Source organism: Neovison vison, chromosome 1 (genome assembly GCF_020171115.1).
Source record: "Neovison vison isolate M4711 chromosome 1, ASM_NN_V1, whole genome shotgun sequence".
Taxonomy (NCBI): domain Eukaryota; kingdom Metazoa; phylum Chordata; class Mammalia; order Carnivora; family Mustelidae; genus Neogale; species Neogale vison.
The window spans coordinates 166558203-166699848 of NC_058091.1; the positions used below are offsets into that span (position 1 = coordinate 166558203).

General features: G+C 48.7%; 2 protein-coding genes and 1 non-coding gene across 8 annotated transcripts; 2 read left to right on the forward strand and 1 right to left on the reverse strand.

Moving 5' to 3' along the window:
- The first annotated feature begins 19895 nt into the window (after positions 1–19895).
- On the forward strand, positions 19896–62294 carry GFPT2 (glutamine-fructose-6-phosphate transaminase 2). The gene is made up of 19 exons (XM_044262398.1): positions 19896–20088; positions 32894–33001; positions 34358–34456; positions 34934–35059; positions 38494–38552; positions 39209–39343; positions 39841–39902; positions 42952–43031; positions 43504–43621; positions 48571–48734; positions 50250–50345; positions 50422–50519; positions 50790–50910; positions 53042–53199; positions 53361–53475; positions 57252–57379; positions 58857–59024; positions 59943–60104; positions 61425–62294. The coding sequence occupies exons 1-19, from the start codon at positions 19896–19898 to the stop codon at positions 61467–61469; spliced, it is 2235 nt and encodes a 744-aa protein (XP_044118333.1). The 3' UTR covers positions 61470–62294.
- A 4250-nt stretch (positions 62295–66544) lies between these two features.
- MAPK9 (mitogen-activated protein kinase 9) lies at positions 66545–116809 on the forward strand. Of its 6 annotated transcripts, none has more exons than XM_044262412.1 (12): positions 66550–66661; positions 82670–82840; positions 93281–93410; positions 95876–95934; positions 98165–98303; positions 105941–106106; positions 106997–107068; positions 110620–110802; positions 111841–111965; positions 113181–113244; positions 114204–114275; positions 116042–116809. In XM_044262412.1, exons 2-12 carry the CDS (start codon positions 82719–82721, stop codon positions 116182–116184), a joined length of 1275 nt encoding a protein of 424 aa, XP_044118347.1. In that variant the 5' UTR covers positions 66550–66661; positions 82670–82718; the 3' UTR covers positions 116185–116809. The 6 variants fall into 6 exon arrangements, with proteins under 6 accessions (XP_044118373.1, XP_044118347.1, XP_044118342.1 ...); XM_044262407.1 differs by lacking the exon at positions 106997–107068 and adding an exon at positions 107403–107474 and having other exon boundaries at positions 66553–66661; XM_044262431.1 differs by lacking the exon at positions 106997–107068 and adding an exon at positions 107403–107474 and having other exon boundaries at positions 66553–66661; positions 116037–116137.
- A 20409-nt stretch (positions 116810–137218) lies between these two features.
- Positions 137219–137322, reverse strand: LOC122898276. The gene has a single exon (XR_006382947.1). It is a non-coding gene; the product is annotated as a U6 spliceosomal RNA (small nuclear RNA).
- Between the last annotated feature and the right edge of the window lie 4324 nt (positions 137323–141646).

A 141646-nucleotide genomic window follows, 5' to 3' on the forward strand; every position in this document is an offset into this window, starting at 1 on the left:
ACTCCGTGCCCTGTTTTGTGTCCCAGGGGCCTAACCTGTAGGGTAAATCATAAGCCAACAGGACTTCCCCAGCGAGGAGGTCAAGGTATTTCTTCCCAAGGTCCCCTCCCTGCAGGGTCATCTAGGTCTAGTTCTGTTCCTTTCACCAGAGGTCACGCACATTCCTGGTTCCTGGTTGGTGGTCCCTCCACGAAGCCCCTTCCTCCCCAGGTTTCTGATGACCCCCAAAAGGCAGAAGGTGGTGGTAGACCCTGGTTCTCACCAGCTGGGGCACCATACCCTGTCCCTCATGGGTTTCTGACCCTCTCTCCTTTATTAATGTGCTTCAGCACACCTATCCTCGGAATGGTCTCTGGGGTCCTGTTGTGCAGCTATCTGAAGAACACACAGATCACCCCCTCACACACAGGCCAGGAGAAAAGGGGACACAGGATATCTGGCACACAGGGATGTTGTGATTCCTCAAAGGAGAGCCGGTGGTGGTGCATCATAACCACGTGGGGTGGGGGGTGTGGCAAGGCATTGGAGCATCAAGTGGTTGTGACACATAGTTGTTATAGCAACCACGGCCCAGGGAACAGTACGGAGTCATCTACCAACCAGTGCCGTTGCTGGTCAGAGACGAGATAAGCTCAGACATTTGGAAGCCTTTGCAGCATCTTGGTCCAGCTCCGACATCCATGTATATGCAAGCATGTGAGAGGTGTTCTTACTGCATGGGGCAGAAGGACCCGTCAGGGCATTGTCAGAGTCATACCGTGCGTCTCCGTGCTGCAAGCGTGTCCTTGGCATGTGCAGCATGACCATCTCCAGGTGTGGGTGTTACAATTTTAGTCTTTGCTCCAACCTGAAAGTATTTAAAATGTGGAATCCACTTCTTTCTTTGAAAGCTAATTTAAGTTCTCTCACCTATAGAATTAAATGTTGGGATGACTACTAATGAGGAATTGGAGATGCACATTTTAAATTTTTTAGTTTAAATTCAATTTAGTTTGTATGTAGTGTATTATTGGTTTCAGAGGTAGAGTCTGGTGATTCATTAGTTGCAGATAATACCCAGTGCTCATCACATCACATGCCCTCCTTCATATCCATCATCTAATTACCCCATGGGTCCATCCCCCACCCGCCTCCCTCCCAGCAGCCCTGTTTGTTTACAAGAGTTAACAGTCTCTTATGGTGGGTGCCTGGGTGGCTCAGTGGGTTAAGCCACTGCCTTCGGCTCAGGTCATAATCTCAGGGTTCTGGGATCCAGTCCCGCATTGGGCTCTCTGCTCAGCGAAGGGCCTGCTTCCTGCTTCCCTCTCTCTCTCTGCCTGCCTCTCTGTCTACTTGTGATCTCTTTCTGTAAAACAAACAAATAAAATCTTTTTTTTTTAAAAAAAGAGTCTCTTATGGTTTGTCTCCCTCTCTGATTTCATCTTGTTTCATTTTCTCCTCCCTTCCCCGAGGTTCCTCTGTTTTGTTTCTTGAAAACCATCACTTGCTCCACTTCGGCCAAGACTTTAAAATGAGTATCTTGAAAACTGAGGGTTGCTGGGGGGAGGGGGGATGGGAGAAGGGGGGTGGGGTTATGGACATTGGGGAGGGTATGTGCTTTGGTGAGTGCTGTGAAGTGTGTAAACCTGGCGATTCACAGACCTGTACCCCTGAGGATAAAAATATATGTTTATAAAAAATAAAAAATTTTAAAAAAATGAGTATCTTGAGACTCATTTTGAAATTTCTACACCCATTTCTGTCAACATGCCTCTGCATGAGACTAGTTTCTCTACCATTAAAATTACTAAATTTAAAAGCCCTGGTCAATTCAATTTATCTAATAAATCAATAAGCAAGAAGCCAGTCCATTAAAAGTTTAAAAATGGGAATCATCATCAGGCTTCTTTTTATTTCTTTACAGTTGCAGAATGATGAAAAGTTATTACTGTAACTATGATTCTCTTTTTTAAAAAGGTTATTCATTTATTTATTCATTTGAGAGAGAAACCACAAGCAAGGGGAGGGGTACAGAGGGAGAAGACTCCCTGCTGAGCTGGGAGCCCAATGCAGGGCTCGATCCCAGGACCTGGAGATCATGCTGAAGGCAGACGCTTAACCATCTGAGTCACCCAGGCGCCCCAGTGATTCTATTAATCATCTGTATATACTTTCAGTGAAACATACCACTTTTGTCATTTTAATGTTTTTTCCCATGACGTTTGTTGTAATTATATTTCTTGAAAAGTAATTTTACGTGTATTGAGTCTAATACTTTGTCTTGTTCTTTTCATGCCTTTTTTAAAGCAAACCATTTTTAATGTATTTTACGTAAGTACCAGTCTGCAGTGGATTGGAAATGCCTTCGAACGCCCTTTCCCCACAGACGGTGTGAGAAGCACCAATAGAGAAAGTATCCCTCCAGCCAGGGAGAAGTTTCGAGCTGAGAACAGCCATCTGGGAATGCAGGTGGAGGCTCCGGAGGCCTTGAAGATTCTTTTCATCTCCCGGGAAGCGGGGCAGATGTGGCGGAAGGCCACACCCAGGGAATGACTGTGTGGGGCCCAGAGCTGCAGTGACAGAGGTCCTGTCTTGCTGGCGATGGCACACAGTGAGGGCATGGGGAGAGGGGGCTCCTGACACATAAAACACAGACATCAGACAGACACAAATGAGGCAGAACTCTGAATCCCCAAATGCGCCTAAACCTCTCTTGATACCAGAGGCGTCCCAACCTGGGAAGTAGACCCTGAGCACAAAAGCCACTTTTGGACTGTGCCTGGGCGTACCTGTCTCCCCCAGGACCATGAGGTCTAGTCACCGGCCACCACATCCGTTCAGAGAGATGCAAGGCCCGAGGTTGGAGGGGAGAGCCCTACTGAGACATGTTCCTGCCAGAGGGTAGGAGGGAAACCATAGGAAACTCCCAGACCTCCACATCCACAAATTTTCTAAGGGTCCAAAGATCTCAGCTCCAAAGTAGAGGTAAGTTGCTACACCTTATGCCACCTGCCAGGAAAAAGAGAAGCAAAACCATTGGATTTTGGAGCCAACATATAGCACATTTGAGTTCCTATTCCGGCCCAGTTCCTGATAACCAGGGTCCTGGAGGAAAGCCATGCCCTCTTCTGCCAACACGAATCTCCACTTGAAAACATGTTCCTAACTTACAGCTGGGCCCTGGGAGAGTACACACACCTTGACCTTAGGGCAGCAATTAGTACTGCCTGACCCAAAAGGTGCATTGGGAACTGGGCGGTGTCTGCACCAACAAATCACAAAGTTGTATGTGCAGAACAGCCTTCCATCTTAAATAGAAATGGTAAGCACGCAGGTCTGGAAGGCACAGAGGACAGGATGAACAGGAGGGTAGCTCCCGCTACACCTGTCCCCACTGCTTCACTACCTCTGCCCCAGCCACGGCGGGCTCCTTGGGAGATCTGCCTCATGACTAGTTAACAGAGTTCAAGGCCCTGCTCCATGAGTGGGTTCCATAGTAAGCCAGCGCCAGTGCAGGAAGTGACTGGTAGCCCCCCCACATTCCCCTCCCCCTGCTGTCAGAGAAAGAACATGGCGGACGGAAATCTTCCCCATGGGAAGAACTTCAGGGGACTCACCTGGTTATCCACTCCCTGCGGAAGGAAGTATGGCAGAGGCACACTCAGACTCCTGGGCATCGGCTAAAGGGATGGCTGGCTGGAAAGAACTCGAAGAGAAAAGGATTGGAAATTTGGGGGCCAAGTGGTCTGGGTTCTTTGAGACAGGCACAGAGTGTGATGACATGTGCGTCCCCTGTGAACACCTACCCAAGGACTTCCACAGTGGAGGCCACGCTCAGTAATCAAACGGACAATTAACCCACCTGTGGCTGTCAGCCAGCATCCCTTCCATCTCTCACATGCTTCTTTGAAGGGCTATGTAATGGGGCCGTGGTGAAGGGGATGGAGGTTGTGCATGGGCTCAACAGCACAGACTTTGCTCTCCCGAGGCTGGGCTGGCCACTGTCCCTCTTGAGTGGCCAGCAGCAGGAGCCAGTGCCAATCCCCCAGGATGACACCTTTCCTTGGGGGGGATCAGCCAGCCATTTCTTGGCCAGTCCATTACATTGGACCCCTGCCATCATGGAAGAATTGCTCTGTCCTCCCTGGAATGATGCACTCTCCAAATACATCTTTGCCTTCCCTGCCTGTGGAGCTTCCAGCAGCACTGCCATTGATAGACTCAGAGACCTCCGTATCTACTGTATCCCACACAACATGGCCTCCAACCAATGGATTCATTTTACACCGAAGGTAGGCCAATGGGCTCCCCCATGCCCCATCACCAAGAAGCAGCTGGCATGTAGGAGTGGTGGCTTCATTAGAGACCCTCTGGGGACAATACCTTTTGACGCTGGAGTGCTGGCCTACAAAATGTGTGTATGCATCAAACCAACGAACAAATACGGTACCATCTTCCCTACATGCAGAATTCATGGGCCTGAGCACCAACAGTAGAAATGGGAATGTTCCCCTTTAACCATTTCACTGACATTATCCTAAAGAAGCCTTGCATTCCCTTTCAGTCACCTTAGATCCTGTGGGAGCTTACAGGTCCCAGCACTCAGGGAGGAATACAATTATGGCTTCTACTACCAGAAGGTGAGAGTGCCCCCTGCCACGTGGGCTCTCCATTCACTGAATCAACAGGCGGATAGAAGGGGTCACGTACTGGGGAGGGAATGGACCCCCATTACGAGAAAGAAACTGGATTGTTGTCGACAGAGGGAGCGAGAAAGACTGTGTGAACCGAGGATGTTCCCTAGGGTGCCTCCTCCTATCCCTGGCTAGTACTAGTCCATGGAAAGCATACAACCAATAAAGATGGGTTCACTAAGAAAGGACTCAGTTGCTGTAGGAGTAAAGATTGGGAAAGAATCACCAGATAAAGAACGCTACCTGGTAAAGGCACTGGCAGAGGGTAAGGGGAATGCAGAATGGGCAGTGGAAGAAGGAGCCCCAATTGTCAACAGATCTCCTGACCAGCACAAAGCAAGACAATCAGTTTTTTTCTCCACTGTCCCAGCACACACTCATTTTCCTGTTTTCACACACGAAAAACACTGGTGGTAGTAAGCATTTTAGGTTTCAGCAGGACCAACCAAGGAACCAAATTCGCCCGTAATAATGCTATAGCTGAGGGGCTAGGCAATTATGGTCTATGGACCCCCGTTTTTGTAAACAAGCTTTTATTGGGGCAGAGCCACATTCATTGTTTATATATCATCTGTGGCTATTACAGCAAAGTCAAATTACAATAAGAACAGGATGGTTCACAGAGCTTAAATATTCACTACCTGATTATAGAAAAAGTTGGGTGAATGGGGATGTGGATAAAGAAGAGTGCAGTTGCACTGTTGGTGGGAATGGGAATTGGTGCAGCCCTTATTGAAAACACTATGGGGGGGAGGGGTTTGGGAGAAGGGGGGTAGGGTTATGGACATTGGGGAGGGTATGTGCTTTGGGGTAAATTGGAAGGGGAGATGAACCATGAGAGACTATGGACTCTGAAAAACAATCTGAGGGGTTTGAAGTGGTGGGGGGGTGGGAGGTTGGGGTACCAGGTGGTGGGTATTATAGAGGGCACAGCTTGCATGGAGCACTGGGTGTGGTGAAAAAATAATGAATACTGTTTTTCTGAAAATAAATAAATTGGAAAAAAAAAAGAAAAGAAAACACTATGGAGCTTCCTCAAAAGATCAAAAATAGAACTACCATATGATCCAACAATTCCACTTTTGAGTAATTATCCAAGGGAAATGAAAACACTGGCTCTAAATGATACATGCACCCCCATGTTCACTGCAGCATTATTTACAAGATACAGAAACAACCAACGTGTCCATTAGTGGGTGAATGGATAACAATTTGGTATATATACACAATGGAATAGTATTCATCTCTAATAAAGAAGGAAATCTTGCCACTTGCAACAACATGGGTGGGTGTTGAGGGCATTATGCTAAGCGAAACAAGTGAGACAGAGAAAGACAAATACTGTATGAGGTTACCATATATGGAAACTAAAAACAAAAAACCAAACTATAGACACAGAGCACAGGTGGATGATTGCCAGAGGGGTGACAGAAAGGCCAGAGGTGGGGGTGAGGTGGAAGAAATGGGAAAAGAGGGTCAAAATGTATAAACTTCCAGTTATAAAATCAATATGTTCTGGGAATTCAATGTAGAGCATGGTGACCATAGTTAATGATAACTGTATTGCATATGTGACATTTGCTAAGAGAGTAGATCTTAAAAGTTTTCATTACAGGAAAAAAAATTTGTAACACCTGGTGACATATGTTAACTAGATTTTTTGCAAGCATTATTATGCAATATAGATATATATATATTAAATATCATTATATTATACAGCTGAAATGTATATAATGTTATATGTCAATTATATCTCAACTAAGAAAAGAAAGAAAAAGTGGGCCAGTCCCTCTATTATTATTGGAAATTATTGGGCCCCCTGTGCAGACACAAAGTTTTCCTTGAGTGAATGGATTGTGGGGGCAAAAAGGGGTGGGATGTTTGAGGCAGCTTCCATTTGCCCCTGCAGACTTACTCTCTATCCACCTCCATCCTTATCCTGTATCTATTGGGGCCACTTCAAGGGCTCTCCATTCCTCTGACTTCCAGCAATGGGAGGCGTTTAGCAAAAGATTGGAGGCAGAGAAGAGAGGAGTATAGGGGTCAGCCTGCCACAGCCAAAGGTCATAGCTCCTCTTGGACGACCTTCACTACATGGCCCTTCCAGTCTCAGAGTTCCAGAAGCTTCTCCCTTCTCTTAACCCTGCCAGGCCCAGGCACAGTAATGGGTCCCTGCTGTAATTAGCAGCAGAGTCCTGCCTGCTGTTTCCCTCCACCCCAACCACGCCTTCACAAAGGATCCTCTTACAAAAATCTTCTCAAACTACCCAATTTGAAGGCAGGAACTCTGACTGATACAAAATATAACTCAGCTTTTTTTTTTTTTTAAATGTAACTGAACTTAATTTGAATCCACAAAGCTTGGGTTCAATTTTAGTAGATTTCTGGTAATCTCTATTAATTCAAGCTTTCACATTCACTTGCATCACAGACACCTGTCCCTGCCTTCTCTGGGGTTGTGTGTAAATAGAAAGATCCTATAATTGACTTGTGGGGCAGATTGTCCCAAGTCGACACCTGTTGTCTCAGCATCATTATTAATAGTGCCGCCTTCATCCCAGAGCCCCAGTTTAGGTAACAAGTGCCTTGGTGACTGTATAGAAGGTTCTGGGTCTGCCTAGGGCACTATTATTCTTTGTCCAGACTCTCCATCTGGCATCAGCTACCTGTGCCTTATCTAGTGTAGTCCTGAGATTTCAATCCTTGTGGTTGCGAGTGACATCCTCCTCTTCCTTCCTGACAGCAGAGCCTTCCCTGTTCTCTTTCTCTCAGTTTCTTCTGCCTCCTGTTCTAGGCACTTGGGACTTATCAGTGAACAAAACAGGAAGGGGGGGAGAAAAGGCCCTTCCTGTAAGGAGTTTTCTTCTTTCTGATATTCCAAATGATGTTTTCAAGGCTATGAACTTTCCTCTGAATACTGCTTTGTATGCACTCCCCAGGTTTACTTGTGGATGTTCCTAAACAGCTTCAGTTCTAATCCCTCTTCTGCTCTAGTATTCTTTAGAAGGATTTTGTTTTTTATTTTCAAGATTTTTTTTTTTTTACTATCCTTTTGTTGTACTGGTATTCCATGTGTGTTCCCGACACCTTCTCTTATTTAGTCCTTATAAGAGCTGGGGGCCCCATTCATATTTCACATATGCAAAAAAAGAAGTCAGTGAGTGTCCCAGAAAGGGTCAGCAGTTAAGGTCCTTAGGAGTAGAGTAAGAATAGAGTGGGGATTCAACCCTAACCCACAGGCTGCCAGAAGCACGCTCTCCCCAACCCTGAGAGGAGCAGGCTCTCTGTAGAAAGGGCCTGCTGGGCAGCTGTTCTCAGCCATGTAAATATAAATCCTGAGCTTTACATCTTTTCAGTGGTGACAGCAGAGGGAGGAGGCTGTTCAGCTGGGGATGTGCAGTCTCTCTTTCAGGCTGAGAAGCTACTCTCAGATCCCAGCAGCAGCCCAGGGCCCTGCTAGGCCCTCTCTCCAGTGCAGCAGAGGGAGAAAGATCCAAACAGGGACTATCTGTGGCCTTGCTCTGTCAGCCCTGTTGTCCCAAAGGCAAGGGGGAGGGTGACCAAAGCCAGGGAGCACTGGGCAAGTGCTGGGTGTCAGGCAAGCAAGCAGGACCACTAGGTAAACACTTTCAGCAGCGGCAGTGAGGAGAGGAGCTTTTTCTGGGGAGTGACATGAGCCAGTCCTGTGTGGCAATCTGGGACTCAGGGAAGGCTTCCGGGCTGAGAGAAGAGCAAGGGCCTGGAAGAGGGGACAAGTGACTTCTTGTGCTCACCAAAGAATGGAGCTCATACCTCTGTGCATGGCCCCCAAAGTCTTTCACATTGTCACCTGGCCTCCTACTTGCTCTTTTTTTGATACACACACACACACACACACACACCCCTGCCTGGAAAATGCTGAGTCCCTCAGAGGGCATCCTGAAGCAACAAGAGCCATGTGTAGGTTTGGGGGTTAAGGTAGCCTGTGCTAACCCTGGGAGGTCGCCCCACCTGAAGTTCCCAGCCCATCCCCCCCCCGGATGAATGCATGATGCACAGGACCTCTCTGGGCCCTCTCCCCATCTGGCCAATGGGCAGATGGGCCCGGAAGGCCCCAGAATCCCCATAGCTGGAGTCTGACTCACTCTGCAAACAAGTAACACACAGCTCATTTTCTTCATCTGCAGGATGACAAGATGATCTTGAAAAATCCTGTTATGCTGGGAGGGGTGACAGAAAGGCCATCTGGGCAACACCCGTCCCTAAGGCCAGTGATCTTCACTTCCCAGCTGTGTTTTTAGGAGAAAATAATTAAGGGTCTGAATGCTGCCAACAGGGTGTCTTTGCGGCTGTCCTTGGCAGTGACCCCACAGCAGAGTGTCCCCCCACCCTGATTAAGCTCCCTTGACTGGGTTGGAACCCTACCTCCCAGTCCTTGCCATGGCCACTTTACCTCAGCTAACGGGCCCTCAGCAGTCCTTCTATGTGGATAGACACTGCCCCTCCCTGGGCTATGGTTCTCAGACCCTCTGTGGCCTCCCCTGCCTCCCCCATCTCTGCTGTCCTCTGAGCACCTGGCCTGTGTTTTTTTTGTTTGTTTGTTTTTTGTGGTTTTTTTTTAAAGATTTTATTTATTTATTTGACAGAGAGAGGTCACAAGTAGGCAGAGAGGCAGGCAGAGAGAGAGGAGGAAGCAGGCTCCCTGCTGAGCAGAGAGTCCGATGCGGGACTCCATCCCAGGACCCTGAGATCATGACCTGAGCCGAAGGCAGTGGCTCAACCCACTGAGCCACCCAGGCGCCCCCCTGGCCTGTGTTTCGTGGTTTGCAGAGGGCATCCTGCTCTGTTCTCCTAGCTGCCTGGGAGCTAGGCTTTTTCGGCCCCATTTCACAGATAAGTCTTCTGGAGGTGAAAAGGCTCGCAGGGTCACAGGCCAGCGGGGCGGGAAGGGGGGCACCAGGACTTGGATTCCTCTGTATCTCCATTTCCCCTACACTTCTTTCAGATTTGGGTCTTCAGCTCTAATACCTGCATCCAGAGCAATCCCTCCCTGAGCTCCAGACTTACATCTGTGGGGTGGTTTTGGGAGGGGGCCTGTGTCCATAGGCAGCTCAGATCCAACTGGGCCCAGTCAGTCAGCCCCAACCCCCTCAGCCTGCTGCCATCTTGGATCCAAAGACCAGCAAATGGCTCTCCCCTTGCCCTCAGAGCTGGATACTGGAGGCCATGCCGTGGCTCCCTTCCTCCCCACTGCCCCAACTCATAGTCCCAGCCTCTGCCCATGCAACCTCCCAGAGCTCCCCACTGTTGCCAGGCCTGCACCCAAGCCCAACCAACCAGCTTCCTCCTGCCTCAGGGATCTTTTCAGTGAAAAGCCCTCCAGGTCACCTCTGTTTAAGGACAATCACAGAACACGGGTTCTGGCTGGGTGGGCTCCCCACATGCTTCTCTTCAGCTCAATCCCTGTCCTACCCATCTGCAATGGACAGCCCATTACCCATGCCTTTAGTCCAGTAACAGCCCCTCAGGCTTTACTGGTGGCATTCACCCTCATCCCCATGGGAGCTGTGTAACTCAGACCTATGATGACATATACAGTGTTTAGCTCAGGGATGCATGAATCCCTCCCAAGACTTTTGCTGGAAATCTCCAGGGAAGGAATCCCCACCGGAGCTGCTGAGTCAGTAAGACATAAGCCTTGGGCTGCCAGGGGCCAGCAGGGTAAGGGAAGCAGACCTGAACCCAAAGCAGTGCTAAGAGATGGAGCACAGGATCAGAGCTCCTGGATCCAGCCATACCTGAACCTACCCTTGAAATCTGGAGTTACATGATAAAGTCATGTAAAAGTCCCCTTTTTACTTCCACCTGTTTAAATTTTTTTTTCCTCTCCCAGTTACACACCATCAGATCAGTTCTAGGAAGAGTGGGCGGCTGCCTCCACTTGTTCCCTTTAAGCTGTTGTTCTTTGCAGCACGGTGAAGATTCACATCTGCTTCCCAGCTTCACCATGAGCTGTCGACAGCAGAGATGGAACCTGACTCATCACCAGCCCTTGGTGCCAGAACCAGACTGGTGCATGGCTGGCCAAGGAAGTGCCCAAGGGGTAAAGGAGTTCTATCGCCTGGTGGGAGAGGGGTCCATGCAGGTTTTCTGAGCAGAGCCCCATCCTTGTCTTTGATGTTGCTGCCTTCCCTCTTGATCCTGTCAGGGAAGAAAAAGATTGCTACCATCTGGGGAAAGAGGAGAAATGAGAAAGGAAGGCTCCCACTGCTTCTGCAGCCTTTCTCAGTCTGAGCCCACCTAGGACCCTCAGACACCCAGTGAATGGTCTTGGACCGCCCAGTATCTTCTTTTCTTCCCATCTGCAGACCCTCCTTTCACCTCTCACTCCAGATGGTCCCAGGGTGAACCCCTGTCTTCAGCTCCCAGGACTGGTCCCTCTGACGGGAGAAGTGAGCCCACTGCTCTACTCTCCCTGGGATGGTTCACTGTATAGATGTGGCCACCAGACAGGCATCTGCTGAGCCCCAAGACTACTGGGAGGTGGGGCGAGTTGGGCACAGCAACGTGAGGATGCTGTTTTAGTCCCTGGGTCTGCTTTTGGGAACAGAATATTTCCTTTCTTTTCTTGTTGAAGTTGATGTCTTAGCTCAGGTGCCATAAAAAAAAAATAACCAGGTGATTCAAACAAGAGACATTTATTTCTTTATTTTTTAATTTTTTAAAAAATTTATTTGACAGAGAGAGGCGGCAAGAGAGGGAACACAGCAGGGAGAGTGGGAGAAGGAGAAGCAGGCTTTCCACTGAGCAGGGAAATTGATGTAGGGCTTGATCGCAGGACCCTGGGATCATGACCTGAGCCGAAGACAGACGCTTAATGACTGAGCCACCCAGGCGCCCCAAGAGACATTTGTTTCTTAAATCTGTGGAGGCTTCAGTTCTTCAGGTTCTCAGTGAGGGTCCTCTTTCTGGCAGATAGAGCCTTCTTGCTGTGTCTTTACATGACCTTCCCTCAGCGCCGTGTGTGGAGAGAGAGAAATCTCTGTTCCTCTTCTCCTAAGGACACAAATCCCAACAACAGTGTCCTACCCCCATGGCCTCATTTAAACGTAACCACTTCCCAGAGACCTCACCTCCAAATACCATGATACTGGGAGTCAGGGTTTCGACACATGAATTTTGAGGGGATGAAAACATTCAGTCAAACAGTCAGTTCGAGGTACATTCCTGTTCCCTGAACCGAGCAAAGGCCCAAGGCCAGAACCATGCCCTCCAGGCCGGCCTTGTGGCTATAAGGTCAGGTTCAGGGGACAGAAGGCAGAAGGTGGGTCCGGTCAGAGTTGTGTGCCCAGTGGAGATCTTGGAAGTCCCATTCCAATGGGGCCGTTGAAGCCCCCATCACAGGATTTCAGGGTTATCTTTGATGGCCAGCGAGAGAGCACAGTGTCCCATCCAGAATGACCTTCATTAGCCAGCTGTGAAAGGCTCCTCACGTATACAGACTGGGCAGCATCCCTAGAACAGGCAGTCACCACGACATGCCTATGTGTTTAGGGTTGGTGGGACTCGAGACAGAGTAAGCATATCCCCTCCCGGAAAGGTTCTGTGCTTGCTCATTATCAGAATTCCTGCCATGACTCCAGCCATGCACACGGACATGCCAGGCTGGAGGGCCAAGAGTCTGGACGTTGGCCTGTTTTCAGCTTTTTTTGCTCTCCAACATCTGCAGACCTGCAAGAAGATCCAAAACGAGATCGGTCAGCTTCATGACTTGGGACAATTTGCATCCCTAGAGGACACACAGTGCCTTGTTCTCCCTGCCCTGGCTTCCCTGCCAAGGAGGGAGCCAGCCAGGAGAGCTGCGCCAAGAGGCCAGCCCTGCATGGGCCCCCACAGCCCTTGGCCTCATGGGGCTGGCTGGGACCTGAGTCCTAGGCCTGCCACCCGTCACTTTGCAGGCGGGACAGGAGGCCCTCCCTGTTCTTCCTGGGCTGGGGTGGGCCGTTCTTCTTCCCAGGAGCATGAATGTCCTTTGGGCAAGAAGCCTTTCCTGCCAGGCTTGGAGGCTCTTGATTTCTTTTTTTAGGGAAGGATGATGATCGAACTGGGGTGCCTGGGTGTCTCAGTCAGTTAAGTGTCTGCCTTCAGCTCAGGTCACGATCTCAGAGAGCTGGGATAGAGCCCCGCATTGGGCTCCTTGTTCCTTGTTTGTCCCTCTGTCCCTCCCACTGCTAGTGCGGTCTCGCTCTCTCTGACAAATAAATAAACAAAAATCTTTAAAAAAAGAAAGAAAGAAAGAAAGGAAGGAAGGAAATAACTTAAAACCATTGACTTGTGCTCTGCAAATGGCTGAATTCTATGGTATTTCACCGAAGCTGTTATCTATGAAACCAAGTGCAATGAGGCATACACAAGATGGCATCTTTGTAGCCGTTTTTTTCTACCAAATAACATACCTTCTACACACCCCCTGCTTCCCACTCCCCACCCCAACCCCCCACCCCCAGAGTCTCAGAGTTGCACAACATTTCCTAGAGGGTATGTTTCACACTTCCTGACATCAGGCCCCTGTTGATACATATCGCCACATTTCTCTCTGGAAGGATGTACTCACTGGTGCTTTCTCAGACACTAGTTAGGATAGCCTGCTCTCCTCCATCTTCTGGAAGAGAAGAATGCTTTGCTCAAAGCCATATACCCCAAGGCTGCAGAGAGCCAGAGTGCAAACATGACCAGCCCAGCTCCAGGCCAGAGACCTGCTCTCTGGTCTCCATACCTCCTGTCTGCTCTGGGCCCTGGGGCTGCTGCTTTACCAGTGGCACGTGGCCCGCACACAGCCTCCTGCCAGCTAGGAGCCCTGCCTGGTGTAAAAACACTTTCTAATATCAGACCATCACCCGTGGGGGAGGGAGGTTGTGTATGTTTTCACGGATTCTAAATTTAAAAGTCTTAGAGACATACCAGCCAAAGGCAATGGGTAAATGCTGTCGGTATCCCAACTTAAACCCACAAGCCAAAAAATAAAAATAAAAAATAAACCGACAAGCTATAAAAAGACATTTTGAGACAATCAAGGAATGTTGAATATACCCCAATGCCTATCAATATTAAAGATGAGGTGAGTGTCAGATAACATTAACATGTTACTATTCATTTTATTTGGTGTGATACTGGTATTACAGTCTTAAGGGCCTTAAATGTCATGAGTTATTAAGGAATCAAATCAGATCAGGACTTACTCCAAAACAAAAGCTGGAGAGATAGTTGAGACAAAATCAGTTACACATGAATAACTAATTGTTGACTCTGGGTGATGAGTAGGTAGGGGTTCACGAGACTATTTCCGAAATTTTTCAAAACAAAAGTGTGTGTGTGTGTGTGTGTTTACATACTTGCCAAGAACACAAAGATTTGGGCTCCTGGGAGGCTCAGTTGGTTAAGCAACTGCCTTTGGCTCAGGTCACGATCCTAAAATCCCAGGATCAAGTCCCGCATCAGGCTCCCTGCTCAGCAGGGAGTCTGCTTCTCCCTCAGACCCTCCCCCTTCTCATGACTTCTCTCTCACTCTCAAAAAAATAAATAAAATCTTAAAAAAAAAAAAGAGCACAAAGATATTTCTAAGGAAGTTGAAAACAGCACTCTGGTTGCCATAGACAAGAAAAGAACGATGGTTTTTGTAGACAGGTCCGTTTATTCCCAAAGATGTGGAAGACCCTCATGGGCCCGCAGAATGGGGAAGCCCCATCAGCTGTGAGACCCCCCACCTCCCCATGCTCCATGGAAAGTCAAAGTTATGGTAATCATCAGCTCTTGAGTCACATAAACTGGTGGTAGCTCTACCCACCTCCCAGGAGAAGGTCACGAAGATCAGTGTTTGGAGGACCCGGTCCCAGGAAGGAACCACCTCCACAGCCCACTGGACAGGAAGGTAATATCCACTAACTCAGTGACTGGGCAGGGGCTGGGGAGGACAGGGGAGGGCAAATAGTGCATCAGTCCCTGAGGGCAAGGGTCAACCTTACCAGGTAAGCCAGGGTGGGGGGGCCACCCCAACAAGGACAGAATGCTGGAGAAGTTCAAGCATGCATGCCTTCAGGCAGGGCTGGATCTGCTTTCCTCTGCTTTATCTACACTCTTGAACTCTCCCCATTGGGGTCAAGCTGGCCAAACAAAACCCCAGTCCTATATCCTAATTCCTTAGTGACTTCCCTGGAAAGTTAACTCCCTTTTCCCCGATGGCACCTGCAGTGCCCCTCTGGGATGATACTCACTGGTTCTCATCCATCTGAGTTAGGTCCCTCGGCCAGCCTAGACCCAACCCCCGCATTCTGAGGGTGGTGCCCTCATTGCATAGGCCTGGGCCAGACACCGAGACAGCAGCTGGAAAGGAAGCCAGCCACATGGGACCCGGCAGGTTGAGAGGAGAGAAGGGGTGATCCCACAGAGGAATCTAAGGTGTCGTCCCCAGAGGAGAGGAGAACAGGCCCAAATGTCCCTTCTGCCCATTGGTCACCCCACACATCGTGGCTGCCCACGTGCCTAGTGAACACCCAGGCAGACCCTCCCCGAAGCCTCCCTTCTGCCCCAGCATGGAAACCAGGCTGCGCAGGAGGCAAGAATGGGTTCGGGTTTGCTCTGGGGCCCAGATCCCTTGTTCTGGGATGGACCCTTGCGTGGGGTGTCCTCCATTGCCCTATCTGTATGGGCTACCCTGAAGCATCCCCCCACGCACACTGTCTGATGCAGAGGGATGCCAGAAGAGTCTCCAACCCTCACCCTCTGTCCCTGCCCTAGGCTCCAAGAATCACCCAAGGCCAGTGTTAGCCCAGATGACTCAGAGGGGACGTGGGCCACCACCCTCGAAGAGCACCCCCCCCACCAGCACCAGAATCTGCAGGACAGGAGCAGTGGTGTGGAATAGTCCACTCAGCTACCTACAGGGCCCTTCCTGATCTCATCTTGGCGACAGGATGGGGAGGGGGGAACAAGAACGCAGTATCAGAATCCCCGCTGAAATCCATGGCAGCCAGAGGGACCAGCGGCCCAGTCTGTCCAGGACCAAGGGGTTGCTGGGGAGGTGGGAACCTCCTCAGTCCCAAACCCAGGGCGGTCCCAGGGAGTGTCAGACAGCTAGTCACCTTGGGTCACCCCCTCAGACGGGATGACAGAGCATTTCCGGAAGGCAGCCTGGTAGAAGGTTAAGGCCATGAGCTGGGCGGGGCCCGTTTAGGGGGTGGGGGCTCATGCCAAGCATCACCACTCAGAGACCTGAAGGGCAGGATCCAGACAGGGTGGTGCGGGAGAGGCCACTAGACCGAACCTGAGGCCTCAGGGGGCAGATTTCCACACTGACTGCATCCACTCCCTCTCCAGACCAACCAGAAGCCAGAGGGCCTGAGACCCCCCAGGAAGGCCAGTCTCCCAGGGCACAGAGTGAGGGGAGGGGTAAAGAGTGGATCTGGTGCCTTTTTTTGTCCCAGAGGAGATGCATGCCTGAAATAATACACTGCTTACCATCACCAGACCCTGCGTCTTGGTCAGAGAGGCCCAGGACACCCTGCTGCTCTCCACTCACTGATGTCCAACAGCCAGCGCATGCAATCCCAGAGTTCTGCTCGACCACGTGGACCCCCAACCCTTCCTGGCTGGGCAGAGTCCAGCTTTTCCTGGGTGCAATGGCCCCAGAAGTGGATTGACAGCATTGGCATTCCTGGGCCAGATCTGGGCTTCACAGCATGGTTTGAAATTCTTTCTTTCTTTTCTTCCTTTTTTTTTTTTTTTAAAAGATTTATTTATTTGAAAGAGAGAGCGAGAAAGAGAGCACAGGCAGGGGGGTAAAGGGAGAGGGAGAAGCAGGCTCTCCACGGAGCTGAGCGGGGTGCCCCATGCAGGGCTCAATGCCAGGACCCTGGAATCATGACCTGAGCCGAAGGCAGATGCTTAACCAACTGAGCCACCCAGCTGCCCCGATTTGAAATTCTTTCTAATCAGAAATCAAATTCTGGCTTTAAAGCAGTATTTGTGGCACAACTATATTATTTTTTAAATAATAACTATCAGGGGCACCTGGGTGGCTCAGTAGATCGAGCATCAGACTCGGTTTTGGCTCAGGTCCTGATCTCAGGATCAATGGATCGAGCCCTATGTTGGGCTCCACGCTCAGCAGGGAGCCTGCTTGAGACTCCTCTCCCTCTGCCTTTGCCCCTCCCACTCATTTGCGCTCTCTATCTCTCTCTAAAATAAATAAATAAATCCTTTAAAAAAATATTGACTATCAATGCAAAGAATAATGTTTCGGAGCGTTGTAAAAAGCTGACACGATTAACCCTTAAAAATGTTTTTATTTTTCATTTCCTAAAATGAAAATGTATCTCTTCCAGGAAAAAAGGACCAGGGGGCAACAGGAAGATCAGAAGGCACAGGTGACTACTCCCGGAGTCCCCTGGGGGGCCCAGCCCAGCTGGGGTAAGTCGGGAGACTGACAGGAGGACCCCAATGGCTGTGGATCCCACAGCCCTCCCCACACCCAAGTGGAGAAATGTTACAGAAAAAAGCAGCTGAACAGGCATGTGGCCGGAGGAGAACAGGCACATTCCGTGTCTACCAGAAGAGTTGTGGGACTTTAGTGGACAGCGTGGGAGGCGGCAGTAGCTCTCCGGGTTGTATGGGAGAAACAAGTCAATGAACAAATCCCCCAACTTAGAAGTTGACTTAACGTCTGAAAAAAAACAGTGTGGGGTGAAGGAGCCATGCTGGGGGCAGCTCTCTGCCATCCGAGCACAGGGTCCTACTCTGTGGGTCAGAGGAGTCAAGGTCACTCCTGGAAAGTGGGGCCAGAGCCATCTGCAGTGATCATCCAGGCCCCGCAGGCTTCGGGCTCCAGCCACTCAGGCTCACTCTCCCAGGAGCACAGGTATGGGGCCAGACTGGGAGAGGGCGTCTATGCGTGTTCTTCCATCCTCCTTCCTCTGACAGGGGCTAAGCCTGGACCTCCTGATCCTGACCAGCCCCCTACTTCTGAGCTGGGTGACTTTGGGCAGATCACTTTATTTTACCAAATCCCGGGGGCCTCCTGGGTTGCACCAGGAGGGGTCCCTGTTAAGGCCGAGGGTAGGCAGGGCCTTAACCAGCAGCACCTTATAGGCTGGGGGCACCAGCTGCCTAACTGCACCCCTGAACCTCAGATCACAGCTCGTGAAGGTGGAAGGAGTTAGGACTCTATTCCGTTGCAATCGACAGAAGTCACTTCAGAGTGCCTCAAGGGAAGATGAGAATTCCAGGGATAAATTCTGGCTTTGGGCCCAGCTAAATCCAGGGGCTCCAGAAAATGTACATCTTCCTCCATTCTAGATCTGTTTTGCTCTGGATTGCACTTTCAGACATCCCTTCCCTTCCCCACCCCACCCCAAAGTTGACAAGAGGGTCCCCAGCATCACCCGCCTGCCGTCCAACCAGCTGTGCCACCAGACAGGGAAGAAGCTTATATTTTCTGATTTCCCCATGTCCCCGAACAGGTTGTCAAGAGCCCAGCATGGGCCACATGCTGCCCCCTGAACTAATGCCAAGGCCAGGGGGACCACATGGCTAGGTGGCTAGGCCCAGGCCACATGACCAGTCCCCAGAGCAGGGGGGATAATGTTAACCACAGTGGGGAGCTGTGAATCCCCAAGGAGGTTGGGAGGCAGATCTGGACCCTAGTAGGACCCCAGGGCTCCTGGCGTCTTGGGCTTGGGAGAGGGCCTGATGACCTCATGCTGGTCTGGGGTGGAACTCTTGTCCTCAGGAGCAGGACCTTTGCACGTGCCTGAACCTACCTTCTCAAGCCTGCTTGCTTCCTCTGGCCATCTGCCCTGGCTCTGCACTTACCTGCACCAATTCCAGACCCAGCCCAGCCCCAGGCAGAGCCTGGCACCCTCCCCATCAACCCACCCTGATCACCGCCCTGTAATGCCAACCCCACCTGGAATTTTCTTGCTCTCTGTGTGAGGCTACATTAGTATATCCCTCCTACCACTCCATAAGTGGCAGGCAGGTGCCCAGGCTGGATTACTCTCTCTCATCATGAAGTCCCCTTAAGCATCAGGACAGGCATGAAGCCACTGCTCAGGAATGAATGAATGAATGTACGACTCTGCACGGGAAGGGTGAGAGGCAGACACAGCTGCTCCAGAGCCGGCTCCACTATTTCCCCTCAGAATGACTCAACCAAACCCCTTCCTTACTGTCGCTGAGTCTCAGTATTCTCAGAGGGCAAATGGGGAAAACAAGGACCTGCAGAACCATGGTGAAGCTAGAGGGAGATTACATCGGGGGGAAATGCCCCAGACAAGACGCAGAAAGCCTCGTTTTGTTCTCTAACACGACTGGGGAGGATCTGTTTAGGATTTCAAGATTTTTTTTTTTTTGAAGTAAAATAAAAAACACCAGATAGCTTCAAAGTACGCAAATGTTGGGCCAGTTCTCGTGACCTTTCTCGGGAGACCGAGGCCCAGAGAGCAGAAGGGAGGGGAGGAGACGGCCAGGAACCAGGGCGGAGGAACGCGGGTCCCAGTGACTCACGGTGGGGCCGGGTTCGCGCTCCAGGATCGCGGGCGGGCGAAGAAGCCCCTGGCTGGCGCGGGCCAGTGCGCTGAGGACAGACGGGCCAGCTAGGCTCAGGGCGGGGGCGGCTCCCCGGGTCGCCCCAGCTGCACTCACGGCCTGGGGAATCCCCGCCTTCCAGTTCCATCTCTCCAGTAAATCCTGGGTTCGACTTCTGCCACTGCCAGAATTTGCCACTTCTGGCCGCCCCGTTAGGGCAAAGCCCCTTTCCACCTCGAAAGGCTCCAGTTTTTCATCTATCCGGGGGGCTCTAGAGTTCCCTCTTCACAGGGAGGGGGGCCAGGCTTGAAGGCCTCCCGTGCGCCCTGGGAGGAGCCCTGCACAGAGAGGGGCACACAGAGGAGGCGCAGGGCGTGTGCCTTCCACAGACTGTCTTAATCCTCACCAGGACCGGGTAGTGAGGGTCCACTGTCATCCCATTTTACAGACGGGGACACTGAAGCACAGAGCGACTCAGTCCCCCGCCCAAGGGCCCACGCCTAGATCGTGTTGAGTCTGGATCTGATCTCAGATCGTCTGCCGCCCCCAGGCCACGTCCAGGACCCGGCGCGCGGGCGTCGGGGGAGCGGGTAACCGCCCCTCACCCGGTTCCTTGCCTCCCGGGGGCCCAGTCCCCGCCGTTGTCACGACAACCGGGGACCAATGGGGAGCAGGCAGGCGGGAGGAGGCCCCGCCCCGGCCCCGCCTCTGGCGGAGGGCTCCGAGCTAAAAGGGCCGGAGGCCGGGCGGCGGGAGCCGAGGCCCGCGGAGTGCCAGGCGCGCACGGAATTCCGAGTGTCCAGAACGTGCAGAGTCCCCGAGCCGCGAAGGGCACGAGCAGCAGCCACGATGTGCGGTGAGTGTGGTTGGCGCGCCTTCCGCGCTCCCCAGCCTCTCGGCCCCTGGACCCGAGAACGGGGCGCCGGGGACACGGAGGTGGTGCGGGACGGGGACATCGATCTGCCCACGTCTTAGAACTAGGGGCTATCACCGTCCGGGCCTGTCCCCGTTCCCCGAGTGGCTGTTCCTGGGAGGTGTGGGAGAGGGGACTGTCCACCCTCGGTCCGGGACTTGGTCAGGACGACCCGGCCCAGCCCTCTCCAGAGGAGCCAGAACTGGTCCTGTCCCGGGCCTGGACCTTCACAATACAGAAGTATTCGTACCCCCCATCCCATGTCCAGTACGGAAAGCGCCCCCAAGTCGCCCACAAAGGCGGCCACGCGCAAGCTCACGCATCCCGGGCGCGGAGTGCCTAGCCAGGCTCTCACCCCACCGCGCCCACCGAGGAGAGCCGGCCCCACCTGCACCCTCCCGGCAGCCCGCGGGACTCGCCCCAGTGGCGTCGGGAGCAGCCCTCGTGCGCTCGGTAAGGGCCTATGCGTTCTCCTCGCGTCCCAAAATGAACCTCTGTCCCTGGAAGGGTTGATTCCGTGTTGCCGCCTCTTGGCTGAAAGGGCTCTCGGCGAGGCTTGGGGAAGAGGCAGTCTCGAGCGAAGCTGGGAGAGGGAATCCGGGATGGGGAGCAGGGCTGGGCTAGGGCGTCCTGGACACCGTGGCGACATGGTGCTGTCCGGGGAGACGGCTGGGCGGTGGGGAGGGCGGCTGCCTGCCTTCGCGCACATCTGCAATTCCTTACTCTCCTGGCTGGGCCGCCTCCGCTGGCTGGGGAGAGGGCCGGCGGGGAACTTCTGCTGGGACAAAAGGTCACTGTGCCTTTTTTTTTTTTTTTTTTTTAGCTTGAGTAGGATTCAGTTACCCATTCCAGCCTCCTGTGGCTGGAGGACCTGGTGGAACTTTTGAAGCCATGAAAGGCCTCTGTCTGAGTTCGCCTAGGGCTGTGGGGTGGGATGTGCCAGCGGTCAGCCCTGGGCCAAGATCTATACAGGCCTTGTTTCTGAGGCCAGTCGCTCCTGAAAGTGAAAACGAACGTCTTACCAAGGATCCGCAGCCAGCTTTGGGATGCAGCCTCCCCCAGCCCAAGCAGGCATCAATTTAAATTCTTGAACCTTCAGCAAAAATCTCAGGGCCGCAGGGCATCATTAACAATGTATAGGGCGCCTGTGGGTGTTTCTGGGCAGAGAGAGGAGGTAAAGGTGGAGGTTTTGCCAGAGCCCTTTGGGTTCTAAACCCCTCAGTGCGGCATTCAAGGCCCTTGATGGGAGGCCTTAGAGCCAGACTGGTGGACTGACCAAGACCTTTGCTCTGGGAGGGTCTGCCCCTCTGGCCCTGGTACCCTCCCTCCTTCCTCTTCTCAGGTGCCCTCCTGCGCCCCACCTCCACCAGCACCCCAGCCTTCTTTCCTGCTTCCTACCTCCATCCAGCTTTCTCTGCAGTGCTTTGAGCCTAGTGGAGAGAGATGGACTCAGACTCTCCGTTCTGGGGTTTTGTTCTGCTTTCTTAAGGGACAGCACATGTTTTGTCCCCTAAGGAAATGATGAGCTTTGGGCTGTAACTACCTAGCCCCCACCCCCCCACCCCCAAGCAGATCCCACCCTGCACGCCCTGTTGAAGGCAGGGAGCCATGTGCAACTCCCACATGGGAAAGTTGTTTCCTTTTCAAGTAGCCAGGAGAAAGTCTCAGCTGGGTGCTAAGATGTCTTTTACAGCTCTCTTACACTTGCCAGGCACTCCTTGCAAGGAGGACGTTGTCCCGAGCTCAGACCTCAACAGCAGCAGCTGGCTAGAATTAAACACGTTATTCTGGTATTTGGTTTTTGTTTTTTCCCCAGATGATGGCTTGTACATGTATGGCAAGTGATACTGGTTTTCTTTTCATGGCTGTGTCTTTTTGTAGTGCATTTATTTAGGCTTTCAGAAACTTCGTCACTTTCCTAGAAAAATACTAAGGAAATGGTTGCATACTGGGTGCAAGGATAGGGTGGAAATTGCAAAGATGCTCCTGGAATGAGCCACTTACCCTTGTCGCTTTCCGTGCAGGAACGCTGAGGCGTGAAGAGGTCTTGCCCACCTCTGTCCAGGAGGGGTTGTTTTAGGCCTTCTTTCTGGGCTGGTGTTCGCCCCACTGTGATCTGCCACTTGAGAGCCTCCTCAGAGGTGGAGTCTCCAGGGCTGAGGTCCGACAGGGGCCAACGGTTGCTAAGAATGACTAGTCTTCCCCTCATCTTCCCCGGGTCTCCTGCAGAAAGCCGGACCCAGTCCTAGCTGAACCTCTGCACACTAAGCAGTTGATGCTCAGAGTTCCAAGCACACTGAGGGCACAGCAGAGGGATATAGACCCTCAGAGGTGATTTTGTTGACATCTGAGAGTTGCTGGCATTTTGCTGACTTTCCTCCTCTCCTTCCTTCTTCACTCATTCAGTAGTGACTGACCGCTCCTGGAGAGGTCCTGTGTTTGTCACAACCTGGGGCCTCTGGGGCATGATCTTGCCCTCAGAGAAGGGTCCAGAAGTCAGAGAGGGGGTGCAGAGGTGGTCACGAAGCAGGGGTGGGATAACCCATTAGGTAAACGCTGTCAGACAGGGAGAACCCTGGGACCTGTGCCAGACAGTGGGTGCCCGTCCTTCTGTGTGGTACCCAGGGCTCAAACTATTTCTTACAGCCACCAAATGAAAGAAAAAAAAGAAGAAGAAGAAGAAGGTGAGCACTGCTGAGTGTATCCATCTGCAGAGTGCACCATGGCCCTTGGGATGATGGGTGCAGGCTTCCCAGGTTCTCCTGCTCAGGACCCTTACTCACTGACATTACAGGATGGCCTGTGTGCAGTTTGAGCTTGAGACCCCAGCATCGCCGAGGCGGGGAGCCCTGACTTTGCCAGGAATGGGGCCACAAGAGCCGGGCCTCAAGTACGAGCTCCAGAGAGAGAAGTGAAAACAGGAGGGCCGGGGAGGGACAGGTGTGTCCAGCTAAAGACACAGGCTAAGAGCACGGTAGCAGGGACTGCGCATGCGTGGACACTGGGCAAGGAGGCTTGCACTTCTGGTCCATGAATTCTTCAGCCTTCCCTATCCTTTACGACTTACTGCATTGAGTCATCTATGAGGCAGGGGGTGAAGCTGGCTCTGGAGAAGGAACAGATTCTTGGTTCTTGCTAGAAGCGAAAACCCTCACTTTGAATGCATTGCCTTTTGTCTTAGTTGGCGTAGTAGTGGCCGCCAGCAAGATATTACCACGAAGTTGCTGGTATAAAACAACGTAAATTTATTTTCTCACAGTTTTGAAGACCAGAAGTCCAAAAGTCAGTTTTACTGGGCCGAGATCAAAGTGTCAGAAGGGCCCCCACTTTCTCCTGGATGCCCTACAGAAGAATCTGTTCCTTGTTGCTTTCAGCTTCTGACGGCTGCCAGGATTCCTTGGCTGTGTGTCTCCTTATTCCATTATGTGCCTCTGTGGTCCCATCGCCTTCCCCCATTCCATGTCAGATCTTCCTCTGCCTCCCTTTTATAAGACTTGTGATTGCATCTAGGGCTCACCTGGATAATCCAGGAGAATCTCCCATCTCCAGATTTTTCACTTAACTGCATCTGTAAAGACCTTCTTCCATATACATATTTTTACAGAATCTAGGGTTAGGACCTGATGTCTTTGAGGGCCATTATATACCCTGCTATAGTTGGGCTCTGGCTTTTAGGTGTCTTCCCCAAGAATGGCCCAGTGTTGCTAATCCCAAACATCAGGATATGGCCAAAAGGATGTTGAGCTGAGGGCCATTGGTATCCCCTCTGTGCCCTATGTGCACACCCAAGTCCCCAGGTCCCAGGACTTGCAGACCGGACCCACCACAGTCAGAAGGTGAGTGTAGGCATCAGTTAAAGACTCCCTCTTCACCGGCATGCACCACATACCCAGTTCGACCAAATAGTTTTCACAGTTTTTCTAGAAGTCAGGTCTTGTGTCATATAAATACAGCACTCACTCCATCTTGCCCTCCCTCCATGTCTTCTAGTCTTCCCACTCATCTCTTCCCTGCAAGAAGCAGGCATGGTTTTATCCCTCAGAATCAAGGAGGGCTGGGACACACACACACACTCACACACACACACACACACACGGTCTATTCACTTGCATGGCAGTCTTCACAAAAGCTTGTCATGTGCTTAGGGGGCATGTCTCTCATTTCAGACTTCCAGGGAGATTACATGACATGGGAGAAAACTCACCCTTTTGCCCCAAACTTCTTCCTGCGCAGGGAACCCCATCATATTTGACACCCCTTTCTTCCCTACAATGGTTCAGTTCATGGATGGATGCCACAGAAGGGACTAAACTGGAGTTGATGGGACATAGACTCTGGGGTCAGGTCACTTGCCTTGCTACCTCTCCAAGCCATAAGAACCTTACAAAACAGAACCCCTGCTTGGGGATGTGCAGATAAATGTTTGACAAGCGGCTCGCCATGGCTAATTTCAGGTCATCAGTGTGAGTGTGAGGTCCCTAAGCATGGAGTTGAGAAGAGATGCGTGCGGTTGACTCTTGGGAGCTCAGATCCTGCCAGCAGGACTCCCCTGGGCATTCAGACAGAGGGCTTCGCAGAAACCAGCTGGAAAGGGGCTCAGCACTGGAAGTGATCTCCCCATGGCCCCCTCCTCCTGCCCATCATCACGCCACTCCTCCCTCAGTCTTATTCATCGGGGGTTTCCCAAGTTCACAAGAACCTTCTGGAAATTTTGTGATGTAACACAAGTAGGCAGTACTTTTAAATTGAAAGATTGTTTTTATATTTCTTGAAATTTGCTTATAAAGGAAGATGGATTCGAGGCAACAAACACCCTAAAGAGAAACTTTTGGGAGATTATCTGATGTGAAAATAAAGAATTTTCATCTGATCATCTGATCATTTTTTATCACCAAATTTTGGCAGGTTAAACAAGACTTACACTTCCTTTAAAGTATTTTTTAGTACAATTTGGTGTATATGTTGCTTCTCCCTTTGCTCTTCATGAAATCCTAAAATGACAGGGACACCAAGAACTTTTTTTTATTAAAAATAGAAATGCCAACACATTTACTGCAGGAAGCTGAGTCTCCTGTTATCACAGGGATTCCTGTGGTGGGGTAACTTTAACCCATGGAGTCCCAGTGAGACCAGAGGCAGGGAGAGGCTGTCCTGACCCTGAGCCAGGCCCTCCGATCCCCATGTCTTTTTTTTTTTAATTTGTTTGACAGACAGATTACAAGTAGGCAGAGAGGCAGGCAGATAGAGAGAGAGGAGGAAGCAGGCTCCCTGCTCAGCAGGGCTCTATCCCAGGACGATGGGACCATGACCTGAGCCGAAGGTAGAGGCTTTAACCCACTCAGCCACCCAGGTGCCCCCGAACCCCCTGTCTTTACTGTGAGAACCTTGGCGTGGGATCTCTGCCTTTGCTCTCACTTCTGTGAGAGGTGGCCACAGTTGTCCCCATTTCATCAAGATAGTGTTGCCCAGAGAGGCCACAGCTCAGTGGGCTCCCCGACCTGGGGCCTCACCCAAGAGAGTAGTCCGGTCCTCCCTTTCCTAGCACACCACATACACACACCCAACCCTCAAACCCTTTCTCACACCCATACATGCTCACGCTCACACTCATAATCACATGTACTCAACACTCAAACTCACACATATCCAATGCTCAAACACATTCCCACTCCTACACATCCCCACACCACACGTACTCATGTATTGATGCACACCAATGTGCTCACTCACACACACGCCCCTGACACTCAGACACACACATAGACACACTCTCATAAACACACACACACACACACACACACATACACACACACTCTCACACACTCTCAGGAATTTTCTGAGACAGAAGTTCAACTGGCATGCACGTCTTTTGTCTGGGTGGGGAGTGACCCTACTTGAAAATTGGACTAGAGTCTAATTTGACCTAGGCTCGAGGGCTAAGGAGGTCAGCTCCTTCAATGCTGAGAAGCATGGGATGGTGGTGGAAGGATCACCCTTGGTCTGGGGGAGGGGTGGTCCCAGTCTTGCTGGGTGGTGATGTGGACCCAGGGGCTGAGTCCTCACCCCAGTGGGGCGCAGGCTGGATCTCTACCCAGGACTGTCTCCCCCCACCCCCCATTCACAGTGAGGACAGGGCTTTCATTGTGAAGCTGATGCTCAGAGGGAGGGACAGATTTTCCAAAACTACAGCCACATTTTCAGAATATAGACCCCAGCCTGCCCACTGTGAATTTGACCTCTTCCCCTGTCCTCTAGGCCTCAGGCAGCCGCTGCTCCCCTCCCCACCACCCCAGGCATTCCAGGGATTAGAAAGATTCCAGGAGTTCACTGCTCCTAGTTCTGGCCCTATGTCCTGGGATTATCTGTCACTTGGAGGTTGAGCGTCCCTTGTGTGTGTGGAAGGACCTTGTCTTGGTGCCTTTGGCCCTGAGTCACCTGTACAATCACTCAAGCCCCTTTGCAGAGGGAGTGCTAGAACCCCCCAGATCCTCAAGATGAGCCAGGCAGAAAGGGCCACAGTCCCCTTTCAAAGGGCTGGTCTCCATCCTGCATCCCATCTGGAGCCTTTTCTGGAGTTTATCTCAACTTTTCTCCCTCTAGACATTTTGCTCCCTCACTTCCCCCTCAGATTTAAGAGTAGGGCCCTGAAAAGCTCTTTGGAAACTCTGGATGCCGGGGTGGGGTGTGGGCATGGGACATGTGCTGAGCTGGGCTGGTTAGGCCACAACAGTCTCTGTCCAAGGCAAGACATTTCTGGGATTTCACCATCCTGCCTGTGCAAGGGAGGGAGGGATATGAGGAGCAGGGGGGCAGACTTGCTGTCATTGCCACGGCCTGGATGAGCAGAGAAAGTGGAGTCGGAATCAGTAATGTCTGGTGGGGGCCAAGAGGAGCCTCCTGATGTCACCATGACCCTGGGCCTTATGGTAGGGGGAGGGCAGTTAGAGGTCTTCCCATCAGGGGTGAGGTGGGCATCTGTCCATAGATGTGAGCTGTCTCTCTCTATGTGAGGTGTTTCTCACCCCTTGGGGTAGGATCGTAAGGCAGGGTTTACACTGATTGGGGGGGGGCAACAGGGAGATGCCCTGCGATCACTCAGATAGACCCAGCTGTGTCTTACTCAGATCTTTGGCCTTGAAGCCAGACAGGGGCCCTGTCTGTTCGCAGGAACGGCAGCCTTAGCCCCGGACCCGGGGAGGATCTGACGAGATAAGGTTCTGAAAGAACTGGCTTCCTGGGTGCCACATGCACCTGCTGCTTGGTGTCTCCCACACCCCATGAGCGGGAGGACCCTTGGGGGACCTTGGGCCCATCCTTTTACATGCTGGGAGGGGAGCTCAGATAGGGCTTTCTCCTTCTTGTGGCCCCTGGTTCTTCTGGGTGAGTGGGGTCCTGGAGCCATGGAGAAGTCAGGGAAGTCAGACTGCCCTCAATAACAATCCCATGTCTACCAATGTCTAACATGTGCAGCAGCACATGCTAAGGTAGTGTATATGGGCACGTGGCAAAATATTGTGACCATACAAAGTGCACACGTGCAGTAGAAAGGGAGTATCTGCCCCATATCCAATACCCTCTTCCGAGGCAACCACTGCACCCTCATCCCACCCCAGGGTCTTGGATGCCCTTCCAGAAATACTGTCTGTGTCTCCCCACCCCTCCCTGCATAATTTAGACATGTTCTGCAAGCTGCTTTTTCCCCTTGACACATCTTGGAGCTTGCTTTCCGAGAGAACGCAGAGCCTCACCTTGTCCTCTGTGGAAGAGTGGTCCCACGGTGGTCCCGCCACGTGGCTGTGCTGCTGTCACTTACCTGGTCCCTGCCAAGCCTCAGGCTGTCCCCCATCTTCAAGGACGGCAAACAGCCCTGAGCTGAGCTACCGTCCTCGTGCACACATACACGCCCCTCTGCAGGGATAGTGGTTGGATCCATGCCTAGCAACCGCTCTGGTCCACAGATGTGTACATTTTTAATTCTGAAAGCTTGTCCAATTGCCTTCTAGAAGGGGTGCACAAATTTAAGCTCTCACTGGATCGTCGAACTGCTTGAACTGATCTCATAGGTAAAAAATGGAGTCTCGGGGGTAGCTTTTGTTACCCATGGTAGGGATTCCAGGAGGGAATTCTGATGTGAATGATGAGAGGAAGGCCCGGGAGAGCAGTTTTGCTCCATTTCTTTATTTTTCTAAAATAGTAAGAGTTTGGTGTCGATGCTGAGGTTTTGTTCCCCACCCCCCTTCATCTCCAGAGAGTGCAGGGGAAAGCCTGCCAAGAGAGAGCTGGAGAGGAGAGGGATGCCGCTTAGTTAATGAAAGAGCTTTCTTGAATAGATGTCCGCATGCAGGAGATTTTATGCTGAAATTAGATTCATGCTTTCTTGCGCAAAGACCTTGAAAACCACTCCTTGGCAGCCCCCCTCACCACAGGGTTCTCCCAAACTGTGCAAGAGTGGCTGGGAGCCTCCTGGCTGGGTGCGGACACAGCTGGTGGGCCTGAGGACAAGGACACTTTAACCAGCACCCCGACCTCCCCACCAAGAAGACTGCTGTCAGGATCTGAGAGCCAGAGGCATCTCCAGCAGCATCCAGGCCTGACAGAAGGATTTTATAAGTGCACTTTGGCCCAGAGGAAGGGGACTCACAGGGGAGAATCAGAAGCAGCGCCTTGGAGCACTCTTGTGAATGCATTTCAGATTGCAAACCTCTCCCGAGTTGGTATCTGGGCCTTTGAGTCATCTGCAGTGTCTGCTCCCCTGTGTGAGGTGCAGCTGTAATTCTAGAAAGATTCCCGGGATGCCAGGGAAGACTCCAAAAATGACCTGTGAGGGGCTCCCCCCTTCACGCAGTGATCTCCCATGCCTACGTGGCATTTAGGGTGCCCGGAATTCACCTGCGTCCTCCCGGGGAACTTTCTGATATTTTTGCGGAATAATTAACGTTAAGAAAATTTCACCCGAACATTAGATTGTAGTGGTGTTCGGTCGACTCTGTGAACACAGGGTTGACCTTGAACGATGGGGGTGGTAGGGGTGCCAGCACCCTATGCCACTGAAAATTCGTGTGTAACTCTGATTCCTCAAAACTTAGCTACCGTCGAGTGGAAGCCTTACCCAGAAGCATTAATACATAGACTGTGTGTTAATGGACCATGTACTATATCTCATATTAAGTAAGTTAGAGAAAAGCCAATGTTATTTTAAAAATCATAAGGAAGAGGAGTGCCTGGGTGGCTCAGTCTGTTGGGCGGCTACCTTCAGCTCAGGTCATGATCCCAGGGGTCCCGGGATCAAGCTCCTCATTGGGCTCCCTGCTCAGCGGGGAGCCTGCTTCTCCCTCTCCCTCTGCCTGCTGCCCCCTCCCCGCTTGTGTTCTCTTTGTGTCAAATAAATAAATAAACAAATCTTAAAAGGAAAGGAAGGAGGAATGAAAGAAAGAGAGAAAGGAAGGGAGGAAATAAGGAAGAGAAGTATATTTACAGTACTGTAGTTATTAAAAAAAAAAAAAAGGTGGTCCTGGGCAGTTCAATCCTGTGTTCTTCAAGGGCCAACTGTCCTGAAAACCATCGAATTATACACTTTAAATGGGGAAGTATTACAGTATGGGACTTATAGCCCAATAGAGCTGCTCAAAATTGTTTAATGTTTCCATTAGAAGGTAAATATTGTTGGTTTTTTTTGTTTTGGTGGGGTTTTTTTAGTGAGTATGGTGACAAAAATACGTCCTCTGCCCAGATGTGTTGAGGTCCGAAGGGTAGGGTATGGTGTGAGCTCCTGTGTGACACAGACGCTCAGCTCCTTCACCCAAGAGGGGCGAGGAGAGTATGCCTAAATTGCACACAAGACCTCAGACTCAGCGACTCTCACCTGACCTCGAGTCAGCCAGGAACACAAAAATAGCTGACCGCCAAAATTATCCTCAGCCGGGTTAAAAAGAAAGCATCTGTCCCGGGTCAGAAAGCACAGGGTGCATGTTTTTATATAGAGATTCTGCACTTTCATACTTGAGTGCAAATATAGCCCACGTACAGTAACACATACAGGACATAAGCATGCAAAATATCATTTTTAGCGTTGTTTAATTTTATTGCCTTGCTTTTGACTACTTCTAGAATGAATTCTAGAATTCATTCAGCCAGTTTAACATTTGTCTGCTGTGTGACCGTGATCACATCCCTTTAAGTGATGTCGAATCACTCATTCAGAAACATGGGACTGGCTTGAATCTAATCTTTTTCATGACTGGAGATTTTATAGGAGGTTTTGTGTATAATTGGGCTCAGCCTTCAGTTTCCCTTAGGAAGGTTGTCCTTTCTGAGGTTCCTCTCTGGCATTCGCCCCCTCCCAGTTTTATTGAGATAGATTAGACGTGTATCATCGCATACGTTTCAGGTGTACCAAGTGATTTGGTTTATGTGTGTTTGTGAAGCAATTGCTGCAGTAAGATTAGTAAACATTGGGGGTGGGTGGGAGGGATGGGGTGGCTGGGTGATGGACATTGGGGACAGTGACGGACAGTGTGTTGCGGAGAGCTGTGTATTGTGTAAGACTAATGAATCACAGACCTGCACCCCTGAAACAAATAATACATTATATGTCAATTTAAAAAAATAAAATAAAATAAATCCCCAGGGGGGGAAAAAAAAAGATTAGTGAATATCCATCCCCTCACATAGTTAACACTTTTTCTTTGTGAGGAGAACTTTAAAGAGCTACTCTCTTAGCAACTTTCAGATATACAATAGAGCATTATTAACTGAAGTCACCACACCATCCATTACATCTCCAGGACTTACTTACCTTATAACTGGAAGTTTGTATGTTTTGACCATCTTTACCAGGGTCCCCCATCTCCTGCTCCATGCCGCCTCCCCCTACCCCAGCTTCTGCCAACCACCAATCTGATCTCTGTATCTATGAGTTTGAGGTTTTTTTAGACTCCTCATATGAGATGATACAGTATTGATCTTGCTCTGTCTGACTTACTTCGCTTAGCCTAATGCCCTCCAGTTCCATCCGCGTTGCTGCAAATGGCAGGATTTCCCTTCTTTTTTGCAGCCGAGGAATAGTCCATTGTAAATATATACCATAATTTTTCGATCCATTCATCTATGGTTGGACACTTCACTTGTTTCCATGCCTTGGCTATGGCAAATAATGGTGCAGTGAACGTGAGGGTGCAAATACCTGGCAAAGTTTTAATCTTGGTTAGACCTTTCTGTCATCCCGGGAAAATTTAAAATTAAAGTTAAATTATGAAAATTGGGGAAATAGGCCTTTTCATCTCATTCATCCCTGAGGCAACACTTCCCAGTGATTAGGGCATTTTAAGTCCTGAGGTCAAGTCACAGCCTCCCGGGCTCCTGGTCCAGAAAGGGACTGATGGGAGCTTTGGTTGACATCCGTGTGGGAATGCTTGGCCTAGTGCCTGGCACGTAGTGAGTCCTCAGTAAGATGAGTTACTATGAATATTCCTGAAGGCCAGAATTCTTTACGATCTATACTCTTGCTTCCCTGAATAAAGTAGATTTACAGTCACTCTACTCCACATACGTTTATTGAACAAGGACAGTGTGCCAAGACATAGTGAGAAGTATAAAGATAGATGTGCCAGCCTGTGTTCTTACCGGGGGATGAAGGTGTTCCAAGATGCACGGGCACAGGGGTGGCCCAGAGCAGGGAGCACTCCCAGTGGGGGCCTGGGAGGGATGAGCCAGTCCTGGGAGGTGGTGGGAGCTGAGCTTTGAGGAGGTTAGATTCCCCCCAATGGGGCAGGGTGGACAAAAGGAAAGAGGGATGCCAGGATAAGGAGCTTGCAGGGTGGGACAGAGACAGACCAGGGGTCCATAGTCTCAGGGCAAAGGAGTTTGGGGAGAACACCAACAGGGCGACTGTTCCTTCCTTTTTGGGAAAATAGTATTTTGAAATACAAATACAGAAAATACAGCCACATAAAGTCTTCTGGGCATGCAGATCTATCTTGAAGATAGGGATTCCCTGTGGGCCAAGAGGTGGTTTTATTTTTGCTACTGTAAAAGCAACATTTATTGATGCTAAAGCTCCAGGCTACAGGGGCGAGTGGGAAAAAGGGGTTGAGGTCTCAGTCCCTGTTTCACCTGCTGTAGGAGGACTCTTCCCAGTTCTGTTCTGTGCAGATCAAGAGGTCCACATAGACGAGGACTCCAGACGTTCCCAAGTGGCCAGGCGGTTTTGCTGATCTTTGCTATTATATATATTTTTAAAGATTTTGTTTATTTATTTGTGAGAGAAGGAGAGAGAGAGAGAGAGCACACAAGCAGAGGGAAGAGCAGAAGGAAAAAGAGAAGCAGGCTCATCGTGGATCAGGGAGCCTGATATGGGACTCAATCCAGGACCCTGAGATCATGACCTGAGCTGAAAGCAGGCGCTTAACCTACTGAGCCGCCCAGGTGCCCCTGATCTTTGCTATTCTAAATGAAAGCCGTGTCACGAAGTACAGCCATAGGAGAAAATCTCTGCGGGGGAACTGTCAGGCCAAGGTGTCTGATGCGTTCTTCACATGCCTCCTGAGACTTCTTGTCATGGGCTGGGCTGTGAGCCAGGTGCGTCCCGAAGCAGGAGGGGAGCCTGGCTCTTGGATATGTCAGGGGAAGGCCACGCGTGCAGCCAGGAAGCTGTCAGGCCATGCCAAGTGTGCCTGGGTCCCAGAGCTGTTTTTTTCCCAAACACTGACCAGCTGATTGACAGACGTGTGGTTTTCCTCTCTTTTCACAGGAATCTTCGCATACATGAACTACAGAGTGCCCCGGACGAGGAAGGAGATTTTCGAGACCCTCATTAAGGGCCTGCAGAGGCTTGAGTACAGAGGCTATGACTCCGCGGGTAGGTCCTACAGGCTGTTACGGTGTACACAGCGCATTTGTTTATTTAACTCGAAAGCTAGAGAAAAGTAGAAAGAAGAAATAACGGTGAAAAACAAAAAAAAAAGAAAACTCCACCCAAAGCCCTCCCATCAATATCTTTGCGTCCCTGTCCTGGTCACTGCTGGGCCTATGTTAGGTTAGGGTGGTCTGGGGGCGGGTGGCAGGGGTTGTCGTGCATAAGTATTTTTTGTTTTTACCTGATTATTGTTATAGAATTATAATTTGATGTCCTGTTTTCATCTCTCTACTGCATTGTCCATTATCCCAAACTCTTCCAGTGGTCTTTTTTTTCTTTTTTTAAAATTAAAATATAAGGTATTATTTGCCCCAGGGGTACAGGTCTATGAATCGTCAGGCTTACACACTTCACAGCACTCACCATAGCACATACCCTCCCCAGTGTCCATAACTCCCCCTCTGCCCCCCGCCAGCAACCCTCCGTTTGTTTTGTGAGGTTAAGAGTCTCTTATGGTTTGTCTCCCTCCCAATCCCATATTGTTTCATTTTTTTCCTTCCTTACCCCCCAAATCCCCTGCCTGCCTCTCAAATTCCTCATATCAGTGAGATCATATGATAGTTGTCTTTCTCTGATTGATTTTATTTTGCTCAGCACAATACCCTTTAGTTCCATCCACTTGTCGCAAATGGCAAGATTTCATTTCTTTTGATGGCTGCATAGTATTCCATTGTGTATATATACCACCTCTTCTTTATCCATTCACCTGTTGATGGACATCTAGGTTCCTTCCATAGTTTGGCTGTTGTGGACATTGTTGCTATAAAGATTGGATCGCCTGATGGTCTTTCTCAGTGGCTGCACACTTCTGTGAGGATAGTTAGTCTGCTTCCCATTTTCAAGTAAGCAGCCTGGGGAAAAAGGGGAGCCAGATCATTTTATGCTGCTGTTCATTCTTAATGGAAAGTGAGTCAAATGAAGGATTGTAGGAAAGTTGATGCAAGGGGGACACCAGCCAAAGCACAGGGCCCAGTGCACAGCATGATGAAGGCCCTCCTGCGAGCCCACTGCCTTCGGTGGTGGGCCTGGAGGTGCCTCCCTCACAGGCAGCCCTCCGGGGCTGCACCCTGGTTAGACCCGGGCTAGGTTGCCACAGCCTCTTCTCTGCCAGTCGACGCATCCTCAACACTGTCTAGTTCTCTTCCAGGCCACCCGCCTGGCAAATAAGAAATGATAAGTCCACAGAGCTCTGCAGCCCTCTCCTAGGGTCATACTCTGTAATGAGGTGTGGGAGACACAACTTCAATGCCAATACCAAAAAAAAAAAAAAGAAAGAAAGAAATTGTGTGTGTACCACAGGTGTGGCCATCGATGGACATAATAACGAAGTCAAAGAAAGACATATCCAGCTGGTCAAGAAAAGAGGGAATGTCAAGGCGCTTGATGAGGAACTTTATAGTAAGTGGACCACAGGCCCGGTCAGAGCGATAAAGGCCTTATGGGTCAGTTAAAAACCTTTTATGCCAGCAATACCCAAGACTAAAAATAGGAGCTCATCCAAGTGTGAGTAAACAGAAGGGGGATTCAGCCCACATGGTAAAACTGTGTTTCTCAGGGTGTGGGATGGGTTGTTTTTTGTTTTTTGTTTTTTAGGAGGTGGGGCATGAGCATATAAAAAAAAAATTCATCACTTACATATTTATTTTCATTTTTCTGGAAGATGATCATGGCGACCCATTTTTTTTTCCCCCCAAGAAGCTCATTTTGGTTAGTGAGTTAGGTTACTGGTAAGGACTGATCTGGCAGAAATCCCCAGAGTGGGGCCCTCGCAGTGGAAGGTGGGACGTAGCTTTCGATGTAGCTGAGGCAAGTGCGTATAATGACGTCACCGCCCCCTAACGGTATTGTGTCAACGCTTACTTTCCCTTGATCTAGAACAAGACAGCATGGACTTAAAGGTGGAGTTTGAGACCCACTTCGGCATTGCGCACACGCGCTGGGCCACCCACGGGGTCCCCAATGCTGTCAACAGCCATCCACAACGCTCAGACAAAGGCAACGGTATGTAACATGGCCTTGCCCCCCCCAGTCCAGAAGGTTCTGCCTGGCCCTTGATCCAACCCCACTCCCAGCTGGCTTGCTTCTCTCCCAGCCCTGTCTTCCCTGAGGAACCCATCCCAGGGGGTGGCAGCCAGCCCCAGACAGGAGGCAAACTCAGCCTCGCTCCTGGGTGGTGCTGACCTCCCCAGGAAAACAGTGGCACTTCCAGGGACTGCTGCTGGCTCCAGAGACCCAGCCTGAGTGGGACTTGGCAGCAGAGGGGTTGAAGAGTCTGGGCACTGTTCTTCAACAAGGGACTGCGGTGTTCCGGAGGGCTAGGAGCCCTCAGGGAGGAGTGGGTTTCCTTCCCTCCTGAAGAGAGAGGTTTGAGCCAGGGCTGTGGCGGTGCTGATTCTGGTTCATGTCGGAGGTGCCCGCTCCAGTCCGGGGCCCTGTGGTGACACCTTGGCTGCCACAGGCTTGAGATCTGGACAAGCAGCCCAGGAGCTCCCTCCAAACACCAGAGCACTCCACGTGGCTCGCTGCAGGGTTTTAGGCCTGAGAATGATCATACCTGGAAGTCGAGACTTCTGGCATCCCTTGAAAAACTAGAAGGTATGGTACCTGGGCTCGGGGTACCTTAGAGTTCCACTGACAAGCAGCGATCTGTGGTCACAAAGCAGGGACGTGGAAACTGCTCAGGACCATCCCAAGGATACCAGGCCCTGTCTGGCGGGCTGCCGGCTCCTCAGTTCTCCCAGCCACCCCCTTGGGGCAGCCCCAGCTCATGGATCCACATCCTATGCCTGGGCCCCCCTGGAAAGTTCTGCATGCCATCGTTCTTAATGCCCCCCAGTCCCTCTCATGGGGGATGTCCTGGTAGGTCTGGAAATCCCAGTGGGTCTCCTTTCTAGGTTAGACCTGGTCAAGCCAGAAGCCCCCACTGACCCACACCTGGGCACGATGGGGGAGGGTATCCAGGAGAGAATGCTCCCTGGTGTCAGCTGGGACCCCCACCTGAAGACATCTCCTGGCATCATGCAAGTCCTCGCCAAGCCCCATATTAGAATAGAAATCAGAGACGTCAGAGTCTTTGAGGCTCTGAGTGCTAATGGGTAGGCACTTAGCTACGCACATGGCAAGCCTCACTGCCGTTTATCGTCATAGAGTTTGGGGCGCAGGAGAGACTCTGACGCCTCCCAACTCAGTGGCCTTTACCCCTGGGAACAGTGATTCATCCTGCCCAATTCGGAAGGCTGAGCCCCAAGTGCCCTGCTCGGCAGAACAGCTGGGGTCGTGGGTAGTGAGTTTTTGCTAGGGATTGACCCTTGGATCTGTTCCATGCCCTGAACCATCCCTGTGCTGGGGCAGGTGCCCTACATCCAGGAAGCAGACAGCAGACAGCAGAGGTCATGAGGATCTAGAAAGTGCATCCGCCAAATCCCAAGCCAGATACAGACGCTGATCCCCAGACCATGTATGCTGAGATGTCACCCCAGGTGATAAGGTGAACCCCCACTTCAGTGTAGACGATGACTCTGTGTCCCCCTGAAGCAGGGAGGCTCCAAGCAGATCCCGCCCCCCACACCCAAACTGGAAAATGCCTGCCCTGACTCAGGATGAGTAATTGCAAACGACATGAGAAATAAGCAAAGATTCGTAGAATTTCTTTAGCAACTCATCAGGGATGACTGAAGAGCGTATTTTGAAGAAAAGCTTATAGCTAGCAACAGCATTATACAAGAAAATTACAGAGTTCTCACAAAGAAAACACAGATTCTGGGAAACAAACTACCAATGAGAAGTTGAGACAATCGACTGAAATGAAAAAAATGGGACAGAGTTCGGAAAGTAGACTGAAGACACCGTGTTGGAGTCAGTAGGAAAAATAAGAAGTGGATGGATACGGACACAGTTAAGAGAGATCCAACAGGTGCATTATGGGTGTCCTCAAGAAGAGAACAGAACAAATAAAGTAAAAAACAAAACAAAACAAAAGGAAAACAAAAACATAAGGCTGTAATAGAATTCAGCTGTACCTAGTGCATTTGCCAAAATGGCTTTTCTATCCGAGTCCTCCCAGTTTTTGTGTGAACTCCCCAAAGTAAACAATAGCTTGTTAAAAAAAAAAAAAGTAGGGAGGAAATGATAAAAATAATGAAAAAGAGTAAAGGACTATACTGTACTGAAAAAAAAAAAACCCTGAAGACCCAAAGTTTCACTGAAGGATAGTAAATCTTAAGATCAATAAAGGGTCTTCCTCTCCTCTGGGCTCAGGATGAATGGGGGTTACTTAACCAGAAACAAAAAAATCTCAGGCTGGTTTTAGACCTTCAAGTTACTCGTCAGCCATGGATTGAGAAAATGCAGTGGTGACTAAGCAGATGTATCCCTCACTTTCCCAGCGTTGACCAGGGGGTCCCCCATTCAGGGAGTAGCTGGACATGAGCAGGGTTTGCTGCTGGTGCTTGGGGAGGTGGGAGAAGCCACAACAGGCAGATCCCGCGGAGAGAAGTGCTCATGGCCACACAGGAATGTGGGTGAGCCCAAGGATGCCAGATTTTTCCTCCCGTGAGAAATCGGGATTTATAATTTAATTTAATTTAAAGATATTATTTATCTGAGAGTGGGAGAGAGAGGATGAGTGGGGGAGCAGCAGGGGGAGAGAGAGAAGCAGACTCCCCACTGAGCAGGAAGCCCGAAGCAGGGCTTGATCCCGGGACTCCAGGATCATGATCTGAGCTGAAGGCAGACACTGAACCCACTGAGCTACCTGCGTTCCCCTAGGGTTTTTAAAAAACAGGTTTTATTTCTTCAGTAGCAAGAGAGAGAGCCTGAATGCACGGTAGGAAGGGGCAGGGAGAGATGCAGACACCCTGCTGAGCAGGGAGCCTGATGGGGGCTTGATCCCAGGATCCTGGGATCATGACCTGAGCCGAAGGCAGATACTTAACCCAATGAGCCACCCAGGTGCCCTGAGAAAAATCAGGATTTTTAAGTGAAAGTTCAAAATTTTTAAACTTAAATCTTGTTACAATGCAGTGTGGGTCAAACAAAGCACGCATGTGGACTGCCAACTTGTGGCCTCATTGAGCCTAAAGCAGGTTGGGACTGCCTGGGCTAGTTTCTAGATTCCGAAGACTTCATCCTGCCCCATTTTACCTAAATACCAAAGTGTGTTTGAGGATGCTGTAGGCCACAGGTCAGAGCCCTGTGCGAGGTCAGGCAGGTATGTGCTCTTTACCCGAAGAGAACTGTGCATTTCCTCGGGGTTGAACTGAGGTGGTGGTAGATGGTAGTCATCAGCTCTCATCAGCCTCAGTGATGTTTGCTACACAGCGGACCTGGTGGTAGCTGAGCTGCCGAGTTTCAAGCTGTCAGACCACTGTCCTTCATTTCTGGCTTGAACGTCACTTTCTCATAGCATTTCTGTCTTCGCCATCCTTCTCTTCCAGAATTCGTAGTCATCCATAACGGGATCATCACAAATTACAAAGACCTGAGGAAGTTTCTGGTAAGATCCTTCCCCTGGGTTGACGTGGAAGTTAAGTGGTCTTCCCTGAGAACTTTCCAACCAGCTCATTTCCCGCTGGAAACAGAGGCAGGAGCTGAGTGAGACCCGCTCTCAGTCACATGTGAGCGTTAAATAAATGTCGTCCCGGTTCGGCCGAGCTCCCCATGTCTTGCTGGAGAAGATAACTGGGCCTTTGCACGTACCTCCAGTGTATTGCAGATTCCCATAAGCCAAAGAACACGAACTTCTTTTTATTAAGGTGTCTGCACTTTCATAAAGTGTTGACATAACACATCAACTCATACACCAAATGGAATGTGGGGTGGAAAGACAGACGGCGAGTGTTTATCGTATGAAGAGGTTGTGGTGTGGGCTGGGATGTGGGTGGATTTGACTCAACATCTTTGATCATTTGGCCTACTGTTTTTTTGCAATGTCCAGATTAAGGGCAGAGACAGGCTTCTGAGGCAGGATGATCTCAGGGAATAACTGGAATGACTCAGCTGTGCTGAGCTCTGTGCTTCTGGCAGACATTTCCGATCCCCGTTTTCCTTGTTCTTATCTGAAGTCGCTGCCAGGGTGGGTCATAAGGGAGGAGAGGGAGTGGTGTTGCGCAATGCCGGTTATCTGACACTCTGTCCCACGAAATATTCCAGGAAAGCAAAGGGTACGAGTTTGAGTCAGAAACAGATACCGAGACCATCGCCAAGCTAATTAAGTATGTGTTTGACAACAGAGAAACTGAGGACATTACATTTTCAACACTGGTCGAAAGAGTCATTCAGCAGTTGGTGAGTTAAGAGAACCAGACCTATTCTGGTATGCTTGACGTAAGAAGCTAAAAAAGCACAGGGGCGCTTGGATGGTTCTGTGGGATGGCTCTCTGTCCTTCATTCGGCTCAGGTCATGATCCCTGAGTCCTGGGATCGAGCCCTGCACCCGGCTCCCTGCTCCTCTCCCACTGCCTGCCACGCTCCCTGCTTATGCTCTGTCTCTGTCTCTGTCTCTCTCTCTCTCTCTCAAACAAATAAATAAAATCTTAAAAAATAAAAGCTTAAATTTTTTTTTAAAAGTTAAGGTACAGAGGGCTTTGGTTTCTCAGCATGGTACCTGCTGTTTTCCCTTTCTCCTCCTGCCATCATGCTGCACGAACTGTCCTGCCCTCAGCCCCCTGAGGGAGTGACCCCAGGACCCACGCAGCAGGAGGAGTGGCCCTTGTCTGGGGCAGTGGGCCAGAGCGTGTGGGCTAGAGCGTGTCGTTCCTCACTCTAGTTTGCTGTGTTCACAGGAAGGGGCCTTTGCGTTGGTTTTCAAGAGCATCCACTACCCGGGAGAAGCCGTTGCCACCAGGTGAGGCTCAACAGAGTGACATTTCAAGAATAAATAAATAACGCACAGTTGCTTAGCTTGCTGCCCAGGGGAGAAGTGGGGCGTCTGACAAACCGGAAGGCAGTCTCTAAGGGACAGCTGTGGCTTGGGTATCCCCACCAGCTCTGTGGTCACAGCTTCTGATTATTACAAAAGAAACCAGAAAGTTGGATTTTTATTTGGAAGCTCTAGATTTTCAGAAGTTGACAACAAATTTAAAGTAAAAGTAAAATTGTATGTAGCGAGGGGCAGATCCACGTTCCAGGCCAGTACTCGAGGTTCTCTTTAGAAGATGTATGCAGTGTGGGGCACCTGGGTGGCTCAGTGAGTTAAGCCTCTGCCTTCAGATTGGGTCATGATCTCAGGGTCCTAGGATCGAGCCCCACATCGGGGGTCTCTGCTCAGCGGGGAGCCTGCTTCCCCCTCTCTCCACCTGCCTCTCTGCCTACTTGTGATCTCTGTCAAATAAATAAATAAAACCTTAAAAAAAAAAAAGAAAGAAAGAAAAAAGAAAATGTATGCAATGGGGACCCTGTGAGGTTAAGTATCTGCCTTCGGCTCAGGTCATAATCCCAGGGTCCTGGAATCGAATCCCACCCTGCTGTTCCCCCTGCTTGTGCTCTGTCTCTCTCAGTCTGGCAAATAAATAAATAAAATCTTAAACACACACACACACACACACACCAAGAAAATGTAAGCAAAATTATGAGCATGAAACTAGGAACAAAGGAACATTAATTGTTGCCAAGGCCTTGAAAGCCCTGAGCTAGAGGTTCATCACCTTCACAGCATGGGTGTTCTAGAAATCAGCCGAGAGGGCCTGGGTCAGCCCTTGTGGCCCCCTGTTAGGGCCCAAGGACCCCAGCACTGTGTGCATTCATTCAAGTGAGGGTGTGAGTGTTGTCCTGTTTTTTATATTCAGATGAGTTAATTATCCACCAGACCATCAGTCTGACCATCCATCCACACATCTATCTGTCCATCTGCACATCCCTCCCTCCATCCATCCAACTAATATTCTTTGAGCATTTACTCTACACTGGGTTCTGGGGACCTAGTGACACCCAATCTGGTCCTGCCCTTAAGGACTAGACATCTGTGCAAGAGAACAGAGTAGGGCAGAATGTCTTGGTGCTCTATGTTGGGGAATTTGGAGGACAATGCCATGAGGGCAGGTGTCAGCCTAGGGGAGTCCGGCAGAAGGAGCCAGGTGAGCGAAAAAGCAAGGGTCCCTGAGTGAGCTCAGTGCTGCAGGGATCTGTAGGCAGGCCAGGAAGTCGGGAGGTGGGGGGCAGTGGTGGTACTTTCTGCTGTTCCATTGTGTAATTGCAGACACCTGCTGTGTGCCAGGCATGGGAGACAGCCTGGAGCAAGGTCACGAGCACGGTGCCCCTTGAACTTCAAGGGCTGGTGGAGAGTGAGGATATTGGCAGAGGCCCAGCTCTGCAGTGCCCCAGGTGCACTGTGGGCTGCAGGCTTCACTCTGAAGGTTCCGAGAAGACATCAGGAATGCGCCAGTGGCCCTGGGAGATGCCCAGTGACGAGACAAGGCTGTCTCACACTGACTCCTAGGCCAGAAGTGATGTGAAAGTACCATGATTCAGTTTCTTTCTAGGCTAGGACCTAATGGACAGCAGTTACCTCCTTCAGTCGTAGAATTGTAAGAGACCCCTGGATCCCTATCAAATTTAGAAATCTGGTGTTATCCTGGTATTGCCATTTTAAATGAACGGAGAAGGTGGCAGCGTGAAGAATGTATGTTTCTAAATTGGCTTCAGCTAGTGGCTCTGTAACCCCCAAGCAATCTTTGGGATGTCTTGGGAGCATTCTTGGTGGCAAGGCTGGGAGAAACCACAGAGCTCAATCTATGACATAAAATCTGGGAGAGACTTTTGCCAAGAAAATTAGGTAACCACAGTATCTTCTCATTGTCAGTATTATAAAGGCTGTTTAAGCTGGATCCCCATTGGACCCAGAATTGTGTCTCCTCTTTGCTTTAGATTTGTTTATTTATTTATTAGAGAGAGAGTGTGTGCGTGCACGTGCAGGAGTGGGGGGAGGGGCAGAGAGAGAGAGGGAGAGAATCCCAAGCAGACTCCATGCTGAGCGCAGAGCCCATGTGCGGCTCAATCTCAGGACCCCTAGATCATGACCTGAGCCAGAACTCAGAGTCAGATGCTTAATCCACTGTGCCACCCAGGCGCCCCTATCTCTTTATATTTTATATTTTTTAAAGGTACATTATATCTTTAGATATAATAAAAGATGGTCCAAAATACTCAAGGGGCTCACAGCACCTTCTTTAAAGCCACAGATCTTGTGCCCTCACTTGGAGAAGCCAGAGGGGGACTGGGAAAGGAAACCTGGGTTCTAGGTACTCACTCAGGTCAGCTGTAGGAATTCCCCAAGGCACTGTCCCCTTTGCAATGGAGTCCACCTTTCCACAGGTCGGAGGTTTGAAACTGTGACCCATGAAGTATCACTCAGGGCAGCAAGACCCCCCTCTTGAAGGCATGTTCAGTGGCCCCCAAAGTTGGGCAGAGCCAAAGCCAGTCATTATAATGCCCCCAAAGCCGGAGAACAACTGAGCCAGGCAAAAGCATTGGGAGAGGGGATAGGCAGGGAGTGGGGAGAGAATCTTGGGGCAGATCCTAGGCCGTGGGGGATGCCACTTTTTAGAGATGGCAGCAAATAGAGGCCAGCTGGAGACACTGAATGTTCCTGCAGCTGCCCGGACCTACTAATGTCTCAGCCTCTGTGACCTAACCAGGTGTGGGTTCCCTGGGCAGGTGGGTGGCACCATGGAAACCAGCTGGAATTCTCCTGCTGGCCTTTTGGTCCCGGCTCTAAGCCCGGGAGTATCTTGCAGGGGTGGAGGACTCTATCCTGTGGCATCTCAACAGGACACTTGCCCCAGGGGGTGGGGGACGGCTGGATGCAGGGAACCCTCCTCAGTACTCAGATGCCATCTAGCCCTTCCCCAGGGTTGGGGGAAGGCAACAAGTCCCTTGACTGCCTCTTGTCTCTGCAGGAGAGGCAGCCCCCTGCTCATCGGAGTGCGGAGCAAATACAAACTCTCCACGGAACAGATCCCCATCTTGTATAGGACGCGTAAGTGTTTCGAGAAGGGCTTGAACAGGGCCACGGGGCTCCAGTGCAGGCAGCCCCCCTCGGAGACAGCCTGTTTTCCCTCCACTGGGGCCAGCCTGCCCCCGGGGCTCCAGGCTGGAGAGGGTTTCCTGCCGCGGAGACTCAGCGCTGCTGTTTTTTGCAAAAGCTCTTTATCCTGGATATTTTCAAAGACACGCACAAGTCCGGGGAACGGCATGCGGCTGCAGCCTGTAGAGGCGTTCGCACTCTGGGGTGCGTGCTGACTTAGTTCAGTTTGGTTTGCAGCCGTTGAAATGCTCTTGCAGCGGTTCTGCGCTATTTGGGGATCATCAGCACGATTTGGCTGACGCAGCCAGAGCTAAAAATTGCAAACGTCTCCCACACATATTCAGAGGGGAAGCTGGAGCCTTGCTTCATGTTATTCAAACAAAGCCGTCTAATGGGGCTTGCGATCCTTTCCGTCATCCGCCAGGCAATTTTGAGAATGTGAAGAACATCTGCAAAACGAGGATGAAGAGGCTGGACAGCTCGACCTGCCTTCATGCCGTTGGCGATAAGGCCGTGGAATTCTTCTTCGCTTCTGATGCAAGGTAGCTGAGCCATGCGGCCTTTCTTCCCCGGGGCTGACATAATCAAACGGGAAGGGTTAAATACCACCATTCCTAATGCAGCCCCTCATTTCAGCTGTCTTCTCAGGGCAAGGCGGGCAGGCAGGATGGCAGATTTCAGATCTCTGGGACCCTTCCTCTAAGCACGCTGGACTGAGCTCTCTCTGGCCCAGGCTGTCTGGGATCATTCAAAGGCTGCTCTCTTTAGGGGAGACAGGTGTCCCACCTGCCTCTGCCCGCGTGTGACTGCTCATAAAAGACAGACCCAAGACTTACGGGTTTGGTCCCACTGATTTCAAAGTCCGTGTTGTCATTAAAACAGACAAAGCAAATGATTCTGAAATTCGAACAAGTCTGCTTCATACTCATTTCAGGGCAAAAAAATTTATACACACACATACAAACATACTCAGGAAAGACCGAGACACTTTCCCGGTCGTTGAAGGAGAAAATTGCCATAAACACCACCACTGCTTCCCCTTCTCGTGCCTCCTACCTACTAGCCTCCTGGAGGGTCTTCCCACACCAGGGAGGAAGCATGGAGGACATCAGACGAGATCTCCCAGAACACACGGAGTCATAGAATCCTAGAGCCCTTGGCTGTCAAGTCTGGTTCTGTCCACAGCCAGCATTGTACTCCATACGGATGGGGAAAGGCAGCATTTCCCAAACTGTGTTCCTTAGAGCACCATTCAGTGACAAGCTAACCCTCTTTCGGTGATTCTAAGACACGCAATCGTCTTACAAATTTTTAGCATCTGTCCGTGGCATCTTGCAATTACGGCTTGCTGCAGTTTCGGTGTCTTGGAAGTATATCAGATAATTGTGGGCCCTAAGATTACTGTTAACCTTATATTCAAAGAAATATGCTAAATGTTTCTAAAAAAAGGAAAAGAAAAGAAAAGAAAAAAGCCATGAATGCCTGCAAAGGAGATGAAATAATTATGCGTAGGCAATAGAACCATATGCTTTTAAAATCCAACTCAAAGCCTGTTAGAACTAATCCTTAGAGGCTGGTCAGAGAATGGAGATGTGGAAATCTCACCTCCCAGCAGTAAACTATCCTCTGCAAAGGGCAGTGGGACCATATCCACCCAATTTCCTTCTGTCCCTCTTCACGTGAACTCTCAGCAAAACTTTCCTGAACAACAACAAAAAAAGGCATCTATTTACCAGAACTGGAAAAGCTTTTTTTAATCCCTTAAAACGAATTTTAACAAAATTTGTCCAGAATCCCTTTGGAGAAGACTATAAAAGTTCACCAGGAGAAACAAAAACAGATTTCAATAGAGAGAGTCCCCCCTACCTGGGTAAAAAGGCTAAATATTATTTTAAAAAGTTAATTGGCTTAAAAGTATTTGAATAATTAGAAACTATTTTTTTAAAGATTTTTTAAATTTATTTGTCAGAGAGAGTGAGCACAGGCAGACAGAATGGCAGGCAGAGGCAAAAGCAGGCTCCCTGCTGAGCAAGGAGCTTGATGTGGGACTCAATCCCAGGATGCTGGGATCATGACCTGAGCCAAAGGCAGCTGCTTAAACAACTGAGCCACCCACACACGTGTCCCTAGAAACCATTTTTTAAAGACACTGACTCTCCTTAAATTAACCCCTAAATTCGATGCTAATGATTAAAATCCTCAGGATTCCTTTGTTTAGGTTTGGGGAACTTGACAGGTGATTCTGCAGGGTGTGGTGCATAGACCAGAAAGCCAGCAGTTTGTTGTTGCAAAGTGAGAATGAGAGGGGTCGCCCTCCCAGATAGGAAGGCACCCGGTGGAGCCTTAGGGACAACACAGTACCCAGTGCCGGCGGTGGGGGGGAGGGGCGGTACTTTGTCAGGATGATCTCATTAAGAGGCAGAAATGAGGATTCCAAGTTGGGTCTATCTAGCTGCTGGGCCAACAGTCTTTTTTTTCCCCCCTTAAATTTTATTATTGATGGATTGATTGATGGTTTATTCTTTTTTTTTAATTTAATTTTATTTTTTTCAGTGTTCCAAGATTCATTGTTTATGCACCACACCCAGTGTTCCATGTGATACATGCCCTCCTTAATACCCACCAACAGGCTCACCCAACCCCCACCACCCCTCCAAAACCCTCAAAACAATTTAATCCCAATTACAGAAGAGTTTGGCTACGTAATATACCATATATCCTAGATGGTTCTCTAGAGAAAAAAATGAGAAAAATAAACCAAAGGTGTTAATAATGTTATTGTGACATAATAAAAATGTCATTATTCTAATTAAGATCAATAATATCAATAGGGTGATGATTTGGAATTTCGTCATGTAGCATATAATAACAAAAATACAGATGAATTTGAGGCCAACATATTAACATAAAATATTATAAAGAACATATTATGGAAGAATACCCAAAATGTAAAAGGAAAATAGAAATATTAGTCTTTTCAAAATGCAAGAACTCTGTATCTATTAAGTAATATACATTTAAACAACATATTTCCCATGACACTTATATTTATAATACTAAGAAGTGTGGGTGAAAATCTCCTAAATCTCCACGTTTGTAAAGAGGTTATGTATATCACCATATATCCACTTAGGAACGAGACTATTTAGAATTATGATTCCATTAAAATTAGTTACATGGGAAATGTTGGTGAAAATACAGGATACCAAGACATCCATGCTCTATGGTCTGAGCTCTATAGAAATATGCATTAACAAACCAGATAATTATGTGAACCAACATTTTTACCCTTTAGCAAATACATCCATTTATTTTCTAATTTTTGCATTTTCTTTCATGAATTTTCTATCATATATATTCTTTTGTAGTATGAGAATCATTAAAGAGAAATGTAAAGATCTCTTTGGCCTCCAGGTCATCCTGGGTCAATAGTGTTAATAAGGGATTATGCTACCATGCATTTCGTAAATAAAAACGATTCTATTTCAACGTACTGCTGTCCATGCACACATCGATGCCTGTTTTAAACTCTGCGTGGAGGGCAGGGCGATGTAACCAGTGTTTATCTCTTGGAGATGGGCTCAGGCCATCTTCTCCCTCTCACTCTGTGTTTTTGACTTTTTACACAATGGGTATATATTGTGTAAAGTGTTTTTCTCCGGGACAGTGGCTTTCCATCCTGCCTTGTCTTTCTTCCCAATCATCTGTCTGGAGACACATCTCTCAGGGTCTTAGAACATGATCATTTCTCTCTTCAACTTTGCATCAGGAGTTACAAAGTTCATGCACGGGACACGTGTGGGTGTGGCACTGGGTAGGATGAGGGTTTTTTCCTTCCCAGAATCCTATAAGCACCACCTTTGTGCATTTTTTTTTTTAACACGGCTTGTGTCGTTGATTACTTTTTCTTTTTCACCTACCAACTTTTCTAAGTCAGTTTATTTTCTGTTAAGATTTTATTTATTTATTTGACAGAGAGAGAGTGAGCCCAAGCAGGGGGAGTGCCAGAGGGAGAGAGAGCCTTCCTAATGAGCAAGGAGCCTGATGTGGGGCTCGATCCCAGGACCCCTGGGATCATGACCTGACTCAAAGGCAGACGCTTAACCGACTGAGCCACTCAGGCACCCCAAATTCAATTTATTTTTACAAAGAATCTTTGTATTGCCATTTTGCAAGATAAAAATCATTATTATTTTCCATGCAGACAAAACTTTTATAAAAGGAAGTACAGTGACCCCACATTTCATTGGTGGACATATTTTGTACTTTACCCTCAAACCACCCTTTTATCCTTATGTAGGCGCACACACGCTCATGCGCCTGTGTTAAGAAACCGAGTCACTTGTCCTGATGACTTTCCCGCTATCAGGATTTTGCTGAGTGAAGTCCTGGTGGTGTCATTTCACATGTTCCCCTGCCCATCGTACTTCTGTGCTCTGGCGTTCACCGGTGTCTAGAAACTCGATCTCCTTCGGGTTTGACTTTTTTGGCAAAACTGCTTCCTAGGTGGTGGTGTGTCCTTTCATCTGGAGGCATGTGTATATTATCATCTGTCTTTTTGTGCCGTTAAGATCAATTGAAGGGTTCAGATGTCAGACGGCGTCACCCATCCATTATAAAGCTGCTCTCTGCTTTTCACCTCTTGGTTTCAGCTGCCATTGACAGCCCTTGCCCAGAAAGATTAATAATTAGGAGTTCAGGGCACCTGGGTGGCTCAGTCACTTAATCGTCTGCCTTCAGCTCAGAACATTTTCTTGGGGTCCTTGGATTGAGCCCCATGTCAGGTTCCCTGCCCAGCAGAGACCCTGCTTCTCCCTCTTCCTCTGTCACTACCCCCTGCTCATGTACTCCTTCTGTCTCTCAAATAAATAAAATCTTTTTTAAAAATAAAAATAAAATAATTAGGAGTTCTCAAATTGACTCTTCTAATGCCATCATTCCTTCCTTACCAGCTATAGTCCTTCTAGAGACACTTGCTTCCATAAACAGTGGCTTATTCTGAGAGCCAGATCATTTTGAAAGTGCAAGATAAATGTTTCATTCTTTCCCATTCTGATTCAGAATAATGTGTTGGTTGCCAAGCAGTTCTCCAAAGGTGACACTGTCTGGATCTTGATTTGAAGAAAGCAGTCCTAAAAGGACATCTATGAGATTACTGGGGAAATTTGAACAGACTGGATTTTTGATGAGATGAAGGTTTAACTTACTGATTTTAGATGTGATCGCGGTATCTGAGTTTAAAAATGATCCTTCGCTTTTAGAGAAACAAGCTTCAGTGTTTACAGATGAAATGATAGGATGTGTGGGACGGGCTTCACAATAATTCTGGGGGGAGGGAAAGAGGTATGATTTAAGGTTTACAAGGTGATGTCCCTCTCCCTCCTAAAATGCCCTCCGATGCTCGTGATGTGGACCCACACTTGGGAGGCAGGGACTGCCATCTCCTCACGGTCGAGCGCAGATGCCATCTGTGACGTTTCTCTCGCTCCAGTGCCATCATTGAACACACCAACCGCGTCATCTTCCTCGAGGATGACGACATCGCCGCTGTGGCTGATGGGAAACTCTCCATTCATCGGGTCAAGCGTTCGGCCAGTGACGACCCATCTCGAGCCATCCAGACCTTGCAGATGGAACTGCAGCAAATCATGAAAGGCAGGTGTCCTCTGAGGGTCTGTGTGCAGTGGCCTTGGGGAGGAGGGGTTGCTCCATGGGGGAGCTCCTGAGACTCTGCTCTTACCCTGAATGGGTACCACAGCCCTCCTGCATGCCGCGGCCATTGGGGAGCTCCTGACTAGAGCCAGGCAGCAAGTCTCCCTGCTTGATCTGACCAGTCCGTCCACCACCTCTCTTTACCGACTCTCTGGGACACATTCCGACCCCCAGATGTTATTTCTTCAGTGGGCGAGAGGGCTGCAGTAACAAGCATTACTTCCTCCTTCCAAGAAGAGCCTGTCTCCTCACACCCCCTTCTCCACCAGGCAGCCCGAGTAAACATTTAGGAATGTGAGTCAGACCTTCTTATCCTGCTGCTTAAAGCCCTCCAGTGGCACCCCACTGTTCTTAGGAGAAAATCCACACTTCCTGCCACAGCCACAATGCCCCACGCCCAGACTGGCCCCACCTCACTTTACCCTTTTCCCACTACACCCCACCCACCTCTCAGGCCACCTCAAGGTGACATCATCCGGCCAACAGCTTGCTCACCTGGGGGTCATTACCCCTGACTGGCTCCTTCTGATTCTCTACCCTGAAACATCAGCCCCTCAGAGAGCCCTTCCCTGACCTTCCTCACTTGTCTTCTTTGCTTCTTGGTACCCATCCTCAGCTGAACGTGGCAGACAGAGCACATGGCCATGTGTGGCATCACATGTGTGTGTATCCCAGAGAATGTTCCCACCCTGTCTGTACACATCCAAAGCTTCAGGTGCAGCACTTGCCAGGGGCCTTAACCTGCTGTGGCCAGATCATCCCTTTGACATCATCCACTTCTGTTCAGATCAGAGCCCTAGAAAAGCATGGGTGGCAGAAAGGTTTATCTTTTCTTTTCTTTTCTTTTCTTTTCTTTTCTTTTCTTGTTTTAAGGTTTTATTTATTTATTTGAGAGGGAGGGAGAACATGAGCAAGGGAAGCTGGAGAGGGAGAAGCAGGCTAAGCAGGGAGCCTGATGTGGGGCTCAATCCCAGGACCCCAGGATCACGGCCTGAGCCAAAGGCAGATGCTTAATAAACTGAGCCACCCTGGAGCCCCAGAAAACATTTACCTTTAATACAGAAGCTAGGAAAGTATTTGTTCAAAAGACAGTTGCCTATTTCTCTGGGCTTACTTCATTTGTACATCCCTAAATAGGTTGGTTTTTGGAAGCAAGGCGTTTTCCTTTCCTCTGGCCTCGCTAAGGGAAGCCACACATTTGCTGCTTGTAGCCCTTGCTCCTTCCAGCTGCACGGTCCAATATGTCAACTGATGGTAGTCATCTCATCTGACCTGCTTCCCTCTCTCTTGTCACTGTGAGCATTAGGGGCCACAGTCCCTGGGAGGCCCCTGAGAATCTACAGTGGCCTCCACATCTCCAAGTAACTGCTTAACAGCTTTGTACCCCAATTGCAAGTTAAGCAGTGGTCATGCAAGTTGCTTAAAACTGACCTGTTTTGCTGATGTCTATCTGACCAGGTAACTTCAGTGCATTTATGCAGAAGGAGATCTTCGAACAGCCAGAGTCTGTTTTCAACACTATGAGAGGCCGGGTGAATTTTGAGACCAACACAGGTAATCCCTCGTCTGTGCCCTGGGCCAGGGCGCCTCCCTGATCGGTCCGCATTAATGGTCTGTGTGTGCCCCTCAGTGCTCCTGGGTGGCCTGAAGGACCACTTGAAGGAAATTCGGCGATGCCGCCGGCTGATCGTGATTGGCTGTGGAACCAGTTACCACGCAGCTGTGGCTGTAAGTGCCTGGTGCTGGGTCCTTGACGGTGCTGGGGAGGGAGTGGTGGCTCAGGACAAGATGCGTCTTAGATGCTACGGTGTCTGACCTCCCAAATCTGGTGCCAGTGAACCAGCCTGAGAGTTGGCACAAGAGCCTGTCTCCGGGCCATGCCTGGAATTCCCTTGCTTTCTGAACCCAGCCACTTCATAAACCGTCCCCAGGAGCCCAGGTGCCTGTGTCTCTGTAGCATCTGTGACTGATTTTGGTCCCCATTCCTGTTGACTTCAGACACGGCAAGTTTTGGAGGAGCTGACGGAGCTCCCTGTGATGGTTGAACTTGCGAGCGATTTTCTGGACAGGAACACACCGGTGTTCAGGGATGACGTTTGCTTTTTCATCAGCCAGTCAGGTAAGGAAGATAGGTTTGGACTTAAGGGACCACTCACCTAAGTGCTTAGGTGTATGCAGGGTGGATTTAGAGAGGAGAAAGTTATTCCAAATTCTGCTGGTTTGAGAGTCACTTCAAGGACTATGTGCGTGCTTTGCAGTTCCCTTGCTGCCCAGCAGGGAGAGGCAGAGGAGAGAGAGGGAGAGAGAGCGAGTGCTCAGGTGTAGGGCTCACTGCATCTTAGCCAGGCTGGGCAGAGCGTCAGGGAGGTGATTCATAGCCATATGCTTGGACTCTCCACAACCTTTAGAAGGATTTTAAAAAACATTTTAATTATGGAAAATTCCAAATCTCTGTAAAAGTGGAGTTTCACGTAAGGAGTCGCCCGTCCTTGGCAATGATTAGCTCAGCAGAGCTGTGCCATCCAGATCCGTATGAACCTGTCCCCTCCACGGGGTTATTTTGAAGTCAATCCCAGACATCGCGTCGTTTCATAAATATCTCACGATGGACCTCTAAGTGGTAAAAGAAAAAAAAAAAACCACATAACCAAAAACAAAACAAAACAACAACAAAAAAACACATAACCACGATGTCATTATCACCATGAACGTTAACAGCATTGCCCTGATAGCCTGTTTTTGAACTCTGCCCCCAATTTGAATTTTTTTTCTTTAAAGATTTTTATTTATTTATTTATTTGTCAGAGACAGAGAGAGTGAGTGAGCACAGGCAGACAGAGAGGCAGGCAGAGGCAGAGGGAGAAGCAGGCTCCCCGCCGAGCAAGGAGCCCGATGTGGGACTCGATTCCAGGACCCTGGGATCATGACCTGAGCCGAAGGCAGCTGCCTAACCAACTGAGCCACCCAGGCGTCCCCCCAGTTTGAATTTTTAAGACCCTTTCCATTTCAATGACAAACTTAGAAAAACAAATATGGGCACACCCACCGTCTGGCTGCCAGGAGCTGCCCCATGACTTTCAGATGCCAATGTTAGAGGCTCAGAATATTTCATGAATTGGGTGGGAGCTGTCAGCCAAAGAGAAGAGGCGGATTTAATGGAAAAGTAATGCGTGTCTACCCAGAAAGGATTTTGTTTCGTTTTGTTCTGCCCTTCTCATTAAATTAAAAAAAAAAAAAAACCCACTGGGGAGTGGGATTGATGAAGAGAGAGCCATCAGGCTCCCTGCGTCATAGCCCTGGTGCTGAGGACGGGCGGTGCCCTAGACACGTCTGAAGACAAAAAGGAGATGGGGACACACAGGTACAGCCGAAAAGCCGTAGCCACGTGGATATCAATGGGTTTAATTTTATGATGACTGGATCATATTTCTTTTAGTTCGAGCTTTCAGGACTTAAAAATACAGGGTTCCTGGGCTGGCTTATTTGTGAACCTTTTTAAGTAGCTTTACTGTAAAGGTAATTTTGAATTCAAACTAGCAGGCTGAAGAAGTGTTCTGCTTTAAAACAAGATCTATTTGAGGGGCGCCTGGTGGCTCAGCCATTAAGCGTCTGCCTTCAGCTCAGATCGTGAACTCAGGGTCCTGGGATTGAGCCCTGCATTGGGCTCCCCACTCGGCAGGAAGCATGCTTCTCTTTTTCCCACTACTCCTGCTTGTGTTCCCTCTGTGGCTGTCTCTCTGTCAAATAAATACATAAAATCTTAAAAAAAAAAAACTCAAACAAGTTGTATTTGAGAAATGCCATTCCAGGGCATGTGTGCATTTTAAATGTTAAATCTCGGCACGTTCTGAATAAGGCAGCTTAAAGTCCTAGCAAGGACACTGGGAGCCAGGTGCACACGGGTTGGCTTGTCTGTCACCTGAGGGAACAAGGCAGTACTGGTTCCCTCCATCTCTGAGGACCTTGTTCTCAAGGGGGACGATGACTCACGTGGGGCTGCCATGGGAGTTCAGTGAAACCATGACCGACGAGAACGTGCTTGCCACGTAAGGAGTAGCCAAATCTTGAATCCGAGAATCAACTGGAAAAATTGCCGAGTATGGATTTTCCTTTCTGAGAACGTGCCAGCTGTGCCTGGGCCCTGAACACGCATAAGAGTGAGAGTACATGAGTTGGGGGCCCGGGGGGCTTGAGCTGGCAGAGCCACGGTCCTGGGAACACATGGCTGAAAGGGGGGACCCATGTGGCAGGTGAGACTGCAGACACCCTCCTGGCATTGCGCTACTGTAAGGACCGCCGGGCCCTGACTGTGGGCGTCACCAACACAGTGGGTAGCTCCATCTCCCGAGAGACAGACTGCGGTGTCCATATCAACGCCGGGCCGGAGATCGGCGTGGCCAGTACCAAGGTCAGCACCTCCCACCTGTGCCCTGGGGGAGGGCCTCGGTCGGATGGGTGGTAGGGGGCCATGGTGTGTGGGGATGGGGTGGGCTGTGATGTGCTTCTTCCCATGTGGTCCACAAGCACACGTTTACCCCTGCTCTGCCTAAGTCACCATTTTATCCACAGGCTTACACAAGTCAGTTCATCTCCCTGGTGATGTTCGGTTTGATGATGTCCGAAGACCGAATTTCACTGCAAAACAGAAGGCGAGAGATCATTTGTGGTTTACGGTCTTTACCTGGTATGTTCTAGAACTAAAGTTTCCTTATGACTGTCTCTCATTAACAGTGCTGTTAATCAGTTCTTCCTCCTGAAAACTTCCTGGTTACCACTAGGTGCCTCCAGAAGCTCCCCCTGGGCTGAGATTAAAGTCCACACTGCCCACCAGGCCTTAGAATCCTGCACACTGGGCCCCTGACACCTCTGACCTCCACTCTACTTCCTCCCTCCCTCCCTGGGCTGCCTCATGACCTTCTTCTTTTTTATTTTTCTTAAGATTTTATTTATTTATTTGACACAGAGAAAAAGATCACAAGTAGGCAGAGAGAGACGGGGGAAACAGGCTACCCACTGAGCAGAGAGCCTGATGCAGGGCTTGATCCCAGGACCCTGAGATCATGACCTGAGCCCAGTGCAGAGGCTTAACCTTCTGAGCCACCTAGGAACCCCACCTCATGACCTTCTGATGCTCAGCAGTGCCAAGGTCTTTCCACCACAGGCCCTTTGTACTGGCCCTGTCCTCTACAGAAACCCTCTTCCTCTGGCTCTCCACACAGCTGATGGCGTCTCATCATTTGAGTCTGAGTTCAGATGTCTCCCCCCGGGACCCTTCCTGGCCATGCTACCTAATCCCCTGTCCCAGCTACAAAATGTTAGCCCATTGCTTTTCTTTAGAGCACATGGCATGATCTGAAATGACCTGTTCTCCCATGTGCTAGCTTGTCTCCCAACTGATGTACCTGCCCTGCGAGTATACCACCCTATCCTTCAGCATCACTGCTGGATGCCTGGTGTGCAGGCAGGACAGGTGCTCAGCAAATATCTGAGAAGGAACAAAGGATCTTGAGTCTTTTCCTCTCCCAGGTTATTCCTTCAGTCTCACCAACTCCCCTCTTTTGCTAGGTCCCATCTGTTGTAGTCTGTGATATCCTGTGTCTATGACCCAGAATCTCAAACTCTTTGGGGAGAACATGGTTTCTGCAATCATTCACCACACAGGGATCAGGGCCCAGTGGAGTTTCCTGCCCTGTGTGCTGTCTTGGGAGTGCCTTTCCTTCGGACATTTGTGCTCCAGGGATGCAGAAAGACCTAGTGTGTGTTCTTTGTGCAGCACTGGGAGCGTGAAATGAAACAGACCTTACCCCTGGACAAGGAGAAGCCTAGACAGGCTGGTTATGAGGCTGGGAGGCAGTTCCTCCCAGAGACAGGGAAGGACTGGGTCCTTCCTGGGAGCCAGGGGCAAATCCCAGAAAGGGTGGTGAAGGAAAATCACCATCTAACCTTACAAAGCCCAAAGATTTGAATCTGGCCAACTCAACAGGCTGAAAATATGGATGAGAAAATTCTTCGCTTTAAGCCAGATACGAATGGTGTAAAAACAGTACTTGACCCTCAGTACTGAAGTCAGCAGTTCCCAAGATGTGGTCTGCAGTCCTAGTGCTAGTCTCACCGTAAACACTATTTATAATAAAAATATTTATTATATTTATGTATATTATGTATATTATATTTATATAAATATAATATATTTATTATATTTCTATTTATATAAATATAATATATATTTATTTTTATATTTGTATATTTATTGTATATATATTTTTATATATTGTATATTTATTATATTTACATTTGCCTTTTTGCTGTGTGGACATTTGCAAAGGCAGTGGTGGCCACCGTTGGCACCGTAGCACACCCCGCCATGCACCAAGCTTGGCTCACAAAGATGTCCTTCACGATGCAGAAAAATGCATTAATCTTAGTAAATTGCAAAATTTTATATGTTCTCTTCGACAAAATGGGAAGTGTGCATAAAGCACCCTGGAGAGTGTGATGGTTGTTTCCAAGACAAGCACCCTGGGATTGTTAGAGTAGCAACTTGAGTATGTGACAGACGTTTTCTCAAAACGGAGCAAAGTTAGCCTGACACTTCAAGAAGAAAAACTGACAGTATCTCTTGCCAGTGATAAACTTCAGGCTTTCTAGTGAAATTCAGGATCTGAGAAATCTTGTAGCTGGTGAGTGTGAACTTAACCCCTTCCCATCACTTAAAGGCATCTCTGATCAGGCCGTGGTGATTTGAACACATGTCATTTCTTAAAAAAAACATTTTATGATGAAATGTGTCCATTTTTAGAAAATTTGCATAACGCAGTGAACCTACATTTTCCAAATGGCCAATGTGTGATGTTACAAAAGTACACATGTGTAAAACCTCCCTTTAGATAAGTGCAAGATAGACCGATATTTTATTTTTAAAGTTTTTTTTTAATTTATTTGACAGAGAGAGAGATCACAAGTAGGCAGAGAGGCAGGCAGAGAGAAAGGGAAGCAGACACCCACTGAGCAGAGAGCCCCATGTGGGGCTCGATCCCAGGACCCTGGGATTTAGATTTTTATTTATTTATTTATTTGACAGACAGAGATCACAAGTAGGCAGAGAGGCAGGTAGAGAGGGGGGGGGGGAAGCAGGTTCCTCGCTGAGCAGAGAGCCCAATGTGGGGTTCAATACCAGGACCCTGAGACCATGACCTGAGCCGAAGGCAGAGGCTTAACCCACTGAGCCACCCAGGGGCCCTAGACTGATATTTTAATGTCACAATGTAGGAAATGTTTATGGATGTGATTTCAGAGTCTACATTGGCAACTACTCTTTTAAGAAATTACTGTTTCTTAGGGCACCTGGATGGCTCAGTGAGTAGAGCATGTGACTCATCTCAGTGACTCAAGTTCAAGCCCAAGTTGGGTGCAGAGATTACTTAAATAAATTAATTTAAAAGAAAAGACATTACCATTTCTTGAGTCTGATATAATATCAGAGAAACACATTCACGATTATCTGAAAAAGTAATGTAAATGCTTCTTCCTTCTCCAACTATAAAACTCTGTGAGGTTGAATTTTCTTCCTATACTTCAACCAAAAGAGCATATCACAACAGGTTGAATGAGGGAAAAGATGTGAGGATCTAATGTCTTTATTACAGAGTCAGGCATTTAAAAAGATTTATAAAAATATAAACCAGTGGGTTGTCTGGGTGGCTCAGTGGGTTAAGCCTCTGCCTTTGGCTCAGGTCGTGATCTCAGGGTCCTGGGACTGAGCCCCTCATCGGGCTCTCTGCTCAGCAAGGAGCCTTCTTGCTTCTCTCTCTCTCTCTCCCTCTGCTGCCTCTCTGCCTACTCTCTCTGTCAAATAAATAAATAAAATCTAAAAAAAAAAATAAAAAATATATAAACCAGCACCATTACTCTCACTAACTTTTAAAAGTGTATAATGGGGTTATTGTGATTTTTAAATGAATGAATAAAAATATCTTTAATTTTCTCAGTTTCTAATCTGGTAAGTACTGATAGAACCAACAGAAGCTGAGTGTCTTATGGATTCATAATCATTTTTAAGACTGCAAAGAGGTCTTCAGACCAAAAAGTTTGGGAAACTTTGGTCCAACCTACACTGGTGTTGTCCCTAGCAGGTGGGCTGGGTGGGGACATAGGACATTAATTGGGGGTGTCAGCCCTGAGCCTCAGTTGCCTCACCTGTAAAATGGAGCTAGAAATAACACCTTCCTGCTCACCTTACAAGCTTAAGAAAGTATGAGCATAAACAAAATCCTGGCTAATCACCAAGTTATTTCCCGTAATATACATTTAAAATCCTTTGGAACTAATGTGAGAAAGCTAAGTGCATCAAGTGGTGGGAGTTCCTAAACTCTGTCTTACACGCCATGATTTTTCTGTGTGAATCTTGCTATGAAATCTGTATGACTGGCATCGCCTCTGCTGTTATTTGTTGCGATTTAGGGCTGATCAAGGAAGTGCTGTCGCTAGATGAGAAGATTCACGACCTGGCCCTGGAGCTGTACACACAGAGGTCACTCCTGGTCATGGGACGGGGCTATAACTATGCCACGTGCCTGGAAGGAGCTTTGGTGAGCTTCCCCTGCCCCATCACCGCCCACCAGCCCCTGCATGAGGGCTCTCTGCAGAGTATCCCTGTTAGCCCTCAAACTTCCAAAGGGAGCTAGAGATCCTAACAGAATGAGCTTTGAAAACCAGCCTGCCTTTTTTTTTTTTTAAATTGGTAACTGGGAGCCCAAGAGCTGATGGAGCTTGGGCAGGTGCCAGGATGGCAGGGCTACCGAGGGGTTGGGCGGTGCTGTCCAGGGGCTGAGTCTAGTCTCTGCTTGCTGCTCATGGATGGGAGTGCCCAACCAGAGTAGATGGGAGACAGCGTCACTCGTGAGAGGGCACTCGGGACCCAAGCCAAGGGCATCATCCCTGGCCCAGCTTGGCTCCCCTCCTCTTCCTAGGGAGCAAGTCCCTGATCCTTCCCTGCCACCTGCATCTGAGAGTTTGACAAGCGGTAGGGGTGAGTGGGAGGCAAGGTGCATGAGATAGAGTTGGCGCCAGTGGCAGTGAGCTCCAAATTCCACATGCTTCCTGGATAGGCTCTGATCCTGCCAAAGCAAGTGAAGGGCTGGGCATGCTGCTTCTGGGGTCAGTGGGGTGGGGGGGGCACAATAGGAGCAAGGCCTGGGTGGAGTCTACTTGCCTCTCCCCCATGCCTCTGTCGCCTGGTGCGGGAGAAGGGGGGCTCAGCTGCTGTGCCCCAGTGTCCTGGTAAAAGATGCATATTCAGCTGTATCTCCGAGTCAGTCTTCACGGGAAGAAAGAAGCTTTTACTCCGCGGTTGGGGCACATCAATGGCCCTTCTGTGATCTCCTGGGGGCTGGCACTCCAGCTGTCTACAGCATTTCCATCCCCAGTGGAGCTATATTCCCAACAGTGGCCCCCCCCCACCAAAATAAATAGTTGTAGGGGAGTTGAGAAATGTTTCTTTTGACACTCACCTATTCAGTGACATAGGTTTAATGGTAACTGGATAGAAATGGGTCTCCATAAACATCGGGGAAAATTCCAATAACAGTCCAGTGTGTGTGATTTTTCCTGGTGAGTAAGTTGGAAGAACGCTTTGGAAGTTATTAATGGTCTAGAATTGGGGGAAACAACCCACCAGATAATTGAAGGAAGGTATATCTAGACAGAATGCAATGTTGCCATTACAAATTATGACTGTGGAGAGGCCATGGGGCCCGGACAGAGAGTGGAAGGGGAGAGCCAAATCGGCTCTTGAGCCAAATCTGACTTGTCCATCCACGATGGCGGCTATGCTGGGGGTGGTCTGGAACATAGGCTGTGTGCTGGGCTCTATGCATGCTGTGGCCCCAGGCCCCGAGGTGTTGGCCACTTCACCCATTCATCTGCCCTGCAGCCCTCAGCTCCCTGCCTTCTGGAGTCCTCCCTCCCCTAGCTCCCCTTCCTCCCCTCTGGCCATCTACTCCAGCCCTCCCCCCCACCCGCCCCGTCTGCCCAGTGTCACACAGACCCCAACTTGTGTTTCCCCAGAAAATTAAGGAGATAACCTATATGCACTCGGAAGGCATCCTGGCTGGGGAGCTGAAGCACGGACCCCTGGCGCTGATCGATAAGCAGATGCCCGTCATCATGGTCATCATGAAGGACCCTTGCTTTGCCAAATGCCAGAACGCCCTGCAGCAGGTCACAGCCCGCCAGGTGAAGGGTCTCAGCTGGGCTGGGGTCCCTTCTCTCCTGTCCTCTTCCATACGAGGATTATAAGTGGGCCTGATGCTGAGCAGGCTTGACTACACTACCCCTCATGGGTGGAACACACATTCGAAATGACTGTCCAGCCTGTGGCCATGAGCACAATGGCTCCTCAGGGACACCTTGTGACCCAGATTGGCCCGAGCTGTCCCGGAGCCCCAGTATGGAGCCGCCTGGAGGCGGGGGGTACAGAGCTCCCCAGGGATTCATTCTGGGAGGGCTTGTGAAGGTACAGGGAGGTAAAATATCCAACAATACCCTTCAGCCAGCTGCCACCATGCCTGGCTCAGCAGAAGTTATAAAACAAGTAGCCAGACAGAAGTTATAAAACACAAACCGCTTTACTTCCTTGCTTAAAACCCTCCGATGGCTTCCCATAAAACAAGAGCAACCAAAGCCTGCACCCCCTGGCCCCTTCCTTCTGTTTCGCCCTCATGCCAAGCTGATCTCTGCTTCCATGCCTTGGCGCTGGCTGTTCCTCCCCTGTGTCTTCTGATCATATTACCGTGTTTTGTTGCCTCTGCGGTGCTTATTTAGAATTCATTAGTTATTGATTGGCTGGTTTATGGTTTTTTCTCTACCCCTTGCCCTTGGCAAGGCACATGGAAGCCACTCAACAGGTGGGTGCTGAATGAATCCCACAGGCTGGCGATCACCTTACTGGGGAAGGGAGAGAAACTCACCCAACGGCTTCCAACACTCTGTCCTTTGAGCCAGCCGTGCGCATCACCTCCCCTGTAACTGCAACAAAAGGAAAGAGATCGCTGTGATCGTGGCCATGAGATTGATCTCAGAAAGGCCGCTGTAGGTGAGGGGTGGTTCCTTCCGAGACCATCTGCGTGTTGTGATCCTACTTCTCGGCTGTAGGGTCGCCCGATTATCCTGTGCTCCAGAGACGACACTGAGAGTTCCAAGTTCGCGTACAAGACGATCGAACTGCCCCACACGGTCGACTGCCTCCAGGGTATCCTGAGTGTGATCCCGCTGCAGCTGCTGTCCTTTCATCTGGCTGTGCTCCGAGGCTACGATGTACGTCTGAAACTGCGCCGAGTGCCCCCCCCAAGGGGAAAAAACATAACCCCAGAGTTCTGATTCCATTCTTAAGTGCTTTTTTGGTGTAAATATTCATAGGAGAAATTTTTTCATTTAAAACAACTTTCTTTTTAAAGTAACTTGGACCCCTTGAAAACAAGTTGCAAGGTTGTGAAGGCTATAGTAGCCTATTTATATATCACCCAGAGGGTCAAGGTTAATTAGCAAGTTCAGTAATTCATTCCAGTCTTTGCCTTGTGCATGTGAATTTTTGAACATTTTTTGAGATTATATTGAGAATGACATTTTACATCTTCCCTTTAAATATATTTACAAGTATTTTCTTACGTCTTACGCTTATTGAAGCAACATTTACAGTATTTCAAATATAATAACTTCCACAAGCAACATGTACAATATTCCAACAGTCTTGTGGCATGGATTGTAGCTATGATGACTTAGCCAGTCTTCTGTTATTTAAACTGTTGCTAATTTGGGGGGAAATGGCTACATAAATCACAGCTGCAGTGAACATCTTTGCACATGTATCTTTCTCCCACATGTAAGACTTGTCTTCAGTCTAGCAAATGATTCAACATTTTGAGACTCCTAACATGTATTGTCAATTTATGTTCCAGAAAAGAGCCCATTTACCATCCTACCAACAAAAGTGTAAGAGAGCATACAACTCACTGTGTAAAGAAACAGAAGTTTCATTACAATTTTATTTTGAGAAGCTTTTAAAGATGCATAACCTTGCAAAAACAGCAACAATAATGTAACAGATACCTAATGGTATACAAATCCAGAACTGCCACTGGCTAACATTTTGTCATATTTACTTCTTTAAAAAAAAAATATTGTGAGCAAAAGAAGACATTGTAGATAAAAACTGAAGCCTGCTTTATCAACCAACCCAGTCAGATTTTCTTCCCAACCCCCACAACGGACTAATAAGTCTTGTGAATTGAATGTGTGATCCTTCCAAGAAAAGTGAATATTTGACAGGACACACTGAGCTCACTCGTTTTAATAGCACGAATCAGATCCTTTTAATAGTGGGAACGCAGCATGACATGAAGCAGGTGCCACTACGTGTCTATTGAATGAACTCAACATTATGTAGTTGAGTGACGTTTCTGGAATAAGGAACTGCTTCTGAGACTTCCAAGATGCAGGCCTCCAGGAACGAGTTCATGGCCAAAGATGATCAGAACACCCATCTCCTTGTGTTCGGATACTCGGATGATGGGCTTTGTGACATGGCACGTTGCTGAGCTCAATGGGGTCCTGAGCGGCTACTTTCTCTCGTTTTAGGTCGACTTCCCCAGAAATCTGGCCAAGTCTGTGACCGTGGAATAGAGAACAAGAAAGAGCCTGAGGAGGCCGTTGCCACCTGTAGTGTGTGGTTCGAGGCTCATCCCAGGGAGGCCCAAGTGGGAAGAACAGCGGGCATTCTGTGTGTTCCAAGTAGAGCCCAGTAGAGCTTGACAGCTGCCACGTGCCTTGTACCCAAGTGCTTTGCTTACAGCAGATACTGTTTCTCTGTGTCCTGAACTTGCCAGAGGTTTATACATGGGAATCAGAGCGGACTTTTCCACTACTGTGCAATAGAGACACAGCTCTCTTCAGAGTTAACTGTGAACCTTTTTTTTAACCAACACTAGTTAGTTTTAAAAGACAAAATATTTATAATGATTGTATAGCTTTTAAGTTATTTTTCTAGTATGTGGCTTTCAGAAGCCAAGGTAACTCCCAGACCATGTACCCACCAGCCTCCTGGCAGGGGGGCATTCATCTCAGATTTGAGCACAAGGCATTGCCCCTCTGGACTCCGTTCTCCTTTCCTGTCCTCTCTGGGCTGCCCCTGAATCCCATCCCCTGACACCAGGGAAGCCTTCCCCCACCACCATCATCTTCCTGCGCCTCCTATAAAGCCCTTCAAAATGTCCTTCCGATGGTTTGTTCACCTATAAATTCCTCCCAACTCTCCAACTTCAGTTCAACCTGATTGTGGTTCTTTTTAAGCCCAGGCAGCATTTTGGTCCCTGCTCCTACCTATAGTAAAACGCTTGAACTATCCCATGCAAGAGAGTAGTTTCAAGTGGGTGACGTTGCCCTCTATTTAAAAGCGTGCACAATCGAAATACTATGCAATTTTAAGACAATAAAGATAGTACAATTCTTTTTTGGCTTGTGGGTTTGGATTTCTGGTAATCTCATTCTTTTTTATGTACTCAGATGTTGAGGGCTCCTTAAAACAGGAAATCAGCAGGGTCCTATGGGAGTGAGCCCCATTTCTTGGTAGCCAGTGGCATGGTGCCTGCACCTGTGATGGGCATCCTTTTAACGTGAACATGAGGATTAAAATCCTTTCCAGGGGCAACAAACTGTAGGATACTGGGGACTCTAGGTTGAGTCTGCTGAATGGCTGTTGGAGGGGGTTGGAGCACCTGATGCTGTTTAAGGTTGCCTGGAACCCGAAGACAGCATGCAGGGGTGAAACTCTCAAGTCCACAATTTTTTTTTTTTTTTAGGACTTTATTTACTTGAGAGAGAGGTGCGGGGAGAGCAGGGGAGAGAGAGAGAAGCAGGCTCCCTGTTGAGCAGGGAGCCAGACACAGGGCTCAATCCCTGGACTCCGGGTTCATGACCTGAGGCGAAGGCAGATGTTTAAATGACTGAGCCACCCAGGCGACACATAAATCTGTACTTTTTATTTCCATCATCACAATTTTATTAATACAGCCAGGCAGGAAGATAAGGAGCCAGGGACAGAGTTCTGAAGGCTTGTGGGGTCAGCATTTAGGCTCCGGAAGAAAGTGGCTATCCCAGATGGCTTGAAATGTGTCTTCATGACCACTAACTGGTGTGAGTGACTCTAGGACACCATCAGACCCTTGCAGTGCTCCCTAAAACTCACTCACCACCAGGTGCTCCCGGCAATGGCAGCCACCAGCAGAGTTTTCTTGCTGCCCTTCCAGAACCCCACTTCTGAAGGGCTGGCAGGATCCCAGGAGCCATGGAGGCATCCTCTGAGCCCCATTCTCCCCCTCTCCCCACAGAATTCACCAGGGTGTGAGTCAAGCCAGGAACCATGGCCTCATCCCTGACTCCCCCTCCTCCCTCACCCCCCACATCCCACCTCTAAGACTGATCATTCTACAGCTTCAACGGACCTCTTTTCTTTACATCAAGTTTTTTAGTATAATTTACATACATCAAAGGTCACCCTTTTTTTAGATGCCCACTTCTGAAATTGGATAAACATACAGTGATATGCTCACCATTGTAATTAAAATATAGAGTATACCCTTCAACCCCCCAAATTCCCTCCTGGCCCCCACTGATCATCCCTGCCCACCCCCCCACCTTGATCTTTGGCACCCACTGAACCAATATTGCCTTTTCCAGAATGTTCTATAAACAATCATAGAGGTTGTAGCCTTGTTGGCTTCTTCCACTTAGCATGAGGTTTTAGGGGCACTTTTACAGGCTGTGCATCTGTCAGATAGTATTCCTCTGTAGGGATGCACCACAGTTTGCTTACCCAACGGGCTACGTATGGGCTTCGGTTGTTTCTAATCTTTGACCGTTTGGAATAAAGCTGCTATATTTATGTCTGGTTCTTTGTGTGGACATGTTTTTATATATCTCAGATACATATCCGGGAACAGGGCTGCTGGCTGGTATGACAGAAGTATGTCTGAGGTTACCAGAAATTGCCAAACTGTTTTACAAAGTGGGCATGTCCACTCCGCTTTCCCACCAGCCGCAGATGAGTTCCAATGGCTCCACGTGGTCAGCACCGATGTTCTCTTTTTTACTGCAGCCATCCTGGTGGCTGTGTAGTGGCAGCTGTGCCTTTTCATGACCCTCAAGTCTTGAAACAGTTTCAAATCAGTTCCTTCTTCTTGACACCTGCCCCAGATCAGGCCTCACCTTCTCTTAGAAGGGCCTTTGCAATAGCTCCCTCACTGGTCTTGTGAACACAAGCCCCCCCATCCCCGAAACTCCATGGGCTCTAGTGATCTTTCCAAAATTAATACCTAAGCACATCGTTCACTTCCTTTCTTAACACCCCTGAGCAGCTGCCTTTTCCCTCCACAGATGGGACCTCTATGCCGTAATGCCCCAAGGGCCAGCAGGTAAGGGCTAATAAATAAAGTCATGGCCAGAGATGTGTTGTAAGGAGTGGCAGGGACTCTGGTGAGCTAGGGGCCTCCCCTCAAGGGGCAGCTGCCACTCAGTTCCAGCCAGCTACTGCCTTCTGCGAATGCAGGTCCCATGGTGGCAGAGCTGCTAACCAAGAGAAACCAGCAATTGAGATTTTTCAAGAGAAAGCTCCCGATTTTCAAATGTTGGCAACCAAGCCAATTTAAAGACAAACAAACAAAACTGGGTTAAACAAGGCATACTGGTGAATTGAAGCAAGCCCATGGATCTCCAGTCTGTAGTGCCCGTCCAGCTCAAGGCCCTACTAACCCACCAGTCCACCTCTCCCATCTCCAGCAAGACCAGGTGACCTTGGATTTCCTGAACACAGCACGCAGGTGCTTACTTCTGAATCTTTGGGTCCTGGTGCCCTTTCCTCCTAAACCACATTCCTGCTAGCTTTCCAGCCTCAGTTGGGGATTCCGCCTATCCAGGAGGACTACCTCAACTCTTTCTCCACACCCAGCAGGCTAGGTCAGCTGCCAGTCCTGCTCATGTGTGCCACACCCTCCCCACCACTCATCTCACGTGGCCTCCGCCAAAATAATGTGCATTTTTCCAAGCATGGACTAGACCCTTCCCACCTCATCACCTCAGCTCTGTGTCCATAAATGTTCCCTGTATTTCATAAACCAAAAAAGGGGAATTTAAGAAGATGCACCCACGAGTGCCCCTTAGTGAAATGAGAGCTCTGACAGCCAGGCTTTACTAGCTTCCCATAATCCTTGATGATGGCAATTTTTGGCTCCCTGTTTTCTCTTGTGCACCTGGGGCAGGTGGTCAGCGAGGCTGATGTAAGGACCAAGGTGGGCCCCCCCTTAATTCAGATCACACTCAGGAGCTACAATTTCAAGCAAGGATGGGCCACAGTCTGTTTCAGAAAACTCCCTCTGGTGGCCAAGGTAGGGGTGGCCTAAGGGAGGACCCCATGGAAGGATCGGGTCTTGGTACTCCTCTTCTGAGGCCTTGGTGCCCTCAGCCTGGCCCTGCGTCGCAGGCCTAACATCCTCCCCAAATTCTGCCACTACCCTCCATGCCCCCAAGCCCCTTGGCCTCCGCCCCGCAGAGCCCTGCTTCTTCCTCCCAATTTGTCCCCTGCCCCGATGACCCAGAAGTCTCTAGCGTTCTGTGCAGGCCGCTCCTCCTCCACAATCCCTCATTCTACCGGTCCCCAAAGTGTGCACCGCCCCCCACCTATCCACGGACCTCTGATCCTTTTTCAGTGTGTCCAGTCTTCCTGCCTCACTCTCCGCTCTGCTTGTTCAAACGCAAATCTCGCAACAGGCAATGCCCCGGCCTCTCCCGTCATTTCACACGACCCAGGGCCGCTGGAAGCCGAGCGAGGGGCCACAGGGTTGCAGCAGTTGACTCAAAAGAAGGGGAGTGTCAGGGCACCCCAGCCCTAGGGGGACCTCGGCACTGCGCTCCCTTCCTCCCCATTTTGGACCTTGCCTTTCTCTGAGTCAGAGGTTTGACCCCCGCCCCGAGTACACCAGCCCGTCCCCTCCTGCATACCGTCACGGACCCGCGGGGAACCCAGTCTGCGCGCGGCCAACTCCTCGTTCTCCGCTCCCCGACTCTAGTCGCTCAGAGAAGGCCGCAGAGTACACGACCCCTGCCTCTTCTCCCCACTCCTCACCGCCTGGGCCTCCACGTCCTCCCGGGCGCCACCCCGCACCGGGCTCCTGGGCGCCGGCCGCCAAGGCCCCGGCCTCCCCTCGTGCTCGCCCTGAGCTCCCCAGCAAACGGCCGGCTCCGTTCCCCGACAGGCCGCCTCTCTGCGGCCACCCTGCACCTGCCGCCCGGAGCGCCCGGCTCTTGGTCAGCCCGTCGGCCTTCTCCGCCGCCTCCCGGCTCCCGGCTCCCGCGTGCCCGGTGGTGGAGATGGCTGACTCCGCGCGCGGTCGGACCCGAAGGGCGCCCCGCACAGGCTGGAACAGAAGCGCGGCCGCCGCCCGCCGAGCGCCGCCGAGCCGCGCCGAGCCCCGCACGGAGACTCCGGCTCCGCCCTTCGCCCCGCCCACGCCGCCTGTCACGACCCGCCCCCCGGCGCGATTGGCCGCGCCTGCCCGGTTCTCCGCGCGCTGATTGGTGAGCGCGCGGGTCGGTCAGGCCGGGCGCCGCGGCGGCGGCGGCGGCGGCGGAGGAGAAGGGAGCCGGACCGGAAGGGTCGAAGCGCCCCGGCGCCCCTCACACCCACTGCGGCGGCGGCGGGGCGGAGCGGGGCGGGGCGGCTGGCCGGCCGAGCCCCCGGCAGCGGAGCCGCGAGCGGCCAGTGCGCAGCGCCGCCAGTCCGCCCGCTCGCCCTCTCCCCCCTGGCGCGGCGGCTGGGAGGCGAGGTGAGCCCGGCGGGCGGGCGGGAGAGGCCTGGCGGGGGCTGCTCGAGCGGGCCCCGCGGGGAAGGAGCGGCGGGAGGGCCGCGCGGCCGCAGTCGGCAGGGCTGGGGGTCGCGGGGTCGCGGGGCCGGGGGCTGCGGAGCGGGCCGGGCTCTGTGGGGGCGCAGGCGGCCCTGGCCGCCGCCCCTGCCCTCCCGGCTGCCGCAGTCGCCCCCTCCCGCCCGGCTGTCAGCCGCCAGGGGCTGCGGGCCCGCTCCCTGGCCTGGCTCGGGCAGACGTGCGGCGGGGTCTGTGGACGCCATCCCTCCGGACGGAGGGGCGCGCAGTGGCATACCCGCGCGGGGATGCTAAGGACCCGGAGTCTGGTTCCCGCGACCTTGGCCAAGGCTCTGACCCTCGCGGTTCCAATGCTTTCCCCTAGGGAAGGTGGGGAAATGTCTCCCGTTCTGGACAGGGTTGTTGTCCGGCTGTGTCAGTGTGTGTGAAAGCGTCTGGGCGGGAGCCCGGGCTCGTCTGCGGGAAATTGAGCTTGATCCCGCCCCATGCTGGTGTGATTTGGACAGGAATCCTGTCCCCTTCCGCCCAGGGACCCCCATCCCCGCGCTGCTCCAGTGCCTAGTCATTGCACATTCAGTGCCTAGCAGTGCCAGAGCGGGCCCTGCCCACCTCCCCTACCACTCCCACCACCCAGAACACTGCCCTCCAGTCCCACCCATCGTCTGTCCTGCCTTGACGGCTCAGCCCTGTTTACCTCAGGACCTTTGCACTTCCGTTTCCAACGCTTGGAGCTGTCTCCGGTATCTTTGCACAACTGGCTTCTTCTGGTCGGATGTCTCATTTTCCAGGAGGCCTTCCTTGACCGCTCTCTCTCTCCCCTTAGTCATTCTATCTCATTATTTTGTTTAGTTTTCTTCCTAGCGTTGCCTCTGGGTTGAAATGACTGTGTCTGTCTGTTGATTTTGTTTCCCTACTAGGATGTAGCTTTTTGAAAACAGGTAGTTGTCTGATTTGTCCCCTGCGTTGTCCCCAGTGCTTAGAAGGCACACAGTGAGAATTCAGTGATACCAATTCAGTGAACGAATGAATGACCCTGCCTGCTGTTGCTTCTGCTTTGTCAGTTTATTTACTGACTTGACTAACTCGTGAAATATGTAAGCAGATGGAAGCTTGTTCTCGTTTTGCACAACATCTTAATGTCCTTGACCCCTTTATTTGGTAACTGTCAGAACAAGCTGTGATGTGAAATTTTACATTTTTGTGATATTTTAGCTCTAATTTCCTTCCACACGTTCGGGAGGTGGTTACCAAACTCTGCATTATCTAGGTCAGGCTTTCTGCTCAGCCCTGGGGACACAAAGGCAATAGCAACAGGGTCCCTTCCTCCAGAAAGCCCAGCAGAGGCGGCAGATACATGGACAGGTTAGTGCCAGGACAGTGTGATGGAGTGTAGTGGAGGGGCTCCTCTGTGGAAATGTGGAGGAAGTGACAGGTGGTGCTAGAGTTGGGCCCTGAAGAGAAATTGGCCAGGCAGGGAGAGGCACAGAATGGGGGGAAAGGGCAGGGCGGAGGAAGGACATTAGGCCAGTCTGGGCTCAGGAGTTAGCCTGCAGGATGGTGAGGACACTGGAAAACCAGACCTCACCCCGCAATCTTAAGAAAGAAGTCGGAACTCTACCTTGTATTCCTATGCTCCTGATTCTCAAGTGTTGGCAGTATCTAATTTAAAAAAATTTTTCAATGCTCTGAGCCATGCAAAATCCATTTAGCTTGGTTGCAAGACTGTTGGCTCTCCAGGGCAGGGTGTGTAGGAGGGCAGAGCGGGAAAGGTAGCCCAAGGCCAGGGAAGTGGGGCCCTGTTTGTTTATTCGGGTACTCTCACTTAATTGTCACTGGTGACCCCCTGAGTAGCAGCTGTGAAACCCATTTCTGCAGAGGTGGAGGAGGAGGCTCACAGAGTTCCAGCAGTGAGCTTCACAGCATGCAGCTTGGAAAGTGAAATTTGAACCCAGGCCTCTCCCCAGAAAAGCATCCTTTCCTGGGTTCCTCAGCTCTCACTGTTCTCTTTTGGCTTTTAATTTGTTCAGAAAGAACAACATCCAATCTAGGTGTTTGCCTCCATTTAATCCTCCCCCTCTTCCTTTTTTTTTTCAAAAGGATCCTGCAGGGTTAAAGATAATCCTATTTTGGCATAGTCTTCTCTGGAGAGCGTTGATATTCCTGAGGATTTCATGTTTGTGACGCCAGGATTAAAATGTGTTTGAAATAAGTGTTGGAGGGCATATTCAATTTGTCTGTTTAAAATAAAATGTTCTTAATTTTCTGGATAAAGAAAAGTGCCAGATGAAGCAATTAACAGTGAGTGAAGCAGTTGTTTTCGTGATGCATGAGGTAAAACAGAAACCACATTTTCTTAACACTTGATTTGGCAGCCGGGGCAGCTATTTGTGGTTTAAATATGTAGCTAGACTTCTCCTCGGATTAAGATGACTTTTTTTGTTACATCATTTTCTTGAAAATAATTAAGTTTGTACTTGGCCTTTCGTGATTGCGTCAACGAGTTTCAAGGTCAGTCTTTATTTTAACTGTTTATTATGAGAACTTTCAAACACAGACCAAAATTAGATGATAGTAGCCCGCTTCCACAGTTGTCAACTCCTGGCCCATCTTCTTTCACCAGCACCCTCCATACTATTTTCAAGAGAAACCTAAATGTCATGTCATTTCATCCATGAATGTTTCAGTATATATCTTTAAAAGATAAGGACTCTTTCGAACTTAGAATCACAGTAATGCCTTAATATACTCAAATAACCAGTCAATATTCACATTTCCAGTTGCCCCATAAGTTTTATGGTTCTTTAACAGTTTGTTCATTAGAATCAGGATCTAGATGAGGTCCATCTATTGTGATTGGTTGGTACATCTCTTAAGTTTCTTTTAACCTGTAGATTCCCCCCTCTATTTCTTTTTGTTTGTTCATTTTCCTGGGAGTTGATTTGTTGAAGCAGTTGCATTTCTGTAGCATTTCCATGGTTGCGTTTTATGGACTGCATTTCTGCAATGTAATTTATCATGTTTCTCTGTATTTCCTGAAAATTTGTAGTTGAATCTAGATGTGGCTTGTTCAGACTTAGGATGTCCCAGCTGGGGTGCTCTCTTTGATCTAGAGGCAGATGCTCAGTGCCTAGACCCATTGATTCATTAAGGGTTGTACCATTTGAGAGGAAAGTTTATATATATTTTGCACAACAAAGGCTCATTGTTTCAGATTTTTATATTGGCCTTTGAGTTGCCACTTAAAATATTTTTAATGGATGCTTCAAATCCTCTTTGGTAAATGCTGGGGTATAAATTAATAGAAAATAATGAGCAAGAGTAATCACCATTTTAGCATAGGACTTTTTTATAGTTAAAGAAGTTTACTAAATATTTGAAGGTGAAATTCAACAAATTTGATTTTATTTAATGTATTTGAGATTTTTTATGTGTTTGTTTGTTTTTTTGGATTTTGGTCCCATAAACTATTTCACCACCACCCCTGCCCTCAGCTAATATTACTTCACAAAGATTACACACTCTAAAACTTTTCAGAAATAGTAAAACTGGATTCCAAGGATACATGGATAACAAATGAGATAGTTCTCTTTTTCTTAGAAATGAGCCATTAATATTAACTGCCATTATGTTAAATGGGTTCTTGCCTATTCTGAAGTTGTAATTTGAAGTGTTTCTGTAAATGGATTTTTTTGGCTATGAGGAGAAAGAACGGTGTGAACACCTTTTAATATATGCCAGAAGTTTCTCTTTCCATAGGCTGGGATAGGAAAAACTTGGGGATTTGTTTAAAAAAACAATTTTATCCTCCCTCCCCCACAATGATGCTAAGAATGATTGAGAAAGAATGAACGCTTTTAAAAGAACTTTCTTTAAAAAAACACTATATATGTGTGTGTATGTATTTGTATTTGTATAGATCTGTAAGTGATTTAATTCATTAGACTATTTAAGTATTGTGTAGCTCAACCAATGCTGCTATTAGTTTGATTTTAACATATCTGGGCTGAGGGTGCAGCCCAAGTAATAAATCCACCAGCTCTGATTCTGGAATCAAAATCTGTTTCACCAACTCCTAACTAGACTCTCAGAAACACAGCACCTCTTAGGAAGCAGGTGTCTTCAGCAAATGTCCTGAGATGTGCCCTGCCTGGCAGAACCTCTGCACAACCCAGTAATGACCATGTCATCAGCTTTCCCCCTTAGCAGATTTTAGTTCACATTTTCAGAATGCAGACTTTGGGGAGGGGGAGCAGTAAACAGAATGGGTGTGGTAATCTTTGTCCTAATGTCAGCTGACTTTGAGACCTTGCCCTGTGCTGGGTTCTGTGCTCACTGTCCCCTGAGGTTGATTCAATGCTCATCCCTATTTTACAGATGAGTGTAGTCCAGGATCGTCCGGCCAAGTGGCAGGCCTGTTACCCTCTGACCCCAGAGTCCCAATCTTTTTTTTTAAACAGGTATCTTTATTGTGCTATTACGTATTACAGTTTAGTATCTAAAGAGAAAATCTAGAAATCCTATTCCAGATAGCTATTTTGACAATTCTTATAAGAAATATTTACTCTAAATCTTAAGTCTGTATACTATAATTTAGAAGAGTAGAAAACTCATACAGTAATGTGTGTTTTTTTCTTTTTACTTTTTTGCCCCCTTCCCATTTCTCCTATACCTAACCCTACCTCTAGCAACCACCAATCTATTCTCTTTATAAGGTTGGTCTTTTTCATTTTTTTTTTAAAGATCCTTCATATAAGAGAGATCATACAATATTTGTCTTTTTTTTTTTTTTTAAAGATTTAATTTATTTGAGAGAGAGCACGAACAGGGGAAGGGCCAGAAGGAGGTGAAGCCAACTTCTCACTGAGCAGGTTGCTGAACATGGGCTTGATCCCAGGACCGTGGAATCATGACCCCAGCTGAAGGCAGGCATTTAACCGACTGAGCTGCCTAGGTGCCCCAGTATTTGTCTTTCTCTGTCTGACTTCTTTCACTTAACATAATACCCTTGAGTTCTGTCCATATTGTCATAAATGGCACATTTCCTTCTTTTATGTAATATTTAATGGGTATATAAACCACATCTTCTTTATCCACTCACCCACTGATGGACACTAGGTTGTTTCCGTATCTTGGCTGTTGTAGATAATGCTGCAGTGAACGTGGGGGTGTGTATATATTTTCAAGTTAGTGTCTTTGTTTTCTTTGGATAAATATCCAGAAGTAGAATTGCTGGATCAAATGGTCATTCGATTTTTTAATGTTTTGAGGAGCTTCCGAACTATTTTCCATAGGAGCTGCCCCAGTTTATATTCCCCCCAACAGAGACAAGGGTTTCATTTTCTCCACATCCTTTCCAGCACTTGTCATTTCTTGTCTTTTTGATATTATCCATTCTCGTGGGCCTGAGGTGATCTTGCACTGTGGTTTTGATTTACATTTCCCTAATGATTAACGCTTTTGAGCATCTTTTTATGTACCTGCTGGCCATCTCTATGTCTTCTTTGGAAAACTGTTAAGATCTTCTGCCCATTCTTTAAGGCAGATTATTCATGGGGTTGTGTGTGTGTGTGTGTGTGTGTGTTTGAGATTTTAGAGAGAGAGCACACGTGAGCAAGGGTGGGAGGGAGGAGTGGAGAGAGAGGGAGAGCATGGGAGAGGGAAGGAATCTTAAGCAGACTCCTGACTGAGTGTGGAGCCCCGTGCAGGGCTTGATCTCATGACCCAGAGATTAGGACTTGAGCCAAAACCAAGAGTTGGACATTCAGTGCACTGAGTCAACCGGATGCCTCGGATTGTTTTGTGTTTTCTGCCATTGATCTGTTTGGGTTTCTTATATATTTTGGGTATTAACCCCTTATCAGCTATATGATTCACAGTATTTTCCCCATTCTGTAGGTTGCCTTTTATTTTGCTGATGGTTTTCTTTGCTGTGCAGAAGCTTTCTAGTTTGATATAGTTCCACTTGTTTATATTCGTCTTTGTTGCTCCTGCTTTTGGTGCCAGTTTAAAAAAAATCATTGTCAAGACCGCTGTCTGGGAGCTTACTGCCCGTTTTTCCTGCTAGGTATTTTATGGTGGCGCACAAGTCTTTAATCCGCCTTAACGTTAATTTTTGTGTGTAGTGTCAGAGTGTTTGAGTTTCATTCTTTTGCATGTGGCTGCCTGGTTTTCCCAGCACCATTTATGGAAGAGACTGTCCTTTCCCTGTTGCATATCATCAGCTCCTTTTGTCATAAATTAATCAACCATGTATGTGTGGACTTTTCATTCTGGTGAACTGTTCCATTGATACATGTGTCTATTTTTATGCCCATACCATACTGTCTTAATTACTATAGCTTTGTAATACTTAATTACTATAGCTTGGAAATCAGGGAGCATGATGCCTCCAGCTTTGTTCTTCTTTCTTAAAATTGCTCTGGCTATTCAGTGTCTTCCTTAGTTCCATACAAATTTTAAAATTATTTGTTCTAGTTCTGCAGAAAGTGCCACTGGAATTTTGATAGGAATTGTACTGAAGCTCTAAATTGCTTAGGGAGTATGGACATTTTAACAATATTGGTTTTTCCAGTCCGTGAACACAGACTATCTTTCATTTATTTGTGTCTTTGATTTTTTCCATTAATGTCTTCAAGTTTTCCGTATAGAGGTCTGTCACCTCCTTGTTTAAACTTATTCTATTCTTTCTGATGCAGTTGTGAAAGCATCATTTAATTTCTCTTTCTGAGAGTTCACCAGCACATAGAGACGCAAAAGATGTTTGTGTGTTGAGTGTGTATCCTGCATCTTGACAGAATTTGTTCTGTTCTAACAGTTTTTTGGTGGAGTCTACCCAGGAGCCTGCCCTCTGACTCCAGAGCACCGATGCTAACCACAGCACCCTACTGCCCCACCACGTTTCTTATCCCACTTAGCTTTGCCTTTAACAGACATTTACTGGGCACCCAGGATGAAATTAGTAGAGGATTAGGAAGTGAGTCAGACACATTTTCTGCCCTGAAGGAGCTCATGGAGCAGAAGTGGAGATAGATGTGCAGTGCAATAGAAGAGGAACATAGGTTGTGGTGCCAAGCACAGGGGCATGCCCAGCACCGTTGGAAGAGAGAGGCTGCAGAGGACAGTGTGGGAGAGAAGCAGGCGCGTGCACTAGACTCTGAAGGAGGATGAAGGTTGGCCAGGAGGACAGAATGGGGAGGGAAGTCACTGCAGGCTGATGAAACAGCTCGGGAAGAGGCCCGCAGGTACACGGGAGCCGGGGCATCAGCCAGCATCTCTGGTGGTTCCCTGTTGCCTGAGAGTAGGCCACGGGCCCTGTGAGCTCCTCTGCTGCACTAGGGATTGGAATGTACTTTCCAGGCAGTCGGTCACCATCAAAGGAATGTAAGCCAGAGAGCATTATGACCACTGCATATGTTCAGCAAATCTCTCTTTCTCTGTCTCTCTGTCTCTCTCTCTCCCTCTCTTAACTCCTTATTTTGAAATCTAGGTTCATAAGAAGTTGTAAAAATAGTACAGAGTTCCCGTACATCCTCCACCCAGTTTTCCCCGTTGGCTGCATGTTTACATAACTGCAGCACAAGACCAACGCCAGGAACGTGGCACTGGTAGTGTGTGCACACAGTTCTGGGGCATTCTGTCACACACAGAGGTCAGTATAAACATCCCCACCACAGTTAAGATACAGAACGGTTTCCTCATCCCAGAGATCTCCCCTCTGCTACTCCGTACAGACACACACACACACACACACACACATACACACATACACACACGTCCCCACCATTCATAACCCTGGCAACCACTAATCTGGTGTACAACTCTGTAATTCTGTCATTTCAAGAATGTTGTGTGAATGGAATTATACTGTGTGGCCCTTTGGAGATGGGCTTTTTCCCTTAAGGATAATGCCCTTAAGATCACCCAGGTTGCTGAGGGTATCAGTGGTTGGTTCATTTCTCTTGCTGACTGTGTTCTCTTGTGTTCCGTAGAATGGATGGACAGCACTTTGCTTAACCATTCACCCACTCAAGGACACCTGGGTGGTTTTCAGTGTTGAAATGTGGGTGTTAGTGTTTTAAAATGTTAAAATGTAGGTGCTATGAAATCTGTGTACAGTTTTTTCCTTTTAAGATTTTATTTGTTTGAGAGGGAGAGAGCATGACCAGATGGGGGGCAGAGGGAGAGGGAGAAGCAGGCTCTCCGCTGAGCAGGGAGCCCGATGCGGGACTCAATCCCAGGACCCTAGGATCATGACCTGAGCCGAAGGCAGATGCCTAAGCAACTGAGCCACCCAGGCGCCCCATGTAGTTTTTTATGCAGGCAGATCTCCCTTTCTAAATGGCGTGTACGTGGTTTGGAGGTAGCAGGAATGGAGGTGGGGAAGGCACTTGGGTGGTTGCCATGGTGAGGGAGAACTGAGAATGCCCTAATGGGAGCGCAGGGAGTTGGGGCCTGGGAGGGGCAAAGGACAGGCCCTGGTACCTGCAGGGGCCTGTGGAGAGGAAACCTCAATGGACCCTTCCTTCAGGGATGCTGTGATCACCAAACATGAGTGTCGTCCTTTATCATAATTTGTAGTATGGTTTAAGAACTGACGTCCAGAATGATGACTCTGAGATGCTGCAAGGCTCCTGATTATCAGAGAAGGTGAAGTTGTTGCGCTTGCTGTTTTGGATAGGAATTAAAGGAGGAAAAAAGAATAGTTTGGGTGAAAACTTCAATAGCAAGTATTGAACCAAGAGGGTGATTGTGAAAATCTGCTTTTAACTGCAGCAGTTGGTTATTTTAGATCTTGCCTGTTGTGGGTGTCCTGAACCATTTGTGTGGTTGAAGGTTGGCCTGAGTGTGACGGCGACTGACTCGTCATCATCAGAAGAAAGTGTCTTGGAGTGAAACCAGCAGGATGCGACGTAAAGGGCTGTGTTTTTTTCCTGGCCTGATCCTGACCAGCCCTTGGTCACTGCACTTTGCTTTCTAAATACAGTGAGAGAGATATTAATTAGAACAGGGTATTGGGAAGGACAGGAATAGTGTCATCAGACACACCTAAATTGAGACCCGGGCCGTGCCACTGTCCAGCTGGGATCTGGGCTGCTTCCTCACTGTCTCCTAGCTCCTGCCCTCAACTGCAGAGTAGGAGCAGTGCTGCTCCCCCAGTGGTTGCAGAGGGGGGCAGAGGGCAGGGGGTTGTTTATAACCTGCAGTTCACAGCCTGACCCACTCTCCTGCCTGTGGCCTCAGCTGCCCCAAACCTACCCTACATTTAGGTCTCAGCTTTTCATTTAAAAGGGTTTAATTTGTTTGTTTGTTTTAATGTGAAATATGTGCATGACCAAAAAAAAAAAAAAAACCCACAGATAGTTACAGTGGGAAGAGTGAATCTCATTTCCCCCTTCATTTCTGCACCTGCTCACGTATAGTGTGTGTGCGAGCGCATGCACGGGACCCTTCCCACAGACTGGCGTTTACTGTGTGCACTCTTCAACTTTATTGCCTTAAGGTGTCTTAGACATCATTCCTTTTCAGTACACAAAGTCCCTGCATTATGTTTAATCACTTTATTGTGCTTTCATGCCATAATTTAGTCACTCATTCCAAGTATACCTTTGAGGTTATTTCTCCTTTTTTTTTTTTTTTTTTGCCAGTTACACGAAGTGCCACAAACATTCTTGAACAAGTATCTTTGAGCTTTCATACATACATTTTTGTCCAATACATGTATAGAACAGTAGTTGCCAGGTTAGGAGTCACATGCCTTTAAATTTTTCATTAGATAGTATGTCTTCTCCTCGCAAAAAGTGTTTCACCAACTTACAGTGCTTGCAAGCACGATGGAGAAGGCCTGTTCCTGCAACCCTGGGTTGATACTGTGAACAGACTTGCGTTCTGTTAGGGTCCGTGATCAAAGGAACGAGACTGATACAAAGCGAAAGTCAAGCAAAACTTTATTTCGCGCCAAGCATCAGGAATCAAACTACCGGTCAGAGCTACCTCTTACGAAAAGGCGGTGACGATGAACCCAACAAGGTCACTTCCAAGAAGGCCACTCTGGACGAGGCTGCTCTAGATGACGTTGCTGCTCCACAGATGAGGCCGCTCCATGATTGGAGCCGTTCCCAAGAAGAGGCCACTCCCAAGACAAGGCCACTGCTCAATGAAGTTTCTCCCCGGACAAGGCCGCTCCCAAGAAGAGGCTGTTCTGGACAAGACCATTTCCTGGATGAGGCCACTCCCAATGACGAAGAAGCAACAATGACAAGGAGGACAACCCAGATGACACAGACTCTGCTCCCCACGATGCTACTCTGACCAGGCTTCCACCCGGAGGAAGCCACCACTGCGGACAAGGCCACTTGTGGTTCGGGGGTGGCGAGGCATTTTGCAGGGAGGCTGCTGGTGTCTAGGGGCCGTTGGCATCTCAGGGCTGCTTATGCCTCCAGACTGCTGGCATCTAGGGGCTGCAGGTGTCAGGACCGACTGCTGGCCTCTAGGGTCTGTAGGCATCAGGACCGCAGGCGTCGAGGGACCGCTGGCAACTGGACCGCAGATGTCTCAGGACCGCAGGCGTCGAGGGACCGCTGACAACTGGACCGCAGACGACTGGACTGCTGGGCCGCCGGAGGCTGGAGGCTGCAGGCGGCGGCGCTCGGGGCCGGAGGCTGGAAGCTACAGGCTACGGTGCTCGGGGCCGCCGCCGGAGGCTGGAAGCTGCAGGTGGCGGCGCTCGAGGCCGGAGGCTGGAAGCTGCAGGCGACGGTGCTCGGGGCCGCCGCCGGAGGCTGGAAGCTGCAGGTGGCGGCGCTCGAGGCCGGAGGCTGGAAGCTGCAGGCGACGGTGCTCGGGGCCGCCGCCGGAGGCTGGAAGCTGCAGGTGGCGGCGCTCGAGGCCGGAGGCTGGAAGCTGCAGGTGGCGGCGCTCGAGGCCGGAGGCTGGAAGCTGCAGGCGGCGGCGCTCGAGGCCGGAGGCTGGAAGCTGCAGGCGGCGGCGCCCGGGGCCGCCGCCGGAGGCTGCAGGCGGCGGCGCTCGGGGCCGCCGCCGGAGGGCGCAGGCGGCGGCGCTCGGGGCCGCCGCCGGAGGGCGCAGGCGGCGGCGCTCGGGGCCGCCGCCGGAGGGCGCAGGCGGCGGCGCTCGGGGCCGCCGCCGGAGGCTGCAGGCGGCGGCGCTCGGGGCCGCCGCCGGAGGGCGCAGGCGGCGGCGCTCGGGGCCGCCGCCGGAGGCTGCAGGCGATGGCTCGGGGCTGGAGGCTGGAAGCTGCAGGCGGCGGTGCTCGCCGCCGGAGGCTGGAAGCTGCAGGCGACGGTGCTCGGGGCCGCCGCCGGAGACTGGAAGCTGCAGGTGGCGGTGCTCGGGGCCGGAGGCTGGAAGCTGCAGGCGGCGGTGCTCGCCGCCGGAGGCTGGAAGCTGCAGGCGGCGGCGCTCGGGGCCGCCGCCAGAGGCTGCAGGCGGCGGCGCTCGGGGCCGCCGCCGGAGGGTGCAGGCGGCGGCGCTCGGGGCCGCCGCCGGAGGGTGCAGGCGGCGGCGCTCGGGGCCGCCGCCGGAGGGTGCAGGCGGCGGCGCTCGGGGCCGCCGCCGGAGGGTGCAGGCGGCGGCGCTCGGGGCCGCCGCCGGAGGCTGCAGGCGGCGGCGCTCGGGGCCGCCGCCGGAGGCTGCAGGCGGCGGCGCTCGGAGCCGCCGCCGGAGGGTGCAGGCGGCGGCGCTCCGGGCCGCCGCCGGAGGGTGCAGGCGGCGGCGCTCGGGGCCGCCGCCGGAGGCTGCAGGCGGCGGCGCTCGGGGCCGCCGCCGGAGGCTGCAGGCGGCGGCGCTCGGGGCCGCCGCCGGAGGGTGCAGGCGGCGGCGCTCGGGGCCGCCGCCGGAGGGTGGAGGCTGGACCGCCAAACGCGGTTATAGCTCTTACAAGAGCTGTTACAGCTCTTCTATACACCGTTGACTCCCCTGCTCTTCTGCGACTTCCACCGCTCTCCGCTCCACTTCACCGCTCTCCGCCGACTTCTCCGCTCTCCGCCGACTTCACCGCTCTCCGCCGACTTCACCGCTCTCCGCCGACTTCACCGCTCTCCGCCGACTTCACCGCTCTCCTGTAGCAGCCGCTGCTCTCCTGCAGCAGCCCCCCAGCCCTCCTGCAGGAGCCCCGGCTCTCCTGCAGGAGCCCCCCGGCTCTCCTGCAGGAGCCCGCGGCTCTCCTGCAGGAGCCCCCCTTGGCAGCCTGGCAGAGCAACCTTTATGGGGGTGGTTGAGCCCCGCCCCTACACAGGTGGCCAATTGAATTTCAACCTTCCCAGTGGATATACATACGGCTTACTGATTGGATGTCTCCACGCAGTCTGCCCCACCCTTACATTCAGGGTCTACAAGCAAGTTCCTCTGGGAGGGGCAGACCCTTACACGTTCGTCTTGACTCCTCTTGGAAACCTTCCTTGACAGCTATGTCTCACTCGCACACGCTCTCTGCTTGTTCACTAGCTGCCACGCAACATACCACTGTGCTGGGCCCCTGCCCTTGGGCCCACTTCTACCCCTAGGATACTTGCTAGGTGGTGTGATGATCATGTTCTTCGCCATTTGAGGAAAGGGACAGTCTGGATAGTGCCTTCTTAATAACCTTTACCTTGTCCTTGGTGTACAGGAGGTCCTCATGAAGTGTGGGGAGGTCTCAGCGAATGGTAGCTGATGTCCCCATAGGACTCAGACATTAATATCTTATTTACAGTAGTTGAATTGCATGTATCTAGAGGAATACTAGTGAATTTTTTAAAAGCATTTCTTATTCTAGGCTCTAAACAAGTTAGGAATGTTCCTCCTACCCCACATTTATCTGTAGAGTGGGTTGATTTTACTCCAGAATTCCTAGAGGGGATTCTGCAAGAGTCCTCAGTCTTAGACCAATAGAGATTTTAGATGAGAGCATTTTGTTCAACAAGGATTCATTGAAGTAGCGTGGTGAAGGGAGAAGGGCATGGACACGAACCAGATGCCTTTAGCAAAGGCTGGGCCAACTCCGTCCCTTGAGCTGTCCGCCCAGTACGCACAGGTCTGAAGAACCCAGGGAGCAGGGTGTGTCCTGCGTGTCCCCCAAGGAGCAGAGTGTGTCCCTTGTGTCACCAAGAAGCTTTTTCAGTGGATCATGGTAGACACTGGACACTTCCTTAAATTTCTCAATGTGTGAGAGTGAAGACAGACCCTTCCTGCTTTAGAGGTGCTCCCTGGCTGGGGGAGGGAGACACAGGCAGACCTGCTGAAACCAAGTGACCAAGTGACCGTGCAGAAGCAGCGTGGGCGGGGACTAGGTCCTACTGTGGGAGCCCAGGGGAGGAACCAGCGCCCACCAGCAAGGGAAGTGAAGGCAATGACTGCACCTTCAGTGTGTTGATAATGTGGTTGTATGAAGAACTCCTACACTTCCCAATTTGTAAACTGTCTTCTAAAACCCAGGTGATGTCCATTTTGTTGAAATAGAATCTCAACAGAGTTGATTTCATTAACAACTAAATTACTGGCTGTCTCCTGCTCACGGAGCCCAAGGTTGACAGAGAAGGTGGCTCTGACAACTTCTCTCTTATGTGCGTGTGGGTTTTTTGTTTTGTTTTGTTTTTGTCTACTAAGTGCAGCATCCTGTAATTTAAAACTTATTTTAAATCTTGAGATGAAAATCTATCCATCCTCAAACCTGATGATGTAATGTTCTCCCCAAATCCACAAAAGCTAACCCAAGAGCGTGGCAGGCAGAACACAGGTCCCAGCAGCTATAGCAGAAAAGAGAGAGCTCAGGATTGCTCAGCGAGGGAGGAGGGATACGTTTGCGCCAGTCTCCGAGCAGGCAGGTGGGCCACGGTGGGGGCGGCTCCATGCTGCAAGATCATTCAGGACTCCTTCTGGTGGGCGGCTCTGCCCTCTCTGGTACGTGACTTCCATGTCTGGGTCGATGACAGCTGTTCCCCAAGCCAGCAGCAACGGAGAAAGATATGTTGGACAGCAAGCAGCTTTCTTTAAGATGGAAGAAAGAAAAGAAAAATGCTGTTGCTCTGCTCACCCCTCAGGTGCCAAAAGCTGGTCATCTGGCCACACCTGGCTGGGGGGAACACAGCCAGATGTCATGGCTAGTTGGGTGGCCACCTGTCCAGCTGGAACAGGGAGGCTTCTGTCCTAGAATGAAGGATGGAGGAGGGGTCCTGGAGATCTGCAGCAGCTTGTGGCTGTCCTGCTGCTCATCACTCTGGCACTGTGGTTTACCTGTCCGAAGCCAGACTCGAAGACCGCTTGTGCGCCCGGCTTCCCTCCAGCGGCTTCACCTGCTTTCCCCTCTTCTCCAGGTCGTGTACATGCTTCCTCCAAGACGTGCATTCCCTTCTCGTCCACACCAGCCACAACCCTGTCCTGTTTTGCCAGGTCTCCCTGTCTTCAGTCCTGCCCACTCCAAACCATCCCTCTCTCAGCTTCTCAAATGACCACTCTGAAAAGCAGGTCAGGACCCATGTCTCTGCCTCGATGGCTCCGTGGCCCAGAGGCCTGGAGCCCAGATGGCTCAGCCACTGCCCTGAGAATTGGTATTTAAAAAAAAAAAAAAAAGCTGGGAAACAGGAGTGAAGGAGTGGTCAGCTGGAGAAACTATTCACTCGATTTAAATTCTTTATTTAGGCTTGTTATCAATCAGCTTATTTCCATGTTTAATGGAAATTCCAGGCATCACTGTATCAAAATACAAATTATCACTCCAGTGACTCAGTGGGTCGCCATCAAATATTAGATGGTAGAACAAACAGGAAATTGCTGGAGCTGGGCAATAAAATTTTAAGTTCCCAGTTTTTAAAACTGTATAGGACGTTTACCTCTAGGATTCACTTGATGGCTTTTTAATTTTTTTGTTTTTTATAAAAGGGCAAAATAAATAGCTTGCTGACTTTTAAATAAATGTCTTCAGATTAAGAGCCAGGGAACCCTGTCCGTGTAGCTGCCTGCTGATCACACAGGCTCTTGCAGGGTAGGGATCTCGATCTGTTGCCTAAACCACCAAAAGGCCGCCTTGAGACTGCCAGTTTGGACTAATGTATCACGAATAAATGTCAGAGCATCCAGCTCATTGACTGCAGGTTACCACATTTCTCCGTCTAGAGTGTGTGGATATTGAGCCTGTGAGGGATGTGGGGTTTGGGGAACACGGGCCAGTTCCAGGACACACACAGGCACACACAGCCACGTCACCAGGGCCCAGCACCCTGTTGTTCTATAACTTCCCCCATTTGCAGTCACTTTGGCCCAGGACTGGCTCTGTGCTTCATCACTTCACCTGAACTTGTGGACTCAGCCCTTTTGCAGTGTTTATAGGAATCGTAGACAGGATCCCTTTGAAACCTTTCCGGAGTACCTTCATCCCTGAGCCAGCCCGGCATATGCTGGTCCCACAGGAGGCAAGCTGAGGAGAGTCACATGGTGACATAATCTTGTCCTGTCTAACTGTACAGATACAAGAAAGGCTGTTATTTCCTAGACCACTCCCTTAAAACATGGTCATGCCGGGCCTCAGCATTCTGTCCTTCCATGGTAGGCTCAGTACCTCTGCAGCGTTGTTGCATTTTTGGTTTTGGGGGGGGATTTGGGGTTTTTTGTTTTGTTTTGTTTGCATGTTGTTGAAGTTCTTGGTGCAACTGAGTTTATCCACTTACAGCCCCCTTGTCTCAGATGCCATTAAATTTGCAACAGTCTTGGGGCGTCTGGGTGGCTCAGTGGGTTAAGCCTCTGCCCTTGGCCCAGGTCGTTATCCCAGGGTCCTGGGATCAAGCCTTGCATTGGACTCTGTACAGCAGGAAGCCTGCTTCCTCCTCTCTCTCTGCCTGCCTCTCTGCCTACTTGTGATATCTTTCTCTCTGTCAAATAAGTAAATAAAATCTTTTAAAAATTTTGCATGCATGAGCTGCACAGGTGTAATCTCAGAATACATGTTCATTCTGTTTTTCTTTCAAGGAACCCGACAACCGTACCAACTCTTTGGAATATTCTATGATACTACATCATGAGTGACAGTAAATGTGATAGTCAGTTTTACAGTGTGCAAGTGGCAGACTCAACCTTCACGGTCCTCAAACGTTACCAGCAGTTGAAGCCAATCGGCTCTGGAGCCCAAGGAATTGTTTGGTAAGTAGGGTTTCTTTCAATAGCGTGGACCCAGTTTTTATTGTACTAAGAACTAAATTGTCAGAACTTAGAAACACAGTTGATTTAAAAAAACAAAAAACAAAAAACTACTCTTTTCTTTGCAGTAGGTTTTTGAACTAAATTGAGTCAACCTCTTGCTCTAGTTATATGTAGTCCTATTGTAGGATACAAACCTAAATTCTTAGAATGCTGCATAAATATAAATAGGTAGTTTTTCTTTCTTTCTTTTTCTTTTTTTTTTTTTTTTTTTTTGCTTTGTGTCTTTTTTCTTTTCTTTGGTTTTTTTTTCCCCTTTTCCATTTCCCCTCCTGTCATTAGATACTAGAGTAATAGGTATGACAGTGAGTTGTAACAGAAATTTGGAGTTTTATTCATTTCTTCATCCTGGCCACCTTTCCCCCTTCCCCTTTTACCCCCAAATCACTCCTATTCATTTCTAGGCGCCGTCACTGCAGTGCCTTGTCCTTCATTGGCAAGACGAGGCCAAGCAGTGTCATTATCACCCCATGGATTAACCAGGAAGGGCTGCTGTGTGAGGGGTTGGGCTGGCCGTCTCTTCCTTGGTGTCTCACTTCAGCCATGTGTCCAGCCCGTCAGAACCGTTGGTCTGACCCTGAGCCTTAGTGTCTTGCATGGTAAGACAGTCAGCTGCCGCGCCATCACCGGCCAGCTCAAGGTAAACTCTTTCACATGTTTTCTAGACTACAGTTATCAGCACTTCCCAAAGTTTTTCTCCCGTAGTCTCCCCGGGCAAGACTTTCTTTCTTTCTTTCTTTCTTTTTTCTTTTTTGGGTCAGTAAAAACAAGATGGTCTCTGCCTCTGAAGGAAACTGTGATAAAGCTACATAGCCCATGTTTAGCCCTTGTAGGCAGAGGGGATTCAAAGTAAGAGAGAACTCTTCCAGATATTCTGGGTAGGGGAGCTGATGTTTGTGTTAGAGGCTCTGTACTAGTGGTTTGAAGTGATCCCCGGGTTTGGAGATCTGCCATCAGGGAAGTCAAGTATTTCCTTTAGCCTGGGTGGTTGGAGGCCCCAGGAGCTAAGGGGAGATGGCAGTGTAGAGCTTTGCAGAAGGACTAATGCAGGAGAAGGGGCTGCGTGGAAGGAATGCCAGGCGTGTGTCTAAAATAATAGTGATCTCAGTTTCCAAGTGATGGCACGCTATATCGGTGCTTAAATCCAGGGTACCAAGAGAAGTTTGGATGGCCCGAATGAGGACACTTCGATACGTCTAAAAAGTTCCAGACAATAAAACATTCTTCTGATTTGGAATTGGGGGGTCATTTGACACAGATAATTTGGCAAGACTATTACCAAGGATGTTTAATGTAGTAACCACAGGGAGAGGCTGACTGGATGTTCATAAGTCACTGTAAAATGGAAGGTTTTATAAACGGTTGGCAGTTAAAATTAATGACTTCATTTCAGCATGGTAAATAACGTAAAATCACATGCTACTTGATAAAGTACTGTTTGCAGAGGTTGTGACTTCCAGGTTGCATATGCTCCTTTTCATCTTTATTTTTTAAAGACATGTGTAATAATGAAATTATTCATTATGGAAGTGTATTTTTCATTCAAAAAATTTTTAGTTTTGAAACAAAAGTTCCTAATATGCTATTATAAGCCAGACTTCCTCAGGGAAAAGTAGTGGCAGACTTATAGGATGGAAAATTCTGAATTAAAAAATTAAAAAACTCAAAGTCCAGAAATACCCATACATTATGTTGGTGGATGGTAGAACAAACAGTTTGTTTTTGGAAAAGCTGCCAAGGTTATTCAATGGGGAAAGAACAGTCTCTTCAACAAACAGTGCTGGGACAGCTGGATATCCCCTGCAGAAGGGTGAAGTTAGACCCTTACTTTTACATAATTTAAGAAGTCACCTCAGACTAGATCGTTGACATAAATATAACTGCTGTAAGCATTAAACTCTTGGAAGAAAATGGGGGAAAGCTTCATGACTGTGGATTCTTAGAAATGACACCAAAAGCATGGGCAACAAAATAAAAAATTGGACTCCATCAAAATTAAAAACTTTGGTGCATCAAAGGACACTGTCAAGGGAGTGAAAAAAACAACCTGCAAAATGGGGAAGTATTTTCAAATCATATATCAGGTAAGAGCCTAGTGTCTAGAATGTATAAAGAACTCTTACAACTGTTAAAAAAAAATTTAAAACAGAACAAAAAAACAAAGGACTTGAACAGACGTTTCCTCAAAGAAGATATGTAAACAGGTGATAAGCACATGGAAAGGTGCTTATCATTCGGCATTAAGGAAATGAAAGTCAGAACCGCAGTGAGATCCTGCTTGACACACACTGGGATGCCCATGGTTAGCACAATGGGAGGTAACTGATGTCGTCAAGGATGCGAAGGAATTAGACCCTCACACATTGCTGGTGAGAATGTAAGGTAGTGTGCTACTTGGGGAAAATGGTTTAATGGTTCCTCCATATTTAACTACCGCAAGACCCAGGAAGTACTCCTAGAATTAAAGACAGGCATTCAAACAGAGAGCTGTACACAGATGTTGGTCACAGCAGCCGAAAGGTGCAAACAGCCCACATGTCCGTCTGTGGATGAAGAGATGCCGAGTTGTATGTGTGCGTCCACAGGATGTTCCTCACAGAAAGGAACGGAGCACTGGCGTGTGGACAACGTGGTTGGTCCCCAAGAACGTGCTGTGTGGAAGGAGCCAGAGGCTCAGGGGAAATACCCCAAGTAGATAAATCCATGGAGGCAGAGGCGAGGGGATGGAGGAACACTGCTTTGTTTGTGGTGAGTAAAGTCTCTCGGAATGATCTAGATACAGAGGTAGTAACTGCACAACATTGTGGATGAACCAAATGCCACTGAATTGTTCCCTTTCAGATGGTTAATTTTATGTGTATGTGAGTCTCACCTCAAAAATGTGTTTTAGAAGAGCAAACTGGACAGTGCCTTAAACCAAGGCTCTTTGTCATTTGTAATAGCTATTTAACTCCTGTTACCATAGTATCATATATAATCACATTTTTGTGCTATATTATTACAAAATATGTTGTCACTTCCTATAGTAGCTTAATTTACATATTCACAGAATCTTAAGTAATGTCACATAACTCTTAGTATTTTCCTTTACATGATTTTATGACAATTTTATTGCTATTTGTTAGAGCAGCTTTTCTCTCACATGCAGAAAGGTAGGAAGAAAGACGTATGTCATGGCTAAAATTTTTTTTTTAAGATTTTATTTATTAGAGAGACCAGATGCAAGGGAAGCAGCAGAGGGAGAGGGAGAAGTAGGCTCCCTGTTGAGCAGGGAGTCCAATGCTGGGCTCAATCTGAGGACCTTGGGATCATGACCTGAGCTGAAGGCAGACGTTTAACCAACTGAGCCACCCAGGTGTCCCTATCATAGCTAAAATTTTAGCACCACTCTAAATCTCATCTCTTGATTCTAAGGAAAGATTAAAGACTGGCTTTCTGTTCTTTTCTAATCAAGAACTGATTAAACTTAATTAATTAATTAAAACTTAATGAGCCCATGCACAGCCAACAGTTTATTTCACCATCTTGGATGTCACTATTCACTTACCTTTGTAACCCAGCCAGTTAGTTCATCATTACCAAATCAAAGCCTGTTAGCTGGGTTAACTTTAATGGATACATGGAAAAGGGAGTTAGTTAATTTGACTCAGAGTATTGATGTTTTCTTTTGAAAATGTTTGTGCAGTTATAAAAATCATGCTTAGACTTCTGTGCTGTGTCATCTTTCGGAGTTGTGCCATCCCAGGAGTTGGGGCTGCATGCCTGGAGACCTCGTTTCTATGATTACTTCCTCGCTCCTCTGTCCCAGAGCTGGTACAACTTGCTGTCAGCCAGGTGCTCCTCACCTTCCTGCCTGGCTTGAGGCTTTGTGGTCCCACTGAGCTGCGGCAGTGGTGACTGCAGATGGAGAGGAGAGCACTTTCTCCATGAGACTTCCCCGATGTCTTCTGAGGATCTTTTCCTGGCCCGGTTTTGCACAGCATCTTGGATATTGGCATTTTGCTTTAAGGACCTCAGTAGAAAACTGTCCTGTACATGTTCAAGGAGAGGGTCTTACCCCATTCAGTTGTTGGAATAGAGCAAAAAACTACTAAAGCCGTCAGACGCCTTTCTTCCTGTCAGTGACAGAAGGGCCTGAGTACTTCCACCATCAAGCCCTAACTTCTGCATATCCAGTTCTCTCCAGTGCTCCTTTCCCTGCAAACACAACAGGTTCATTCCCACAGCCGTCGCTTTTGTCCCTACTGCATGTCCCAGGTGGATTGTCCTCAGAGGCACACCAGTCTTTCAAGAGGCTATCCCTGGTCTTTCAAGACTGATCTCATCTATGAAACGTCCCCAGGTAACCACAGCTCACATTTAGAATGGCGCTTCCTGGGTGCCTGGATGGCTCAGTCAGTTAAGCATCTGCCTTTGGCTCAGGTCATGATTCTTGGGAGTCCCGGGATCGAGTCCCAAGTCAGGCTACCTGCTCAGTGGGGAGCCTGCTTCTCTCTCTCCTTCTGCCTCTCCATCACTTGTGCTCTCTCTCACTCACTCTCTCTGAAATAAATAAAATCTTATTAAAAAAATAGAATAGAGCCTCACCTCTGATTGAACCAAGTGCTTAATTGACGTGCCCATGCGTGCGCACACACGCACACACAAACATGCTCTGTCTCTCTCCAGAACTGTAAAATAGTAAATCTGTGTCTTAGACTACTAAATTTGGTAATTTCTTATAATAGCAATAGAAAACTAACATAGGGGGCATGCGTGTTTTTACATTTTGAGAAATAAAATATCATAGTAGCAATAGTGCATGGCTTATAAATAACTTGTTCATTGTCTGTTTACACTAGAGCTTTATAAAGGGACCTAGGACCTGAGGTGTGGGCAAGAAAGGTGCCAGTATTGATGCAGGATTAAATGGAAGAGCTGGGACCCAAGTAAAATATTCTGACTCTTTAATTTTTCATTGTTTTTGCATTTGTCTCTGATTTGTTTCTCTGTTTATTGTTCATTAAAAATTTAGTAAAATAAATTAGGAAGTAAGTTTTGAAATATTTATCTCTGGATTATTCTTAAGTATCAACTATGTTATTTTGTAAAATGAAGTCATTGTAAGATTTTGAAGCTGTTGTGGGAAATGTGTATACATTTCTTTCATATCCCTTCAGTTTTTTCTTTCTCCTTCTAAACTCTCAAGTTGTTCAGCCAAAGGATTGTTTGTTTTATGGATAGTATTGGACCTGGCAGCCCCTAGAAGTGACCGTTAGCAACCAGAGCTTGAAGTGGTTAGTCTAGCTCTTACTTCTTTTCCTCTGTATTGTTCCGGCACCCCCAAATGCCGGCCTGCTCTTACACCATTTTGTTTTCTCTCTAGTGGTGTAAGTAAGCTTAGAATGTGTGTAACAGCATTTCTGCAGTGAAGGAGGTCTGTAGCATAAAACTCAGGAAGGCCGTGACTCGGGGGGAATGAGTTCCAAGGCTGGCCGTGATGCACATTGCAGTTCTCTGTGGCCTTGGGCGAATCTGTGTGTCTTTGTGGTTCTTGATAGTTCCACTTCTAAAACAAGTGGCTTAGAGCTGCTGGATCAGATACGTAACCGAGAACAGGAGGCAGTAGTCCATGCAGGAGAGCTTTTAACAAGGTTCCTCCCTAAGGTAAAAAGTAATTGGAAACTTGACGCAGATAAACGGAGCAGAGGAAGTGAGACTAAGTAGACGAGACATCTGCAGCAAGGAAGAGAACATGTCTATAGTAAGACCCCAAAGAGGCTGTGGGTATAGAGAGGACAAATATGGAAAATGAAGGTGACACAAGTGGCTAGAAATAGGTGTGTTAATTATGAAACAATTGAGCCAGTTGGCTCCCAGCATTCCCACCCTCACCCCCACGCTCAGCATTTGCACCTAGAGCACTTGTAGGTGAGTGAAGGCTTACATAGGCCAGGATCTGGGGAAGGACAGAGCCTAATGAGGGGAGCCCAGGATTTGGAGCTCTTTCCCCTGAGGAAATCTAACAGTTCTAGAGTGGGCAGCTGAGAGATTGAATCATACTTAGGATTGCCTTGGGGGACTGGCAGACAGGGATTGGAGTCCTGGGCCCTGTGGGGGCCTGGTGAACTTGCTTCACCTTTGGCTCAGTCCAGTAAAGGATTACCTCCAAGAGGGAGACTGAACCAGAAAGAAACAGACCCTTGCGGGCACTGCCACTCAGCTTCAGCTCATCTCAATTTGCTGAACTTGAACTGAATTGAACCCAGATTGCTAATGCCCCCCCCCAACCAGGTACCTAGCAGAAGTGAATTTAAATTCTCCCTGGAGGAAGGCCGCATCATACTGGGTATCAGGTTATTTCCAGACAGCAAGGAGTCTTGCAAGTGCCAGGTCCCACACGTAATCACTAATAACTAGTCCCATGGGAGATTAGACAAGCATATAGCCCAGCACAAACAGACAAAAGAAGCAGATCCCCAGGGGAAATGGGCATTCTTGGATCCAGACTTCTAAATAGCTATGATGCTAAGTTCAGGATGGTTAAAGGGAAGATGAAAAATGAGAACATAGAAAAAAGAACTAAGTAGAACTCTAGAACTGTAAGATACAGAAATCAAATTATGAAGTTAATGGATGGGTTTTATGGCATATTAGATATAACTGAAGAGAGATTTAGCAATCTGTAAGATGGGTCAGGAAAAAAATTCAGGAAGAGGCCTGAAGAGACAGAAGTGTAGAAATAGTACAGGAGAGAGGGTGTATTAGTTTTCTATTGCTGCATAACAAATTACCCCAGACTTGGTGTTTTAAAAACAAACAAGCACCCATTCATAGTTTCATGGTTCTGTAGGTCAAAAGTCTGCACAGCTTGCCCAGGTTCTTGCCCAGCATCTCATCAAGCTGAAATCAAGATGTTGGCCAAACGGTGCTCTTATCTGGAGGATCTGGGAAAGAATGTGCTTCCAAGCAGCTGCAGGAGCCAGTCCCCTGCAGCCATAGGTCTGAGGTACCTATCCCTTGCTCTCTGTCAGCCAACGGCCACTGTTCTCCTCGAAGCTCCCACAGGCCTTCTCACATGTCCACTTCCATCCTGAACGCAGCAGTGGTACGTCTGATCCTTCTCAGGGTAAAAATCTCTCAGACTTTCCCCTCTTCCCCCCAGCCAGAGCAAACTCTGCTTCTGAAGGTCTTGGTGATTAGATTACCCCCCAGCTCCTGTTTGTTAGTGAGTATGCTAAGCCCTGTTGTAGGACACCGGGTCCAAGATACATAAAAATCAAATGCCTAGAAATTGGTAGAACAAACTACTTTGACAGTGGTTTGACGTTATCTGCTAAGTATGTGCATCCCTACTCTTAGCTATCTACTCATCAGAAATGTGTGCAGAGGGGATGCCGAGAATATCTCTCCTTGTGCGAGAACGTTTATGACTGTTTTTTTGTAATCACTTCCAAACTGAGAACAACCAAAGTACCTGTCAACGTTCTGTCACATAGTCATGCAAAGGAATAATATAGCAGTGACCCAGAATGAATTATAGCTACACGCAACAGCAGAAGAGTCTCACCAGAAATCAGACACAGCTGATTTTAAAAACCAGGCAAAAAGAAGCCATGGGTTGGGGCGCCTGGGTGGCTTAGTGGGTTAAAGCCTCTGCCTTCAGCTCAGGTCATGATCCCGGTCCTGGGATCGAGCATCGGGCTCTCTGCTCAGCGGGGAGCCTGCTTCCCCTTCTCTCTCTGCCTGCCTCTCTGCCTACTTGTGATCTCTGTCTGTCAAATAAATAAATAAATAATCTTAAAAAAAAAAAAAAAAAGAAGAAGAAGAAGAAGAAGGAGGAGGAGAAGCAGCCATGGGGGCTCTGGGGAGGGAGCTTGAAAATTCTTGTTCCTCTGGTAACAGCAAGGAAGTGATTTTCCTAAGAATCAAAAGTAGTTATCGTCTTTGGGGGACAGGAGGGATAGTGATTAGTAGTAGATGTTGGGGGGTGGGGGGAATGCTGACAAAGCATGGCTCTTTGTGGTCAATCATTGAGCTGAGGAATAGGAAGGGAAGTCAAGGAATGAATATCAGACAGGCATTGCCTTCTCACCAATACTCAATGTTGGAAATCCATGGAGTTCGGAGAGAAAATTGAGTTTGAAGTCAGAAGACCAACAATCAAGGCCAAGGGCAGAATAGGGTCATTTATCTTCCACACATTTTTTTCTGAGGAAGTTTCTTGAGAATGTACTCCACCAAGAGAGAGAATTCAAGAACATGTACAACCAGAAACATGGAGGCCAGTGAAAAGAAACCCCAGGGTGGTAGCTATGCTGCCAGCCTTGAAAGGAACTCCAAGAAAAAGTGCTGTCAAAAAGAATAGAATAGACTATTTGGAATAGACTACAAACAATAATGGGAAAGGCTGCAGAAAGGGATATTTTTCTTCTTAAGAGAAATTTGTGGTGAAAAAACCTAGAAAAAGTCATGGTCTAAGGTCAAACAGCTTTCAAAAGACATGGTGTTTGAGCAATGGATTGCTGGATTGTAAGAAAAGAAAATCCACTTGACTTTGACACCGGAAACAATCTCATTTTCTTGTGAGCAGTGACAAGGGTCATGTGTTCCTTAGAAAATGAAATGTCATTTTGCCCCTGCAGTTAGGAACACTGACATTTGCACATGTGCGTGCCCTCTGTGTCTTGGTTCTCAATGTTTAGACATGTCTGAAAGGGAACACACAGAAGACTTAGCTGTAGAGACCGAATAGATATGTCATTTGAGACAGAGTTTGGAGGAAAGGAAAGAGAGTAGAGCACTGGAGGCCAGAGAGATGGAATGTGGTGGTCTTGTATTACACACTGGGAGTCTGGAGGATCCCTCCCTCCAAAGCTGATGGAACAAGAAGTTTAGGCACGTTGTTTAAGTAACTAAGGTGATCAAAGGGAAAGTTTAGAATAACACGATAGCAAAAAACTGGGAGGTGTGGGGCTGTCAAGTAAAGGGACTAAATCTTCAGTTTTAGGGGAGTAGTTAGACAACTTCTGAAGTCGATAAATGAGGAAATGCTGATAAAAGTATATTCTTTGGAGTTGAGAAGGGACCATAAGAATTAAAACCAGAAATAATGGAAGGTGGTCGCTCCAAGGGTTGGAACTAGGAATGGAAGTGTGTGTCTGCTCAGAGGCTCAGAATTTAAGTCCATTTGGCTCATTTTGGGCAAAAACTTTTCAGATCAAAAACGGCGTGTCTGTTTTCAAATTAAGACTGAAATATAGTAGATACAAATACATGTGTGTACATTTGTTGCACAAATAGATTTATCTGTAACATTTTATAATTCATGTGAATGTTGCATTTGCATATGGGCATGTGGATTGACCTATGTGTACACATGTACACTTAATGTGACCTGAATTGAAGAGAAATAATTACAAAGTAACATGGAATTTCTAGCCTTCAATTTAAAACAGATGGAATTAAGTGAGGGTCATTGGCCAAAAAAAAAAAAACATGAATGGGGTGAATACATGGAAAACAGTGTTACAAACTGCATAGAACAAATATATAGAAACAATATTTTAGATGGTGCTTGGATTCTCAAGTGGTCCTTAGCAGCTCTTAACCTCTGGTGAGGAGCGGAAGGGCAAGAATAGCACTAGCAGCGTCATTAGTATAGTTTATACCAAGTGCCCAAACAGCGTACTCAATTTTTCCTATTTTCTGGAGGTAAAAAGGAACCATGACTTTTGGCTGGGAACTTGAGATGCCAGAAATGCAGCCTCTGCAAGATTTTATTCTTACTATAATAGCACAAGGAGTTAATTTCTAGTCAAATTTTATATAGCCATTGCTTACATTAGAGCTTTTGTATCTTGGGGATTTACCGTGAGCTGAGATCTTGGCTTCTGTTTCCTTTTTTCAGATTCTTTTGTCTGGGAAAAGCACAATCAGAGCTTGTATTTGTTACATCCTTCTTATGAGCTCAACCATTTCCTCCACTGCCATATGCCAGATTATACCTATATTGTATTCTGTGATAACCAGTGACTTTTTTTTTTTTCCAACTTATTGGCGTATTCAAACTGAAGAGTTCACTTCTTGGCTAGTCTTACACACTTTGTATTAAATCACTTGGTTCTGAATATAATAATCTCAACTCATATAAGGAGAGGTCCAGGTGTGTGTCTTAACTGCAGCTGCCAAGTTCGTGCCTCTGCAAAGGAGTCAGTCCATCCCACACTCATAGCCAACTTGCCTTGTTCTTTATGTGTAGGAGTACCTTGAGTGGAAGCAAGCAGAAAGACATTTCCTTATTTGTTACTTATTTTTAAACAGAATGCATTGAATGGGCATTGTGCATTGTAGTCTTTTCCAGAATCATCCTAATGGGTCCCTTATTATATTTCCTGATTATAGTGCTGCTTTTGATACAGTTCTTGGGATAAATGTTGCAGTCAAGAAACTAAGCCGTCCTTTTCAGAATCAAACTCATGCAAAGAGAGCTTACCGTGAACTCGTCCTCTTAAAATGTGTCAATCATAAAAATGTAAGTTATGTCTACATTTCCTCTGTATAATGTTGTTCATGATATTGTCATCTTGGGGGGTCTTTGGAAATACATTGAGTTCAGACCTTGGGTAAAATAGTCATAACAGGAACTATTTAAGGGGTTCTATTTTCTTGACAAAATTCTTAATCAGCATTGGGGAAATTAAAGCCAGTAAGAAGCGTCATGGTCCTGTCTAGGTCTGACAGCAAGATCAGTTAACCTGTAATCATTTGATTTTCACTGTTTCTGTTTCTGTAAAATGGCAACAACATTGACCTAAGAAACTGAGAAACAACTAGCTAATTTTTTTTAGAAAAACATTGTTCCATAAGGTAGCTTTTTACCTCGTATGATGGACATTTCAGTTCTAAATAAATGTGAGTAAATGGTGTGATACTCAACGTGTCTGTGCTTTGACATTTCCACCAAAACCAAAGCACTGTGAATTTCAAGGAGAAATTGTGTTTCTCCAGAAAATGAGGTATGCAGGCCCATCGTATGTCCACAGCTAGTCTCTGAGCATTATCGTGAGGATGATTTGGTAACTTTGCTGTGTTTGAAAAAAATTGTAAAGTGTTATGTCTGGAAGGGGCTTTGGAGATCAGCCCTTGTGACCCCTTATTTTGTGGTGGAGGAGGAGTGTTAAAGACTACACTCAATGCTACGTGCCTCCCTTCACTTTAACATTGATGCTGGATCTTTCTGGGGTACGGACATTACATACACAACAAAGACAAGTTTATTCTTTTGAGTCTGTGGTTTGAGTTTGTTTTTGATTTCTCCAACATGTGCTTTGTTTTACTTATACATTTAACATTTTTTTCACGTTATGCACAAGTATGGTTAGGTTTTTTTTAATTCATACAGTATAAACAAGAAGGCAAAAGTCATCGAATCCCTTAGATCATTATCATTAACATTTTGGTGAACATTCTTATACGTGCACATACATATTACATGAACACGATCAGTTGTGTTATGGTGCATCTTGCCTTTTCCCTCGCAGAATACTCTTGGGCCTCAGATACATTACATAGTACACATGCACAATAATTTATTTAGCCGGTCACCTGTTACTGGATATTTGGATTGCTTCCAGTTTTTGCTATTATAACCAGTGCTGGAACAAACCTCCCTGTACTTGCATCTCTGCCCACCTGTCCAGGTGAACTTCTTAGTCAAAGTGTGTACTGCACACTTCTCATTTTAGTGTGTGCTGACTAATTGACCTCACAGAAGACTGCAGTTTTACACTTTCATTAAGACTGTCGAGGGGGAAAAAAAGATTATCTAAGAACATGTTTTATTTCAGAATCCCCCAGCACTATGTACATATTGTTGATTTTTTTGTTGTTGTGCTTTGCCCATCTGAGAGATGACAAGTGATATCTTACTTCTGAAGCTCAATTCTTTCCATACTTTATCTCTATTAACCATTTATTTTTAAAGAATCTGTTTCCAAAAAAAAAAAAAGAATCTGTTTCCTGTGGCCTCTGACCATTTTTCTCTTGGGCTGTTGGTCTCTTTTATGCATTTATAGAGGATCTTTGTATAATTAAAGCTATCAACCCTGACTTCTTTTCCATTTGACCTCATTTAGGTTGCTTTTGCTATATTGGTTTTTTGGTGGTTTTTGTTTGTTGTTGTTGTGTTTTGTTTTGTTTTGTTTTGGTTTGTTGACCTTGGTTTGGGTTTAATATGACACATGATCTAGGTTTCCTGTCATGTTTAGAAAAGGCTTTTCTATGCCAGGATTACATAAATGTTTATCCACATTTTAGTGTTCTGTGGTTTCATGGTTTACATTTAAATCTTTGTTCCATGTGGAGTTGATGTGAAGATTCAGTATGGATCTGTTTTATTTTGCCCTCGGTTAGCCGGCCACCCTAATCCTATATTCTCAGTCATTCTTCTTTCCCTTGGTCATTTGAAATGATTGAGGATGTGTGTTTGATACTCAAGCAGTGGGACTCCTAGAGGCCTTCCCACAACCTTCTTTAAGTAAATAAGTAACACTTTGAGGGGTTCACCATCATTATACTAAAAATACAGGTTTCACCTTCATATTTCAAAACTTCAGAAATTTGTAGAGCGCATTTCAGTTTTCAGCCATAAACAGGTAGACATTATTGCTTTGGTGTTTTTCTACCCATAATGTCTACCTGTTTATGTCCAGAGCCCAAAAGACATTATGTGTTAAAACTCTCTCATAATGAGTTACTATAGACACTTCAAATGTGATTTGATTAAAAGTATATCGTCTTTCCAAAGTGAAAATCCTAATCATTTAACTTTTCTCATATACCATGTAATAGGATATTTTGGCAAAACTAATAAAAATAATAAATACTGAGCTCTGCTATGATTTTTCAGTTTTAATACATTTTTAATGTTAAACTTAATTTTGATAATTAAGTGTAGTTACCTGACATGCTGAGGAATAATAAATCTTCTCTTTCCAGATAATTAGTTTGTTAAATGTGTTTACACCACAAAAGACTCTAGAAGAATTTCAAGATGTGTAAGTATCATTTTTACTCAGTAACGCACCACGCATCAAAGACTAAAAATTTAGAAAAGAAAGTAATTGCTTTTCTTACTTCAGAAATGTAGGTAGCAATATATTTAGCCACTTTTTTCTGTGGAGGAGAAATGTTAAGAAATATTCAACTATTTGTGCCTAGATATTATCATCTCCATAACCGACAGGATGACTGGAAACGATTCTTTAGAGCAGTGACCATTAATGCTGTTGATTTACTTTGCTGAAATATAAAATGTTTTTCTCCAGTGCCCCTGAAAGCCAGGATGATAGGGTGCAAGGCTTTATAATTGTTATTTGAAATCATTATATCACTAAACACCATGCAATTCCAAAATCTGAAATAGAATTATCTTACAAATAGTAAAATATTAATTTATTGTATTGAAATAGAATGCCCAACTCGTCCTAAATTGAGTGGTGCATTCATTCAACAAATATCTGATTGCCACTTGTGTGCTAGGCATTCTCTCGGACTTGGCGTACTTCAGTGACCCAAACAGGCCAAGATCCCTTTTATGATTAAGAATTGCAGGCCATCATACGCGCTTTGAGAGCTTTGAGAAAGCCAGAGAAGATGCGCTATCAACGTAAGTAAGGAAGTGCTGCCATCTTAAGGATGTCGCAAGTGTTCTGGAAGAAGTGAGCTGGGTTAGGGAATCAGAAGTGCGGGGGGTTAGGAGTCAGGGAACATCCTAAGCAGAGGAGGAGAAAGACCTCACTGGACTGGGGATAAAGAAACCCGTAAAGGAGTCTCGGGGTTAGTCCTACAGATATTTGAGGGAAGGTGAGATCGAGATAGAAGGAACAGGTGTACAAAGGAGTGGAAGTGGGGCCATGCCCACTGTGCTCTGAGAGCCACAGGTGGCCAGGGTGGCTGGAGCAGAGTTGGAGTGGGGCGGGGAGGGGCAGAGGTGAGAAGAGGGTGAGCTCTCGGAGAAGTGATGGGGCCAGACCCTCCTGGGCCTCAAGGCCACTTACTTCAAGTCAAGGCTGTAAGACCCAGCAGAGTAGTGAGCTTCCCTGATTTACATTGTCAAAGAATAACTTTAGTGTCTCTGTTGGGACCAGCAGGGGTGGGGACACAGAAGCCCCATAGCAGTGTAGGGGAAGGGTGATGGTGATTGCATTTAGGCCAGAGGGTACTAGGTAAAGGGGATAGACTGGAGGCTGAAACTGTCCCGAAAAGGGAGCCACTGTAGAGGACTGCAGTGTGAGGAAGGGGAAGCTGAGGGTGACGCCTGGTGCTGGCCTGAGCCCCTTGCAGGTGCTCCCAGCTGAGACAAGGAGGGCAACAGGCAGAGCCAACTGGTGGGGGAGGTAGAAATGGGGGCTCAGTTTTGGACATGAGCCTTGAGATGCCTCTTGGATACCCAAGTAGGCCTGGGATATGGACAGTTATAAGTCTGGCATTCAGGAGAGAGGTCTGGGCAGAAGGTATGAACTTGAGAGTTGACGGTCTGCAGATGGTATTTAAAGTGTTCAGACCAGGGACCAGAGGAGATCACCAAGACAGTGATAGTCAGAGAAGAGGAAGAGGCCAAGGAGTGAGCACTGGCACCCCCAACAGTAAGAAGTTGGGAAGGGGAGCAGGGCACAGCTAGCCAGGACTGTAGGACAGGCCATCGGATTTAGCGACATGCAAGTCATCAAGGGTCTTGGCAAGGACACTTGCAGCAGAGTGGCAGGTCACATACCCCATGGAAGTGGGCTTCATAACAAATGGGAGAAGAAGGGGAGATGACAAGTATAGACACCTCTTAGGGGAGTTTTGCTTGCAGAGAGCAAAAATACGGGGTATAGCTGGTGGGGGCAGAAGGTCAAGCATTCTCTTAACATGAGAGAAGTAACTGCTCGGTTTCTCTACTGGTAAGTATGATCCAATAGCAAAAAAACAAACACATAAATAAAGATTTGGGAGAGTTTGAATATTTGAAATTCTATTGTGTATGATTTAAAAATTGTTTTAATGTGAAATATATCATGTTGATTTTTTTTTGAAAACTTCTGCTAAGTTCCATTATATGTTTGCTTTTTTTTTTTTACAAGATACCTTATAAATATTTAGAAAAAACAATTTTTTTTCAAAATTTTAGCCAGTGCAGTAACTAAGTAGTAAATTATTACTGTTTCATATAAGTATAGTTTAAGACCATAGAGGAATTTTGGGTGATTTTTATGTGTACATGGATGATCTTTTTTCCCCCAGGTATTTGGTTATGGAATTAATGGATGCTAACTTATGTCAGGTTATTCACATGGAGCTGGACCATGAAAGGATGTCCTACCTTCTTTACCAGATGCTCTGTGGTATTAAACATCTGCATTCAGCTGGTATCATTCATAGAGTAAGTAGTGACACCAAGTTAGTTTTATTTTTAAAGTCACAATATTTTCCAGTCATGCTTCTCCAGGCACAAAAGAACTTAATATTTTTTAAAAAGTTGCCAGTGTCAAAAGAATCCAAAGAAATTATGGGATCGTGTTGAGTTCCCAAATCCCACTGAGATTAGAAGACATCTGTGGAGCACCGTGTTGGCCCTAGCCCACATAAGCCACTCCAGATGCAGGCTTGAGCTGCTCGGTTTGATGCTGCAGAACAAAACTTACCTTTTTTCTTTTTTTTTTTTTAACCTTTAATTTTGAAGTAACTTAAAGTTTAAAAGTTACAAGAATAGAACAGAGAACTCCCCAATGTTATTTACCCAGCACCATCTGTTTGTTCATTGTTAATATATTTGCCGTATTTGAAATCCCATTTTTAATGAGGCAGGAGTTTAGATTTGGGATGGGGAACAGTTAGAGGCTAAGTAGTAAATGATACCATTGCTTGAGAAATCATACATAAATTATGGCCCAAATACCCATTTCTTAGAGTCATAAAGCTTTGCCACTGTAGCATCCTGGCCCCTCGGTGGGAACTTTTGGAATGGCCCAGGATGGGTGTCCTGAGCCCCTAAACTGGGATTTGAATGACAGCTGGCTGTACTCTTGTCAGGAAGTAGCATTTAAAAACCAGTGGATACAGTGTACTTCTGTAAGCTGCTCTTAGGAGTTTGTGTTTCTTTTTTGACTTGTATCACTGTGCAAGCAGAACATCAGGATAGAATTTTCTTTGACAATAAAATGTTGAGTGAGACTACAGGCAGAGATAATAGAATTATGTTGGAAACATTCTTAGCATTCCCTAAATTATTACCGTACTAATTCTGTCGACAGATTGTCTATAGATATTATATTCCAACATCAAGAAGTTGTCATTTCTCTGAACCACAATCTGTGTGGGGAGAAAGATAGTGAGACCAGAACAAAGAAGCCTATTCACAGAGGAAAGAATAGAGAGATTTTCAATGGTGTGGTAGATCTGTTAGGCGCCAGGAAACATTGGCCACAACTGCACAGCCCGCCAATCCACAGAGGACCCGACTGCCCTTACCCCTAGCCATGAGCCTCAGGTCTGGGACCCCAAAGCCCTCGGGCCTGGGCAGCATACCTGGTCCCCAGCCAGGGCCCTGTGTAGGACCTCACACACGCTGGGCTCCTGACTGGGTGATGTTATTTAAAATATGGCCTTTGCTGCCACCAAGTGTCCAATTAAAATAATATAAATTCTCTTGACAAATTTTCTTTTAAAATAATATTACTCATTTTTTCTTTTGTTTTAATTTAAATTCCAGTTAGTTAACCTACAGTGTAATATTAGTTCCAGGTGTACAATATCATGATTCATCACTTTGATACACCCAGTGCTCATCACAGCAAGGGCCCTCCTTCTTCCCCATCACCTGTTTCCCGCATCCCCCTACCCTCCCCCTTCTGGTGACCAATACTTTATTCTCTTACAGTGAGGAGTCTGTTTTTTGGTTTATCTCACTCTCTTTTTTTTCCCTGTTTGCTCATTTGTTTCTTAAACTCCACAGAAGAATGAAATCATATGATATTTGTCTTTCTCCAACCGACATTTTTCACTTAGCATAATAATACCCATTTTTTCAATTAAAAATAAACATTTCCCAACATACTATTCTCTTTTGCTTCCTAAAAATTTCATAGTCCATTATATAAATTAAGACACTCTTCCTAGCTCTTAACCATATTTTGTGTTACATTCACGCTTTAGAATAAGTTTCCAGTCTTACTGTGTTAAGCCTTATCAGTTTTGTAAAGGAAAATGATTTGCCTTACTTGTTGCTCCCTTCCTGGGCCGAGATTTGTGGGGAAGCAGTATCCCAGGGACCTTTCCAGGGCTGCAGCACATATGCCCATGTTAGGGAATGTTCGGTCCCTGAAGCTTGGTTCCAATTCTGATGACCAGAATGTCAAAGAGTGTCCAAAGGGGTGTCTGCTTTGCCCAGCACAGTGTTTAGAAACCCTAGAACACCCCAGCAGATGATCCCACCAAGCCCTTCTCCATCCTGTCCATCACCCCACCAGGCCTTGCCACTCCGCCTGCTTGACTTCACATTCCGCCTGTTCACACATTCATGGGTCTGCTGGACTTTGTGCTCACTTGTGAAAGAACCACGTGCTGGTAGTGGGAAAGGGAGATAGAGCAAATAGCGAGAAGCCCCCAGTGGCCCACCCTGCCCACCCGGCCAGGACCCAAGAGGTGATGAAGAGCCCGTTAGTGGGTTGATGGTTGTCCACGAGCCTTTTTGGTCTTTTCTCTCATACACAGTGCCATGCACAAAATACACATTTTCAGTTTTGCTTATTAAAATGCTTTTATACTAAATATAAAATTTAATTATTTGAAAAGTAGAACATTGATAGTCTCACCACTTTTTACCTTGGATGATTCAAAAACTTAAAAGAAGGGAAAGTCCTCCACCTCTCTGCTGTTGTCTGGGGGTGGGTTGTGATAGCAGCTGGGTGTTTGCTCCCAAACTTTAGAGTGAGTACCTTACTACCAATGTATCTGTGTGTACTGATGTCCTTTTCAGTTTATACTTTTCAAACGGGATCACCTTGTTTGTAATTATTCTGCAACTTTCTGAACAAGTTGGTTGATTTGTTCCTTATTTTAATCAAGGATCAAATAGTCCTACAAATATTTATTTTAAAAAAAGCAACAACACAGAGTCCCCACTTCCTCCTTCTAATTTCTTGCTCCCCAGAAGCAAACTCTGTTCTTTTAGCTGTTATTTTGGTGTTTATCCGCATCCCTTCCCTTTGGGGCATAAGGTATCACTTGAGCTCCCTCTCCCTGACCCAAAGCCTCCCCTCCCCTTTGGCTACCTTTCCCGTGGCCTGACCTCCCTGGTGTTGGTGGTGTCGTCGGGTTTGGGCCAGTATGGGTGGTGTGTTGTCTATCACTCTGACCACCTAAATGCCCCCCGCCCCCCGCAGCCTTCTGTTTATACTGTGATTTAGTTGTTTGCATTGTGGTCTTGTTCTTTTGCTTTTCAAGGAGCAAGTAGTTTACTCTGCTCTCCTTGCTAAGTTAACGCAAAGCCTTCTGCCAAGCATCTGGGTTTCCTCTCAGTGTGTCCAGGTGATGTGCTGTTTCATCGCGGGTGGACCCTCGCTCTCAGAACCTCAGCGCTGTTCCCACCTTGACTGGCTGCCCCCCACCCCCATACCTGATGCGGCCAGGGTGGGGTCATCCTGGCCCTGGCCCTGGCATTTCCCTGGGGCTTTCCTTAACCTGCTTCCTGACCCCTTTCTGTCTTTCTCAGTTTATTCCCTTATTTTGGTGGAACACATCCTCCAATAGCTTCCGCAGAAGTGGTGCATGGGAGGTAAGCTTTCTTGCGGCCTTAGATGCTTAAAACTCTTCATTCTGCCCTGTCATGTGATTCATAGTTTGGCTGGATATAGAATTCTTAGTTACAAATCAGTTGCCCTCCGAGTTGTAAATGCAGGACCCTGTTTTAGTGTGGTGTAGTTTGGTTTTTGAGCTTTCTAATACCATTCTTACTCCAGATCATTTGCAAGTGCCCTGTTGTGTTTTTCTCTCTTGATCCTCTAAAAATGTTTCTTCATTTCTTGGGTTCTGAAACATTATGGCGATATGCCTTGATACGGAAATTTTTTTCATTCCTTGTGGTGGGCACTTGATGGCCCTTCAGTTTGGAAGGCTATGCCCTAGAGTTCTGGGAAATTTGTAGTATTTCTTTCAGAATGCCCAGAATGCCTGGTGTCAGAAGCTGGGTAGGGTGGAGCTGGGTCAGGATGCAGACCTCCACTACACCCATGCCCTCCCTGTGCCTCCCACCAGCATATCTGTTGCTGTTGTGCCGAGGCCCAAGTCTGGAATCTCGGTTTCAGTTTTTCTAGGTTATGGGGCCATAGGGGTGAAGAAGGAGCCTGCCTCTCTTCTGGGGTAGAGCTGGGGAGATCTGGAAAGCCCTGACCCTTTCCTGGGCATTGTGGTCCCCCTTGTGGTGCTCGGGCTGCTCACTGAGTTTGGAATGTACCACACTCAGCCAAGTCATTTCCTGCCTCTCCACCACTCTTTGTCCCCAGAGAGCATGTGGGGGTTTTCATGGACAGCATGGCCTGCCAGGATGGGACTGGACCTGCGAGATTCGTACTAGGTGAAGGCCTGTGAGGAAGAGCCGGGGATTGGGCTGCAGGGATTGGAGAGGCGGGTGGAAGGCAGCCCAGGGCTGAGCTGTTGGAGGGACTGAAGGCAGGGCTGCAGGCTGCAACTATGGCCCTCAGAAAGCTTCCCCCATCACAGTCCCCGAGCCGCCTGCTGGAGTCTGGTGTCTCAGAAATGGGCTCCTGCCCTACACTGTGACAGGCCAGGAGCCACACAGGTCAGGAGGAGCTCTGTGGTGCTCCCCATGGGTCTCTCTTCCTGAGGGGAGCTTGAGAAGAAGGTATCCCCTGTCCCAGAAGTTGTTCTCTGGGCCACAACAGATGCACACTTTCCCTTGTCCACTCTCTGTTCCCTCGGCTGTCACCTTGCCAGGTCTCCGTGGCTTGCCTGCATGTGACCCAGACCTTCATATCTGAGGGGTCTGACTCTGGTGGCTCAGAACAGGCTACTGGGCCCGTGGATGCAGCCAGCAGTCCCCTCCCCAGTCCTGAAATTGTATGATTGAAACGGATACACTGGGCAGTTGGAGTGACCCCCGCACTGGTTCCTTGGCCTGCAAGGTAAGAGGTGCTATGATGGCAAAGGCCAAGTGGATACATGAGACTGTCCCACCAGGATAAGTCAAAAACACGTTTGATCCCCGGGGTCAGCATGGATAGAGGAGATTAGGGCCACCACTGGAACTCAAGGACAGCACTCCTTGTCACAGCCCTGTTTGAGTCCCCAGTCCGGCCCTGGAGGAAACTCAGTGGTCCCGGAGAATGTTTGCCGCCAAGGCCTATGCAGCTAGTAGTGCTGGTTGCAGCTGCAGTGCCAGCCACCATAGAGCTCCTAGAACCGATTAATAAGGCCTTAGTACAGCGTGAAGCCACTGACAGAACCTCAGCGCTGACAGGGCAAATGCATTCTTCCGTGCTGATTGGGAGGGAGGGTCAGAAACTGTTTACACACAGGTGGGACAGACAGCAATGTACTTCCGTAGTGTGCACAGGTCTGTGTCGTCAGCTAGCTGGAACCATGGTGCTTTGGGTCGTTGCGTTTCAGGGTCCACTCAGAGCTCGTGTCCCACAGTCCTCCAGATGACTGCTTAGCCTCCTGTCCCAGGGTTCAGTCATCCCGGTGAGTGGCTGCAGGTACCTCTAGGGAAGAACTGGGGAAATCAAGGCAGCGGATGCTTGTCACTATGTGCAGGGTCCTCCTTCCTAGGGCACCGTTCTGGTCATTGGGTTCTGATCTGAGAACTGACCGGGAAAAATGGTGTCTTATGGGGTGCCGCCCTTGGCCCCCTTCTCCTCTGCTCTGGCCCTTCTGTGGCTATAGTTGTTTCACTCATTCTTGTTGTCTGCCCCAGGGACGCTGTGCTCTCATGGCCATCCCCACATCTGTGGGCCAAGCCCCAATTTCGTGTGTCCTTTGTATCTTAATGTATGTTTCTTGTTTTCCCTGTTTGGGGTGGTAGGAGAGAGTGCCATGGAAGTGGGGGGGGCATCAGGAGCCCCAAGGCCTTTTCCAGCCCCTCCTGTGGGCAGGCATACCCAGGCCAGCACCTTTCAGGCCTGCCAGGACATCACAGACAGCGGCTTTGCATTTTGTTATCACAGTTTTCCAGCAGATGGCAGTAAAGGGTGTCCTTCCAACCCAATCTGCTCGAGGGGAGAATTTTCTGACAGCTGGAAGGGGCTGGAGACTGGCATGTTTTCTACCTCATTCTGCGGTTCACTGAGCGGTGGACGGTGAGCTGCTCTACTAACCCTTTTCTGTATGGCTTTGCTTTAGATCGAGGCTGGGGTGGATTCCAGAGGAAGGAATCAGCTTCCTCTAAAGAAAGCACCCTTTGACATCCCAACCAATGGGATGTTGTCATTCCTTTCCAAAGAGACCAAAAATAGTTCCTTGTCATTTGGACCTTTAAAAATTTTTTTTCTTCACGAAGATGAGCATTATCTTACCTGTTATCAAGTGTTAACATACCTATTAACATACCTGTTCTTGCCATAGTCTTGGTCTAAAAAAAAAAACTAGAGATAAATTGGTTCTTTGCCTTAGCTGTATGACTGCCTCCTCACAAGGCACGCTGGTGTGTGTGAGGGGCTCACAGAGGGATGGGAGAGCTCCCACAGAGGGATGGGACGTGATGGATGAGAGGGTGAGAGGGTGGTGGCCAGTGACGCCAGGGCATCTGCATGGGAATCGGTGGGAATTTTCATTGCGTTTTCAAATATTACATATTTCTACCGAATCCAAGAAGTTGAGAACATTCAACAGTAATGAAACATAATTTTATCTGATGGAGTTTTTAACTGTCTCAAGGCACACCTGCATGCATCCATCTGTGCATGCTCCTTGGAAGGCATGAGTCAGGTGCTGGGCCTGACCCCTCACACTGAGTCTTCCCAGGTCCTCCCGTGCTCAGTGTGACTAGGGAGGACAGCGGACAGGGGTAGCTGAGAAGGCACAGTTTCTAGGGTGAATGTGTAGGCTGCCATCCCAGCCAGCAGTCAGATCCCTGGGGCCTGAGGAAGGATATGGGGGTGAGAGGGTCCTTGTGAAGAAAGGCCTGGGGTGGAACTCATGTTCATGTGTCCAGGGTGTGGGGTCGAGGGGAGGGTGACACATGTGTTCACACAGCGAGCAACTTTGGTGCATCCACTGGATGAGGCTGGGCTCTGAGAGATGACAGCGCAGCCCGGGCTCTGGCAGGGGGAGATGAGGGTGCCTTCTGGGAGGTGTGTGTGGTGGGGGCGGGCTTGGGGACCATGGAATTCTTTGTCTGAGAGAAGAAGTCTCCATTCAAAGATTGTGGAGTTAGAGAATTCTAGCCCCGTGCTGAGTAGTGTGGCAGCCACAAGCCACTTAGGGCTGTTGAGTACTCAGAATGTGGTGTCATTGTTAAGATGCAGTGGATTTCAAGAACAGTACCAAAAAAGGAATATGAACTGCCTCATTAATCATTTCTGTATGTTGTTTCACATATTAAAATGATAATGTTAATGGGTATATTGGGTTACGTAAGGTACCTTATTACAATTCACTTTATGTGTTTGTATTCATCCTTCCTAAGGCGGCTACTAGAAAATGTGAATTCCGTGTGGCCTGCGTTATATTTCTGTGGGACCGCTGGGGACTGACGGTGGAGCAGGTGTGGAGGAGGGAAAGCTGGGTTCTGTGGGAGCTCTAAGGAGGTTTTAAGCAAAGAAATGTCGTGACGTTTCCCACATAGGGACGAGGACGACCATCTGACTTCTTGAAGTGAATTTGTATTTGTTTCAATTTGAGAGAGTTAGGTTTTCCCAAATTCCAGTGTTCAGTTCTAACCCCCTTGGTGTCCCAGAACTCTGGTACCTGGGCAGCCCCCAGCCTCACGAATCCCTGGGGTACGAGGTTGGCGGTATAGTGTGCTCTGGGTTGTCACGCTCACCTCAGCCGTCTCTGCCCTAGGACTTGAAGCCTAGCAACATCGTAGTAAAATCAGACTGCACGCTCAAGATCCTTGATTTTGGCCTGGCCCGGACGGCGTGTACCAACTTCATGATGACTCCATACGTGGTGACACGTTATTACCGGGCACCTGAAGTCATCCTGGGCATGGGCTACAAAGAGAACGGTGAGTGCGGGCGGCGCCCCTGCGTGGCTGAGGCTCACCACTAGCAGTGTTCCCCCAGGCCACAGGAAACACCCTGGGTGGGCCCACAGGTGCAAAGTCATTAATCTCACGTCTCCAGTGGCTGAAGTCACCCGCTTATACAAATTCACTTTTGAAACGAGTACTTTTTACCATCTCAAACTTTAACGTGCTTGGTTTGGACACATGTGCAGGCCCACCACACCAGCAGTACCTGAAGACCTCCCCGGGCCCCCTCTAAGCTCTCAGCCCCCATAGGGAGCCGTTACCCTGATTTCCAGTGCCGAAGCCTTGTTTTTCCTTATTTTTTGAGCTTAGTACAAATAGAGTGATACATGCTGTTTTTTGTGTAAAACCGGTTTATTAACATCAACACTTAACTTACTCGAACAATATCAGAGCCCTTTGTAACTTAGCTCTCGACAAATTTGTCAAAAAGAACTCAATCACAGTTACTCGCTAAGAGTCTGAAACTTATATTTTTCAATGTTAAGCATAAAAAAAATAAAAATACCAAATTGCTGATTAAAAAAAAAAGTCTGAAACTTTGTGCAGGTGATCTGGATGGTCACCAGTGCCCCCCCTCCCCCGAGAGATGTCTCTCTATGACTTCCTGGTGGCCCCGTTGGCTCCTCCCATAGTGCTAAGCAGGGACACCAAGTAGCCCTCTGTCTAGCCCTCAGGCCCCAAGGAAGCCCAGACCAGCGCACCTGCTCCCAGGAGGTCCTGCAGGCATGACAGTGTAGCAGAGGGTCACGCAGTGGGCATGGTGTCCATACTTGACGACAGCTGGGCTTGTCTTTGTTGGGAGGGGGTCTTGAGAAAGCTGCATGGGGGTCTCGGGCTGGTTTTAATCACCTGGTGTTTGGTAGTGGACATCTGGTCTGTCGGGTGCATCATGGCAGAAATGGTCCTCCATAAAGTCCTGTTCCCAGGAAGAGACTGTATCCTTCACAGGGAGAGACCCAGCACAGGCCGTGGGGGCGGGCGGGTGCCTGCCTGCACACAGCTCTGGGGGCACAGCCACCTCTTCTGTTGGCGGGTCTGTTTGTATTCCATGCTGTAAAGTGCTGGACCCTCAGGTACTACAGCCCAGACTGCCGGAAGCCAAAGGCCACAGTGGAGGCCGGCAGTCGTTCGCGTCATGGGGACAGCTTACCCTTAGCTAGCCATTTATTTTTCCATATTTGTGTGTTTAGTACACTGTTAGAATTCCTTTTCCTCACCTTTGTTTTGTTCATGGCACTTCATAATTTTATCATTTCATTTTATTTTCAGTTGATATCTGGTCAGTGGGTTGCATCATGGGAGAGCTGGTGAAAGGTTGTGTGATTTTCCAAGGCACTGATCGTATCCTTCCCGGGACCTTCCTGGCCGTGCTTTCCATAAATGCCGAGGCCAGCAGGAGCTCGAAAGGAAAATGTTGTACTTGTAGACTGTATCCTGGGGTGGTCTTTATTATGTTTGTTAAATTAGCGTCACAAACCAAGTGGTTCAATTTTATGTTTTCTTTTTCACTTGACTACCTGTAATGACTTTATGGAGGCTTAGAGTTACATTAAACCAATTATGTTAGTTTTAATTTTATCAAAAATAGCTTAAGAATTGATTTATTCTGTCAAACATATTTTGATATTTAAATGAAAAATACTGTTTATTTAGATCATTCAGTTGTTTTAACGAGGAAGGTTGCTGTCTAAGCTTAATAGGCCAGTATTATTGTGTCATTCAATTACTAATATACCATTTTGCTAGTTATTAGTATGGACTAAAATATTTTCCCCCAAAGTAAGAACTGAAGCACACTACATAAGACTGAAGTAAAAGAGATCAAAAAGAAGTTTAATGAGGAACAGTACATGTTAATTTTCTTGCCTGTTACTCTGCTATTTTGTAGAAATTTTTAAAAGATCCATCTACAAGGTTCTTCTATGACACACCTGGAGAAGTCTGAGTAAATATACTATGCAGAAGATTAACTTATACTGTGGTCAGCAAATCACATTAATAACACAGAGCGTAAAGCAGACGAGACAACATGCTCGTTAGAGTAGCTTTCCTTGATCACGCTCCTCACATTCTCCCATCTTTAATATTTTTCACTCGAACATACTCCCTTTTTCATTTGCATTCTAACCACTTACGATTTCCATTAGTCTTTGATTTTGTTTTTGCCTTATGAAACCTTAAAGTGGTCTCTGTCTGATGGCAGATTGATGGTTATTTTTAAAGGAGATGGAGCTGTGTAGTCAGTGTTTTGTATGTATTTTATTAAAGTTATTTTAGTTTTTTAATAATTTTATGAGGGTGATTTTCTTGTAATATAAATTCTTTACAACACAAATGTGGAATGAAAAGATTTTGTTCCTATCATTTTATTTGCCTTCCTTGACATATTTCACATCACAGATTTTATGTGAAGTTAAATACAGCATTTTATTTTGTTCTAATAAATTTTCTGGCAGTTTTCCATTGCCTTTCCTTTGATTCACTTGTTCCAAACTATAAATAAGGAGGTCTTTATCTTGCAAACAGACTCAGCTTAAAAGGGAAAAGTTGATGTATTCTGAAGATAAATAATTTAGAAGGATCTACTTAACATTTCATTGGTCTCAATTCTTGTTCATTTTGTGCCCTTCCTTTTTTGAATTAAGAAATGTTTTCTTCAGAAAGTATAAAAACTGTGGATACTTTCTGGTGCACTACAAAGTTAATTTGAAGTTCCTCCCTTAAGTATTAACATCTTGCCATGTCGGTAACTAGTATTTTTATATATCATTATATATTTTTTGATGTCATTCTCAAAATATATATACAGGGTTAACATCATTTTCCAAAGGCAATTTTTGCCCCCTATTTCAAACATTAGATTAAAAATTACTGGAATGGGAAAAGATTCTGGCATCTAGACTGCAGTGCTCTGAGATGTGCTTCAAATCCATGACCTGGGGTAGAAGAGGACCTCCTGTGCCACAGTAGCCCATCAGAGACAGGGAGCTGCCACCCTCAGGCGCACAGGAGTCTGGGCATCCCTCAGCCTCGATCCCTCAGCCTCGATTCCTCTTCAGCATAACGAGAGGCCCATGGGAGCCAAGGGATAGGAGTACATGTACATACCCAGAAGACCCATCAGGCTTGTTGGGTGTGATGTTTCCCTTCCCACCCTTTCCCTTCCCCCCGTTAGACTACAGAAATGACCCTTGATCATGAGCACACTAAACATTTACTCAGCACCTGCCCTTTTCTAGGCTCTGACCTGACTTATGTTGGAAAAGGTCATTCCAGCGGCTGGGCCAAAGGCAGACAGACTCACGGACAAGAGCAGGAGCAGGGAGATGAGGGATGTTTCAGAGGATCAGTGGAAAGTGAAGGTGGTGAGAAGGGCTTGAGGGCTTCCCCATCCAGCTCCGGCAGCACATAGGAACGCAGGAGTGAGGGAGGAGAATATGCTAGTGACTCCAGTGCCAGAGCCCATCCCCTGAGCCTGTTCAGCTCCCTGGCTTCTTCCACAATAATGTGATTGCATTTTTCTAAGACAAACCTCCATTCCTTTTTTTTTTTTTTTTAAACAACTTTTGAAAATGGGTTTTTAAACATTGCTGTTTACATGACTTTTTTTTCCTGGCCTACATTCTCTGTTATCATCGTTTCAGTCTCAGAATCACTTTCCAGTTCGTAATGCCCATTATTCCAAGCCCCCTGTGAACTAGGCAAAGCTGATATTTTCTGCATTTTACAAACAAGCAAGTCGGGAGCCAAGGGAGACTGAGTGTCCAGCACCCGGCGCATGGTTAGAGCACAGTGGAGTCCGAAACCCAGGTCATGTGCTCTGAAAGGAAGTAAGATGCACTCCAGGGTACTGCAGTGATGGTCAGGGTCAGTGCCAGGGGAATGAGAATGACCTCGCAGAGCTGTCCATCTAAGCCCAGTCCCAGGCAGGCCTGTGGTCCTGTGGGAGAGGACAGGGCCTGGGCTCGAGAGCCCCAAGCCCTGGCTCACGCACCATACTCCGTGGGGCCTCTGCTTTCTCAGCCGTGACCCCGGGACCCAGGTCTGTCTACTTTAGCGAGCTTTTGAATCTAAGTAGCCTCAGTGTGAAAAGTGATTTTGGTTTGCTGAAGTCCTATTTATCTAACTTCATCTTTCATCACCTCTGTCATGGGTATCCTTCAGTTACAAGATAACTGTCATTTGGTCTAGAAGGTGGGTCAGTCAAATATACTAATATATTAGTATAATAGTCTAATATACTGTCTAATATACATAGTCTAATATACTGTGACCAGAGTTTAGAAAGGCGCAGAGGTTTTAAAACTAGTCTCCCTTTGGAAACCCACACCATATTTGCATATTGTATCAAAACACCTGGGGGGTGGCCTCACTCATTACCTGTCAGTAGGTCGAAAGAGGGTTTTCATGTTTCTTTGAATGATGCTACTTCATGTGACGTGACCGTAAGGCCCTTCAGTTGTATTTTCCTCAAGAGACTCCTTAGATATTGATCAGTGGAATAAAGTCATTGAGCAGCTAGGAACACCGTCTGCGGATTTTATGAAGAAACTGCAGCCGACCGTGAGGAATTACGTAGAAAACAGACCGAAGTACCCCGGCATCAAATTCGAAGAGCTCTTTCCAGATTGGATATTCCCATCCGAATCCGAACGAGACAAAATTAAAAGTAAGAGGCCCTTTCTTTCCTTCATCCCTGTTTCCACAGTCTGGGCACCGCTCTCGGCCTCTTCAGGTCCTCGTTCTGACGCCTCTGGATGTGGGGAGATAAAATAATGGAAGCCCTCAAATAAAGTGAGGTACAGGCCAGCCTGAAGGCTTAGAGACCTGAAAGTTCTGTCCTCTACAGAATGGCCACGCTGAAATCTTTGGTCAAAATGAAAAGGTTCGAGTCCCTCTGAACCAGTCTTATGTTAATTATAGCAATTGGAAATCACAGTCTTTGGGTACAAGGAACCCTCTAGTTAAGATTCTAGCCCATAGTTGGATAAAATAAAGCTCTTCCCCCACTTCTCCCATGCCTGTCACTAAAGCTGTGATTTAAGGGAGAGGATAGATTTCTCTCCACCTCAGGGTAAACTGTGCCTCCATCAGAAAAGTCCCATCTCTCCTTTGCCTACCAATGTGAACTTTAATTGCCAATACTTAGGTGACTTACTGAGTATGTTGGTTTTTTTCTAACAAGTAATCTCTAGATTTTTTTTTAAGTGTATGTTGCCAACGTTACATGCAGTTGGGCATAGGGGAGGCATCCATGAAGTGTTCGATCACGGGCAAACATGAGATCATTGTATGGCTTCAGAGGTCTGTTGTAATCCGTCTGAAGGGGACATGAAGAGAAGAGCCTTCCGGTGCTCCATGCCTGCATGTCAAGAAGTGCGGCCCTTAGCTGGGCCCCTGCGCCCTCCCTAGTGGCAACTCTTCCTAGGCACCATGTCAGCCTCCTGTTGGCCTGTGTCCCCTTGGTGCCCTGTCCCCCCCCCTCCCCTCCCAGATCCAGAGGCAAGAAATGGAGGTCAAAAACCTGATGGTAGTGAAAGTGGTTTCTTGGCTTATTTGTAAAGAAAAAGCCTTGATTGATCTGGAACCTGCCAAAAAATTTCTCAAGGTGAATACATCTCTATTCTGTCGGCACTGTCGCATTTCCTCTGTGATGTTCTGTGTCTCAGCATTCATGTATTCATCTAATCATTTGTTTCCACCCTAGCAAGTCAAGCTAGAGATTTGTTATCGAAAATGTTAGTGATTGATCCCGACAAGCGAATCTCTGTGGATGAAGCTTTACGTCACCCTTATATTACTGTTTGGTACGACCCTGCTGAGGCCGAAGCGGTAAGCCTGTGTTCCAGAAGGACTTGGCGGAGGTGGGGGGGGCAGGGCGTATGTTTCCTCTGATCTTCCATGGCTCAGTCCGAACAGCTACGTGAAGATAGCAAGTTCTAGGTTTCATTTTTTTTTTTTTTAAGATTTTATTTATTCATCCGACAAAGAGCACAAGCAGGGGGAGCAGCAGAGTCTCCGCTGAGCAGGGAGCTCGATGTGGGGCTCGATCCCAGAATCCTGGGATCGTGACCTGAGCCAAAGGCAGACGCTTAACCCACTGAGCCACCCAGGTGCCCACAAGTTCTAGATTTCAGAGGACTCCTGACTATAAAGAGGCCAGGGGTCGTCCGAGACCTGAGTCCCTTTTGGGACCCTTGCTCCTGGGGCCATTGCTCTGTGTAGCTCAGGAGTGGACGTGCCTATGCTATGGTGACACGTTGTCTTCCTTTATACACAAGCTGGCGTGGGATCATAATGATACCACTTATGAAGCCCCCAGCATGTGCCTGGCAGGGTGCTGCGTGCTTTGCTTATAACAGCTTGTTTAGGCCACCCAGTCAGAGAGGCTAAGAAACTTGCTAAAAATCCCAGGGTTCTCTGTTCTTCCCCAGAGGCACCCGCTGGAAGGTTTCCAGGGCAGTTCCACTTGAGAGTGTGGGCTCAGGGCCATTCTGCCTTAGCAGCAGTGGCCTGAACGCTCTCTGGCTCTAAGACGTAATTCATGGGGGCAAGCTTGCTTTAGGGCTGGCCCGTGGGCTTCACCACCACAGTGAACAGTGTTTCAAGGAGCCGCATTTATCGACATGTGCTTTTGAAGTAGGTCTTTGGAAGGGTCCTGTGCGAGTCGGGGATTGGGTAAGGGGTCTCTGACGTGAAGAACTGCAAACCTGAGCCGGCACGGTCCTCATCGAGGGCGGGTCGCGAGGAAGCGGCTCATGATTACTGCTTCATAGGTACATTTGGGCAGATGCTGTGAGAATGTTTGGAGATCATGTCATTATTAAGAGGACCACAATAGCTCCTCTTTTTTTTCTTGGTTAATTTCTCCCTAATTATTTTGATTCACAAAGTGACGTAACATCGCACTTCTGAAGAAACCTTTAACGAGCCATGTATTGAATGAAAGTCTCGTGATAAATAAATGAGAATCTCCCCAGCAATTTTACTGTCTTCATGCCTCATTACGTTTGTAACTGTTGACTTCACGTGTCATTTAATTTTCAGCCACCCCCTCAGATATACGACGCCCAGCTGGAAGAACGAGAGCATGCGATTGAAGAGTGGAAAGGTAAAGGCAGATGGGACTTTGCCCCTGGCTCGCCTGTGCAGTCGCTTGTCGGCAGGAGCCCTTCTAGGGAAGTGGCGAGAGGCCCTGCAGCCCCTCTTATCCCAGGTCTTCCCACTCCCTAGTAGAGCAGGAACTTGCAGATAACAGAGAAAAACCGGTATCAGCTGCATACTGTGGCTTCTGGAGACTGTGAGATTCACCAAACAGCCCACAGGCAACTAAGCTCGTAACCAGGAGATTGAAGAGCAATTCCCCATTAAAAAGCAGAATCAGTAGTAATTGAGAACCTGGGTCAGTGCAGGTCAAACATGGCAACGTGCTCTGCCCCAGCGGATTACGTCTGCTCTCCTGGGGTGACTGGAGAGCCGGGACCTGCATGAACATGCGCTCGCCAGGGCAACACACATAGCCACACTCCGTGCCAGGGAAATGCTCAAGGCATTCTCCTCTCAGCTCACAAATGCCGAAACTCTAGGAACCCTTGATGCTTCCCTGGTAGGTTGTTCGCTTCACTTACAAGTCAGAATCAAGGAAACTAAGGTTGAAGCCAAGAAATGACTGATGAGTTTGGATAAATTTCTGGCCAGGCTGGAGGGGCTTCTCCCCTACAGATGGATACCGGCTTCATTTGGAGAACCCCGAGTAATGAGAGAAATGCTTGCAAATGGTGCGAAAACATGTGGTACTTACAAATGCTCCACAAGGGCCACTTTGCTAGTCCCCCACCCCTTGTAGAACCCCCTTTGGGTACAGAACCACCTTCAGTCAGGTTGAGAAGATGTAATGTATCGAAACGTGGGTGTTTTGGTCTAGGTAGACAGTATTATTGAGTTAACTGTATATCATGGTTAAAAATAAGGCATCACGTTGCCCTTGGAGTGGCCCCGATTATTTAGGAAGCAGGGTTCAGAGATGCAGAGAAACTGATGGAGGCTTCTACCTTGCATGTCTGTTTGAAGAGCTGATTTACAAGGAAGTGCTGGACTGGGAAGAGAGGAGCAAGAACGGCGTGGTCAAAGATCAGCCTTCAGGTTAGTGATTGCTTTGATAGCTTGAGCCCAGTCTCCTTTTCCCCTTCCAACTTTCCTAAATGGCAGCAGCACGTGGGATGGCAGCTCACCCAGCCCTGGGTCCAAAAGCTCCTGATGGGAGGTCGGCTGCCTGTCTGGAGTGTTAGTGGCAGCAGCTGCTGGGCTTCTGCTTCAGGGGATTAGAACTGGGTTAGAACCGGCCTACTTCCATGCTGGCCTCTGCTCCTGCCAGCTCCATCTATAGATGAGGGAGCTGAATTTCAAATGTCGCCACAGTGCATGACCCTCTGGGCAGGCCCTACCTGGCTCCAGAAGTAAATCCATGCAAATCTAAGTAAAATGCAGTCTGGTTCCCTTGTGAAAAAGCTGTTCATCTAATACTCCCGTATTTGTACTTGGCCTCCCTGGTGGCCGGTTCCCCGAGGAACTGTCGGAGACAGAACACGTGTGGTGTTTGCGCAGGGTCGTAGGGTCCCACATACTTCCTGAGTAAGATCCTTCCTCGTTATATTTATTCTCTCACCTCGTCCCCCCAACCCAGAAGCCCGCACTCATGCACACGGAGGCACAGACTCTCTCTTGAATTTTCTGTTCAGCATGACATACATGCCAAGTATCTGGAGATTACGTAACTTCAGCACAGAATTAGGTGCCTGTGGTTAACAAGGCACAAATTGAAGACTGCAGGCACTGGCCTCTGAGAGTTCAAATGTTTTATTTTTCCTTGCACCAGACTAAAATACAGGCCCTAGGAAATAGCATAGTTTCATGTACCTTAAAGACTCAGGGACGCCTGGGTGGCTCAGTTGGTTAAGCCGCTGCCTTCGGCTCGGGTCATGATTCCAAGGTCCTGGGATCGAATCCCACATCGGGCTCCTTGCTCGGCGTGGAGCCTGCTTCTCTCCCTGCCTCTGCCTGCCTCTCTGCCTGTTTGTGTGTACTCTCTCTCTATCTCTGGCAAATAAATAAAATCTTTAAAAAAACAAAAAAGACTAAAAATGTCAGTTTTCAGGATATAGAAAACAAAAATAAAGTGAGTAGAAGGCCACTAATTTTTTTTCCTTTTTGTTTGTTTGTATATAGTTTTTATTTTAGCACGGTTTTCTTAATTTAAAAAGCCAACATGTAGTACATCATTAGTTTCAGATGTAGTGTTTAATAATTCATCAGTTGCATAGAACACCCTGTGCTGATCACATCACGTGCCTTCCTAATGCCCATCCCCCAGTTACCCCATCCCTCCCTTCCTTCCCCTCCAGCCACCCCCAGTTTGTTCCCTAGACTTAAGAGTCTCTCAAGGTGTGTCTCCCCACCTGATTTTTTTCCATTGCGTTTTTATTACAAAAGAATTGTTCCAAGGTTGCTGCTTTTTCCCTTGGACAAAGTATTGATGCCTGTAGCTAAAACATCTGATGATCCTCGAGCCCTTATTTGGGCTTCAGCCTTTTGCGACACTGAGAGTTGTAGGCCACCAACTTTCTATGAATATCTTTTTTTAAAGAGGCAGGTGTTTTTCAGCATGATAATACGCATGCGTGGATATGATGTTTAGCGCCTGGGAAGAAAAGGAGGATGTTTGGGATCCTGGGCCCAGAGAAGGACTCCAGGAAAAGCTGGGCACGGGCAGCTGACTCACCACTTGTCCACACTGGCAGTGAGGCCTGGAGCCACGCCAGCTGTGGGGGGTAGGGCCCCAAGGCTCCACTGCCCGGACCCGCAGCAATGTCGTGCGTCAGATTTTATTCTCCTTGGTTTTCTTAGCACAGATGCAGCAGTAAGCAGCAACGCCACTCCGTCCCGGTCGTCGTCTATCAACGACATCTCGTCCATGTCCACCGAGCAGACGCTGGCCTCAGACACAGACAGCAGCCTCGACGCCTCCACGGGACCCCTCGAAGGTTGCCGGTGATAAGGCACGACCCACAAGCTCGTCCTCAGTGAAGGAATTCTCGCTTCCATGGGCCTGCAATGCTTGGGGGTTGATGGAACCAAATAGAAAAACTCCATGTTCTGCATGTAAGGAACACGATGCCTTGCCCCTGCTCAGTTCCAATAGGATTGCCTGCCTAGATTTCACAGTGAAGCAGACTGTGTCTGAAGAACACAAGTGCGAGCCACACTCGTAGAGAAGTTGTGCAAGGTCATTTCAGGTGAGCAATTAGAGTAGATGATTTTGTTTTACTTTTTTTTTAAAGTTGTATGGTAATAGTGACAGTTTCTCATCCTCTGTAACCGTTGGGAATTATATGCATGTGACCACGTGTGCTTGCTCAGGCTTGCCCTCTAGCACTTTGGAAATCAGTATTTAAATGCCAAATAATCTCCAGGTAGTGCTGCTTCTAGAATTCTTTCTTAATCCTCTTGAGTAATTTAGTGTCTGTCCAGGAAAAAATAGGTTTATGTGTATTAATTGGCCACCATCATATTATCATATCTTACCTTCTTTTATGGTATGATTTATTCTATCTTTTGTATTTCAGAAGGAATATAATTAAATCTATTTAATAAATAAAAAAAATACAACTTTTCTTAAATCTGTCATGTTTTGGGCTGACAATTATCATTGCTAAAACCAAGATACCTCTGTGGACACTGTTTCCTCTAAATTGTCTTAGCCTGGGATGACTGTACCTTTAGCTTTATTGCAAGATAAAATTTTCCGTTTTGTGCTGCTTGAGACATATATTATGCCTTTACAATCCTAATCTACCCTCGCTCCTTTCTCCTGGTCTTCTGGACTCATTAATTTAAATTGCCACCTAAAACTTCACCTTCTTTGTTAGACGCCTAACACTCCATGTCAATAACATGACGGCAGATTCTCAAATCCATTAGTGGTGAGAGTAGAATTTGACAAAACGGTCACTGAAGATGACTGCAGTGATTTCCTGAGCACTTGCTCCCTCCGAAACTGGTCAGGGTCCTTCCCTGAGAGAGGCACCATCTCCCAGGGCAGCGTTTTCGGTTTCCAACCTAACGCTCTTACACAATTTTCTTTTTTTGCCCACCCCACCCCACCCCCCAGCTTGGATCTGTTTTAGGAAGCAAGGTGAATCAGAATGCCTCTGGGATGGTGGTGTTTTCCAGTTGGTGGAACATTTTCTTTTCCTAAAGGGAAACCCATGGATCTTCTGGGAAACCCCCTCATGGGGTTGTGGAGGAAACACCCTTAGGAGTAGTGATTAACTCTTGTGTATTTTCTGACTTAAAACTGCTCACCTGAAATTGATGCTTTCAGACTTTCTGATGTAGATATCACTAGGAGTTCCCTAAGCTAGAGTACTGGATTATCACAGCGGAACTGGGCTCACCCTGGTCACATTTTGTCCCCCTGTGCTCACCGTGCTTATCCCTTGAGCTTCTTCTGTTACAAATTCATATCCCGTGTTTAACTCTTTGGGAAACTATTGGGTCAACATTCTACAGAATGTGTTCTGAGGAGGAACTTGGATAAGAAAGTTTATTATAAATGTTATCTAAAACATAGGATTCTCTCCGTCACTTGCATCTCATTGGTTGGTCTTATCTGTGGAGACTGGAGACCTTGATGAACAAAATTCATGTTGAAGTAACAGTTTTATGTTGTGAGGTTTAGACATATTCAAATACAAGATGGAAATGCTGACTTGGATTGAAGCAGAAACACCTATGATATGGCGTAGGATGGCTTTGGTTTCGGAGGCCTGATGGTACAGTGAAGAAAGTTATCGTTAACCAAATATAAACATCTTAAAACGGCCTTCTCTCTAATATATGTTCTTTAAAAAGACTTCACTCAATCCATCTTTAAAAAAGAAAAACAGAGAGAGAGAAGCATTTTAAAAATGCATATCTGGGGTGCCTGGGTGGTTCAGTTGGTTGGGCAACTGCCTTCGGCTCGGGTCATGATCCTGGAGTCCTGGGATCAAGTCCCACATCGGGCTCCCTGCTCAGTGGGGAGTCTGCTCCTCCCTCTGACCCTCTCCCCTCTCGCCTCTCATGCTTTCCCTCTCTCTCTCTCTCAAATAAATAAAATCTTAAAAAAAAAAAATGTGTATCTGCTCTAGGCCTCTGAACGTAGCATGGGGTTGCTGAGGGCACACAGGGCTCTTGCTTCTGAGGGCCCCTTTGTGAGTAGAGCTGGGTGCCCCTGCAGACTGGCTTTCTGCTCACTTCTTCCTCCTCCGTGTATTCACAGGGGAAGCCTGTGTCCCTGTGGATGGGCTTCCTGCCATGCCCACCTTCAGTAGAAATACCTCACCCCACACCAGGGTCCTCCCTCCTGAGCCGAGATGCGCCAGGGTCCTGGTGCAGTATAGACAGTTTCAAACTGCTCTAGAGGGATGAGGGCCGACGCTGGAAAAAGAACTAAAACGTGCTCAACTTTCTCATCTTTTCTATTTTATTTTTGTAATTTATATTGTACATAACCCTGGAAGTAACTACTTTGGACACATATTTTTATAAGCCAGGAAATTTATCATTAGCCTGGGACTTGGACTAGGTTTATTTTATCTGTTGGCTTCATTTTTAGTCAAAAAGGAAATGACTGCCTCCCTTTGGTTGGGTCTTGACCTCCAGTGCAGGTTCTGAGAGTAGATGGGGTCTCTAAGAGCAGGAGAACATTCTAGAAACACTGACTGCTCAGTATTGATCAGTCGGGATCATGGAAATGGCAGTGAGGCTCTATTCTGTCTGGGACCCAAAACCCAGAGCCTCCGAGCGGGAAGGAGAAAACCCTTGGCAGGGCCCCTGCTGATGCCCAGAGGCCCTGGCTGGACCACTGGCTGGGACACTGGTTTAATCCAGATGCAATGCCCTGTCTGTCATGGTGACTATGTGTGAGTTCGGTGGATTTCTAACGTCGTCCTCGGGTGTTCATGCTGGCAGCCAGTACAGGCGTGACCTTCGGGCTGCAGCTCTCAGAAGTAACATTGCCTAATATCTTATAATAAAATACACCATGTGTGTCCTGATTGGTGGAAATAATACAGATACATTTTTAAAGAGAAGAAGTATAAAGTATGTCTGGTTTTTGTGTGGTTTTAAGTGACACTTCACTTATTTTCTACATCACCATCTCTGATTACAGAGATGAACTCGGGTCAGTGCTGGTGTATCATCTCCATCAATATTAGCAAATGTTGTTAATTGGCAGGCAAACAATTTCTTTTATGTCTCTGACTGAAGATGTTTCTGCAAACTCTGCATCTCAGTTTTCAGAAATATGCAAGTATACACAATCAAATATCCTGAGTACTGGCATAAGCATTTTCCTCACAGGGCGTGGCCAGTGGGTCCCCACCTGTCATGCTTAGAACCGTTCCCACTGCCTGTGTGCTTATGGTTTTGTACACAGGTTTAGCCACTAGGATTTTGCTTCTGGGTTTGAGGAGCTTTAAGATGTCCACTCCTCAGGGTTGCCTGGGTGGCTCAGTCAGTCTGGCATCCGACTCTTGATCTCTGCTCAGGGCTTGACCTCAGGGTCAGGAGTTCAAGCCCCACATTAGGCTCCACACCCAGTTCACTACTTAAAACGGTAGGACTAACAGGGCCCTCAGTGGCTTTCTCTTCTATGCTTAAAAGAGCTAGAATCATTCCAGATAAAGGACTGATTTGTAAAGTTTTCTAGAGAAGGAAAACATTTCTCTTAATATGGGTCTGGGCCCCATTTCTCTCTCTTACCCCCTTCAGACTTTCAATGCAGACGGTAAAAAAATCCTTTCTATTTATTAACTGAAATGGTTAAGTGTAGTCGGGGGGGGGTTGGGGGGGAAGGGTAATCTTTCAAAATAACCTAACATTGTCCCGATGCTCCTATGGCTCTTCGTATGAATTTAAGCGTAAGGTTCCCTCTGGCAATAAGGCAGTCACTGAATATTTTGTTTTCAGACCAGGAAAACTGGTAACAAACGGGGAGTGGCCAGTCATGTCTTGTTGAAACCATCTGTGACCAGGATTTAGGAAGGATGTGCCTGTCACAGCCATGGGGAATTTGTCCTTCAGCGAGTTCTCAAGGCCCTGGGCCACACTCCTTCACGCTTTGAAAGAGCCAGGCTTTGGGGGCCTAGAGTCCTTGTGAGCAAGGGTATTTGCTACCATCCCCTCTCTGCGGGCACTTGAAAGTTGGAAGGGAAGTTGGAGTGAGCTCTCTAACACAGCCCCAGACCCAGGGAGGAGTAGGGAGGGAGCGCGGGCTTGCTGGTCTGCACACTGCCTTGTGTCCTGCAGGTGCATAACTCACTCTTCTTTTAGCCGTAAGCCCTGTTAGGGGGTCTGAAGCAAATGATGTCCCTCCCCCAAGAAAAATGCCATGAACATCAAATTCTGCCACACTTTCTGAGGAGTCCTGGGCCCGGGCGGATACCATGTGAAGAGCCCCATTCTGCGTTCTCCAGGAGCAGCTTCTGGAGGCTTCCTGTGCACGGAGGGAAGCAGAGCCTGCAGGGGAAGGCCCTTCCGCTCTCACCAGCCGGGACACTTGCACACGGATGTTGGGGATGTCTTCACTCTGAGCCCCAGCACTAGTCGGTAGTCTCAAAAAGAGGACATAAGGGTTCAGGTCCAGTGGAATGCATCATTTCTGTGATTCGTTCCATGTGGAATTCAAGGGCAAGACTGAGAGGAGCTCTAGGTTTATAAGACAGACTTCAGGGAGGCACAGATAAAATTAAATCCATCTTTTCCAAGAAGTAGTTCGCGCTGTGCTTTGAAATAAACTGAACTTGCTGCCGAAATCCCTATTTAAATTGTCGGTTCTCCAGTAATAGTTTCTGCCCTTCTCCCAAAACTCCCCTGACTCTCTTAGATTCCTATAAGCATGCTTTCCCCTTCTTTTCATTTGCTCACTTGGCTTTCAGAAAGCCTAACCATGGGAGGAGAGACCTTCCAGTCCACCCCTTGTTCGGGGTGGGAAGGCACCTGAGGCCACCCAGCCTCCGCTCACAGGGCTTTAACGAAGGGAAGTCCCTCCCTGCAGAATTCTGTGTGGTTTTGGCCATCAGGAAGTTCTTTTTTAAACAGAACTGAAACCTATTCCCAAGGCTTCCACGGCTGGAGCCACAGGCCTTTCCCTTGGGTGAGATAGAGGGAGTCCTCCGCTGGTTGAAAAGGTAGGCCACAAGTCTTCATTCCTCTGACTTCAGCTCAAAGTTCCTCCAACCCTCTCCCTTTGGCCCCCAGAGCCTCATCACCTCGGTGCACCCTACAGATGTGGGCCCCAAGTGAATGGAATATTCCAGATACAGCCTGAGCAGCGAGCATGCTTGGCAAGCGGGTCTTCCCCAGCCAAGTAACACCATCACAGAGGGCCTGAACCTTCCCAGCCATGTCACCCCCGACCTCTACAGTCCATCAGAGTCCCTGGATTCCTGCCATGACTGTTAGTCCCGATTCTGTCAGACTTAATGAGCCTTCCATCTGCCAGCCGATGACATCTGTCAGTTTTAGAAGCACGAATGTGCCTTCTGAAAATTCATCCAAGTGGTGACTAACACCACTGAGCAGGAGGACAGAGCCTCGAGGCGGACCCCAGTAGTCACAGAGAGGGACCCATGTGGCCAGCACATTGTCCCCTCCTCAGCGGGGTCCCTCTGCCAACAAGGTCAGGAAGAAGCATCTCAGTGGGACTCCACAGAGATATCCCAAGAGCACTTCATCACATCTTGAGAAAAAGGAGTCTGTCACACACCCTGGTGCTCAGCGTTCTTGCTTTGGTTTTCTCTTGGGAGGAGACGCCGGCTTCCTCTTCTAAATCTGCACTCTAGACAGCTGTTGGCCACTCAGAAGACAAGACCAGTCGTTGTCCCACGTCCACAGGTCAGGGAGTGGGTAGAGGAGCAGGGTTAGGGTTAGGGCCCAGCCCTCTGCCTGACCTTCGCTCCCATGGGAGCTCGATGCAGTGTGGCCTCTCTCCATCCCTCTGCTCCCTTCCCCACCTCCAGCTCACTCGTGTTAGTGAGCTCACAACCCGACATCACCCTCAAATTGCTCCCCCTTGCAACAGAAATCAAGCGCCGACTGTATTCACTTTCTCCACCTCCTTGCCTCCCATCTGCTCCCTATTTTAAAAAATGTAAAATGCATATATTCTCTCTCTCTCTCCCTATATGTGTGTGTATATATATACCCACACATACATGTATATATGTATATGTATATACATATATATGTGTCTATGTATATACATATATATGTGTGTATATATATATGTATATATATATATATGAAAGTATAATCAAGGATGAGAAACTAAACATATGCATTCCCACATTCAGAGATGACCACTGTTAATAACCTTACTGTGTGGTTTTCTGTGGACATACACACATCTAGATGGTTGGTTTGTTGGTTTGTCTTTGCCCAAATGAGGTCATACATACATGCTTTTTATAACATGCATGGTTCATTTACCGGTCTCCAGCTGTCCGTGTCTGTAAGTCCTCATCTGGCCTAATACCTAGGCCTTGGGATTTCCCCAGTGTCCCCAAAGTCTTTTACTAGTGTATCTGGCCCTTGCATTCCTGGTGCCTAGTTTCTGCCTGTCATGTCCTTAAGAAACTGTCAAGCCCCCCACCCCCACGACACCAGCCCGTGGTCACCGGCATGCTGTCCCGTCAATGAGGGCCCCCTCTAGTCCCATGTGGCCGCTTCTACGGGGGTATACAGACCATGCTCCCCACCTCCAGCATTTTCTGGATCTGCAGGCTTTATCTAAAGGTTCAACTGATACACATGCATCTTTTAGTTATAACACACCTGAGTGATACTGTGTCCTTTGTCCGAGCTCCCATCTGAAGACACTTCATTCTTTCTAACCCACCATCAGTGCTGCTAAAATTGCCCTCTGGGTTTGGGGTGTCTCCGGCCCAGTCCTGCATCATTACAACTGCACACACTCACAGTGTCTCCCCCTCTGACCAGAAAGTCAGGCATGTGGGTTCACTTTCAAGGTTCCCCATCCACCACATACCATAGGTGGCTGACCCCAGGTGGTAGTCTTGCCACGAGCAGGAGTCTCATGGGAGCTCTTGACCTCAAGAGGGATTTTGATGCCACCATTCCCCCGACACCGTTTCCTGGACTCTGCTGTCAGGGGAGCCTCATGGCATCCGCTGGGGCTGCTTGGTGGCCCCCAGGTGAGGCCAGGCTGAAGGGCGGGCTCCAAGCCTCTTCCTTCTCGTCAGCCACCAGTTCTCCGAGCAGGACATGGGTTTAATCGTCGCTCCGAGTGGTCTCACAGGAGGGTTTGTTTTCTCTTCTCGTTGAGTATATTCCCGTCATTCTTTCTGAGACTTAAGTTGGGACTGGGGAAGATCCTCAATTTCTGATTCCCACCAATCCTCTGACCTCATTAAGCTTTTTTAACTTTTTATTTTGAGTTAGTTTCAGAGTGGGGACTCCTGGCGGGCTCAGTTGGTAGAGCGTGTGACCCTTGATCTCAGGGTCGTGAGCTCAAGCCCACTTTGGGGCTGAAGCCTACTGAAAATTAAAAAATCGTAATAATGGAGTAGTTTCAGAGTGACAGAAACATCGCAACCATAGTTCAAAGGATTCCTGTGTAACTTTCTCCACCCGGGTTCCCCGGATATTAACATTTTACTATATGCACATTAGCCTTCTCCATCTGTATACATGCAGAGGACATGCCTGTGTCCGTACATACGTACATTTCTGCTGATACACATAATCACAGATCCCTCCCTCCTGCTTGTTACATACAAGCAACCAGACTTTTTAATATCTGCAAACTCATGCAGAATCCCCAGTAGACAAAGGCACAAGGACGCATAGACACATATGCACATGAACTCCTGTGTATCAAAAGCGGACGTGTTCATAGTGTTTATAATAAGGAGGGTTCATGGGGTAAATGGGTCCACACGACTTGAGAGAAACCTACTGAAGAATCAGTGTGGGTGTGTATGAAGTGACTGACAGTGCCACAGAGAGAAATTAAAAAATAGAGTTGGAAGGCGCTCCTCTCAGAAACTGACAGGTCAAGCAGGTGAAAAATGAGCCAAGATCTAGAAGGTTGGAATGCCACAGTTATGTAACTTGGGCTCATACAGAATATTACACCCAACAGGCAAATTCCCTTTCATCACGCAGAGAACTTAAAGGAAAACTGACTGCGTACCACGCCACAGAGGGCACCTCAGTAAATCTCAAAGTCCCTAATACACAGCTGTTTTTCTATGATAATGCAATAAAATTCAAAATAAATTTGAAAAAGACCTTCCACATCTGGGGACTAAGCAGGACATGATAAGCAACCTACATGAAAGAGGAAATTGTAAGGAAAAATGGAGAAACTCCCAAAAAGCGCACGGCCTCTAAAAAACATGGCATACAAAATCTGGTAGCTCCCAGCTAAGGCTGAGATACATTTATCAAAAACAAGACAAGTTGTTCAAACTGAGTTCAGTATCCAGCGCGGGGGATCGACAGAAGAGCAGCAGGGCAAGCCCAAAGAAACCAAAAAGGAAGAAGAATAAAAATCAGGACAAGGATAAGGACAAGACACTAGAAAATAAAAATGAGAAAAAAATCAGTGAAATCAAAATACCAAAAAGGTAGACAGACCTCTGGCAATCCCGGGCACGGAAAAGAAGAATACACAAGAGCAAAGAGAAAAAGGGAAGTAAGCCTGGATGCAATATTTACAATGTTCCAGTGCGCATGATAATCCGCGAGAAGCAGATTGTTTTCAATAGAAATAAAAAGGACTGAGATGGTCTCGAGAGTGATGACACTGAGTCCATTGTACATGTGAATTTATTTGATCTCAGCAGGTCCTGTGAGCTCAGCATGGTTCTCTCCATCGTGAAGTGGGAGGAATGGGCAGGGAGACAGCGTGAGCTCCCCTAGCCACTCACTGTGTGTGCAGACGGGGTCTGGGGCTGGGCAGGCTGGTGCCCGTCCTGGGCTCGGAGCTATCGTGTGTTCTAGACGGCCTCTGGAAAACTCCACTGGACCAGCAGCCATCAGAGAAAGGGAAGCAGGAACCAAAGGCCACCCCTTACCCCCCAAATCTCTCCAGGACAAATCAGTCTTACGGGTCTGTTTTTACTAACACACTCTGTTGACAGAAAAACCCGCTCTGACCCAAGATTTTCAAACCAACCAACTCCATCTGGAAGGTTGGTACCATCTTGATTCCAAAACTGGAAAAAAGATCACGATCACATGCCCTTTTCATAGATGTGAACGGAATCCAACATTGTATGGTTTCCAGAATGCATGCAGGGTGACTCAACACCACTCTTTTGATAAATAACCTATTTTTGTTTTTAAAAAGAAATGCTCAGAAAACTCTGAATAGAAAAGAGCTTCCTTCGGGGAGTGGCGGGGCTTATTTAGGGAAGAGCAGGGGGAAGCAGAAAATGTCAACCATCCGGAAGCCACAGCCTGAAGCCACCTCCTGATGGGGACTGGAGCATATGCGCGCGCACGTGTGTGTGTGTGTGTGTGTGTGTGTGTGCGTGTGTGTGTTTGCGCGCACATGCGCGCACGTGCGTGCAAGCTGACTACCAGAAATGTGCAGTACACCAATGAGGGACTGCCCAGCACCTGACCAGGAGAAAGGGGCCGTGGCGGCACCCACTGAGAGGACACAGACCAGGTTGAGTCCTGCCAAAGCTCAATGCCTGTGTCCCGTTAGCCTGCCACCCCCCTATGGCAGTCCAGAAACCCCGCGCCCAGCTGGAGGCAGAGACCATGAATCCCCAGGGAAATCCTGCAAATCCAAATGCATCCTTCCTCAGGACCGTCACCAGACTGCTCACCCCGGGTCCCCCTGCTTCCCCGCCTGCCCTTCCAGGCCCACTCCTTCCCCCTCTTCTCCTCACCCAGCCACAGGCCGTGCCTTCATTCACTCCAACAAATGCTCGCCGAGCAGCTCATAAATAATCGGGCCATAAATCAGACAGACACACAGCCCCTGCCTCTGGAGACCTTCCTCCTCGGTGGCTGCAATCAAATCCTTAATGCAGGTGAGCTGACAACTGCAGGCAGGGAGAAGTCACCTGGGGGGAAGGAAGCTGGAGCCCCTTGCCTTTATCACCAGGTCAGCTCTGCCCCCTTGTCCCCATCTCCACCGCTGCCCGATGGCAAACTAGTCCTTATATGCGGGGGCAGCAGCCATAGTGGCCGGAGGGTTTCCCAGCTGCCACTCTTGTCCAGCTATCTCCTGTCCTTCACCCGACCCCAGGGCAAACCTCCCCAGCTGTGACCTCCGTGTCTCTGCCTCACCTCTGTGGCAGCCTCCGCGGGTCCCAGCTGACCACGTGGCTATTTTTCAAACTTGACCCCCCACTGCCAGGCTGCTCTCTACATCTTGTACATTAAATTATCAAGGTTGCCAGCATCACGGTGAGGACAGACGGATGTCCGAAAACAACATCGTGTGCTTTTCGTGCTGGTCCACTATGAACAGCTGAAGCCGGGAAACCGTGTTGGTGTGTGGCAATGGTACCGTTGGGATGAGACACAGATTCCTGGTCCCACCCTGACTCTCTGCGTCTCAGGTCTCGGCAGGGTCTCGGGCATCTGTGTGGTGAACGAGGTCCGAGGGCAAGCCGAGCACAGGTCCACGCACAGGTCCACTCTGCCCAGCCATGCATGCCCCCCCACAATGCGCCTGCTCCCCGTCTTGGTCACGCTGCTTCCCCCACTGCAAGCAGAGCAGCCAGGGGAAAGCAAGGAGGGCTTGGGCGCTAGGTTCGCTCTGCCACCCACATGTGCCACCTGCCCTCTCTGAGCCACTTATGTGGACTGGTGTCTTAGTCTCCTGTTGCTGCTGTCTCAAATTACCACAAACTTCATGGGCTCACAACAACACAAGTGTATGATCTTACAGTTCTGAAGGTCAAAAGTCCCACACAGGTCTCAGAAGGCTTCAAGCGAGCTGTCTGCAAGGCCGGCTCCAGGTGGAGGCTTGGTGGGCGAGGGGATGTCGGGATGAGATTCATTCCTTGCCTTTCCCAGCTTCCAGAGGCTGGCCTCATTCCTTGCCTTGTGGCCCCTTTCCTCCATTGTCAAAGCCAGCAGCAGGCATCTCTCTGACCCTGCTTCCGTCCTCCCATCCCTTGACTCCTCTTCTGCCCATCTCCCACTTTTAAGCGCCCATGTGATGACACGGGTCTCACCCAATCAACCAGGATAATGTCCCCATCTCAAAGCCCTAACTGGACCCCTCCTGCTGTGAAAGGTCACATATTCACCGGTTCCAGGGATCAGGATGTGGACATCTTGGGGGCAGCCGTTATTCTGCCCCCCACCACAAATGGGAGCATGTGCCCCATCTCCTGCCCGCATCTGCATTACCTGGGAACTTGGGGACCACTCATACACCCAAACCAGGGTCTCGATGGGGGTCTTGGGCTGCCACCTGTCCTCAGGTTCCGGGTGATACCTAATGCCTGGTGACACTGGATAGCCTAGAAAAGTGAGGTCTCCAGTGTGGTATGTGCCGGGAACGCTCAGAGGGGACAGGAGGTTCATGCCATCAGTACCCCCCAAGAACCCAGCAGACCCAGCACATTGCAGCTCTGCCCCGAGCTTGGAGACTGAGGACCCTCCAGAGGGGCTTCCCAGGCCTGCAGATTAAGGCTGTGCTAGGCGCTGCCCCCCAAGACCCAGTACAGGCTCCTCTGAACCTCAGTCTATGCCTTGAGGACAGCGGGTGCCCCCATGGCCACCTAGGCGGGTGGAAGTGCTGCAGGAGGATGAGGAGACTCACGGGTGGGGGGGGGCGACCTGTGAACTTAATGTGGGACCTGAGGGAATCTGAGCGCTCCAAGGGGGGGGGCACCATTGCAGGCACACCTTGCAGCCTGTGCCGAGTCTCGCCCACCTCAGAGCTGGGTGGAGGGCTCCATGCACGTGTCAAGAGTGGCCCACCGCCCGCTCTGCTTTTCCACCTCGGGAATTTTGTTTGAATTGCCAAGCCTGCTCAGCCTTCAGGGAAGGATGGATAGGGGACATAAATAAGCTCTCTGCCCAGCAAGAGAAGCTGAGATACTCCCCGCACAGCTCCCCAAAGTCTGAGCCTCTGTTGGCCACGGTGGTATCCATCCTAATAATGCAGCCTTTGTGGGCTGTCCCCCATTCCCCCTTCCAGTCTTTCTGTCCTCCCTGGCTCCCTGGGATTCCTACCCACACAGAGCACCTGTACTAGCAACTCAGGCTCTCCTTCCGGGGGACTCTGCCTGTGACCCTGTGATGCCTACCTCTGTCCTCAGCCCAGCCCTGCTCGGAACCGTGGGCTGGGGGACCCAGATGGAGATCAAATCCATACTCACCACCTCGCATGTGCATACCACACATGACACACACACACCACACTCACACCCCCCCACACACGCATATACACAGAGCACACTCCAGAAGTTCACACATATGTGCACATATACTCTCTGTCTCTGATCCTCACCTAGCGAGCACCAGGGGGTGGTTGGCATCCTAGTCTATGAACAGGAATCAAATGTGACTGTCTCTGTCCAATCAGGCCACTTTAGCTCCTGAACCTCAGAAACTTACCTTTCCCAGTCCTGCAGACTAGAGGTCTAAGATCAGGGCTCAGGAGAACATGGGCCCCCACTGAGTTCCAGTGGGGGCCCATGTTCACAGACAGACATCTTCGCCCTGTGTCCTCACATAGTAGAAGGGACAAGGGAGCTCTCTGGGGTCTCTTTTATAAGGGGGCACTGGTCCCCATTCATGAGGGTTCACGTACTTGACCTAGTCAGTCATCCCCCTATGGCCCATATCCTTATACCATCACCTTGGGGCTGAGGATTTCAACATGTGAATGGGGGGGGGGGACACATTCAGTCCATAACAGTGACACCCCCCACCACTAGTGGTTGGCTATCTGATGACCGTCTCCTGGAGCTTTGCCCTTATGGTTACGCGTGGAGAGTTTCCACCAGACTCAGGAACAGATGAACTGTGAATCGCACTAATTAAACGCACTGGCCAGAACCCAAAGCTCTGTCCTCGCCATTCTCTGATCTTACTGGTGACACCATGTGGTGTCACCACCACTTGGTGTCAGGTTCCTTCCTGAGTTCCCTGCTCTGGCCGGGCCAAGAGCTGGGACAGACGTGCCGCAAGGTCTCACAGGCTCTAAGGTGTTGAATGTCGGCAGCGACTAGAACCCCAGTGTCTCCTTCCTTCGCCCCCGAAGACCGGGCAGCCCGAAGTCCAGCCACCTCCAGGAGTCCTCCAAATAATCCCCCTGGCCCACAGCCTCCGCAGGTCCCCTGTGCACTCCCTGTGAGGAGAGCTCTTCTCACACATGTCTCCTCTTCCCGTCGCCCAGTGGCTTCTCCCCCATCAACAACCCTTGGGGCTGCCCCAGGGCCCTCCCTGCCTACCACCCCCTCCCTCGCATCCACCCTCAGGGAAGCAAGGACAGGGACCCCAGTCCTGCCACCCCAGTGCTGGGCTGCTGGAGCAAACTCAGGTGGCCTCAGACTTGCTTGTGTGGGCCAGATATGGTCTGGGCCATAGGCAAGGGGGACTGGGCCAGGGGTGCTGGAAAAGGGCTCGTGAGTGCCAGGAGCACCACCCTGAGAACAGAGTCCCAGCTTTTCACACCCCAGGAGGCCCCAACCTGGCCTTGCCGCCTTCCACGTGGGCTCCCGCTCTGTCCACCATCCTCTCCTCCTCGCCAGGTGCCCGGCCTCCTTCCTTCCTCACAAAGGTGTGAAGCACATGCTGTCCGCAGGGCCTTTGCTTCTGCTATCCCCTCTGCCCAGGATGCTCTTTCCACTGACCTTTGGGGCTGCCGTCTCCTCACTCAGGTCTCAACCCAACCGCACCTGTGCCAGGGAAGGGGAATGCTTTCCCCTGGCCTCCAGTCCAAAGTGGCCCCAGCCACACTCCAACCACCTCACCTGTATTAGGTCATTTATGGCACCTAAGCGTTCCCCGAAAAGGTTGCTTTTATCATTCTTTTGTTTGTATGGTTAGTTTCCAATGTCTCCTCTCTGAACCATGGGCTCTAAGGGGACAGGAACCCCATAACCTGCTGGCAGGTCCGTCAGCACCCAGTGTGGTTCCCAGCTCACACAGGTCTTCGGGGAGTACTCACTAGAAATCTCGGGGTGGGCACGGGTGGGGGGCAGGGGAGGCTGAGCTGACTGCTCCCAGAAGGCTCACCCTCCATCCTGGGCCCCACATTTCTGGGAAGGAGGCTGTGGGTGTGCCTCCTGGGTGGGAAGGGAGGTGGGGTGGGGCAGGCTGAGGGGCCCTGCTGGACACTGTGCCCTTGGCTGGGTCGGTGAGGGGACTACAGAAACTGGTACCAACGCTCGGCCAGACTTCCCCCAGGGCCCAGACCCAGCACCAGCAGCCAGCCTTCCCTTCCCCTGGGATGGCCCAGCGCAGAGCCCCATGCTGGCCTCAGGACTCGGTTCAAGCGGCTGCTGGGCCGTGCTGACTTCCTGTGCAGTGGGCAAGGACACAGCAAACCTCAGAGGACAGGGCCATCTCCTCCTGTCACAGGGCACAGCCCCACCGACTCCCCCACTTAGAACCTGGACTGTGTCCCCAGGCAAGTTTGCCCGCGGGTTTCCACTGCTCCCCCAAGCCCTGCCCCAGTCCCTGCTCCCAAGCCTTCATTCAGCACGACAATCAGGCCTCAGTGGCCCCCAGGCTTTTGTTGGAAGAGAGGCAGCAGGGTGGGGAGAGACTGTCCTGCTTCTCTGAGCTACATTCAGGAGGGGGAGGTGTCCCCACATGGCTGCTCTGGCCCCTCATGTCACAGGTGAGCGGTCCAGCTCTTATAGGATCCCTCTTGCAACCGTCTCTCCCTAGAACCCAGCATACCCCTGGGTGATGCACTGGGCCTAACATGAGGGCCAGGGGTGTGGGGTGGGACTTGAAGAAAGTACACAAGCCTGAGGATTAGCCCTAGCACCTGCCCTCATTCCCTGCCTGCCTCTGTTTCCCCTTGGTTCTTCACCCCAGCCTGACCCTTGACATTGGTTTTGGGCATCACCCTCACTAGGGCCAGCCTCTGGCCTGGTCCTGTCCCAAGGCCCTGTTGTCTCCCTGCCCAGTCCAACCAAACCACACTGGTCCTAATACGCGTGTGTGCCCCAGGCAGACATTTGCTCCCCCCAGGCCTCAGTTTCCCCCACTATGCAAGCCACAGGCTGGACTCTGTTGTTTTCACCTGTCCAGTATTCTGGAAACAGCCCTCAGGACATGTTTGGAGCAGAGCCCTACTCTATCCTACCTCAGGGATGACAAAGAGGTAACTTTATCTGAGCTTGGGGGAGGCGACCCCCAGGCCTGTAATCCTCACGTCCAGGTCTGTGGAAATGACCTGAGTCAGGCTCCTCTGAGCCTGTGGGTGGCAGCTCTGGGGTCTGGCCAGAGCTATCAGGCAGGTGTGCCCTTTCTCAGGGTGTCAACCCAAGGCTGCTGGGGGCCATTCTGCCACAGCGGGTCTGGGAGATGGGGGAGGTGGATTCTCATTTATAGTGTTTCAGCACCTGGATCTAGCTATTCCTGAAGGCAGAATGCCTTGGCTTTTTAATTTTTATTTATTTATTTATTTAAATGCTTCATGAGTCAATGAGTGATTTTGGCATATGCTGTTTGGGTTGCGTTTCCTGCCACATCTCACTGGTCAGATTCTGACTGAAGCAGAGGACTGATGCCCTGACCTCCATGCTGGGATAACCCAAGAGATTTTAAAAGTCCAGGAAGAGCCAGTTGAGAAAGGGCATGGGATCCCGTTCCAGCTCCCTCCGCCATTCTAAAAGAGAAAGAGCACAGCATTGTCCTAGTAGCACCCAGCGCCCCCAGGGGGTGACCCACCCTCCCCGTGGGCCAGTTCCTGGGGCTGCCATCCCTTCCTCCACGGAGGGCAGTCAGGGTGGGGGAGGTATGCGCAGCCTTCCCCACCCCCTTGATGCCCCCTGTGTGCCCAGGGACACAGACAAACCCCAGCTGAGTGGCCATCGCAGGAGGAGAGGCCAGAGGCGCGACCGGGTCCCACACTGAGGAAAGGGGAGAACCGGGGTCTTAGGATGCCAGGTGAGAGAGCAGTTCGAGGTCCCCACTCCGGGCAGCAGCTCATAGCGGCCCCGGCCACAGGGGTGGGAGATGAGCCAAAGCCGAGTGCCTTGCTCGGCCTTGACCCTGAGGTCTGGAGCGGAGAAGAGGCTCGCGGACAGGGCCGCCGGCGGAGCAGAAGGCCCAGAGAGGAGCGGCCAGGACGCCCGCAGCCCCACCCCGCGGCCCGCGCGCCCCGCGCTCCTCCGAGCGGCCGCCAGGGGGCCCCGCGCCGCGCTGCTCCGGGGCCGGCCGCCAGCGCACGGCGGGTGCGCCCGGGACCGCGCGGACAGCGGGCGGCGGGCAGCGCCCCGGGTCCAAGGCGCCGCGGCTGGCGGCGGGCGCGGCGGGCGCTACCCATGGGCCGGGCCCGGGGTCCGGGTGCGCCGGGAGCCGGTGAGTGGGGGCGCGGCCGAGCGGAACGTGGGCGCTGCGGCCAAGGGCGCGGGGCTGCGGGCGCCGGGGAGGGGCTGCGGGCGGCGGCGGGGCGCGGGTGCCGGGGCGGGAGGTGCGGAACCGTGAACCGGGGGTTGGGGGGGTACGGCGGGCTTCCGAGGCGCTGCGCGGGGACGCGCGGGCCTGACCCGGGGCACAGGTGCGCGCGCGGGGGACAGTGCGCGTGGCCGGCCGGCTGGCGGGCCCGGGAGACGCGGCGCGCGGGAGAGTGCGGCCGGCGAGGCGGCCGTGGGGGACAGCTGGAGGGGACTGCGGGTGCGTGCGCCGGGGAGGTGGCGGGAGGCCACCCGCGGAGGGCACACCTCCCCTGGCTGCCGAGGCCAGAGACAGGCTCTGCTGCGCGCCCCCCGCCACTCCGCTCGGGGGGAGCAGCCAGCTTCTGGAAAAGCCAGCCTGGACCCAGGGCCTCCGCCCCGCGCCGGACCTTAGTTTCTGGGTCTATGAAATGGGCACAGCTGGCTTGCCGGGTGCTTGTGAAGAGGGGCGGGGAAGAGGATGTTGTCTCTGAAGCTGGGATGGGATTGAGGAAATAATCAGTGCCCCCATCAGAGAGTCTGCAGGGAACAGTGGCGTCAGCTTGGGGAACCGAGTGTGTGCCTCAGGAGGTGGCTGCAGACAGGGTCAGGGGACCCCTAGTCCACTCCTGTCTGTGGGACAGGCCTGGAGGGGAGGTGATGAGGTGGTGAGGGGGGCTCCCAACCTTGCCCCACGCTGTGCGCCGAGGTGGGGGCTGAGAGCAGTATGGAAAGGGAGACATGGCAGCTTGGGGAGGTGGAGGGGCTCACCCCAGTCCCTTCCCTCCTGCCTCCTAGGTCCCCGCAGGAAAGTGCTTTGCCGAGTCTCAGTACCCACAGAAGTGCCCTGGAAAATTTACCTGTGGGCAGGAGCTCTGTCTCCTTCTTTCAGTGGAAGTAATTGAGGCTTAGGGAGGCGACAGGACTTATTCAAGGTCACAGGACTAGAAGGTGACAAAGCTGGGTTTCCAACTGTGGTAGGACGGGCTCTACAACCCATTGTGCCAGGTGCCCAGGTGAGGCTGGAGGTTGTCCACTTACCCACCCAGAACATTCACTGAGCCCCAGCCGTGTGCCGTCTGCTCCCAGCCCCAGGAAGTGCTTAGGGGAGCTGAATAGTAATCAAAGGAAAAACCGAGGTTCTGGCAGAGGATGCCCACTCGGAAGAAAAAAACCAGGGTGTTTGGGGCAGAGAGAGACTGGAGTGGGGGTCTAGCCTTAGCCTGGTCAGGGAGGGTCAGGGAGAGTCCCCCACCTAGTGACCACTGTCTGGGATTCACTTCCAAGGGCAGAGCCCACCGGAAAGGCTTGAGGGAACAGCAGATTCGAGGCCCCTGAGGCAGATGCAGATGTAGGTGGGAAGAGCTGAACAGAGCCAGTTAGGAGTGCCGTGAAGTCTGGATATTCCTCTGGGTTCGGTGTGCTCAGAGTTGGCATACGGGAAGGATTCCCGGGGGGATGAGTAGAGAGGACTCAGGGCACATGGAGGAGGCTGCTGGTGTCCATCCGGGATCTTCAAGGAAGAGCCAATCCACCTGATGTGAAGTCATCCCCATCCTTGTGGGACTGCAGCCACCTGCTAACTCCCTCCTCACCAGGCCAGGAGGCGTGAAGAGGGTGGAATGTTCTAGGAGTGGTGGCCTGATCTGCTCTGGTGGACAAGAGAGCCTGGTTTGGGTTCCAGCACTCACTGTCCCACTCCTGAGTGGGTCCCTGCTGCTCCCCACCAGCTTCCTTGTGTCCAGCAGGGAAGGGGTGCCCGCCCAGAGTCTGCCCAGATGAGATGGGACGCTGCTAAGTGTTTGGACTGGGTGTGCAGGCTGCTCTCCGCGCCCTTTTGACATGTCCCCATAAGTCTTTGAGCAATGTTCAGCTCTCACTTGTATTTTGACCCAGATCTAGAGTCAGCCTCTTCTTCAAGAAGCCTCCATGCCTTTTAGTGGGGGGGGAGGGGAGTTAGAAACAAGTCTGGTGTGCTCACCTCGATGTCATTGTCTTTAGGCGTTCTCAACTAAAAATTAGTATTTTTGTCTTCCTCCCACACTAAGAACCTGGTTCTCCCCAGAAGTCAATATATGTAATCATTTGCATCGCCTTAGAATATATCCCACAGAGTTTTGTTGTTTGTTTGTTTTTTAAGATTTTACTTATTTATTTCACAGAAAGAGACATCGTGAGAGAGGGAACAAAAGCAGGGGCAGTGGGAGAGGGAAAGCAGGGCTGAGACAGATGCAGGGCTGGGTCCCAGGATCCTGGGATCATGACCTGAGTGGAAGGCAGACGCTTAACGACTAAGCCACCCAGGCGCCCCTATAATTTTATTTTTTGAGTGTGTAAAACATTTACATACTCTTTGCTTTTTGTGATTAAAATACTCCTTCCCTCTCCATAGAGCCTCTCCTCATTCTTTCGTACAGATACCTACCACTCCGCAGAGCGGCTGCATCGCACTTAACTCAGCTTGGGCTCTACAGATGGACATGGGCCTTTTTCCAGGCTTTTGTTATTCCAAGCATAGGGGGAAGGATAGCCTTGTACGTGCCTTGTTGGCATTGGTGTAGGTGTATCTTCAGTTCCTAGAAGTAGGAGTTACTATGTATCTATTTGTCAGCTACTCCCAAATTCCCCTTTCCCCCCAGCAACCTATGGTACTGTGTGTTTCCCCTGCAACTGGAGGCTCTCAGAGTCCTGGGAAATAGGATTTCAGTGCATTTTAATTTACATTTCTATTACAAGTGCCACTAGACATCCGTATATATGTATTTGAGTCATTTGACTGATTTTTCTGTCCTGTCCGTCTGTTTTGCATGCTCCCTATTGGATTTTTCTCTCTCCCCCTGCTCCCGCCCTGGATTTAAAAGTTTGTTTAAATACATATTAGGGAGATTCATGTTTTATCTTTATTATCATTGCAAATGTTTCTCCCAGGTTTTAAAAATTTTGTTTATGATGGGTTTTGCCATTAAAAGCTTTCTATTTTTAATATGTTTGATTTAATGTTTCTTTTATTGCATCTAGATTTTGAATCCTAGTTAGGCTGTTCTTACACCCAATTGTACAGGATCTACCTGTGTTTTCCAGTGCTAGTTTGGTTTTGTACTTGGTTTATGGGTCCAGTTGAATTTTTTCCCAAAAGTCTCGCTTTCTATCCCAACACTATGTATTGAAGAGGTCATCTTTTCCCCAGTGATCTGAAATGCACCTGTATCAAATAATAAGCCCCAAAATGCACTGGACCTGTGTCTGGGCTCATGAGCTCTATCTCACGAGCTCTATCCCTTCATATGCTGGTTCCCCGTGGGGGAAATTGCAAAGGTGCCATTGCGTGTATGTGCACAGCGAGGGAGGTTTTATCCACAATTATTGCAATAGGAGGGAGAGATTGAACTCAACTCCCATTACTGTGTTGGAGTATCTGATAAGGCTAGTGGTCCTCCCTCTCTGCTTTTGTGTCCAGGTATTTTAGCTATTCCTGCGTGTGTATGCTCATTTTTATTGGGACCATATCACATTTACAGATGCTCTTCTGGGTAATCGACACCTTTATCAAGTTGAGCCATCTTATCCGAAACCAAGGGATGTGTGTTCAAGATGACTCCATCTTTAATTTGTTCAAGACCACCTCTGGGAGCATTTTAGAGTTTCCCTCCCATTTTTGTTGTTGTTGTTCTTAAGTTTATTCATGGGAGCTTGGCTTTGTTTGTTGCTTTTTTTTTTTTTAAGGTTTTATTTATTTATTTTATTTATTTATTTTAGAGAGAGTGAAAGCAGTCACAGAGGGAGAGGGATCACAGAGACAGAGGGAGAGGCAGACTAGCCGCTGAGCAGAAAGCCTGATGTAGGGCTTGATCCCAGCTTGAGCCGAAGGCAGCTGCTTAACCAACTGAGTCACCCAGGTGCCTCTGTTTGTTGCTATTATAATTTTTTTTCTTCCGTCGTATCTTGAATGGGTCATTGTTTGTGTGTTGTTTTGTGTCTCTCTACCCCATTTGTTCTTAGTTTCATCAATTCTTTTAGAGAGTTTAGGTATACTGCCATCTGAAAATCGAAATAGTTTCGCTTCTTCTTTGTTGATTTTTGTGCATCTACTTGTTCTCTCTAATTAATTTGGCTAAATACCTCAAATTCCATATTGAATATTGACCATAAAGGAGCCTCCTTTCCTCTTCGAGAGCTTAGTAAAAAGGCTTCTAGTCTCCCCCCATTAGGAGAGATGCTGACTTTAGGATAGGGGATGGGGGGATGATCTTACATATGTGGGAGTATACCTTAATTCCTATTTTATTTGGGTGGCTTCTTAAAATCAAGAATGAATATTGATTTTCATTGAAGACATATACAGAGATAATTATATAATATTTCTCCTAACACTATGAATAAGATGAATCATATATATTTTTAAAATATGGAATGCTTCAAAAATAAAATAAGGAATCTTTCACAAATTTCCATGTCCTTCTTATGCAGGAGCCATGGTGATCTCCTTTTCTTTCCAACTTCAGTGCATGTGAGGCCAAAGTGAGTACAAGAAGATGAGTCATATTAATGGATTTCCTAATTTCAGGTGCAGGATGAGAGGATAAGGCAAACAATAAGACACACAATTTGTTAATTATGAACATTAAGCCATCCTTGCCTTCCTGAAATGGAATTCACTTGGGGATGATATATGAGGTTTTGATATGGTGATGTGAGCCATCTGTTTGCTGTGTAATAAGTTATCATAAACTCAGTAACTAAAACAGCACACATCCATTATCTCATCATTTCTGTGGATCTGAAGTCCCGGCATGGCTTTGCTGGCTTCTTGCTGGTGTTGGCTAAGACTGGGTCCTCATCTAGAGGCTCAACGAGGAATGGATCTGCTTTTCTATTCATGTGGTTGCCAGAAGCATTCACTTCTTTCCAGTGGCCTGACTGAGAGCTTAAGTGTTGTGCTGGTGGTCGGCTGGAATCTGTCCTTGGTTTCTGGAAGCCACCCTCAGTTACTAGGGACCACCCACTAGACCCACCTGTGGGCTTCCTCAACACAGCCTCTTCCACCGTCAGGCCAGCAAAGAGAGTCTCTAGAGTAAATCTAGCAAGACAGTCTTACATAACAGAATCACAGAATTGACATTCCCTTTGCCATATTCTGTTGGTTAGGGGAAAGGTTCCATCCACACTCGAGGGCATGAATGCCAGGAGATAGGGAGAGTGGACCCTTGAGAGTCTGTCCAGCACAGTGGTGTTGGATTTGACTTGCTAATGTTTATTTTCTCCATGGTCTTCCTAGTCATTCATCAGTCTGATATAGCATCACTTCTGATGGCTTCTTCCAGAAGGACTCAGTACAATATTCCTTGGTTTCTCTCCCGTTGAAATGGCTTTCTGTACCCTTGGTAGCTGAAGGATAGTTTGACTGGTTATAAAATCCCAGCCCACATTTGCTTTCCTTGAATTCGTTACAATGTTGCCCTGGATTGTGTTGCTTATATGTTATTGTCAAGAAATCTGATATAAACACCCTTCTTCCTTTTATAAGTGACTTCATCATTTCTCCTGGAGCCCCAAAGGATTTTTTTAATTTTAATCATTTCATGAAGAAATATCTTGGAGTTGCCCATTCAGAACCAATACTGTGGTGCCTTCAGGGGAGCAGTCGAATATGCAAATTAAGCCTTCTTTTTTTTTCCAGAAAGTTTTCTAAGAAAATGATTATACTGTTAATTATGTTGCTTTTCTTCCAATGTTATGTCTGTACGCTAGATCTTTTTTTCCATCTTCTATACCTATCACTTTCTATATAATCCTCTTAACTTCTTTTTTATAATTTTATTTTATTTTATTTCAGTGTTCCAGAATTCATTGCTTATGTTCCACACCCAGTGCTCCATGCAATACGTGTCCTCCTTAATACCCACCACCAGGCTCACCCAACCCCACCACCCCTCTCCCCTCCAAAACCCTCAGTTTGTTTCTCAGAGTCCACAATCATTCATAGTTCGTCTCCCCCTCCGATTTTCCCCAACTCACTTCTCCTCTCCATCTTCCAGTATATTTGTGTTATTCCTTATGCACCTTACACTCATCTTTATTTCATTCTGGTTTTGTAGTTGTTTTCATTCCTCTCCTCAATGAGGTTTATTAAAGTCTATTAAAATTTATTAAAATCCCAGCCAAATCTAGTCTCCCTAAGAGAACGTCTGGTTTAGTCTTCATTTCTGAGATGATGTTGTGTTTCATGTTTACCTTTTGTTCTCTGTGTGTGTTCATCTCTGTTTTGAGTTCTCAAATTTATACTTAAGGTGTTTTGTCACATCTCAGGATGCTTCTTACGGTTGTTCAAGTCCTAAGATGCTGATGCTTGATGCTGTGTTACATTGTTCCCCTGTAAAGTGGTTTGTGGGGAGAATGATTGTCAGCTCCTTATATTTCTTTTGTATGGATACTGTCTGTTACCTTTTGTTAACTTAGAAATGTCTTTATGTTTGCAGGAACTGCTAATAATAGAAAAATGTAGGCTGGCATTGGGGAGTTGAGGATCACCAGGTTTCTTGGTTCAGGAGTGCCCTCTTGTGTTGGTTTTAGGAGCTGCACCACCCTTATTCGGAGTGGGACAGGAGGCAGGATGGTTAGCTGTCTGCGGAATTTACCATTCACTTTTGCTTCTGTAGGCCCTTGAATTCCCCCATGCTACTTACCCCCTATCCATTTGCCACCAATCCTCTAAGGACCTCCACCTCTGAGCCACGTCCTCTAGAAGCAGGGTGTTTCCGAGACAACCAGCTCTGGTCCCACACACTTTCTGTCTCTTTTGAGCTCTCGGCCGAGTATGGCCGGTTTTGTCTGCTCTCCTGGTTGATATGCAGTTATCTACAGGGACCTGGAGAGGTCCCCAAGCTTTTTACCCTGAAGGCTTCACACAGCATGGTGTACCCCCACCTAGCTCCATCCCTCATTAACACCTCGTAGCGCTGCTTTATCTCAGAGCTCCCTACGCCTGCCAAACCGTGTGAGAGCAAGAATAGCAGCATCTCCTTAGAACAAGGATCTTCTCTAGAACCTCAGGTCAGGGGTCACGCCCAAGAAGTGACCTTAACACAGGAACCTTCCTCATAGACAGCCCGTAGTCAGCTGTCACCAGGAATGTTCTTCCGGGTCTTATCTTTGCATCTGGGATCCAGTCGGTGACCAGGTGTCCCCCATGTTTGTGGTGTTTACGAGAGTCTTTCCACCCACCACCATTCCTCCATGTTGTTTGTCTTTCCTGACGCGGGGTCTAAAGGCTCCACATCAGTTTTCTCCCCTAATCTGGGTTTGTTGGACTCTTTCCTCAAAACTTGATTCAGGCTCAGTGTTTTGGATTGAAGTTGTTTTAAAATTACAGACAGGGATGCATATCTAGGAAGAGAAGTCCGCCTTCCACCAGGTCCATCCTGTGCCCTGCTGGGGGCTGGGCAGCTGCTAGCTGTGGTGTGGAGAGGGGTCGTGGGTAGGAGAAGACAGGCCCAGGGGCTGCAGGTTTTCCTGGGGTGTCCTGTTTCAGTTTCCTCTCCCACCCTCCAGTCATCCCTCCTGGTCCCCTTCCTGTCCCTGTCACTGAGCCTTCCCAGGGGGTGCCTGGCCTGGGCACCGGGCTCGCTCTCAGGGGGCTGCTTCTTTCAGCAAACATGCCCACCATCCCCCTTCCATGCAGAGCCCTCCAAAGATTCCTCAAGGAACCAGAGGTAGCAGAAGGCCAGCGGTCGAACCCTGTGCTTCCTCACTGGGGGATCCCTCTGGGTTCCAGACGCTAAATGGGGGCCATAATGTCAGAGTTGGCTACAGAGTAGGCAACCACTGTGTGTTCATTTCCTCCCCTTCTTGGGGACCCAGCATACACCCCTCACTTTCGGTAGCAATAGAAAGAGCGGGGCCTGGCCCTCCCTTGCCCGGCAGAGCTTCCTGGCCTCGGGCCTGCAAAAAGGAGCCTTCTCATGCAGGCCACATCAGCTTCCATGACTTCTTTAACGCCTTACCATCCAGGCCACCACCACCAAGGATGCCCCACACCACCAAGCCATGTAAACTCAGCCAGGAAGAGTCCTACGGACTCGTCTGTGAAAGGCCCAGGACTGGGGGCAGGGGCTGCTTCAGTTGTATTCGTTTTGAAGAAAACTACCACAGCATTGCCTTTCTGTCCTGCCCCCAGGGGCCATCCTAATTTGTAAATCCTTGCTTTACATGCACCAGATCTCCCCAAAGGTGGGAGCAAGCCTCTCAAAATCAGCAAAGTATTGCTCCTGCAGCGTAAAGATTTCCTTGATTTATCTGGTCAGCAAAGGGTTCATTTGTCTGTTTTTAAATCCAAAGAGCATCCGAAAGCAACAGAGTTTGGCCAGATAATAATAATACTAAAACAAACACTCCTCTCTGATTGTTGAACCACTTGCACGCAGGGCCAGCGAGTATGGACGTGTGGCCTCAGGAACTTCTTCCAGAAACTTCCATCTCCTTTCCAGAGGAGAAAACAGAGGCTCATGGACATAAGGGGACCTCATGACATCACCTAGCCCAGGTGGGCTTCAAGCTCGGTCGATGCTGTTCATGGTCTGAGATGTTTACGGTTAGGGCTGTCTTTAGGTGGTGTGACCTACCTACTCCTTGTCTTTATGGGGCCTGACTCTCTGCTCAACCACCACTCTGCCCATTCAGCTGACCACTGGATGAACATGTGCTAAGCAACCAGGAGGGCCTGCCTGTCTGAGCACTTACTGCCTCTTTATTTATCAACATTATCTCACAAGAAATGAGATAAACATCTCACGAGAAGTGGAAAATAAGTAAAACAGAAAACAATAAAGAAAAAAAAACCTTGGAAAGAATTAA

Bases quoted from the DNA above. Each gene is read 5' to 3' on its own strand.
- MAPK9 (XM_044262412.1), top strand. From the start codon at position 82,719: ATGAGTGACAGTAAATGTGATAGTCAGTTTTACAGTGTGCAAGTGGCA. The intron at 107,069-110,619 runs GTATCCTTCACA...GAGACTCCTTAG, and splicing joins CCTGTTCCCAGGAAGAGACT to ATATTGATCAGTGGAATAAA. The intron at 113,245-114,203 runs GTAAAGGCAGAT...GTCTGTTTGAAG, and splicing joins TGCGATTGAAGAGTGGAAAG to AGCTGATTTACAAGGAAGTG.
- GFPT2 (XM_044262398.1), top strand. From the start codon at position 19,896: ATGGGGAGCAGGCAGGCGGGAGGAGGCCCCGCCCCGGCCCCGCCTCTG. The intron at 43,622-48,570 runs GTAGCTGAGCCA...CTCTCGCTCCAG, and splicing joins TTCTTCGCTTCTGATGCAAG to TGCCATCATTGAACACACCA. The intron at 50,520-50,789 runs GTAAGTGCCTGG...TGTTGACTTCAG, and splicing joins GTTACCACGCAGCTGTGGCT to ACACGGCAAGTTTTGGAGGA.